The sequence below is a fragment of the Megascapheus bottae genome, chromosome 4 (assembly GCF_031878675.1).
Source record: "Megascapheus bottae isolate mThoBot1 chromosome 4, mThoBot2.hap1, whole genome shotgun sequence".
Classification (NCBI taxonomy): domain Eukaryota; kingdom Metazoa; phylum Chordata; class Mammalia; order Rodentia; family Geomyidae; genus Megascapheus; species Megascapheus bottae.
This window is the reverse complement of record NC_143512.1, coordinates 22,530,970-22,652,865: the sequence shown is the minus strand read 5'-3', so window position 1 is coordinate 22,652,865 and position 121,896 is coordinate 22,530,970. Positions and strand designations below refer to the sequence as shown.

At 34.8% G+C, this 121,896-nt stretch overlaps 2 protein-coding genes across 20 annotated transcripts; one reads left to right on the top strand and one right to left on the bottom strand.

The window, feature by feature from the left end:
• Window positions 1–5,866: 5,866 nt before the first annotated feature.
• On the bottom strand, window positions 5,867–23,654 carry Gin1 (gypsy retrotransposon integrase 1). 4 transcript variants are annotated; one of them, XM_090331572.1, is made up of 8 exons: window positions 23,403–23,654; window positions 17,990–18,139; window positions 16,518–16,711; window positions 12,849–13,154; window positions 11,615–11,806; window positions 10,213–10,395; window positions 9,773–9,800; window positions 5,867–6,490 (listed from the first exon to the last, which is right to left on the bottom strand). In XM_090331572.1, the coding sequence occupies exons 2-8, from the start codon at window positions 18,126–18,128 to the stop codon at window positions 6,216–6,218; spliced, it is 1,317 nt and encodes a 438-aa protein (XP_090187698.1). In that variant the 5' UTR covers window positions 18,129–18,139; window positions 23,403–23,654; the 3' UTR covers window positions 5,867–6,215. The 4 variants fall into 4 exon arrangements, with proteins under 4 accessions (XP_090187698.1, XP_090187696.1, XP_090187697.1 ...); XM_090331570.1 differs by having other exon boundaries at window positions 5,883–6,490; window positions 9,515–9,800; window positions 17,990–18,135; window positions 23,403–23,651; XM_090331571.1 differs by having other exon boundaries at window positions 5,883–6,490; window positions 9,515–9,800; window positions 23,531–23,651.
• Window positions 23,655–23,684: 30 nt separating this feature from the next.
• Ppip5k2 (diphosphoinositol pentakisphosphate kinase 2) lies at window positions 23,685–84,258 on the top strand. 16 transcript variants are annotated; one of them, XM_090331557.1, is made up of 32 exons: window positions 23,685–23,919; window positions 31,749–32,139; window positions 34,408–34,603; window positions 37,115–37,205; window positions 37,779–37,864; window positions 38,870–39,024; window positions 40,373–40,474; window positions 42,292–42,453; window positions 44,560–44,681; window positions 45,691–45,792; window positions 48,648–48,734; window positions 49,621–49,696; window positions 49,782–49,891; window positions 50,407–50,492; window positions 50,900–51,025; window positions 51,169–51,290; window positions 51,499–51,681; window positions 53,631–53,772; window positions 55,472–55,695; window positions 59,215–59,342; window positions 60,544–60,658; window positions 63,220–63,327; window positions 63,409–63,525; window positions 66,416–66,583; window positions 68,734–68,907; window positions 70,151–70,223; window positions 72,178–72,297; window positions 73,158–73,220; window positions 77,279–77,419; window positions 80,209–80,334; window positions 83,924–83,966; window positions 84,057–84,113. In XM_090331557.1, the coding sequence occupies exons 2-31, from the start codon at window positions 32,026–32,028 to the stop codon at window positions 83,950–83,952; spliced, it is 3,648 nt and encodes a 1,215-aa protein (XP_090187683.1). In that variant the 5' UTR covers window positions 23,685–23,919; window positions 31,749–32,025; the 3' UTR covers window positions 83,953–83,966; window positions 84,057–84,113. The 16 variants fall into 16 exon arrangements, with proteins under 16 accessions (XP_090187683.1, XP_090187680.1, XP_090187678.1 ...); XM_090331554.1 differs by lacking the exon at window positions 83,924–83,966 and having other exon boundaries at window positions 51,172–51,290; window positions 84,057–84,258; XM_090331552.1 differs by lacking the exon at window positions 83,924–83,966 and having other exon boundaries at window positions 84,057–84,258.
• Window positions 84,259–121,896: the final 37,638 nt, after the last annotated feature.

Sequence of the window (121,896 nt, the reverse complement as noted above, 5' to 3'; positions counted from 1 at the left end):
TAGTTCCCCAGACAATCAAGAAAAAGCCTTTGCAAATGGGTGCTATGTAAGCTACACTATTGTAGCCAAAGATGGTTTGTGCAGTTGTTAAATGTCAAATATGATCTCTAGTTTGGAGTAAATTATTGTTCCTAATATCTAATCCTTGCAACCCCTTGATAAAACAGGCTAGGCTTCTTAAGGTCCCTGGTGAAGCACAGAGACAACACCCCTGAGTCAGCTTGAAGAAGTCACAGAAGTTGAATCTCCGCCCATCAATCCCCGTTAGACCAAGGGACCAAAGTCATTTTTGGAAAATGTGACAGGATAAATTAGGGGTATAGAAAAGAGTAAAAATTGCACTTGTGTTTCTTTTAAAATAAAAAACGGGGGAGCATTAGAGCAGAAGAAATGTGTAGACTGAGAGGTTTTAATGATTCACAGAAAGGCAGCTCTGTGTTTTGTCCTGTTTCCATGAGTGTACAGTAGAATAGCAAAGTAAGGGTTAAAGCCAAAAAGGTAAAGTGGGACCTTGTAGAAAACCCCGAATATTAAAAAAAGAAACCTCCTAATATTGTTCACAGTGATATGTGACCCTTGTCAAATTCTTAATCACATAATCTCAGAATGTGACCTTGCTTGAAATAAATTTTTTTCAGATATATTTTGCTATGGAAAAGACTGGAATAGGATAAGCTCTACTTCCATATAACTGGTATCCTTATAAAAAGTAGAAGTTTGGACACAGATTCAGAGAATGATATGAAGCCAAGAAGTAGCAAAGATTTCCAGCAAGTCACCATAAGCTAGGATTCAGTTGTGGATCAGGTTTGCCATACAGCTCTTAGAAGGATGCTAACTTTTCATGTCAGAAAAACAATAAACTTCTGTTGTCACCTAGTTGTGGTATTTGTTATAGCAGCCTAGTGAACTAATACAAGTACCTGGCTCAATTGTTTTCTGAGACCAAGACCTACAGAAAGTCTTTGTATAAGGAAGTGTCATCAAAAGAATTGTGTTTTAAGAATATTAATCTGGAAAGTTGTATAGAAAAAGAAGAGGAAAAAGAGGCATTTGATGAGATTTTGCTACAAAGATGCATAACAAAAATATAAGTGAGTTTTGGTAATCAGTGATGTCTAAAAGTCATTATAGAATATCTCACATCCTTTATTCATCAACTACAGCGAATTTTGTTTTGTGATATTTCAAATTAAATATATTTAATATAAGTAATGGTAAGTCAGTGAGGAGGGGACAGAAATCAATCTCAGACTCATATCATAAATTCCAGAAAACAGCTGCAAGATAATTTAGTTGTTTCAAAATGATCCTTCTCAGCAAGACACAGTTCATGATGGAATCAAATTAGACCATATGCTTGATAAACAGGATTTCCCCCCCCTATTTGTGGATTAGATGAAGCAACTTTCCTTCCTTTTAAGATGGCAGCTAATGTTCAGAATCATTCCTTCATTGCAAATTCAGAGTGATTAAGAAAAATTCTTCCTCCTCTAAAGTCCTTATCAAAGTTACTTGTCTTCTGTGTATGAGTCATGTTAAGCTATGTTATTCTGTCTTTGCAAATCTTCCTCAATTCTTGGTGGCTTAAAACAGCAAAAGTTATGTATCTTTGCTGTGGTTTATATTCTTGCAAAGTAAATTTTATACCTTAACTAGATAGAAGCAGGCTGGGTACTAATGTCCATTTCAAAGTTTTTAGAAAACGTAAACATAATTTAAAAAGATCACAAGTAAGACAAGTATCACTGCTGTATTGGAATATCTAACTAGCTTTGTTAAGTCAAGAAAAAAGGATTGGAAAAACAAACATCTTTTTGAAATAATTGTTCACATGAAGAAATCTGACAAATGAATAGGAAAATAATAAGTGACCTAATAGAGAAATGAACAAGGTTCTTTAATAGGAACTTCATAGAAGAGAAATGCCAAAGTGTGCAAGTGTCTTTTGTTTTCCTCTATATATCCACTTCATGTAGCTTTCTGGTCCAAGATTTTAACCTCTGAGGTCACGTCATCAGGGTTCCATCCCCTTTAACTTACAGATGACATTCGTCAATGAGAATTTACAGTGATCTTTTGGTAGAAAATAGAATGCAGAAAGGAGAATGAAGTTAGGATATTGGTTCTCCTTTTCTCTTAGGCACTGTGGCTGTTCTTTCAAAGAAAGATGGTTGTCCTTTAAGAATATTTTGTGTTCCAATATTGCTTCAACGTTTCCATTTGAGGCTAGAGGTGGAAAAATCAGTAGAGGTTCTTGAGATCTTCTAAAACCCATGCATATCTTTGTGCTTGGTCTGTTTTGTTTTTGCCAGCCCTAGCTCCTAGGTTTTGATCTCAGAGCCTGGGTGCTGTCCCTACGCATTTCTTTGTTTTGTTTTTCCCAAAGCTAGTGCTCTAACACTCGAGCCAAGCCTCTAGCCTCCCTTTTTACCATTGGTTATTTTTGAGCTTGGGACTCCCTTAAATTTTTTTAATGTAAATGTTATGAGTAGCAGGAGGGTTACAGTTGCATAAATAAGGCAATGAGTACATTTATTTTAAACCACTGCTACCCCATTCCTCATTTTCTCGTGCTTACACCTCTCTACAATCCCCCGCCCCAAGCTGTTCATATTTGACATAGTGTCAAGTGAGGACTAATGTTTTGCATTAGTTTATTTTTTGTCCTGCTGTGTCTGTGACTCCCTTTCCCTTGAACATGTCTAATAATCTAATATACAAGACACAAGATACAGCAACTAAGAGAAATGAAAACAAAAATACAAAACAAGACAGAATAAGAACATCTTGTTTCCCTGTCTTGGGGTTCATAGTGATATGTTTCACTATATATGGACTGGTACACTAACCAAGTAGGTTATTGAGATCCCCTGTGAAGAATATCATAGACATATTCTAGGTCTTACAAATGAGGAAACCATGCAAACTACTTTTCTTTGGGTCTAGCTTATTTCTTTCCATTTCCTTCTAAAGGGGGCAATGTCATACTTTCTGATGGATCATAGAACTCTATTCATCTACTGAGGAGCATCTGGATTGGCTCCATATCTTAGCTATGGTAAATGCTGCAATGAACATCATTGTGCTAGTAGCTTTAGGATGGCCTTGTTTGTGGTCATTTGGGTAAATAACCGGGAATGAGATTGCTGGATCTTCAGGGAGATCCCACAGACTGGGGGAAGATCTTCACTAGCCATACAGTAGACAAGGGCCTCATATCAAAAATATGCCTTCAGCTCAAGAAATTAAATTCCCCCAAAAGAAATCCCCAGAGAAACAATGACACTATTAACAAGTGGACTAAAAACTTGGAGACTTCTCTGAAGAGGAAATACGAATGGCCAAGGGATATATGACATCTCTGGCCATAAAGGAAATGCAAATCAAGACAACATTGAAATTGCACCGTATGCCAGTTAGAAGGACTATTATCAAAAAAAACCTAACAACAACAGACACTGGCCAAAAGAGATCATTACTACACTGTTGGTGGGAGTGGAAATTTGTCCAACCACTCTTGAAAGAGGTATGGAGATTCTTCAAAAGATTAAACATAGAGCTCTCCTTGGGTCTCCTTTTATGCTTAGGTTGATCTGGTTTCCAGTCCTATTCCTTGCCCTTCTCCATATAGCTAAGAGTGACAGGTACACACTGCTATGCACAGCCATTGGCAGAGAAATAGTTTTGAAAATTTGTACCCAGGATTGGTTTTAACCACAATCATGGGACATCAATCTCCCAAGTAATTAGCATTTACAGGCTTGAGCCACAAGCTTACCTCCCTTTGATTATCTTGTCTTTTTTTCTTAATTGAAATCCAAATATAGACAATAATATCAAATTTATTACTAGCCAGAAAATGAAACACATTGATATTAGAGTGTTTAAAACCTACCGAATTAGCAACATAACAGAAGGACTCGCAAGGATATAAGGCAGACACTCAAAACACACTTATTTGTACATGTATAAATTGAAATAACTACTTTGGAAAAACTATTTGGCACTATGTTCATACCTATATTCAGGAATTCTGCCGGGGCCAACCGGCAGCAAACCAGGGTTCGCAGATTGGGGTTCCTGAAATCGGGGGCAAGGACTAGCAAGAAATAGAAGAGAGACAGACACACCGGGTCCGGGATGTCCGCAGTCCAGGTAAAGACTGCCGAGACTGCCGCGTTTATTTTCCACTCCCGCTTCTTCCCTCCTCCAGGTTCCCAGGGAACCTCCAGGTGTTACATTCATATGGTAATTCTCAGGTCATTTACATAGAATAGGGCCAGAAAACAATAAGACAATAAAGCCATCGTCTGATGCAAGTCAAGGTACCGTTTGATTCCACTCTGGCTCCCAACATAATGCCTGTGTGTTCACTCACTAAATCCTATACATTTTCAAAGATAAAGTTTAGATAATCCTTCTTATATCAAGATAGATTTTCATAGCATTTCTTAACGTTTGTTGGATAAAGTTACATGGGCATGGAAGTAAGAGTTTGACTTGGTTTTGGTGGTATTAGGGCTTAAATTCACAGTTTAATGCTCACTACGAAGGTGCTGTTGCCAGTGATCTTACAATCATTATGTAAAATGAAAAGGAGAACATAGTCAGGTGCAGTGGCTCATGCCTGTCATCCTAGCTACGCAACAGGCTGAGATCTGAGGATCAAAGTTCAAAGCCAGCTCTGGAATAAAAGGACCTGAGAGGCCTATCTCCAATTAACCTCTAGAAAACAGGAAGTGGGGCTTGGCTCAAGGGTAGGGCGACAGCCTTGAGCGGAGCTCAGGGACAGCACGTAGGCCAAGTTCATGCCCCATGACCCACAAAAACAAAGAAAAAAGAAAATGAGAAAATACTTAAAAAGTCACATATAGTTTCAGATAGCAATTCCAAACCTTACTTAAAAAATATTTGTTTATTTGAAATAGGAAAGGAAAGGGGGGAAAGAAGACGATTGGGAGGGGTTTGGGGGAGGGAAATGGGGACAAAAACATGAGAAGGGTTATATCAATGTGTGAGAAGTAACACACCTACTACCTGGCGAATATAACTGTAACCCCTCTATACGTTACTGCAACAATAAAAAAAAAGAAGTGGTGCTGTGGCTCAAGGGGTAGGGCAGTAGCCTTGAGGAAAGCTCAGGGACAGCACCAGGCTGAGTTCAAGCACCATGACAGACAAAAAAAAAAAAAAAAAAAAGAAAGAGAGAGAGAGAGAGAGAGAGAGAGAGAGAGAGAGAGAGAGACTGATAAATCCATGCTTCCTGCTTCTATGCTACAATGAAGTTCACATTATATTGATGGAAAACAAATGCCTAACTAAAATTTTGGTAAAGTATTAAAAAATAGATGATCAAAAAAGTTATATCTTGAATATTATACACTGAAATCATTATTTGGTAAAAACTTACTATATCTCCTACAGTATTGATTGTAAAAGCTCCAATGAGACAGAACGAAGATTCATACTATATTTCATTCAGTATTTGCTAATCTCATTGTAAGAAGTTTAAGTTTGTTTAAAAGGGGTGAATAATTGAGAAAAAAATGAGAAATGAAGCCAGGTACTGGTGGCACAGCTGGGCACCAGTGGTTCACTTCTGTAATCCTAGCTATTAAGGAAGCTGAGTTCTGAGGATCCTGGTTCAAAGCCCTCCTGAGCAGGAAAGTCCATGAGACTCTTATCTCTAGTTAACCATCACAAAACTGGAAATAGAGTTATGGCTCAAAGTAATACAGCACTAGCCTTGAACTAAAAAAGCCCTCCGATAGTGCTCAGGGCATGAGTTCAAGCCCCATGACACAGAGAAAGAAAGCCCCATGAGAGACGAGACGGGGTTGAGGGGGGAGAGCAATGAAAATGCAGTTATCCATATCACACAAAGGTTTTAAAATTTGAAGATGGAATTTATTTGGTAAGAAGAAAAAGTGCTTTTCTTATTTCTCTATTAGGAGAACAACTGAATTCTATATATTTCTTTCATATACACACACCATATTCAAATACACATATACATATTTATAAATATATACACATGTATACTGATATTCCAATGCAGTACAATTTTAGATGAATTACTTATAAACCTATAGGATTTAGTCTCTAGGAGTATATTAACACATATCTATATAATATATTTTAGTAGAGAAAATATTAACACCCAATGGATTTACACAATCTAAGCCAGCACTTTAAATGAATTTTGATATTTACTAACTTAAGTACTCAAGAACTTGGTTTGAAGAGTCCAACAGATTGAAAGTCTGTTTTTCAAGAGTACCATGATCATCCATCAATGGTGAGATTTTGGAATTTCTATATTCTAATAGTTCATGATCCTTGCTTGACGTCAGTAGTTCATTTTCAACTACACCAATAGTTGTATCTTCTACCAGAATATTTGCTTGGTATGTTCCAACTGGAATTTCAGGTAATCCAATGTAGTCATGGTCTGCCACTACTGAACCTTGCAGAAGATAAAGGCTATCTGAAGGAAAAGACATTAAAGGTTGCTTGTTAGAATTATACTTAAACATCGTTTTAAAAGTAAGCAATGCTAAGTGAGAAGCAAAGCCAAAAATAGTAAAAATTAACTATCAAGATTAACTTCTTGATAAGACTAACTGCTAAGGCACTAATAAATACACATCAAAGACTGAAATATATATGCATATATATGTATATATACAGAGAGTTCACATAAAGAATTTAGGAAAATTAAGAATTTTTAAAATATTTTTTTACTTATGTGTGGAGAATGTATGGTAAGACTGGTATAGATTAAAAAAATTACAAAGCTGTTTTTCAGATATCATAACATTCTTAATGTACTTTTATAAAAACTTCTAAGTAAATTACAGTAAGCTCATCAAAAGTATTTCAATACAGCTGTTAAATTTTTATATTTATAATTTTAGATGATTATCCAATCTTTATAAGACCCATATTTAGAAGAGAATATTACACTGGTACAACATGAAGAAACTAGATGATGATAAACTGGCCGAAGATAGGCTTTTGTGACGAAAATGTAAAAGGAGGCAGATTTCAGTAAAGTACCTTTAAAAGTTTAATTTATGGAAATCTAATTTGATACTAAAAATTCTTAAAAAATCTGATTTGTTGTGATTCTTGGTCCTTATTAAGAAAGTTTTGACCTGTGCCAAGGAGGTCTAGTGTATCTCCTATTCCTTCTAGTAAAGTTTTCAGAGAAAACTTTCAGAGAAAGGCTGGATAAGTGGGACTGCATTAAACTGCAGAGCTTTTGTATGGCAAACGACATAGCTAGTAAACTAATTAGGAAGCCTACAGAGTGGAGAAGATCTTCACTAACCATACAACATATAAAGGCCTCATATCTAAAATATATCAACAGCTCAAAAAACTGAATCACTCCAAAACTAATCTCCAAAGAAACAACCATCCCATTAAAAGATGGGCCAAAGACTTAAAGAGAGTCTTCTCTGAAGAAGAAACAAAAATGGCCTATAGACACATGAAGAAATGCTCAACATCTTTGGTCATAAAAGAAATGCAAACCAAAACAACTCTAAAATTCCACCTCACTCCAGTTAGAATGACCAGGATCAAGAAAACTAATAACAACAGATGCTGGAGGGGATGTGGCCAGGAGGGATCACTACTACACTGTTGGTGGGAGTGCAAAGTTGTTCAACCACTATGGAAAGCAGTATGGCAGTTCCTCAAAAGACTAAACATAGAGCTCCCCTATGACCCAGCAATTCCACTACTTGGCATTTACCCAATCATCCAGAAACAAGGACATCCTAAATCCACCAGCACAACAATGTTCATTGCAGCACTATTTACCATAGCAAAGATATGGAACCAACCCAGATGTCCCTCAGTTGATGAGTGGACCAACAAGATGTGGTATTTGTACACAATGGAATTCTATGCTGCTGTCAGAAAGAATGACATTGCCCAATTTGTTAGGAAATAGAAAGACTTAGAAAAGATCAAATTAAGTGAAGTAAGCCAGACTCAAAGGAACTTAGGCTCAATGGTTTCCCTCATTTGTCATAATCAGTAGAAACCTTGGGCTCTCCTAGCAGAGATTTGCAATAGAGCAAAGCCTAGATACAAAAGGCCATATAGTAGGACGCTAAATGAAAGAATCTCTAGGATATAGAAACATAAGCCATATAATGAATGATTGTTGTTCTTAAGGTACTATGTTATCTCTCATCTCTTTTGCTGTCCCTTGGTTATCTCATATTGTTACAGTATCTCACTTTGTTACCTGATATATCGGATATATTTGTATTTGGTTATTTGAAATTGGATAGGGAAGGAAGGAAAACAAGATGAGGGATGGGGGTGGGGGGAGGGAAATGGGGACCAAGACATGTGAAAGTGTATCAATGTATGGGAATTAATGCACCATCTATCTGGCAAATATCATGTAACTCTTCTATTAATTACAATAAAAATATATGAAAAAAAATTCTTAAAAATTTTTAAGATCTAATTCATCTGTAACACTGACAATGAAGCTTTGTTTTAGTTTTAAGAAATTTATCATTATCCTCAAGAGAAGTGTTTAAATTGTATATAAAAATGATATTAAAGCAGCAATATCTTTTTTGTTTTTTTTCTGGTCCTGGGGCTTGAACTCAGGATCTGGGCTCTGTGCCTGAGCCTCTCTGTGCTCAAAGCTCTCTCTACCACTTGAGCTACAGTGCCACTTTCGGTTTTCTGGGATTAATTGGAGATAAGTTTCACGGACTTCCGTGCCCACTCTGGCTGTGAACCATGTTCCTCAGATCTCAGCCTTCTGAGTAGCTAGGATTACAGGTGTGAGCCACCAGTACCTGGCTTGCTTCATCTTTTTATAGGAAAAAAAAAAAAGTAAAATTATCAGATGAAGTCTAATTAACCTGCTCTCAATTGCCTGTATATACCAGGAGGGGACTTAATCTGAAAGGTACAGCACACACAGGTCATTTAAGTAAACTATGAAAGTAAAGTGAAAGAGATTAGGATATACTAACTGTTGGAACGAGTCATGGGGCACATGCAGTGATTTGGCAGGCTATTGCTGCATGCAATGTATTTTTCTAAGTATATTCTACTCTGCACCCTTTATCTATCCTCATAATCTTAAACTATGACAATCTGGGCAATATGGTTTTTTTGGACATAAATAATCATGGTTTCTGGGTTTATTTCTTACACTACAATGAGACACATACATAGTGACAAACGGGATACTGTGAAAATGAAAACAGAAGATGTAACTCTTCTGTGAAACAGGGTCACTATCTACTACAGGAATTATGAGAAGCACAGTATGAATGAAATAAAATCCGTTACGATAGATATATTTTAGTGAAACAGACTATTTGAGGTGTCTAAAATTATATTAAGACTTATAAAATCTAAGAAGGAAACTAAAACCTAATCAAAAGAGGAAAGAAATGTTTCTGAAAGTTTAACCCACTCCCTCCCTCAAAAAAAGGAAAGATGTGGAAAGATGGTAGGTATTTACCTTGTTCACTGGACTCTCTTATATAAGGCTTAAGATGGGACATTTTGATAGGCCTTTTGAGTCTAGTCCCAGTATTGTCTCTCAGAACAGCACATCCATTTTCTGTAATATAGTCTATGACACAAGGACCAACCCATTCAGACTGAAAACGACCATCCTTCCACCAGTTTTTCCTCTGTCTTAAAACTTCATGACCCACTTTTAAATGAAATGGATTTAACTGCTTTGGTTTCTTTTTAACAATAATCTTGTTCTTACTCAGTTCATCCGAATTGTTGTTCTCCATCTGTAAATACAATGAAGATAAATGAGAAGAGAAAACACAGTTATAATGGAAGCTATTTATTGTGACAGTACCAAAAGGTAGGCATAATTTGTAAAATAGCATTTTAAATACAGTGTTAGTACCCTTGCTTTAGACAGAAGGTAAACTACTATAGTAATTTTCCAGTCAAACTACCAGAAAGTAGCAAAAGTAGAGATGTGCCTCCAGCTTTAGTCATTTTTCTACTATTATCTCTCAAAATGTCATAGCTTATAAGCATACCATTTAAGTAAGGTAAGCAAACTTGAAAAAAGTATTTAGGGGTATATATTTACATGTACATTATGTATATGTACTTGTATGAGTACATATCCTGACACTTAAAAAGTATCACTTCTTAAGAGTTTACAGTTTTCATTTTAAATAGAATCACCTGGCCCATTGATGCAGTCTTATTCTCCACTATTTTATTAGCTTCGGCTTCTTTAATTGCATCTACAATTCTCGAAAACATACTTGCATCACCATCATCCATTTCATGAAGACTATCTGATGTTTCTGGCACATTAGGATTTCGATTAAACATTTGAAAATATGGCGTATTTTTAGTAGGCTCCTATTTTAAGAAAAATGAACAAATTTTGCAATGAGACATTTGCAAATGAGACAAATCTGTAGATATTAGCCAGTAAAAATAAAAGTTTGATAAAAAGGCACATACCACCTGGAGTTCAATTTGATAAATTTATTATACAGCTACTTATAGACTATAGTCCTCTCCTAAGGATATCCTTCTTTGGTCTCACTCTGTGTGAATGCCTAGAGACCTGCATAACTTACCATGTTTCATTGTATTTTTTTCTTTTACTACCCAATGTGTCTATCAGTAGATTTATAGGCACATATTAGTTTCTATAAATGAAGGAAACCATGCAACATATGTTTCTTTAGATCTGGTCTACTTTGCTTAACATAATATTTTCCAAGTCTTTGCATTTCCTTGCAAATGGGGCAATACCATTCTTTCTGACTAATGCGTAAAATTGCATTGTGTATATATACCACATTTTCTTGACTCACTTGTCCACTGAGAGGCATCTGAGTTGATTCTATATCTCAGTTATGGTAATTAATGCCACAATGAACATAGCTTTAGTGTGGCCTTGTTTGTGGTCTATTGGATTAATGTCTAGTAGTGGAACAGCTAGGTCATAGGGAAGCTCTATGCTTAGCCTTTTGAGGAATCGCCATACTGCTTTCTGTGTAGTTGAACAAGTTTACCTTTCCACCAGCAGTGTAACAGAGTTCCTTTTTGGCTTCATGTGTCTACGCTAGCATGTTATCATTAGTTTTCTTAATAATGGCCATTCTAAGTGGGGCCCCCAGGGTACAATCTCAATGTGGTTTTGACTTGTATTTCTTTTATGGCAAGAGATGCTGAACATTTCTTCATGAGTGTATTGGTCATTTTGATTTCTGGGAAACCTCTAGCCCATTTATTAATAGGATTATTGTTTCTTTGAGAGTTTACTTTTGGGGGCAATGAGGTTTTTGTTTGCTTGTTTGTTGCTGTTTGTGTTTTCATTTCCTTTTGTCTGGTTTGTTCTTTGGGAGGGTAAGTGGGTGGAACAGAAATGGTGGGCTAGTGGCTGAATAAATGCTACAGTGATGCTCACTAGACACTATGCTGGAAATGAATTATACAAGTTGTGGGTGGGAATGAGAGGAAAAACTTGGGAAAGGGATGGAAAGGGTGCAAAAGGAAATGTACTCTCTATCTAACTTATGCAACCACTTTTACAATAATAACACATAAACGAAAAAAAGGCCCATACCGAGTGAGTGATATTGAAAGCAAACGAAACAGTTGACAGGTGCTCATCCCAGCTGCTCGGGTGCTCGGTGCAAAGTTTGGAGAGAAATGTTTTGATTGTGATAGGTGTACTTTCAGATGGGTTAATAGTTCCAGAGCCATTGGGAATTATAATCTGTTTTGTACCAAACAATCCGTGCAGTTCAATATTGACCTAAAAAATAATAGCTTATATTATTTTATTGATTAAAAAAACCCTTCAGAAGAACTTGAGTCTTCTCTTTTTCATTTACTGTAGCCATTCAAATGAAAAATTCTTATGTTCATTTAAAACAATTGTACAAACTGAGTCCTTACTATGTATTGGCCAATATACTATGATTTCTTTTTTATACTCTAAAAAAAATAAATATTTTATTAATAATGGTTACAGACTGATAAGATTCCTGATTCAATTTATAATCATACATGATATGTGATGGTACCCTGACCAGAGAAGAATTTATAAAATCTAGAATTCTATAATACTTAGCTTATTCATTCTTTTGCTTTCAATAGCAAATAGGAATCTAAAGCCATTCCCTCTAAAATCAGGAACGAGACAAGGATGCCCACTTTCTCCATTACTCTTTAACATAGTACTAGAATTCCTAGCCAGTGCAATAAGGCAAGAAGCAAGCATAAAGGGGGTCCAAGTAGGGAAAGAGGAAGTAAAACTATCCCTCTTTGCAGATGACATGATTCTGTATTTAAAGAATCCTATAGACTCTACCCCCAAGCTCCTTGAGCTGATTCAAAACTTTGGAAGAGTAGCAGGCTATAAAATCAACCCTCAAAAATCAACTGGCTATCCAATAGACACCAGCATGACCATATTCAATGAAGCACTATTTACCATAGCGAAGACATGGAACCAATCCAGATGCCCCTCAGTAGATGGATCACGTTCATGAGCATTATGCATTTCACTTTTAGCCAATATCTACCAATTATTAAAAAAACTAAACCAACAATGCCTTCTTTGATTTAATCCTCTCACATCAATTTGAGGACACCCAAAGATAGGTTTAAGATCCTATTAATGTCACAGTATGTATTACAATCATAGTTTCCTAATTTCCAGTTCAATTACCAGTATGCATTATGTGTATATATATATATATATGTATATATATAGCAATTTATCTCTATTTATTAAGCACTCTATAGCATGCAGGGCATTGTTTTCTGTTCCAGACTTAAGCAATTTGCCTTACCTGTTGAATGAATTCATCACTTTGATCCATTATTATTTTCTGAGGAAGTCCATACAAGAAAATTACATTGAGAATGGCTTTGGAGATTTCTGATACTGAAGTATCATGGAGGGGTAAAAGCACAACCCACTTTGTGAATAAATCTGTCATAATTACAGCATATTCGTGACCCCGCTGGCTTTTATGAAAAGGTCCCATCAGATCAACTGTGACTACACTCCATGGATATTCCACCTTGAGAATGTGCTGTTTAGGTGCTAGAATAACTGCATTTTTTGCCACTTGGCAATGCTGACAAGCATACACCTAAGAAAAGGCACAGAATAAAGAAAATACATCAAATGTTAAGATAGTCAATATAAAATAAAGTAATCCTACAAATCAGAGTCTTTAAGGTGGTTGATAGTTACTTTATGGATTGAAGGAGAAACTTTTTAAAATGAGAACTTTATTAAATGACTATTTTCTGGGATGATATTCACTTGCAAAATAATTCTGGTTCACACCAATACATTTATTAAAACTATAAATCTTAAAATAAGCTTCCCACTATTTCAAATTGACATAAAAATTATACATGTTTATGAAGTATTATATGATATTTCATTGTTCATAATTTCTATAAAGAAAAGGCATTTCTTCCTAAAGTTATTCTAAAGTTCATTCATTTATTTACTACAACATATATTTGAATTAAATAGTATTACAAATGCCAGAAATTTCTTTAGTTACTGGGATAGGATAATGAGCAAATAAAAGCCTGTGTTCTCATGGAACCTTCATTTGAATAATGTGAGAAGAGATTGACTCATTAACTTATAGATGATACCAATTTTCAACATATTTCTGAAATTTTATTTTGGAAACTACTAACATCACACTAACTCTTGAAGCAAAAATTTAGAAAATATCTTATCATAGTTATAGTTAACTTCTGATTAACACTTTCATTTTTCATTTTAAACTTATTCACTGGATGTACTTGCCAGTATTTCAAAAAGCACATATCCATTCTTGAATGATAACAATTTACAACTGAATGTTGTAAAGAAATGAAGAAATGAATAGAAGGTTTACTGCTTTATATTGCATGGGGTTTTGACTCTATGCCATGGCTGACACTGCCTTTCTAAAGATGGTCTAGCATAAAACCTGAAAGCCCACAACGGGAATGTAAACAATACATTTATTATCTTCCATTCAAAAAATCTGGCAGAGTACTTGCCTAGCATGCACAAAGACCAGGGTTCGATTCCCTGGTACCACATACTTAGAAAAAGCCAGAAGTGGTTCTAAGGCTTAAGTGGTAGAGTTCTAGCCTTGAGAAAAATCCAAGGACAGTTCTCTGGCCCTTAGTTTAAGCCCAGGACTGGCAAAAAAAAAAAAAAAAAAAAAAAAGTTTTTGGGCCGGGAGTTTGGCCTAGTGGTAGATGCTTGCCTAGCATGCAAGAAGACCCGGGTTGGATTCCTCGATACCACATACATAGAAAAAAGCCAGAAATTGTGCTGAGGCTCAAGTGGTAGAGCTCTAACCTTGAGTGCTCAGGCCCTGAGCTCAAGCCCATGACTGGCAAAAAAAAAAAAAAAAAAAAATCTGGCAGGACTGGCATTATGTCAATAATCACTTAATCAAAAGAAGTTCTACCTCAATTTCCTCCTCCTCTTTCTTTTCTTCTTTTGGTCAGTTGTGGCCCTGAACTCAGGGCCTGGACACTTTACCTGAGATTTTTCCCTCCTAACACTCTATCACCTTGAACCACAGTATCATTTCCAGTTTTCTGGTGGTTAACTGGAGATAAGAGTCTCAGACTTTCCTGCCCCAGCTGGCTTTGAACCACAATCTTCAGATCTCAGCCTCCTGAGTACCTAGGACAACAGGTTTGAGCCACCGGCACTTGGCTTCAAATAAATTTTGACTACAAAACCCTAAAACAAAACAACAAGAACAAAAAACCCAAAACAACCTTCTTACAAAATAGTTATTAGGCTGGGAATGAGGCTTAGTGGTAGAGTGCTTGCCTCGTATGCATGAGCACCCTCGGTTCAATTCCTCAGTAACACACAAAAATAAACAAGAGAAATAAAATTAAAAGAACAGATTGTTTTGTAAAAAAAAAAATAACAGTAATTTCCCCCAAATTTAAAGATTTTACTACCCTAAATTATGCTCTAGTGATTTAAAGGAAAAGTAAAGAAATAAATGTCACTATAGTTTTATACCACAAAAAATCTTTACAAGAAGGAATAGGAGATACACTAGGCCTCCTGGGCACAGGTCGAAACTTTCTTAATAAGGACCAAGAATCACAACAAATCAGAGAAAGGCTGGATAAGTGGGACTGCATTAAACTGCAGAGCTTTTGTATGGCAAACGACATAGCTAGTAAACTAATTAGGAAGCCTACAGAATGGGAGAAGATCTTCACCCAACCACACAACGGATAAAGGCCTCATATCTAAAATATATCAACAGCTCAAAAAATTGAATCACCCCAAAACTAATCTCCAAAGAAACAACCATCCCATTAAAAGATGGGCCAAAGACTTAAAGAGAGTCTTCTCTGAAGAAGAAACAAAAATGGCCTATAGACACATGAAGAAATGCTCAACATCTCTGGTCATAAAAGAAATGCAAATCAAAACAACTCTAGGATTCCACCTCACTCCAGTTAGAATGGCCATGACAAGAAAACTAATAACAGATGATGGAGGGGATGTGGCCAGGAGGGATCACTACTACACTGTTGTTGGGAGTGCAAACTTGTTCAACCACTATGGAAAGCAGTATGGCAGTTCCTCAAAAGACTAAACATAGAGCTCCCCTATGACCCAGCAATTCCACTACTAGGCATTTACCAATTGTCCAGAAACAAGGTCAGACTAAATCCACTAGCACAATGATGCTCATTGCAGCACTATTTACCATAGCAAAGATATGGAACCAACCTAGATGCCCCTCAGTTGATGAGTGGACCAACAAGACGTGGTATTTGTACACAATAGAATTCTATGCTGCTGTCAGAAAGAATGACATTGCCCCATTTGTTAGGAAATGGAAAGACATAAAAAATCATATTAAGTGAAGTAAGCCAGACTCAAAGGAAGATAGGCTCAATGGTTTCCTTCATTTGTCAAATTCAGTGGAAACCTTGGTCTCTCCTAGCAGAGATTTGCAATAGAACAAAACCTAGATACATAAGGCCATATAGTATGACGCTAAATGAAAGGACCTCTAGGATATAGAAACAAAAGCCATATAATGAGTGATTGTTGTCCTTAATGTACTATGTTATCTCTCATCTCTTTTGCTATCCCTTGATTATCTCATATTGTTACAGTATCTTACTTTGTTATCTGATATATTGGATATATTTGTAATTGGTTATTTGAAATTGGATAGTGAAGGGGGGAAAACAAGATGAGGGGTGGGGGGGAGGGAAATGGGGACCAAGACATGAGAAAGGGTATCAATGTACGTGAATTAATGTACCTTCTATCTGGCAAATATAATGTAACCCTTCTATTAATTACAATAAAAAATATATGAAAAAAATCTCAACAGAAAATTTTTAGTACAAGGTGATAGCTACCGTAAATCTGGGGAACAATGAATTTTTTCCACTCATTAGAAAGGTACCATTCAGTATGTCCTAAACACATAAGCCATACCCACTGTTTGACATCATTGGTCACAGAAGTCCAGTAGTAACTGGATTCAACTAGAGTAAGGGTTCTGGAGATGCCATGATGAACTCCCGTGTCATTTTCGTGGCATTCTCTTAGAGCTTTCTTTTTTTCTTCTTCTGAAACAATTACCAAACGATTTTGTTTTCTTTCTTTTCCAACATAAAATAGCTTTTTCTCTGAAATAAACGATAGCAGAAAGAACTGTAAATTTTCATAGATTTATATAGTGTTAAGATAATCATAGCCTAAAAATGTTTTTAATTTTCATTTTACATATTTTCCATTAAAAATGACTGATTTGTAATGATGCTACCATGCAACTAGAAAGGTTGTCCACTGTCATATAACTATTATTTTTTGTGAGCAACCATGTCTCTCTTGTTTTATCTAGACTTAAGTAGAAGGTAAAAAGTATAGAGAAGAACCACAATACTCATGTTCTGCTTCTTTGAAGAGAGTATCTTACACCAATCTGTACCAGTGAAGCACTAGGGGACTGGAAGAACCATCACTTCTACAGGATGGATGGAGTAGCTACTTAAACTAAAGGATGTATCTTTAAGGTATTAGGTGCTAACCTACATATTGAGTATAAGATTCTTTATATAAGTAGGCAACCTATCTACCTATCTAGTCCATATCCAGGACCTACAATGTATTTACAAACATCATAAATGGTTAAATGAATGACTGTCTTCCCTCTTAAGTTTAAGAGGTAATGGTTCTAATTATTAAAAATAAGGAGTTCCTGGTGGGATATACACAGAGATATATGGTCAGGAGTAGAGACATGGCTCAAGTGGTACAGTGCCAGCTGTGAATGGAAAAAGAAGCAAGAGGCCATGGATTCGAGTCCCAGAAACAACACCCCCCACACATACACACATGCTCATATTAGCGGCATTAACATTCATTTAATTATTTGGGGGCTACTTTTTCTTTTCAGAGGAGAGCAGGAAAAAATAAAAGGAAAAACTGTCATGAAGTTTTCAAGATGAGCATCCTACTGTCCTTCAAGTATTAAATCTATTCAAAGTGAGTCAAGATCCATAAAAAGTAATCCTGAAAATACTGAATTGTAACTAGAAGGAGAGCAACAGATATGAGTACCTTTTTTTTATTTTAGTAAGCAAACTACTTAACGGTGTTAATACTGTCACACTGAGTGCCAACTAAGGCATGAGTGCTTGAAGGTGCACTGGAAGAATAAGAAATACTGTAGGGCAAAGCTGAAGGAGTTACTTTAGGTACATATATGTAAATTTAGGTAAATGTTTCTTAGCCATTTTTGGCTTTAATATGATCTTTATTTGGCTTTCAATTGAATACTAATATTAACCAAACTGATCGTTGCTTAGCAACAATCAATTTCTATAGAAATTCTCAGGATTCCATAAAGAATGTAATGCAAAGAAAGGTCTGTAAATTATTAACATTTTGGAAAGTAATTTCACCTTTGAAGACAAATTTTTTTGCTGCTCTTCTTATGCCACTTCTTTCGCTTGGCAGTGTAGTTGAGTGATATTCACCTGTTCGTTTATAATATGCAATCTGCTTAAGATGAAGGTCACCATTTTTCCCACTTCGAACCATTATGAACCTAGCTAAAAGGTATTTAAAGACATTGTTGAAATGACAAGATAGTTACTATTTCAGCTTAGGCTTCTGTCACATTTCTAATTATGAATGAACTGAACATTCCCAGAATATTATCTGTGAAGGAGATAATTTGAGGTACAAGAAAGAAACAGAGCGATATGAATAAAATACCCAAATGCTATTTTTGAGATGCCTCATGACAAATTATCTTGTCACTTTTTATGTGCTGGGAAGTGCTGAAGATTTTCTGCATTCTGGTGGGGAAAAAAAGAGATTAACCAAAATACTTCAAAAGTTCACATAAAGTCTCATTGCCATCAACTGAAATCTGATTCTGTTAAGTGACATTTAAATAAATAATAGCTCGAAAGGAGAAATACAATTTTACATTATTTCAATTTATATGGTAATCACTGAAAAAATGAAAAACGAAACCAAATAAAGCCAGAAATATCAACATCATCAACAACAAAACCCATCTTCTATGACCACAGTTCTAGAGGTAAGAAGCACTTAGAGGCAGAGGTTGAGAAGGTCATCATTTGAGGCCAGATTGGACAGAGGGATCCCCACCTCAATCAATTAAAAACTGGTGATGTGCAGGCCATCCCCGTAAAGAAGAAGTGTGAACACGAGCATCTTGGCTCCAAATGGCCTGGGCATAAATATGAGATCCTAATAGAAAAATAATGAAAGCAGAAAGGTTTGGGGGCTTAGTTCCAGGGATTAAATGCTTGCCTACCAAGCACAAGACCCCGAGTTTATACACTACATGTACAACCTCCCCACAAACAAAACTAAACAAAAAGCCTTACTCAAATATTTATAAATATTTTGTAAGTGGTCAATTGTAGATAGTAGCTGTGTACAGCCAAATCTCATAGTCTATTCTTGACTACAAGCAAACCACCTTTTCTTAAAAACAAACAAACAAAAACATAATTTATGGTCCTATGTATACTTTTTCAATGTATGAGGAAAAATGTGCAATGACAAAAATCAAACCCTTTGATAATCAGGAACGTAGGGAAAGTTAAAAAAAAACTTTTTTCATAATTTAATCTGAAAGAAAACTACTCTGTGCTGGTTATTGTTTGCTACCACACGCCACATTATTATGGTCTTTCTCTCCTGGCTGCCAAGTTCATGCAGACTCACCCTGACAGAATGTACTTAATAGTGTGTGATTAGAATTGTCCAATAGGAGGTTCAGGCAAGGCAAACCAGAGTGTAGGAGAAGAAAGAGGCCAGCATATATACAGGATATACCACTGTGCCTGGTGCTCAATTGTTGAGACAGTCTACTACTTATATATTTATTTGGATTAGGAAAGGAAAGGGGAGCAAAATGGTGAGAGGAAGGACAAAGGGCATCAAATTCACATACAGTAACGACATGAGATAAACCAAAAAAGAGGAGAAAAAAAACAGAAAAGAAATAACTTCACATAGTACATTAAGAACAACAGTCACAGAGATAAACCTAGTCTCCATATCTTGGAGTTCATTTCACTTAGCCTCATTCTATATGGCCATTTGTGTATACCTTACAGCTATTATGAACCTCTGTTAGGGGAATTATTAAAAATGAGGGAAACCATGGAGCCTGTGTTTCTTTCAGTCTGGCTTACTTCACTTAATATGATTTTTTCCAAGTCTTCCCATTTCCTTTATGGGGTGATGTTATATATCGTATATATGTTCATTTGAAATAGGGAAAGGAAGGGAAAAAAAGATGATTGGAGTGGAGGGAGGGAAAGTGGAAGAAACATGGAAAGGAACAATGGTTAAGAAGTAATGTACCCATTACCTGATGAACGTTACTGTAACTCCTTTATATATCACCCGACAATAAAATAAAAATTTAGAAAAAGGGACAAAGGTAACAACAATACTCAAAAGACAATATGGATAAATGAACTCTATAGCTTGGGAAGGGGAAGGTGGGTAGAGGGTAAGTGGGAGAAAAATATGGGAGGGGATAACAATGCTTGAGAAGAAATGTACTCACTACTTTACATAAGTAACTCTAACTCCTCTGTATGCATCACTTGGACAATAAAATTAAATTTTTAAAAATACAAAATAAATAAGACCCTGCCATACTGGCATTTCATAAAGTACATCATGTGCATATATGGAAATGTAATAATGAAACTGCACTTTGTACAATTAACTTATGCTAATAAAAATGTTTTTCCCACTGAATATTTAAATTCTTCCCGAAATCAAAAAAAGAAAGAAATAGGTCACTGGAACATGGCCAGTCTAGAGTAGATTTCTAATAAAAGCTTTAGTAAGGTGGTAGTGGGGATAGAGTCTTTAGGGGATACTAGAACATGGTTCTTGGATATTTGTAAAGACAAGAGTAAACCTTAAACAACTACTTTGTATTACTTAGAAAAAAATAATTCTATGTGAATCATAAACCTAAATGTGAAAGGTAAATAACAAGGCTTCTTAGACAAAACACAACCAAATATCTTTAAATACTTAGAATAAGTGAAAGTTTCTTAAGACACAAAATGACTATATATAAAAGAAAAAAATCTTGTCTCTCATCTCCTTTGCTGTCCCTTGGTTATCTCATATTGGTATAGTATCTCACTTTGTTATCTGATATACTGAATTTATTTGTATTTGGATATTTGAAATTTGATAGGGAAGGGGGGAAAACCAAGACGGGTGGGGGGTTTGGGGGGGGGAGGGAAATGGGTACCAAGACATGTGAAAGGGTATCAATGTATGTGAATCAATGCACCTTCTATTTGGCAAATATCATGTAACCCTTTTACTAATTACAATAAAAAAATAATTTAAAAAAATAAAAAAAAGAAAAAAATGTAGCGAGACATTATGAAAATCAAAACTTCTGAATCAAAAGATGTATTTAAAAAAAAAACAAAAAGATATAACACAGTAGACTTTTAGCCAAGATCAAAGGTAGAGGAATACAACTTAAACATAACTGAGTGGTATAATGCACAAGTGGAATATATATATATATATATACACACACACACACAAATATATACATATTTAGTTTTTTACTGTGCTTTGTCAAAGTATATGTAATGAATCTGTGATTAAAAAGGATTCACTAGCTCAACTTGAAAATGGTCAAAAGATTTGAAGTTTACCACAGAAATATTGTTAAGTAAAAAGACAAGATGAAAATACTTATGAAAAATATTGAATGTCACTTGTCACTGAAACAGTGAAATATGCTAATTAAACACACAATAGGCTACCATAATGCAAACAACTCAAAACAAAACTCTATTAACACCACTAACAAAGACGGAATGTGTTATTGATAGAACACATACATGTCATTACACGCAGAGTAGAACACATACATGTCATTACACGCAGAGTATGTCTAAGAAGTCACTGATTTTGAATGTTTGCCAATACCTAAGCCATAACCAAAATCAAACAAATATTCAGGTATGGCACTCAATTAGGCCTAAATACTCATGTTTTTCACCAATATGAGGATCCATAGGATAAGAGATTTGAAAAGTTATTTGCAAGTGGAATTGTATGTAAACATTATACATATCACGCTGTTTAATGCAACAGAAACTTTTCTCAAAATACGTTTGGAAGAGATTTTAAAATCTCTTTATAGAGAACTTTATATATATATATATATATATATATATACACATTTTTTTTTCTTTTCTGTCAGTTATAGGGCTTGAACTCAGGGCACTATCTCTGAGCTCCTTCTCCTCAAGCTAGTGCTCTACCACTCTGAGCAATAGCTCCACTTTTGGTTTTCTGGTAGTTAACTGGAGAAGAATCTCACATACATTTCTGCTCAGGCTGGCTTTGAACCCTGATACTCAGATCTCAGACTCCTGAGTAGCTAGGGTTACAGGCATGAGCCACCAGTTCCTGGATATTTGAAATGTTTTGCTGCTGTAGTAAAGCGCAGAATACACAGGAGATGAACACTTTATAATTATATTATAGGGAAAAGGAGAAATAATACTTAGCACTATGACATCTAGAAGAAATATAAATTTAACCTGAAAGAAAAATAAATTCAGTTTTTTTGTGAGTGGATTTTTTAAAAGTAGATGATTAGAAGTGCTGCTGCTAATATTTGGTAATTTTATAATAATATCTTACAGAATGTATTTTTCTTTTGTATTCATCATCTACATCCCAACTATTTTCAAAAATATTTAAAATGGGAAAATGTAATAATCAGGACAAACATAATAAAATATGCACAAACAGAAGAAGATTAAAACGTGAAGTAAACTAAGTGAAAACTATTTTAGAGCTTCTTTGGGCATGCTTGTATTTTCAAGAATTTAGAAATTAGAAAAAGCAGAGAGGGGGCTGTTCACAACTTCTGGTTTTGCATGAGAAATGTCATGATCGATTTCAGTAGAATATCAAATAAAACCAAAAAATAGCAAATGTGGGTCCTTATTAATTCCTTTGAAAAATGCAACTGTGTGATCCTATTATGCACCATTTTTAATAAAATCAAGTAAAAAACAAAAAAACATCAGGCTACCAACTTATGCTTCTGAAAGGATTAAATTACTTCTATTGCAAACCTCGTGCAATGTTTGAAATAAACTCGTTAACTTGGGTTCAGAATCTTCACTTTTGAATTTCTTTACATCCTTAAGGAATATGACCCATATGATTTTACCTACACTGCAAGATAAATACCCTCCCACCACGCACTTCCTCATAGATCACGCGTCCAAATTTGGTTGAAAGGGCTTTGGGGCCCCAGATGAATAAGCTTTTATTTAAAACAAAAATGAAATTCCATTTTTGAAAATTCTCTACTTGGGTTCAGAAATGCCTTGAGATCCACAGTGAGATTTAACAATATATATACATATACCATTTATTTTTTGAAGTTTATTTACTACTCCTCATGGAATCTCGTAGTTATTTCCCGCCAGAAAAGATATTCCAACTGTGGGCAAATTTTCAGTGACAGCACTGCCAAGAGGTGAGAGTTCTCTACTCCTCCCACAGGGCCCCACCCCAGGCTGGACTCCACTCAACAACGGGGAGGAAGCATTCCAACCGCGTGTCCACTGATTTTTTTCAGGGCTAGGTCCTCGAGACCCTGGCAGAAGCCGGAAAATGACCATGGCATTAAACAATTACATCCTTTTGAGTCACCTCCCCTCTTAGCCCAACCACCGCCAAACTCGCCTCATTCCTCACCAGGCCCAGACCCTCCCGCCCCAACGGCGCCTGCGCAAAACTACCCCAGACTCCTACCCTTTCTTCCGTCAGTGAATGGTTTTGAACATGAACTCTCAGGTTTACATCTCACTTTCCAAAGCAGTAGATCTGACCAAGCATACCGGGACAACCACTCCCCCAAAGTGGTCCTAAAAAATACAAACCACAGGACTTAAGCCTTCCTCTCGCGACTTATCTGGTGCTAGCGGAAGCGGAACTCGCCGGGTCCGTTAAGAAGGGAGACCTGCGGGGGCTGAAGGTAAGACGAGGCTGTCGATCGTTGGGCTCGCCACCGGAAGTCGTTCCGGCCGGCGGCGTTTCCCGGTGAGACCCGAAAGGGCGGGAGGGAAGAGGCGTGTCCGCGGATTCAAGAGGTGTGCGGAACGCCCACGGCTCACTGGGGTGCCGCGGCCGGCGGGGCGGGTGAGGAAGGGCGTTCGGTCCGGGCAGCCCACACCTCACCTCTGCCCCCGGGATTAGAGCGGGGAGAAACTAACATCCGGATGGGCTAGGCCATCCTCCACAGCTCGCGTGGCCACCGCAGCCGCGGCAGGTGAGGGCCCCGACCTCCGCGGGAACCGCAGACCCGGGACCTGACCACCGTGCCCCGAGGGGCCGCTGCGCTGGCGCGGCGTGGGCTCTGTCCCTTGGGGGTCCCCCGGCGGGGTCCTTGGTGGACACATGCTGTCCCGGGTTCATGTGTGGAGCCGGGGATGGACAGACAGACGGACCGCCGGGACGGGCGGTGCCGGGGGCGGTGACAGCACGGGCTCCGAGGTCCCCTCGCGTCCGCCATCTCCTCCTCCTCCTCCTCCTCCCCCCCGTCACTCGTGGCTTCTCTCTTGTCTGTCTTTCTGAGTTCAGTTAGAAACCGGCAGCCCTAGCTGGTCCTGCTCGCGCTGCTGCTGCTGCTGCTGCTGCTGCTGCTGCTGCTTCCAGCCCGGCACGCAGCAGCCTGGACAGTGCGGGCTTTGGGGGGTGGGGGGGGAGGAGGCAGGGGTGGGGAGTGGCTTGCCATCCCGATCCCGGGGTCTTTGTTCCCCCCCACTGCCCGCCCTGGCCTCCACGTCCACCCGCACAGAACAAAAGCATGGTGCGCTCGCGTGGCGAGGGCGGCGGGTGTGGGTGGGTGGCGGCGGGGGAGGTGCCCCGGTCCCCCGGCGCGGGTGGGACGGGGTTCCATCCTCCGCCCCCCACCGGGAGGGGGGGAGTGTGATCTTTGGATGTCACCCATGAGCTTCCGGGCGGCTCCCCCGGCGCTGGCCCCGCGGTGGGGCGGGGGAGGTGGGTGTGGGGAGCTCCGTGGGTACTGCCCGAGGCGCTGGGGCGGAGGCTGGGCTGTGGAAGTTAGGGGAGAAGGGCCGCCTGGGGTGTCTCAGGTCCCAGGGCTGCAGCCCTAGCTCCTGATGTAAATTTCACCTGGGAACTGTGGAGTTTTACTTTCGGACACAGAACTTGGGGTTTGGTTGTGACCCTTGATGAGTCATCCCGCCACCTGCTTTTACATACATTTCCCTTCCCACCTCTCAATTACTCCCTATCCCCCCCTCCCCACACACACCTGCTCCTCGAAGAAATACAGGCTTGAGAGAGGTCAAGTAACTCACCCTGTTGTAACCTTTGTTATTAGAATCTAGGTACACAGGAAATGCTAAATATCCCGTACTCAATTATTATTTTGTCAGAATTCCAATTTCTTCACTAAAGTAACATTTTCAGTGACTCGAAAAAAAATTTGATGTGTACCTCATTATGTCAGGCAAGTGACAGACATGACCTCTGTCGCTATGAATCTTCGGTATTGTGATACTGTGATCCAGTATGGTGAACTAAGCCACTCAGCACTTCAAGTATTAGACCTACTGCAGCAGTTCTGTAAAAAGCCGGCGATTAAGCTGATACCCTTAGGTTCAAAGTTATACAAGTATTCCTATTTAAGTTTTGAGCTCATGAATAATTGTGAGTGTCAATTAGAAAATAAAACATAAGTACCATGCATCTAGTTAAGTGCTGGGGATACATAGATGAGGACTTTGTTCTCCATTTGCTGCAGTACACCTGCATGTGGATAATGTTATGTAACTTATTAATTGTCCTAGGTGAATGTATATTGCGCTTAGTGCGAAAACGTAGTTCTGTTCTACATGCATATTTAGAGACTTTATATGTTTAGGTGATGCATACGGTGTTTTCAAATGGTACATCACATACATCTGTATGTGTTTACATGAACAGAAGTAACTATGAAAATAGTGGGATTAGATACATGGATAGATAATGGCATTGTCTTTAAGCCTTTTGGAAGTTTTTAAATTTTTCATAGTAAGAAAATAGGGGGAGAATCAAGACCTGATAGAATCAGATAATTTTAAAGATAAAGTTAAAAGCACTGTGGAGCATAGAGGATGGACCTGGATGTCTGTGTGTATTTGGAGGCCTGGCAAAAAAAAAAAATTGTTAGGAAAGCATTCCTTGAAGTCTTGCATTTGGTTATTTAAAAGGTAATAGAAACTTCATGGAGAACAGTGAAATCTAGGGAGAAATCTGTGCAGACTCAGCAAAAAAGATACTGGGTATTGTAAACGTATTTGAAGAAGAAAAACCTAAAGTTTGTGTGGAACTTGGAACAGGAATCTTAATGTCAGATTCCAGTGGCTCATGGTTGTGATCATCAGGAGGCAGAGATTGAGTGGTTTGACAATTGAGGCCAATCCAGGCAAAGGTTTACAAGACCCTCATCTCAAAGAAAATTTTATTTTAGGAAATATAAATAGGACAGAAAAAAAGAGAGACCCTTCATCAAAACTAAGAAAAAAAGAAAAATAATTTTATGGATAATGATTGTTGCCTTACCAGCTCAGCTTGCCAAAAGTACACTTAGTACCCTCTAAGTGTGCCCTGGAATTTAGCCACCACTTAGAACAGTGCTTCCATTGGAAACGCTTTTAGGATTTGGGGGAAAGTGGTTATGTGTCTGTGTTCAGGTTGAGCAAAGGGAACTGAAATTGCCATTTCAATTTCAGAATTTCAGGTAAATAACAGACCATTGAGAATGTCCTCCATCTTGTATAATTCTCACTAAATTTTTCTTTGTTTCAGAGTATATGCTACTTAATAAGGAAAAACTCAATATATATTTTTATTTGCCTAAGAACTCATTTAAAAACATTTACAATGATGTAATGAGAATTGTGCACTTTTTCCTCCCTCTCCTACGTGAATTTTGTCTTTGATTTAAACAGAACTGCTGTTTACAGCCTTTATTGATAGTTGGTTGATATAATCAAGTTCAAATTATGTAAATAGGTTTCATTTTGTCATAAAGTGGTGGACACTTATGTCAAGCATTTATAAAATGGTTTCTCTCAATATTTTTCATATTAAAACATACATAGAAAAAGAGTAGCAAATTTTTGAGCTGGAGTCATAGCTCAAGTGGTTAAGGGCTAACATTGAATGAAAAAGCCAAAGCTCAAAGCCCTGAGTTAAGTACCAGCATGCTCATATGTGTGTACATGTGCGTGTACACACACACACACACACACACACACACACACACACACACACACACGGTAGTATTTATATCTTGGGAAAAGAGAATACTTGGCCCTGCTTAGTGGATAACAGTAAATTTCATTTGTGGTTTGTATTTTAGAAAGACACAAACTATTAAATAATGATAGTTATATGCAATGAAGGGTCAGAATGCATAATACTGAAAAGAAATCTTGAAAATTATTAAGGGATATTCTGTGGAGGAATATTTATCAGTTCCTTAATAAGTGCCCAACACCAGGAGGATAAACTATTCTGTTTCATCAGTCTTACTTTTTTATTTTAGGTGGCAATTAGATTTCCTACATCACTCCCATGCTGTCATAACATAGTTACCATGTGTTTTGCTCAATGTATGCTTCATTTGTTTTACCATCTTCTCCATTTTTGTTTTTTTTGTGGATAATGGGGCTTGAACTCTGGGAATGGATGCTTTCCCTGAGCTCTTCTGCTCAAGAATACCATCCTACCTCTTGAGCCACAGCCTCACTTCCCATTTTCTAGTGGTTAATTGGAGATGAGAGTCACTTGGTCTTTAGTGCCCAGGCTGGCTTTGAACCACGATTCTCAGATCTCAGCCCCCTGAGTAGCTAGGGTTACAGGTGTGAACCACTGCTCCAAACTCTCTTCTCCATTTTTATTTATTTAGTTAGTTAAAACACAAGTTCTCAAATTTGGCTGCTCATTGGAACCACTTGGGAAACCTTAAAACTACTTAAGCCTTACACACACATTCTGATTTTAATGGTATTAAATATGGCCTATAAATTGGGACACAAGCACTTTGACACTATTATATTATATTTGGTCCTTAGTAGAAGTTACAAAATAGGTACAATATAGAGATGAGAATATTGAATCCCTGAGTCATATAGTTAATTGGAGTGAGTGAAGAGCCATCCCTGGAGTTTTGGCTCCTAAATCCATCCACTTTAACTATTATCTTGCAACCCTTTTATAATATCTGTAACAATCTTTTGTATAATGAAATGGAATAAGTAATTTAAAAAATTTAAAAAGGCTTTCTCAACTGTATGTTCTTCTGAAATCTATTCTGACCATGTTTATAACAAAAATCCTTCAATTGTTTTTATAACCTGTCTTTATTTCCTTTGGTTCTTTCAAATACAGTAAAGTGGAAATTTTTCTTTCAGTCCTCTATGAATCTTAGCTATCTCTCCCATGTTATTTTCTCCCATTCACCCTTTGCTTGCTTGCTCCACAGTCATCATTATCCTTTGAACATAAGAAATATTCTAAGCATACTTCTTTGTTAAGACCTTTAATATCTGATGTTTTGTAATCTGAAATGTGATTTTGCATTTCTAAATCTGAACTTGCTGATTCCTTCATTAAATTTCTGCTCAAATATAATCTCAGAAAAGATCTTCCAAACATATATTTATGTGTTGATTTATCTATTGCTATTGTCCAAAGAATAAAGAAGACATTGTTTCATTTCTAAGCTTATAATCATATGAGACATGTAACTACACATTTCAGGCAACTTTAAAACCTAAACTGAATTTGAGTGCATGCAAAAAAAGGGAACAAATTCATCATTTTTTTTCTTTTGGAAAACAAATAATGGAATGTATGCCTTCCCTAGACTCAATTTCTATTCGTGTGTGTGTGTGTGTGTGTGTGTGTGTGTGTGTGTATCATAAAGTATATCAAAAAATGTTGGGGGACTATTTTGCAAAGCCTACTAGGAAAAGTAAACCAGTTAATACTAAAGAGAACCAAAGCCATTTTTTCTACTCTAAGAGGTCATGGGATTATTAACTGAGTTTCACATTTTTTATATGTTTCAGGTATTTCACAATGAGTCCATTAAAATTGCAAATTTTTATGAATCAAGTTTGATTTTTCCCCTTAATAATTTTTTATTGTCTTTTATTGTTATTTTAGAATATATAAAGTAGAAGTACAGTTGTCTACATTTAATGCCTTCTCTGTTAAATACTTTTTCTTAACATAAATATATTCAGTTCATTAAATAATGAACCATATTGTTTTCAATTTCCACATAATGTTAGTAGGAAGCTTGATTTATAGAAGTACATATAGAAGCTGGGTAATACTGAGTATTTGTTATCTTTCAGGTATACTGCCTCACATATAGCATAAGTGTTAATGTAACTGTAGTTACAGACTGTTACTATATTCCTTTTTAGTAAATGAAGACACTGAAACCATTGATAGTTATGAGTAGATTGAAACAGGTAAGCTAGCTTAACAGTCTCTACGCTAGTGAAATATTTTGAGTATACTTACGTGGAGAGGGTTTTTTTTAAGTGAAACTTCATGGTAATTACCATTTAGTACAGACCTAAGGTTTACCTAGTCATTGAGGTCAAGTTTTACAAGCAATTGCAAGTGTTCCCTTTTTCTTTTTTGCCAGTCCTGGACTTAAGCCAGGGCCTGAGCACTGTCCTTGGACTTTCTCAAGGCTAGAGCTCTACCACTTGAGCCTCAGCAACACTTCTGGCTTTTTTCTATGTATGTGGTACCAAGGAATCGAACCCCGGTCTTCGTGCATGCTAGGCAAGCACTCTACCACTAGGTCAAACTCCCAGACCTTGTTCCATTCTTCTATCACCAAACATTTTAAAATGTTAAATGGTGCAGAAAGAATAGAAACAAAAATCATACTTTATAAATTATTTCTTTCATTTTTTAGTCACATATTGTTCCAGATTTTATAACACTCTAGTTAAAGATCGATAAAGCACAAGCCTGACTGAACAAACTGATTTTAACATTTCCAAGAGCGTTAGGAATTTGACTTTTGAGTTGTGCTTTTTCAGGCCTGGCTATCATGTTGCTCAACTCAATAAATTTTTGCTCAAGAAATTTCTTATTTTACCAGCTATCAAATGCAGCATTTCATATGCAGTTTCATCTAGGTAGGTAATTTTTTTTTCTTTTTTGCCGGTCCTGGGCTTGAGCTCAGGGCCTGAGCACTGTCCTTGGACTTTCTCAAGGTTAGAGCTCTACCACGTGAGCCTCAGCACCATTTTCGGCTTTTTTCTATGTATGTGGTACTGAGGAATAGAACCCTGGTCTTCATGTATGCTAGGCAAGCACACTACCACTAGGCCAAACTCCCAGCCCAAGGTAGGTAATTTTTATATTACATAGGGTACTAGTCATAGGTAAATAACTGTGGGATGGGATATTTTGAAATTATATTATGTGATAGTTTTTTAACTTATTTTTGCACTAGTGCTTGATTATGTGGAATTGTGATTGATTGTCAGTGATTCACATACAGTTCCTTGCAGAGTTTTATACATATATAAATTGAGAGGTTCTGTAGATATTATTAAATTTGCTGAATTTTTTTAAAAAATGCTTTTATCTTTTTAGCAGTACTTACTGTTTGAACTCCAGGTATTGTACTTGGCAGACCTGTGTGGTACCACACCATTCCTCAAGCCTGTTTTCACTGGTTATTTTTAGAAGTCTTGATTTTGACTTGCGAGAAAGCCTGAACAATGAACCACCTACTACTGTTGGCTTCATCACTGGGCTCAGAGGCACATACCACCATATCTGGCTTGCCTCCCTGGAAACACAATCTTAAGGACTTTTCTTTCCAGCTGGCCTGGCTTCCCAGTATTCTTAGTCTCAGTTTTCCAAATAGCTTAGGAAAACAGGTGTAGATCACTCCACTTATCTGTGGGTCGAGACATCTCATGGGTTGTTCTGCCCAGTTTGCCCTCAGACAGTAATTCTCTCATTTTTATCCCCCCAAATAATTAGGGTTATAGCTCTGAGCCACTGATGCCCGGGTAGATTTGCAATTTTTTTTTTTTTTTGCCAGTCCTGGGACATGAACTCAAATCCTGTTAGTGTCCTTGAGCTTTCTCAAGGCTAGCCCTCTACTACTTGAGCCCTGGCACCATTTTCAGCTTTTTCTGTGTTTGTGGTACCTTGGAATTGATCTGAGGAGTTCATGCATCCTAGCAAGCATTCTACCAGTAGGCCACATTCATGGCGACTAAGTAATTTTTAACTTCTGAAAATTTAAGAGCTGCTACTTGGGGAGAAACCTTGTTTTATGCTATTTTTGTTGCTTTAACTATGAGACCAGAATGCAGAATAAAGTTATGTTCCCTTAAAAAACCTATTTTTGACCTGACCTATTACATTTTCTGTTGACTTTGTTATTGTTAGATTCAAAAGAGGAAAAAATGCTAGATAAAGAGTAGACAAAGAGATAGCTCTATACCAACACATGTTTATTAGGGGAAGAGAAAAACACATATTTATTAGGGGAAGAGAAAAAAATACTGCAAGTGGAAGCTTCTATGAGCCAAAGATAGACTCACTCCCTGCATACAATCACAAGTATTTATAGTGGGTCTGAAAGAATGCTGGAATTGTCTAGTGGAAGTGGTTTGAAAATAACTTCTATGAGGCCTCAAGATAAGCACATCTGATCATTTGGACTTAACAGTTACTTCAGATTAACATTTTTCAGTGTTTCTTTTGAATTGTGCATTATGTTTTTCAGTTTCATTTAGATGTTTCTGAACTATGTTTTGGGAGATTTAACTTTAACATAATTTTATTATGATTCAAATGTTTTTCCTAATCTGTTAGATATTTTTGAATTTGAGGAATTTAATGTGTAGACTTGTTATTTTATATCATCTCGTATTGTTAATATGTATTGTACTGAAAACTGGTCTTAATTTCTTCATTTTATGGAAGAAAATATTGTTATAGAGACTGGTTTTGCATTATATTTTCAAATTGTTTTTACATGAATAGTTTTAAAGTATACTTATCTAAATTTCTTTTTTCACTTCATTTTAGGTAAAAGATTACTGTATCAACTCAGAAGCAGTAGCCTTACTATTTTTGCATTTTCAACTGTAGTAGCAACTTCAATGTCAACAGTGAAGTGATGCTATCTGAGAACAAAAAAGCATTTGCCAACTAACTCATCACAATTTCAAGTGACTGTATAAGAAGAAATGTACTGTAGCAGGCCTGTATATCAGCTAGTATAGAGAGAATGCCTTCTTCAAAAACTATTTATTTAAAAGCAGTTTTAATATAGATCTCTTAAATTATATCAGATGAAATCAAAATGAGTGAAGCCCCAAGCTTCTTTGTTGGAAATGAAGATACAGAAATAAACCCTGGGAATTACCGACATTTTTTTCACCATACAGATGAAGATGAGGAGGAAGAAGATGAGTCTGTAAGTTGCTTGTTCTCTCCCCACTTCCATGAGAGAATAGTACAATTAGGATTTTAATCACTCTTGGTATGAATTAACACTGATTTTACATTAATGGATTTGGTACATAAAATTTACAAGTTTTTAAACTGTAAAAGAATGAGTGACTTTGAATTAATAAATAGGAAAATACAGCAAATGTACTTAGGAATCAGGTTTATGTTATTAAATTGATGTTTATTTTAGTTTCTTCCAGTTTCATAATTGGATAGAAAAGTGACCAAGGAAAAGGTATATGGGCTGTATGTCAAAAGTTTTCTGTATATAAAATGTGTAACAAATCCATCATGAAGGCACTAAAGATATAAAGATAACTAAGGAGGATTAATCAACCAAATTTGTTAATCACATAGCATTTTGTCAGTACAAATGTTGATTGATCTAATATATCTCTATTAACTGATCAAAAGTCTAAAAATTAAGTGAGTAAAGAGGTTACCTTAAGTCTACATAAGTGTGTTGTATCTTTTTCTCATATAACTAAATAGATACAGATAGATATAAATACATGTAAGTAGTTATTTATAGTTGTATTCATTTCTGATTTTTTATATAAACCAAGATTATTTTGTTCTCAGAACTGATTTAAAATACAAACCTAACATGTTTATTTTTCTTACGTTTCAAAATGTAACAAAAATTTAAAATCTGTGATAGTTGGTAAAAATAAAGCTAAAAAAACTAATTATTAATAACTCCTTAAATTGTTTTTATATTGTCATTGTTCATAGTGGAGTTATACATATTTGAAGTACAAATTTGAATAATAAAATAAATTTAAAACACTCTTTTAAAACCTTCAATACAGAGCAAGCACATCCCCACCAACTACCCATGAATAAAAAATAATTTCAAGATTTATACTTACCATCAAAATTTTCTTTATATTCTCTGGTTTTCTTAAGTTTGAAAAGACTAACAACTTAGCCTCTGCTAGTCTTACTCTTTTTCTTTAAAGTACTGAACAGTATGAACACCAATGGGAAAATCAACTCTAGGTTTTTATTAAAAATAGATGATTAAGAGAACACAAAAATGGATGATCAGAAATGAAGATACCAGACCCAAAAAAGGTTTCAGTTTATAACCTGTTTAATATACCACCAACTCCAGTGTTGATTTGGACTCTTAACTTTCATGAGTTGGAGTAGATAGGGTTAGAACCGCAGTTCTGAGAGTATAGAAGATGCAGTGGTGACCCAGGAGTCATGCAAAGATTGAAGAGTGAATCTTGAGTAATTTTGTGAGTCTTTGAGCTACTCTCATTACAATATTGTTTACATAATCTGCCCTTTTATTTTAGACCAAATAATGGATGATTTAGACTAAAATTGTTTAGATTAGTAATGTCATTAAATAGAAATTTTGAATATAAATACTGAAGTATTAGGGTATTGTCAGTCTATTGACAGTGTGGCTTTCTTTAAAATTTCTTTCCATGTGGTAACTGATAGCCAGCTAATGTTGAAGATAGATTTATAAGAATAGTTAAATACCCTGTAGATAGATTTATAAAAATAGTTAAATACCCTGTTATCTCTGTATCTTTATTTTGATACCTGGAGTATTGTGTATATGCTTGTTTGACTTAGGGGGTGGAAAGGAAACAAGAAAATGATGAGGCAAAGAGCAGAGGGTGAACCAGTGTAACAGTGTCAATCACAAGACAATGTGTTGGAAATGAACTTTATAACTTGGGGGTGGGGGAGGGGAATTGAGAGAAAAATGTAGAAAGGCTAACAATGTTAGAGAAGAAATGTACTCACTACCTTATGTATGTAACTATAACTCCTTTGTACATCACCATGACAATAAAATTAAGTTTAAAAAGTTAAGTACTATATAACTCTTTAGTTGGAAATATGTATTATTTCATGCAATGAAAGGCTTAACTCATTCCTACTGGCAGATTTACTCGAATTGGATGGGTTTGTGCCTTTACTTCTCTTATCTTCCTTTTCTGCTGTGAGGAAAGAAGATAAACTCTACACACATTTGAAAAAGGGCAATTTAAGTTCACTCAAATTTGAGTGAACTTAATTGAAATGTAATGAAAGTATTTTATTCTAAAACTTTATTTCAATATACAAAGCTATTCAAGATGTATTTATAGTGACAGTGCTACATTTTAATGTCTTTGTTGGGTAACAATCAGATGCCTCACCTCTAGCTGTGTTTCAGAATTCATGTTAGTCAATGTGATTTGCTGTTGTTGATTATGTCTTTTAGCCACCAGAAAGGCAGATTGTGGTTGGAATATGTTCCATGGCAAAGAAGTCCAAATCCAAACCAATGAAGGAAATTCTGGAACGGATCTCCTTATTTAAATATATCACAGTAGTAGTATTTGAAGAAGAAGTTATTTTGAATGAACCAGTAGAAAATTGGCCTCTATGTGATTGTCTTATTTCTTTCCACTCTAAAGGTACTAAAACTGGAACTGTTTATTCTGAACATAAAAATGATATGTATTATGGAATATTGAATAAGGCAGAAAATTAAAATCAATCTAACTCACAGGAAAGTGATATTGATACTTTGACATACTTCTTTCTGGTATTTTTTTGTGTATTTTTCTAAATTTAATATTATAGTGATAGTAGGCTTATGTAGTTTTTTCACTGTCACATCAAAAGGGATTTTTTTTCCACATCATTCTTCAAATAACCATGTAAAACTCAAGTTTCTTCTTTATGTCTTACATACTATTTTTAAAATTTTTAAAAAAAAATCCCAGCTAAATTTAAGTGTTACTTTATGTTAAAATCCATCAAGACATGTAAAAGGGTATCAGTGTATGTGAATTAATGCACTTCCTATCTGGCAAATATCATGTAACCCTTCTATTAATTACAATAAAAATATGAAAAAAAATCCTATAATCAAAATTATTGTTAAAAATGTATAATGCATATGGTAAATAATTGAATTTTCCATTAAGCAGTAATTTAAAAGATGAACTTAATATCACATATATTTTTTATTTTTTGAGCACTTTTTAAATATTTTAGCTGAACAAAGGGATTTTAATTCAACATGTAAGTTTATGAGTACAATGCATTTTGATCATGTCACCTTTCATCTTTACTGCTTACAAAATAAGATAGTAGTGAACTAGGTTTAGGTAGTACTTACACTTCAATATGGAAGAAAGGCTGGAGACTTTGTGTCCTTCTGTTGTAAGTTGATTTTCATTATTCCGTAGAGATGCATAGTCCTGATGTTTTTGGTAGAGGTTCCTTATTTCAAGAAACTTTGAAGTTTGTTAATCTTTGAGTATGTGGTTTTCCTGTAGCATCACATGATTTTTCCTGTGACAGTTATTTGCCTCTAAAAACTATTTCTTGGTAAGAAGAAAGTTATGCTCTTTAAGAACAAAAGCAACAAACCAATTAAAGGGTTTTCTGTTTGCTAAATTCTAGTATGAGGGTTCTAGTCAGAAACATTAAGATATGTTTACAAGCCATGAATTCTGAGATTCTTTATAAAAACTTGAAATGCCTGTCATTCATACCCAGATGATTCTGGTATTCAGTATTTGTATTTAAACTTTAAGTAGGTAATTAGGAATTACCCTCAGTAAGTATGAACAAATACTGTTTATATCTTTTTTTAGTATTAGTCTTAGTATATTTTAATATTCTATTCACTTTTCTTTTGATGCAGAAATACAGTATCTTCACAGCCTTTAATATTCAGTAATTAAATCTTAAAGTTGTATATGCTTGCTTTTTTTCCCTCTGTGCTTATTGTGGATTTTGATCTCAAAGACTCATTCTCTTGCTCAGCTACCTTGCTCTTTTCTGACCTTCCATGGGAACCAACTGACAATTTGTTGGTCAGTTGAATAGGGAATGTCCCAGACTGTTCTACTTGGCTGTCCTCAAATTGTGATCCTCCGAGTCTCAGCTTGCTGAGTAGCTAGGCTTACAAGTGTGGGCCTCCACCTGCATGCTTGCTGTTATTTTTTTTAAATCCTTTCTATAGATAGGATAGGTAATTATTAAAATACTGTCATTTAAAAAAGTAATGACATTTCATTGTTAGCACTTAATTTCCTAGCTACTATGCTATTTAATATGTACTTTATTTATTCATTTCTTACAAATCCCACTAATAAGACTGAAATGTTCATTTAGAGGTGGAGTATAAGTTTGTGGATGACACATTTATTTGCACAAGGTTATATAGCTAGTAAAAGATGCAAGCAGGATTTGGGCACTACTTCATGCTTTTAACTGCTATAATATATTGTCGCCCTTTAGTAAAATATGTATTAATGGATAAAATTGATCATTATAAGGGAATCAAATGGAGTCATTAAAATTACGTTATACTTCTTGCTATATTTCATTTGTTTTCATTGTAATTGGTAATTTTACTAAAATCTAGAATTTTAGAGAATTAATTTTTGCTATCTTAACAATGGTCCTAGCAATGGCTTTATGCTGCTCACACATTTTATATTTCTATTTTATATGTGTTATATTCATTTTTGCTTTTACTTCTGTATTAAGATGTAGGTGAATTTATGGTATCAGCTACTTTGTATGCATAATCATCAAAATATAAAGTAATAAGAATTATCTTAAGACTCACCCAAGTGATTTGAGTTCACTACTGTTATTTATATCTATGTTTTTTTGTGTAAGTGTGATAATTTTACATTCAATAAATGATTTGAATAGTCATGCATTGACTATTCAGTGCTATCATCTGGTAATATAGCCACTGACTTAATATGATTCATCAATAACATAACTAGGAAAAGTGAGTTATTATAAAGTTCAAAGTCTATATTATTTCATACCTTTCATTGGAGGTATTAATGTACATGATGAAAATATTCTTTTATGAGAGGTAACATCAAGTTAAGTATTTAGATGTCAATGTATCTTGAGATTGTATAGAATATGTTAATAATATGTGTTCTTAGGATTTCCACTGGACAAAGCAGTTGCCTATGCAAAACTCAGGAATCCATTTGTAATCAATGACTTGAATATGCAGTATCTCATACAAGATAGGTGAGTGGTAAAGTTGACTGAATTAAGGAAAGGAAAATTAACATTTAGTGCCTAGTATAGAATGTTTTGGCATCAGGTGTTCCCACATACCGTATGTTAATTTATTGCATACTTACAAAAAACTCAGAAATAGGTATTTGTTAACTAACTTTACAGATCAGGGAACTTGAGAATCAGATAAATTATTTTATATAAAATCACTAATGCTTTCACAAGTAATGGGGCAATGCTTAAACAACATTTAATTTCTAAATCCACCCACATTGGTCAAATAAAACAATGTTTATATCATGTGATTGATAATAACTTTGAGACCTGGTTGACTTCAAATCACAATTCTCAGATCTCACCCTCTGAGTAAGTAAGATTATAGATATGAACCACCAGTGCCTGGTTTACAGTAAATCTTTTTTCAGAACATATTTTCAGTATTTTAAATCACATATTCATTTGAAAATTTTAAAAAGACTGATGTATATATCCTTTTTAGTTAAAAATAGTAAAATCATAGTTGCATAATAGTACATTAATATATTATGAAGTAGAGCAGTAAAATAGTATTTTTTTCTTTAGGAGGGAAGTATATAGTATTCTTCAAGCTGAAGGTATCTTACTTCCTCGTTATGCAATTTTGAACCGTGATCCTAATAATCCCAAAGGTAAGAATAACTTAAGAGATGTAAAATAATTAATCATTTGCTCCCTGACATAAATTTGGCTAACTAGAAGGAATTTTTAATATTCCATTAATAGAATTTTTTTAATAATTGAAGCAAGTAAATGTTATATTCATTTAAAATGCAGCCCAGGGGGCTGCGAGTATGGTCTAGTGGTAGAGTGCTTGCCTAGCATGGACAAAAACTCATATATCTAGGATGTACACTATTATGCCCTACATAATATGCTACCTTCATTGAAACTAAATAGAATTTTAAAAGAAACCTGAACTATTCATCTCTTAGAAATAGAATTTATTTTCAAGTAATGCTTTAGGAATGAAAATGTATAATCAGGTAAGACTTAAATTGCAGTTAATGACATCACTTTAGGAAAGCCATGTTATATAAATATTGATGTGACTCTTACGTTTGTAATGCTACACCTTTACAAAGTCTGTCCTATGATCTGCTTATTTTATTTTTTTTGTTTTATGGATATACACTACTATAGGCCAGATACACGAATGTTGATATGGAATAAGAAATGTCCTAATAATGAATATTGCTGTGTAATGACAAAGTTTTTAATTGATATCAAAGAAGATTTTAGCCATGACTACAAATGAGAATCACAAGAGGAAGTTTTTTAAAAAACGTTTCTGCTAGATCATATATATATATATATATATATATATATATATATATATAATTTTTTCAAAGCTGCTTGGGATGAATGAATGCTTATAGAATTCAGTCATTAAAAAAAGAGAAATTCAGTTTTGTAAAAATTTTTCTTCTGTGCTGGGCATTGAACTTGGGACTTAAAAATGCCAGGCCAGCATTCTACTTTTGAGCTAAATCATATTGGTAAATTCACTTTTGCTGTTAGGGTTCAAACAGGTTTGTTGGAAGTTAGTCTATTGGTTTTTTTTTCTTTTTTTTTAATGCTATTTAGATGATATAACGCAGTATGTATTTTTTATTGCTTTTGTATTTGGTTTATAGAATGCAATCTGATTGAAGGGGAAGATCATGTAGAAGTAAATGGGGAAGTTTTCCAAAAGCCATTTGTAGAAAAGCCAGTCAGTGCGGAAGATCACAATGTTTACATTTACTATCCCACATCTGCTGGAGGTGGAAGTCAAAGACTCTTCAGAAAGGTAAACTTTTGTAATGATTGTATGAATAATATCCTTCACTGTAGAAATTTTATTGAAATTAGTTGAGTATTTGTTCATAGTTATATTGAACTCTCAGAAATGTATATTAGAGATAAATTGCCCAAAATGATCATGATATTCTGTTCAAAAAGCAAAACATCATTGTAGTTATTTAATGTTTTGTAGGAATCCTGTATTCAAAAATACCAGGAGGGCCGGGAGTTTGGCCTAGTGGTTAAAGTGCTTGCCTAGCATGCATGAAGACCCGGGTTCGATTCCTCGGTACCACATACATAGATAAAAGCCAGAAGTGGTGCTGAGGCTCAAGTGGTAGAGCTCTAGCCTTGAGAAAGTCCAAGGACAGTGCTCAGGCCCTGAGCTCAAGCCCAGGACTGGCAAAAAAAAAATACCAGGAAAGTTATGTGATTTTTCTGTACTTACTACTTGTGTTTCTGTCAAACTGAAAATTTAGTTCAAGGTACACCGCCTTTTAGAAATATAGTCCACAAAATTAGTTTATAAAAAAAAGTACTACTGGGGCTGGAAGCATGGCCTAGTGGTGGGATGCTTAATTGCATCCATAATAAATAAATGCAAAGAACAACTGAAATGCTACATTTTACTGCATTATGGATTAGCAGAGATTAAAAAAAATGGAGTAGTTGAAAAGCCTTAGTCCAAACATCATTGTTAAGAATGGAGTAACATAATTTAACAATACATCAGAATTAAAAGTGCATTCATAAATAATGAATTAATGCAAATTAATAACTACCGTGGCAAATACTGTATAACAAGTATAGGTAATGCAGTAGGCATTATAACAAGTATAGGTAAGTCTGTTACGTATTGCTGGAGAGACTAAATTGTTAAAGCATTTTCTTAAAAACCTCCTCAATATATGTATAAATTTTAAGTGAGCCCTTCAATAATTCCTTATAGACACATTTGCACAGATGTCACATGGTAACACGGATAAGAATGTTTAAAAGAACACTGTTGTAATACTCAAAGAATAAAATCTATGAGTAAATGGATGACTTCTGGCTTAGTTATACTCATTTATTAAAAATTAGTATATCTGAGTTACATGTAGCAACATGAAGGAATTGTAGAAACATGATTCTTAGTGTTATATATTTTTTATGCTTTTTACCTTACCTATAAGTTACAGTGACAGGTACTGTGGGGAAGAATGTAATGCCAAACACATAATAACCTTTATTGAATATTCATATATGTAAAATGGTTTAAAAACTTCAAAGATGGAAATTGCTAGTGAGCAAGGGTTATATTATTAAAACGACTGAAAATTAATTTTATATTGATGGGCATCTTTTATTTCCAGATTGGCAGTAGAAGTAGTGTATATTCCCCAGAAAGCAATGTACGAAAAACTGGCTCATATATATATGAAGAGTTTATGCCTACAGATGGTACAGATGTTAAGGTAGGACTGATGGCAGTGTGTTTCAAAATTTTGTAATAAAGGGGATATGATGTTAAGATACAGTGAATTCAAGTACAGTATTCCTTGGCCTATTGATGATATTGTCTTGATAAACTTTTTAAGTTAAAAATATCCTAATTTAGTAAGTAAATAAGTAGGGACGAGAAGAGAAAGAGAGGGGAAAAGAAAGAAAATAAAAATAATACTATAACTTGAAAATGCATGTAATAAACCTAACCTGAAAAGCATAGTATACCAGCATGGTGTAATGTAGATTATCAGTATTTTACAAAAGCCCATTATCATGTTGCTGATGGGCCAGTGCCTGGCATTGACAGCATGACATACCATTTGTTACTGGTTCTTGGAAAAATCAAAATTCAAAATTTAAGTTATAGCTTCAACTGAATGCACTGTAACTCAAGTGTAAAGTTCATAACTCAAGCCATCTAAGTTGGATATCATATAGGTTTTAATTTTGTTTTGAGTTTGTCAATAAAAGATAAGCATTTTGCCACATCACATTTCTGTTTTGTGTCTCTGTTTGTTTAAGGATTTTCAACCTGATTCTTTTAAATCCAGGAACCGCTTTGGCAGTTGGAAGCCAGTGGATTCTTTTTTAAGAATAGTGTTCTTGTATGGTAAAACACCCAGAATTACAACAGAAACTTGTTTTATTAGAATGTAGCTATTAAAAGTTAAACTAAACTTTTAATATAGCAATTTTTAAATAATTTATTAAAGTGTCACTAATAATTAAATATTAAGGATAAGAATTCTAGTAGTACTAGTTTCCAGACAGTGACTAATGTAAATGACATTTTGAAATCTGTGACAACTATAATGAAATATAACATATAGTTCATGATTTGAGTTAATAAGTATGAATTTAATAGCTCTACCACCAGTCAGCATAAATACACTAATGCATTAAATTACGGTTTTCTGTACATGAATGTATCATGGTGTTTTATACCTCTGTCCTTTGTACTCATTACCTCTGCTTAGAATGCCTTACCTGGCATTTTAGGAAGCAGAGATTAGAACGGTTGCACTTCTAGCCTAGTCTGGATAAAATGTTAGTGAGACCTTAACTAAATAAGCAAGCCAGCAAGGTTTGTAATCTCAGCTATTACAAGAGGCACAACTGTGCTGTAAGCCCAGCTTTAGTAAAAACAACTAAAAGTTAAAAAAAAAAAAATATGTGACTCAGGTAGCTTATTAAGCTCAAGGCCCTGAGTTCAAACCTCGTTGCCACTGAAAAAGTGAAAAAAGACAAAAACAATTCTTTTTCTTCTCTTGTCTGCATTCATTCATTCTCACACTTTTCTTTTTTTTCATGTATTTTTTTATTGTAATTAATAGAAGGATTACATTATATTCGCCAGATAGAAGGTGCATTAATTCACATACATTGATACCCTTTCTCATGCCTTGGTCCCCATTTCCCTCCCCCCCATGCCCACCCCTCATCTTGTTTTCCCCCTTCCCTATCCAATTTCAAATAACCAAATACAAATATATCCAATATATCAGATAACAAAGTGAGATACTTTAACAATATCCCCCATCTGACAGTTATTTTTCTTTCCATAGTATCTTACAAGCTATTTTTCTTTCCTTTGTTAAGTGTGAGCAATTTTAGGATGAAGCCTCACTCCTTTTACAATATTAATTTTTTCTAATGTACTGAAATTTTTGCTTTGTAAAATAAAACTGTATGCCTGAAATCTACTATGTTCTATTGATTTCTTCTGAATGTGTTGTTTGCTGATCATGTATGTAATGTGTACTATATATATTCAACATTTATAAAGGTTTATACCGTGGGTCCAGACTATGCTCATGCTGAAGCTCGAAAATCTCCTGCCCTTGATGGCAAGGTGGAACGAGATAGCGAAGGAAAGGAAGTTCGATACCCTGTGATTCTCAATGCTCGAGAGAAATTAATTGCTTGGAAAGTCTGCCTTGCTTTTAAGGTAAAATGTCATATTAGCCATAAGAGCCCTTGTAAAATGACTTTTAATCCTTTTCTTTGAGTAAGAGACATTACTTGGACTTATATAATTAGGGAAATTAGCTAAGAAGGTAATTCACACATCTGAACTTTTCAAGTCGTTCTATTAGTGTTTATATGTATTTTTATATTATATTCTGTATAACAAAAGAACATACATAACTATTCAGAAATTAAAATTACGCAATAAACCAATACTTAAGAGTATTGCCTAACTTATTTTAAGAACACGATTGTGTTGCTTTCATTGCTTTCATAGAATTGAGAAATAGTTTAATAATAATAGTCCTCTGTTCTGTCATTGGCTTTAAACCTATTGAAGTGATTTTTTTTTTTTTTTTTTTTTTTTGCCAGTCCTGGGCTTAAGCTCAGGGCCTGAGGACTGTCCTTGAACTTTCTCAAGGCTAGCTAGAGCTCTTCCACTTGAGCCTCAGCACCACTTCCGGCTTTTTTCTATGTATGTGGTACCAAGGAATCAAACCCGGGTCTTGGTGCATGCTAGGCAAGTATTCTACCACTAGGCCAAACTCCCAGCCCCTATTGAAGTGATTAAAAAAAAAAATATTTAAGCCAAACTTGGCGGCTGATGCTTATAATCCTAGCTACTGAGGTGGCTAAGATGTGAGGATCAAGGTTCAAATCCAGGCCACGCACTCATCTCCAATTAATCACTATAAAGCAGGAAGTGGGGCTGTGGTTCAGGAATAAGGCAGTAGCCTTGAGCTGAAGAGCTCAGTGACTGTGCCCAGGTTCAGAGTTTAAGCCCCATGACCCAAAACAACAACAAAGGAAAAACATTTAAAATACTATAATATGAAAGCAATATAAATATTCTTTTAAGGAAAAATTCTAAGTTGTAGTATTTCACTGTTTTTCTTATTAACTTTTTATCTCAATGCTAATATAGTAAAGAATTAACTAGAAATACTACAATCTGCATTAAGTGATGGATATATTTTGCTCTTTTAAGTTTATATTATAGCAAGCCAGGTGCTGGTGACTAATGCCCATAATCCTAGCTACTTAAGAGACTTAGTTCTGAGGAATGTGATTAGAAGCCAGCCCCTGCAGGAAAGACATGAGATTCACCCTTATCTAGTTAACTCCAAGAAGCCAGAAGTGGAATTGTGGCTCAAGTAGTAGAGTATTAGCCTTGAACCAAAAAGCTCAGGGACAGCACCCAGATCCTGAGTTTAATCCCCAGGACTCACACAAAATATATTAATTTTTTAAACTAATAAATGTTATTGGTCATTAAACTTTTAAAAATATTTTGCATGTTAATAATATGATGTCTCCTTCTTTGAAGGAATGTTAGCCTCTAAATACATTTGAGTAGATTTCTGTAACATTATTCAGATTCTGAAAGCTTAAAATCACATTTTATTAATGTGTGATGATATGACAATAAAATACAAAACTAAGAATGTTTTAGGGCTGGGATGTAGCTCAGTGGCAAACTGCTTGCCTAGCAAATGCAACATCAGGTTCAATCCCCTGTACCAAAAAACGACAAGAAAAAAAAAGTTTAAAAAAAAAAAGGAATTTATGGGCTGAGCAGGGAATTTATACCTCTTAGCAGATTTGATGTTTTAATTAAAACACATTTATTTCAGGTGCTCACATATATGTGGTTGTCAAGATTTAAAATAATTTAGCTGTGAGAAGAACTTTGGCTACTGTATGTTCTTTTCTTGGCCTCCCTGATCCTTGCTGGATTATAGTTCTGTGTCTACTTCATGTTAAGAAACCTAGATAATAAGACATGACAAAGAGTATCAATGTATGTGAAGTAATGCACCTTCTATCTGGTGAATATAATGTAACCCTTCAATTAATTACAATAAAAATATATGAAAAAAAAGAAACCTAGATAATAATGTGGAGTTCACAATGTGCCCTTGGTATATGCATACTACAAATAAGTAACATTTTGCTATCTGAAGTTGACTGAAATATAATAATATCTTTTTAGGCATTTATAAAATATGATGTAGTCCAAGAAGACTAGGAAAGTAAATCATAACTATTTAAATGGAACCTTAAAGTTTATAACTTATTTTAATAGCAAACAGTTTGTGGCTTTGATTTGTTACGAGCCAATGGACAGTCCTATGTCTGTGATGTCAATGGATTCAGTTTTGTGAAAAATTCCATGAAGTATTATGATGATTGTGCAAAAATACTGGGGTAAGAATTCATCGCATTCCTCTTTCTTTTTACATTTCATTTAAACATGAACTTTTAACGTTTCTTGAGGAACAATGAGTGTTTATTTAAATGAGATTTTTCCAGAGACGGTCCAATCCTGAATTAAGCTTTAGATTATTATGAATAGATAATGATATGATCACTGTAGATGAGTTTTAAACTCATACAGATTTAAAAATGCTATAACATAGTTTTTATTAATCAAAACTTCATCAGTTTTTCCTGTATAATTATAGATGAGATGTTTCAATGTCTTACTTGGTATTAAACTAACATTTGTTAAATAAGAAACCCACATAAAAGAAAATTCCATATTGTTTTGGAATGTAATTCTTTCTAGATACATATTTTATTTGAAGGTATTATAACTATTTTTATATTCTTGGTCAAACACAATAAGTGTTTTCTTTATACCTTGATTCAGGAACATTTCAAAGAGTATGTCACAGAACTATAAGAAAAGGAAATTTTTGATATTCAGTAGAGTCACCTTTTATAGAATGCTTCAAATTTGTGAAGCTATGCTTAAGATGAAATTGCGGACAGAGTTTTACGACGAGTAAATGCTATGTTTGAACACAATCAGAAAACATAGTTATATGAAAATACCTTCATTGTTGTTCCTGTATTAGTACAGTATAGTAGTAATTTATTAAAAATAAACATATGTAAAATAGTTTTGTCGAGGCTATTGCTGTGGATCAGTGGTAGAGAGTTTGCTCTGCATCTACAAACCTAGTTCAATCCTTAGCAACACAGTATATTGGGAGGTCTTTATAGCTGCTTGGTCATCTATAATAAGTGATGAATAAAAGACAATCTTGGATTTTAGGATATATCTAATTGGAAATTATATAATCATCTTGATTTATTTAAACATGGTATTAATGTATGGTTTAAAACTGAATTAGACAAATTCCCAGTTTGGTATTTTATTACTCAGGTTTATCTGTAAGTCAATATTGAATACATTTCTTTGGTTTTTAAGGAATATTGTAATGAGAGAGCTTGCTCCACAATTTCATATTCCTTGGTCAATACCCTTAGAAGCTGAAGACATTCCAATTGTACCAACTACATCTGGAACTATGTAAGTTTGAACTATTCTTATTCTGGACTTCTTAGTTTTTCATTAGTCTGTTATTAAAATAAAAATTAAATTTTGGAATGATTATTAGACAGTTTGCTATTTATGTTGTCATATAATTTAGCTTGATGATGGAGTAAGAGATTATAGGCTTGTACCAGTGTCCTCTAAACTAAAAGTCATATAATATTATAAATGAAATAATAAAACATGCTTAAATATTTATAGAATCACCTAATCAGCCATATAACAGAGGAGATGTCAATAAGTACAAAGGTTCCTAGTAGTCTTGTAAATTTGACTGTCAAGTTACATCTCGAAGTAAGTAAATTAAACCAATGTTACCAGTGTTTTATAACACTGCTAAGTAAATTGACAAGTCACATGAGTTGAGTGAATGCTTCATAATCACTGCTTAGAGCTATATAGTATCATGTTGAACATTCTTATAAGTACTGATTGGTATATTGGGTTTTTCAAAGTAGTTTTTTCCAAACATACTTCATGTGATTTTTTTGACATAATTTTATTAATAATCCCTAAGTGTTGTGTACAGTAGTTTACCCTTGGTCAAATACTGCACTTATTTATTTATTTATTTATTTATTGCCCGTCCTGGGGCTTAAACTTGAGAGCTGTGCTTTGTCCTTGGGCTTTCTCAAGACTAGTGCTCAACCTCTTGAGCTATAGCACCACTTCTGGCTTTTTCTCTGTGTATAGTGTCAAGGAATCCAACCTAGAGCTTCATGCATGTTAGGCAAGCACTCTACCACTGCGCCATTCTCCTGGCCTTAAGGGGAGTTATTTTAAATGTTTACTGTTCACATGAGAAAGAATAGCAAATATATAAATATAACATTCATCAAGTAAAGTTGTTTATTTTGATTTAATGAAATTTTAGCCACTCTTAATAGTATAATATGCAATACTTAATGAAATTCGGGGTCAATCGGTATTCTCTTTTATTCCGGGGTTAACATTTTCATCTCTATGTGAAAGCATTGTATTTTGGATCTTAGTATCTTCTCTTCCTCTGGCTGCATAAATCTTTTTCTTTTTCTTTTTGCCAGTCCTTGGGCTTGAACTCATGGCCTGGACACTGTCCTTGAGCTTTTTCAAGGCTAGCACTCTTCTTCTTGAGCCACAGAACCACTTCTACATTTTTCTGTGAATATGGTACCAAAAAATCAAATCCAGGGTTTCATGCATGCTAGCCAGACATTCTACCACTAGGCCACACTTCTAGCCCCTGCTTAAATGTTTCAGAATTTGATTTCATAAAATTGATACTGAATTATTGTAAATACTGTTCTTTATGGGGAAATCTTTAATTGATAAATGATAATATTCAATATTTAATTGGACATTGTATATGTGTATAAATATTATTTTATTAAAGAATTTATTAACATTGATTTTTACATCATATTTCAAATGACAAACAAGTATTCAAGAAGGGAATTTCTATATACAATAACTGGCACTTAGATTTTAGGACCTAATTAAAGTTAGGCTGAGGGTTTATATGTTATAGATACATATTAATCTATGTAATAAAATATTATGTCTATAGAGTAACAAATTTTTATGTCTATGTAGTTGTGTTTATATTTCAAATACCATGTCCATAGCATTGAGTACGTAAATATTGAGTTCTTGCTCTTGCACTATTTGGATCTAATAGCCACATATTAAGGAGACTATGCGCCTTTTGTTCCTTTTGTCTTGACTTATGTCACTCAGCATGATTCACTCTAGATTCATACATTTCCCTACAAATGCCATTATTTTATATTGTCTGTTGGCTATGTAGAATTCCATTGTGTATGTATGTGTGTGTGTGTGTGTGTGTGTGTGTGTGTGTGTGTGTGTATATATATATATATATCACATTTTTTGCATCCATTCCTCTGCAGTTGGGCATCTGGATTGTGCAGAGATGAACATAGCTGAGCAGGTGTCCTTATTATATCCTGGGTTATGGTGTTCAGGATAGATGCCCAGGAGTGGTATGGCAGGATCATAGGGAAGGTCTGTTTTCAGTTCTTTAAGAAACCTCCACACTGCTCTCCAGAGTGGCTGAACTTGTTTCCAATCCCACCAGCAGTGCAGTAGGGTTCCTGTTTCTCCATAACTCTGCCAGCATCTGTCATTGTTTGAGTTCAAAATCTTGGCCGTTCTTATTGGGGTAAGGTGGTATCTTAGGGTTGTTTTTATTTGTATTTCCTTTATGACCATGGATGATGAACATTTTTCTCATATGCTTTTCTGCCATTTTAACCTCTTCTTTTGATAAGACTATCACTCTCCTTGAGCCACAGCAACACTTCTGGATTTTTCTGTGTATATGGTACCAAGAAATCAAACCCAGGGCTTCATGCATGCTAGGCAAGCACACACTTCTATCCCCTGCTTAAATCTTTCAGGATTTGATTTCATAAAATTGATACTGAATTATTACAAATGCTGTTCTTTATGGGGAAATCTTGAAATGGTAAATGATAATCTTCAATAATTAATTGGACACTATATATATGTGTGTACATATATATATACATATATATATGTGTATATATATATATATTGTTGTTTGTTTTTTTTTACTTTCACCAGTCCTAGAGCTTGAACTCAGGGCCTAAGCCCTGAACTTTCTCAAGGCTAGCATTCTACCACTTGAGCCACAGTGCCTCTTCTGGTTTTTTTGTATATGTAGTTGGGAGGAATTGAACTCAGGGCTTCATGCATGTTAGGCAAGCACTCTACCATAGGCTACGCTCCTGGCCTGGATCCTATAGTCTTAATTATACATTACAAGTCTTCATTAAGAATATTAAGAACCTATGTTTCCTTCATTGTAGGATGGAACTTAGATGTGTCATAGCTGTCATACGTCATGGAGATCGAACACCAAAGCAAAAAATGAAAATGGAAGTGAGGCATCAAAAGTATGGTTCAAAAGAAACAAAGCTCAAATTTAGATTTAAGATTTTGATACATGAAGTTTTTAGACTAGTATTTCATATAGAAAAATTGCTACCTAGTATTTCTTGACCATGATAGGTACATTAAATGTATACAAATTCATTTAAAGTAAATATGTATCTTAGGACCTGAATATTACTGTGGCAGAATTACTACATATCAGTTTTAATAGGCTTTTATATGCTGTCATAAAAGTACATTCTCTTGCATTGCTTTCTGAAAGCCATTTGTATTCTAAACTATGCACTGTCAAGAGAATATTTTTTTGTTGTTGTTTAATTTCATGTTCAGTTTTCATCTTGAAAAATTTTTTTTTTTTTTGGCTAGTACTGGGGATTGAACTCAGGGCCTGGACACTGTCTCTGAGCATCTTTTGCCTTAAGGCTAGCACTCTACCATGCCACTTCTGGCTTTTTCTGTTTTTGTGGTATGGAGGAATCTAACCCAGGGTTTACATTCCAAGTCCTAGAAAAAAACTTAAATATCAGACCTGTTGAGGAAGTTGAGAAAGGTTCTGAGGTTTATCAGAAAAGTAGAGGAGCAAAATGTTAGTGTATCGAGACTATTTTTCCTGGTTATTTGTGCTTGGGAGGCCAAGCCAGTAGAATAACATGAACCCAAGAATTTGAGGCCAAAAGAGGCAACATAGCAAGATCTTGTCTCTGAGGTGATATAAATAGTAAAGTTGCAATAAGATACAGTGGAAAATGAAAGCACATCTGTCGATTTTTATACTTATTCAGTATCATTTCATTAAAAGTTTGAATATATAATTTATATACATCAATACAAATTTATATATGTATCAATTATTGCAAGTAACTAACAATGCTCTATATTTTTCACAAGATTTTTTGATCTGTTTGAAAAGTGTAATGGATATAAATCAGGAAAGCTAAAACTCAAGAAACCAAAACAATTACAGGCAAGTCTGTTTACTTTGTGTGGTTTTAAATTATTAATGGTAAAGTTAAATAAAATTGTTAATCTGTTATTAATTCATTCTAAAGGAAGTTCTGGATATTGCAAGACAACTTCTTATGGAGCTCGGACAGAATAATGATTCTGAAATTGAAGAAAATAAGCCAAAACTTGAACAACTTAAGACTGTTTTAGAAATGTGAGGATCTTTTTTGAAAGTCTTAATTTTGATAATTCCTTATAGTTCTACTTTTTCCATTTAAATTTTCTTCAATGTAAAGTTTTTTTTCTCTTGATCATTACAGTTGAAAAGAACTATATAAAAATCAAATATGACAGTGAATTTAATTTTAACAAAAAGGTTAAGAGACATTACTTATATTAGGATATTCTCTGAAATACTACTTAGAAATGCTGTTTAAATTTTAAAAGTTTAAAACTATATTTTAAAGTCAATACCTATTAATTATGGATATAAATCAGTAATAATCTCATACCCTTTGTTAGTAAAGGCAAACATGTTTATATTTTTGTACGTGTTCATTGTGTTTTATTTTGGAATTGTCTAACTTTTATCTAAAAGTTTTTCACATTTTATTTTCAATAGGATAGAATTTTTCTACATTTTAGTTTTTCTTAATTCTACTAATCCTCTATTGTTCATCAGGCCTTTATGAATCCTGTTCATTTCTGGTTTGCCATTTTATTTTTCAGGTATGGCCATTTTTCTGGAATAAATCGTAAGGTCCAATTGACATATCTCCCTCATGGTTGCCCTAAAACATCTAGTGAAGAGGAAGGTTTGTTGTTTTAATATCTATTAAGTTTTATATGCTTAGTAACTTTCTATGCATTGTTGATTTTTGACTTCTATACATTGTTGACTTTTGAAAAATCTTAATAGTTTTGGGGACTTGCATGCTGGCTAAAGCACTATAAGTATAGGAAGGGAAAGCAGTAATTCTCTGCAAAGAAAAATGGGAGCCTTTCCAAGTTGGAGATTTTAAAATTTAGTAATACTTTCACAGGTAGAGCAAAGGTAATTTTTGAAGGAAGCAATATCTCACAAAGATAGGTACATTTAGAAAATAAAATAATTTATACATGGTCTAAATTTAACTTCAGAAGAGAACACAGTGAAAAAAAAATATACTGACATATACATGTTTTAAAATAAACATTTGTGTTATTTACTCATGTGTTCTAGACAGTCGAAAAGAACAACCATCCTTACTTTTGGTTCTGAAATGGGGAGGAGAATTAACCCCTGCAGGCCGAGTCCAGGCTGAAGAACTTGGAAGAGCTTTTAGGTGTATGTATCCTGGAGGTCAAGGTAAGTCTTGAAATTTTTTGAATGTAATTAAAATCCTGCATTTTATTCTCGAATCGTGGTTTACTTTGTGATATTCTTAAGCACATGTAGAAATACAATAAAGTGAAAATATAGCTTAAGTGATTTGAGGACTTTTTTTTCAGGAGATTATGCAGGATTTCCTGGTTGCGGTTTACTTCGATTACATAGTACCTATCGACATGACCTCAAAATATATGCTTCTGATGAAGGACGAGTCCAGATGACTGCAGCCGCTTTTGCAAAGGTTTATTTGAAAAAAAGAGGGGGGGGTAAAATTTCTAAAATTTGTATCAAATATTTTTGAACAGTTTTACGTTAGTAGAATATGAAAAAAATCGAATCTAGTACTTCCTTATAAAGCTAGCAACTAGCAATGATGAACTATTGTATTATTAACTAAACATTATGACACTGCCTATTTGTAAATTGTTGATTTTATTTCATGTGTTTAGGGGCTATTGGCTCTAGAAGGAGAGCTTACACCCATTCTTGTTCAGATGGTGAAAAGTGCAAACATGAATGGTCTTTTGGACAGTGATAGTGATTCTCTAAGCAGTTGTCAGCAACGTGTGAAAGCAAGACTTCATGAAATTCTTCAGAAAGACAGAGATTTTACTGCTGAAGATTATGAAAAGGTAGGTCATTTACATTAGGAAATACTTTATGCTGAAAAGAACTTAAGAAAATAGAAGCTATATACCAGTACCTCCTGCCTGTAATCTTACCTACTCAAGAGGCTGAGATCTGAGGCTTGTGGTTCAAAGCTAGCCTAGGCAGGAAAGACTATGAGACTTATCTCCAATTAACTACAAAAAAGACAGAAGTAGAGCTGTGGCTCAAGTGATAGAACACTAGCCCTAAGCAAAAGACTCACATCACCTAAGCCCTGAGTTCAAGTCCCACGACTCACATACACACACACACACACACACACATACACATATATAAATGGAGAGCTTATTGCACCATAAAAAATGCAAGCAAAGATGCAGTTGCCCGGTAGAGAAATATTAGTACTAGTATAAATATTATTATTGGTAGGTAGTTAAAATACTTTATGTAGATATACAGAAATGGAACAATGAAAATTGTTGTGGTTGGTTTGGGAAGTAGGAGATGGAAGAAGGATGAAGAGGTATAGTTGGATGCATATATGGGCATGTCAAAATGAAGCCCTTTTTTATAACTAACTGATACTTATAAAAAAATAGGGTAGGGGCCAGGAGATTAGCCTCGTGGTAGAGTGCTTGCCTAGCATGCACAAAGACTCAGGTTCAATTCCTTGGTACCACATACATAGAAAAAAAGCCAGAAATGATATTGTGGCTCAAGTGGTAGAGCTCTAGCCTTGAGAAAGCCCAAGGACAATGCCTAGGTTCTGAGTTCAAGGCCCAAGACTGGCAATCAAAACAACAACAACAACAACAAAAGAAAGAGGGTAGATGAGAGAGGGAGAATTTTTTTTTTTTTTTTTGGTCAGTCATGGGGTTTGAGCTCTGGGCCTGAGTATTGTCCCTGAGTTCTTCAGCTCAAGGCAACTGCCCTACCCCTTGAGCCACAACACCATTTCCAGTTTTCTGGTGGTTAATTGAAGATAAAAGTCTCACAGACTTTAGTGCCCAGGCTGTCTTTGAACTGTGATCCTCAGATCTCAGCCTCCTGAGTAGCTAGGATTACAGGCAAGAGCCACCATGCCCAGCATGAAATTCTTTACAAAGAAAGAATATAGAAGTTTTTAATTGGATCGAACTACCTAGTCCTCTATACCCAGTAATAGAATTCTACTTAACAATTATGTTTTAAAATTTTACTTCAGGTGATTAACTTGCCACACTCAGTGTCAAAATTGGTGTTTGCAACTATTGTACCATTAATGGTTTATATTTCATTTAGAAGAATTCATTAGAACGACATGGTAACCAACATAGTGATAAAGAGTACCAGTGGGGCTGGGAGTTTGGCCTAGTGGTAGAATGCTTGCCTAGCATCATGAAGACCCAGGTTCCATTCCTTGATACCACAATACATAGAAAAAAACCAGAAGTAGTGCTGAGGCTCAAGTGGTAGAATTCTAGCCTTGAGGAAATCCAAGGACAGTACTCAGGCTCTGAGCTTAAGCCCAGGATAGGCCAAAAAAAAAGTAAAGAGTACCAGCTTTGTAGCCATAATTCCGTGTTTAAGTTCTCTTCTTCACGTAATAATTATTTGGCCATAATCAAGTTATTTAGCCTCAGTTAACTACTTCATGTGGAAAAAGGTGATAATAGAAGCTTAGTATAATTACATATAGATATATCTTAAACCCGATTTGTATTTATTACTCATATCAGCTAATTCTCATCAGATGTCATCTTTTAAGCTATTTACTTCTGAATATCTCTGTGGGTAAGCTAATGAAAGTTCATGTTTAATATTTTTGTAACATAGAATATTGAGACTTCTCCCTTGATCTTATTACTGTATGTTAGGTGTCATCTTAATTTGTAGAATGGAATTATTTTCCGTCTACTGGAAAATCATATTATTATCCTCTGAAATAACTAGACATAACTAAATGTAATGTATATACTTTATTCATTTATAGCTTACTCCCTCTGGAAGCATTTCTCTGATCAAATCAATGCATTTAATCAAAAATCCTGTGAAGACTTGTGACAAAGTTTATTCTTTGGTTCAAAGCTTGACTTCTCAAATCAGACATCGAATGGAAGATCCCAAGTCATCAGGTAAATATATTTTCCTTAGAACATAAGATAACAATTCATGTTCAGTTAATTTAAACATTTTTTAATAGTATCACCAGTCTTCTGGTGTTAAGAAATTGAGCTTCTCTGGAGGTATAGACATAGTATAAATAAATATATATCCAGGAAAGGAAAAATAGCGACATTATGTATTTTATCTGAGATTGCATGAAAATGACAATACAAAATTCCCTTTTGATTATCTAATTATTTAACATTATTTAATACTAAGGCAATATTTTTTTTAAAAGGGAGCAAACAAGAAAGTGTGATCATGCTTCCAGAGTTAACAACTTGATACAAATGATTCATTTGTACTGCTTTTAATTTTGAAGATTCTTTTCTGCTCATTATGTTAATTTTAAGTCTAGCATAATATTTAAAATTCAGAATTGAAATATAATTTTATAGTTTGTTATTTTTTTCTTTTTTTTCTTAAAGTTAATAATTTATGGAAAAAGCCTTTTGTGAACTCAGTTATCCAGATGTTTATACCAAGTCCTTATGTAAGTCTAAAAACATTAGGTAATGGTATGTGCTTATAGTAATATTTTATATCAAAAATATAAGTGAAGCACACACTCTACCACTGAGCTATACCTTGAGATATTAAAAATATGAAAAACCACAAATATAATAGGTATCCATGTATGGTACCCTGGAAACTACATTAAGAAAAAAATACTAATTCTTAGAACATGTAGAATTCAGTAGTAAACTACAGTTACGTGATTTATTTTTTCCATATTGCTGCCTAACTTCTAAGGACATGCTACTTTTCAGCAAATCGGTGTTACAAATTAAGCACATTATATGCCCTTTTTACCTTGGAAAGACTATCATACCTTTTACCTTTATTTTGGGTACTATTTGAGTTCTAGGAATCATATTTTTTACTAAATTAAAAGCAGAGAAACACTCAGAAAAATTCAATTAATAATAAGGTCTCACAATGTACTGAGTGCTTCTCTGCATTAGCAAAGTTGCATAAGAGGAAATGGAAGTTTTTAAGTTTTTGAATTTTTGTTTTTTTTAATTTGTTTTTATTGGACCACACAGTCAAAATATGTATAAGAAATTTTCAAATATAATGATCTTACTGTTTAGATTATCTAATGTTAATGTTTCCATATTGTACTTTTATATAATAGTAACTATAGAATCTTATTGTTTTACTTGTTTTTTAAATAAAAATCTAATAAAAGCCCAGAGCCTATGGCTCACACATGCAATCCTAGCTACTTAGGAGGCTGAGCTCTGAGGACTGCAGTTCAAAGCTAGCCTATTCAAGAAAATGTATGAGACTCTATCTCCATTTAAACACCAGAAAAGATGTAAGTAGAGCTGTGGCTGAAATAGTAGAGTTCCAGCCTCTAACAAAATAAGCTCAAGGACAGAGCCCTGCCCCTGCGTCCAAGCCTCAGGACAAGCACTAAAAAAGCTAGTAAAGAGGGAAAACTTTTTGCCATGTGCCTCTGTCTCTAATCCTAGCACTCAGGAGCCTGAGACCAGAGGATAGGAAATTTAAGGCCAGTCTTGGTTATAAAAATAAGTTTGAAGACATACTCAACCACATATTAAGACATTGTTTCAAAACTAAAAACAAAATTTAATAGTCAACATTGCAATATAGATTCTTAATCAGATTTTAAAAACTATACTGAAAATTAATTTGTTGTAGATATTCAGCTTTACCATAGTGAAACATTGGAGCTTATGCTACGTAGATGGTCCAAGTTGGAGAAAGACTTTAAAACAAAGAATGGAAGATATGATATCAGTAAAATCCCTGATATATATGACTGTATAAAATATGATGTCCAGCATAATGGTTCCTTGAAATTAGAAAATACAATGGAATTATATAGGCTTTCGAAGGCATTAGCAGATATTGTTATACCTCAGGTAAGTAATTCTTAAGATTCAATTGTCTTATATTTTTGTATAAATAAGTACTTTAAGTATATACCACAGGGTAAAAGATAGTTGACTTCTATAATCCTGGATAAACCATAACTGTGATGAATTTACATTATAAGCTGTTTAGTTGTTTTGCTTAGTAGCTGTTTTAACAACATGGTTATAATAACTTTTTTTTTTGCCAGTCGTGGGGCTTGAATTCAGGGCCTGAGCACTGTAATTGCTCTTTCCTAAGGCTATCCTTGTATCACTTGAGCCACAGCACCACTTCCAGCTTTTTCTGTATATGTAGTACCAAGAAGTGGAACCCAGATCTTCCTACATGCTAGTCAAGCACTCTACCACTAGGCCAAACTCCCGGCCCCTATAGTAACTTTTTAATTTAAGTAGGTATTTAGGAGTTATAAAACATGTGTATTCAGTGAAGATTGATTTTAAAATAAATTTTAGTAATTAGTTACAAATATAAGACATTAATCACTACTGTGGTTAAGCTGAGAAAGTAGCTCAGTTTTAGAGTGCCTACCTATAATACATAAAGCTCTGTATTTAATCCCCAATTCCAAAAAAAAGAACAAACTTTTTATAGTAGCTATATTTGTTTTCAAGATGAGTTTCAATATATCTAAATATCACTTACTGGCTAAATATACATTCTTCATATGATTATTTTTCCCAGTCATTTCTGTTATTTATCTTAATTTCACCTCTTTTTTCTGTTAAAATACACATTTTAGAATTGATAATGAAAATGATGCAATTAGCCTAAAAGAAGAGTAGCCAAGTGTTAATGGAGATTCTGAAGATAACTTGTCCTCTTTGCATTATATATATGTCTCAGGCATTTTGCTTGTAACACCTGAAGAAACTTCTCATTATGTCCTGTAGCTTAAGTATTTATAAATATTTTAAAGTATCAGATATAAAAGAAATTTGACTTTTGGTACAAAAATGTGAATCATTTTTACCTTTTAAAGTAATTTTTCAAGTTCAACTGTTATCAGGTAAGTTGTTTTTATAATTGTAGGTTACTTTAATCTATTTGTTTGGTGTGATTTGGGTTTGAGTTCAGGGTCTTAAACTTACTAGGTAGGCACTCTGTGATTTGCCAGCTCCAGAATCTTGGGACTCCTAAAACAAAACTTATACCCAAACTGCCAGTCTAATTTTTGGTAAATTCACAAACTTAAAAGTCAAGTTTTATTTTTTTGCATGTTTTTGGCCAGCACTAGTGTCTCATGCCTGTAGTCATAACTACTCAGGACGTTGATTCCAGAGGATCAGGGTTCAATGCCAGCCTAGGCTGAAAAATCCCCGGAGACTCAGGGACGGTGCCCAGGCCCTGAATTCTAGCCCCATGACATAAATAAATAAATATTAATATATTTATCATATATATTATATCTAACTCATATATATGAGTTCTGAGCTTATTTTATACCTTCAGGAACAGAAAATTTGGACGTAACTTTTTGTTTTGATATTTCTTCATTTTGGCATAAGTGGAATTTCTTCATTTTATAATTGCACAATGGGTTCAGTTCAGTAAATATCTTGCTTTGTTACAGTTAGCTTTCATCAATCTCTTCAAAATCCCTGGGTAAAATTCTGCATGTATCTTAATCATTGGAAAAGTAGTTAAAATTATAAATATTTATAGTAGTTACTTATAATGAAATACAAATTGAACAGAAAAGAAAATTACATTTGTAGTTACTAAGCAAATGTATACTGTAAACTTTGAGACTTGATTACTCAAAATTAAAATTTTAACTTACTTAGAAAATGCATATTAAGAGTAGTACTGGAAGCAGCACCGAGTTCCTCAACAACTACACCCAGGCCTAGAGTTCAAGCCCCATGACCAAAAAAAAAAAAACTAGTACTGTGTAAGAAAAGTGTATTTTTTTTTCTAATTATGCTATGTGAATTATATAATTCAAGTTATATCTAGGCTTACATATGACCACAGTAGTCTGTACAAATCATTTTAAAAGTTAAAATAATTTTAATTATGCTGGTATAGATTTGACATTTCCCTTTATATCTTATCAGTAAATTGGTACTCTGGTTTAAAATTATGTTTTAAAGTAGTTATAAGAGCATAGTAATAGATATGAATATTTAAAGCCCAAATCTGATGTTTAAATTCTTTTTTTTTGTTTTTTTTCATATTTGTTTTTTTTATTGTAATTAGTAAAAGGGTTACATGATATTTGCCAGATAGAAGGTGCATTAATTCACATACATTGATACCCTTTCACATGTCTTGGTACCCGTATCCCTCCCCCCCCACACTCCCCACCCGTCTTGGTTTTCCCCCCTTCCCTATCAAATTTCAAATTCTTTTAGTTAAGACAGCACACATTTTTGAAATTTGAAGATGATTACTTCAGACAATTGTATATTATGAAATGTGGAAAATTTGTGCCATAACTCCAACACACTGTCATGAAAATCATCACAGAAAAATTTTAAAGAGCCTCACCTGGTATCCTAATCAGTTCTGTTTTATGTCAGAAATATCGTAACTACATATGAGAACAAATCTAAGAATTATTTCATACTAAAAGACAATAGCAGATAAGCAAAATATCACTCAATATATTAAGTGACACATTTATATAAATATCTCTCTTTTGTATACTGAACTCAAAAAGTCATCTATACTTGTAAAATTATTGACTTAGAAAAATAAACTTTACTTTAAAATAAATAACCCCAAGATCTGACATCTATTCTGATATTTTGGCATCTGAGTCTTCATGGAGTTATCTGTTGGTAGGAAATAGCCTTTAAGTAAAAGTTTTCCAAAATGAACTTGGAGTGGCAATGTGTAAATGCCTGCTAGGATATTCTCCTTCCTGCTTGCCTAGGACCCCACACCCCACTTTATTCCTGTTCCCTTTTCTACTGTTGTCATTCACACACATCACAGATTTCCATTTTTTGAATAAAGTCAACTTATAACCTGTGACTTTGAAGCTCATTTCATTGCAGTTACTAAAAAATTACTATATTGTCTTGATATTGTAGTTCTGTTTAATTCATTGGTATAGATGTCAAGTTTGATCATTCTGTGGCATCTTTTCTTGTCATCAGTTGGAACTTCACCACATTAGCAAAAGTCTGATCTAATAATGTGTTAGACTTTCTATCTCTGATATCATGATGGATAAAATTCTCATGACTTAAGTTTATTTATCTTTTTATGTTAATTGCCTATTCTATATTTCAGTTTTCCCAATTTCAGTCCATCTCCTTTTTAAAGTATTGTGATGAGTACTAATCATAAACAATGTATTCCTCTGTTCAAGCTTCACCACAAAATACTTACTATTATGCCTATCAATTTGAAATAGTATATTTAGTGGCAAAAGTGTCAAACTCCAAGTTCTCTACTGTTCCACGTTTTAATAATAACTTACCTCACCAAAATTCTTTAGTTTGTTTTGAGCTGTTTATGATTATACCCCTTGTCTAACTTTATATATTTTTCCTCAGGAATATGGTATAACTAAAGCTGAAAAACTGGAGATTGCCAAAGGCTACTGTACTCCTCTAGTTAGAAAAATTCGCTCAGACCTTCAGAGGACACAAGATGATGACACTGTAAATAAACTCCATCCTGTGTAAGAAACTGTATTAGTTACGTCCATATTTATCTATTTTTCTACTACAAATCAAAATTACTTTTTGTTACTTTTATGTAGATGTCCGAACTGTATAAGTTCGTATATTGTAGAACTAGATTGCCTAGAGATTCCTAGTTTGATTTTTGTAGTGCTAGATATTGGATTCAGGACCTTATATGTATTTGGCAAACATTGCCACTGAGTGACATCCCTAGCCTTGGGCTTTAAAAAAAAAAAAATTTAGTTAGTTATTTTTTTGCCTGTCCTGGGCCTTGAACTCAGGGCCTGGTCACTGTCCTTGGGCTTTCTCAAGACTAGAGCTCTACCACTTGAGCCACAGCACCATTTCTGGCTTTTTTTTCTATATATGTGGTACCAAAGAATCAAACCCGGGTCTTTGTGTGTGCTAGGCAAGCATTCTACCACAAGGCTAAATTTCCAGCCCCAGCGTTGGTCCTTTTGTGACTCTCTCAAGGTGTAATTTAGGCTGACCTTGAAATTGATATCCCCTAAAGACTAGAGTTACAGGAATGATGCACCTTGATGCTACTTTGGAGAAAATCTGACATGTACTGGGAAAAGAAAATGTGTATCATTTACGTCAGATCATCAGTATGTACCCTGTGGAGAATCATTAATATCTGAGGATATTTAGGTCTAAGACCACTGGTGGTCTCTTTTATGGTGAACTTAATTATTATCATTTTTTCTTTTTAAAAAGAAATTTGCTGGGGTCGGGAGTTTGGCCTAGTGGTTAAAGTGCTTGCCTAGCATGCATGAAGACCCGGGTTCGATTCCTCGGTACCACATACATAGAAAAAAGCCGGAAGTGGTGCTGAGGCTCAAGTGGTAGAGTGCTAGCCTTGAGAAAATCCAAGGACAGTGCTCAAGCCCTGTGCCCAAGCCCAGGACTGGCAAAAAAAAAAAAAAAAAAAAAAAGTAATTTGCTCTACATTTATTTATTGAACATTATAGTCTTTTCCTGAAACATAAAGTAGACGTACCCCTTTCCTATCCCATCCCTTATTTATCAAAATATCTATCAAAATAAGTCCTTTGTTATGTTTGGAAAAATGATAAATTTATATATTGGGGGCTTTTTTTAACTCTAGTAGAGTTAAATTCCATCTTCTACTATAATTTTGATAATAGCTTCATTGATTAATTGTGTTTTAGCGCTGTCTACTTCTATCTTCAGGTATTCCAGAGGTGTTTTGTCTCCAGATCGTCATGTCCGTACTAGATTGTATTTTACCAGTGAAAGCCATGTACATTCTTTACTGTCTATCCTTCGCTACGGTGCCTTATGCGATGTAAGTATAAGTTATTCCTAAGTAACCATTGTTTCCTTACATTCGTAATCAACTTGCTAGTGTTACTGTGGTCACTAGTTGTCTTGATTTACCATAATTTTTCAGGGTTGACTATGTGTTGAGTATTTTGGTAGGTTTATGGAATAGAGTCAGTGGCTACCATTCAAATCATTTCAAAGATGTTCTTTCGAAAATGTCTAATATATTGGCTGTTAGTTGAGACCTTTCCTGGGATTGTCAACTAAAGTAACATCAGACTACTTTGTGTGACTTGCTTCCTCAAAATACATGGAGTTCCAGAACGGAGATTCCTAGGAGAGCAAGAAGCAACTGTGTGGCATTTCTGTGTCCTAACTTCTGAAGTCCTTTAGGTCACTGCTACTGAAGCCTTTTGGTTTAGGCAGACACAGAAAGCTGTGTCCAGATTCAAAACAATGGACAATGGAAATTTACCCACATTACTAAGTGAGTAGAATATTACTATAAAAGGAATATACAGGATAAATGTATGTGGTGGTCAATTTTGGAAAACACATTCTGCCTAATGTGCTTATTGGCCACCTTTTCTATTATTCTCATGTGCAGAATTCACTTAGCCTCTCCTGTCAGGATCACTCCTTTAGGTATAAAAAAATTGAGGATCTCATCTCTAAACTCACAAAAAGATAGTTTTTTCTTCATTTTTTAATCAATATATATTGGTATTCCAATTGTATACAAAATGATTTTTAACAGAATTTTTTTCATACTTATAAATGTTTCAGTAGTAAAATTCAGTGATTACTAGGTCTTGAGAATAATTATGACCAAAACTATCCTGAAGCTATTTTAGTGTTCGAGTCCCATCAGAATTTCAAATTATAGTCCCACACTGATGGCTCATACTTACAATCTTAACTACTTAGGAGGTTGAGATCAAAACCAGAGTTTATAATGATATTATTTGCAGAAGGGGAGAGAGACACACATCTCTAACATGGTGCTCTATTTATCCTTTATATTCAGTAGAAAGTAGAAAGACCTATGAAGAGTATAGGAACTGATAGAAAGTCTGTGTTTCAAATATAGTTTAGTGAGTGATGGATAAACTGGAAACCAATAAGGATAGAGTGTGGTTGGGTTTCTTAGGTGAGTAGCAAGGTTTAAAGCAGGGAAATGTATGGAAAATGAGAGAGACTTGGAAGCTGTTACAGTCATATCTTTTGGGCAAGGGATGTGATAGTGGAATTAGAGTTTATTAAGATATATTGATTATAGGTTTGCTTTCTAACACAAAACAAAACAGTCACTATTACAAATGCCCTTCAGAAAAATTAATGTATTTTCTAAAGTAAAAATTAATGATGATATCCAATGATGTCCTGCCTTCTATTTGTTTTTTTAGTTACTTGAGCTAGAATTCAAAATTCTACCTAGATTTCAGAAAATAGGTACAGAAAGTGGTCTTCATTTAAAAATTTACTGTGGCTTCTTACATGTTGTGTTCAAGGAAACATGGCTAAATGTTATTTAGTTTTACTTGAAATTGGACAGGGAAGGGGGGGAAAACCAAGAGGGGGTGGGGGGAAGGGTAATGGGACCAAGACATGTGGAAGGGTATCAATGTATGTGAATTAATGCACCTTCTATCTGGCAAATATCATGTTACCCTTTTATTAAATACAATAAAAAAATACAGGAAAATAAAAAAAATTCTTTAGAGCAGAAATCTGTGATTACAACACTGAAACTAATATGACAAAATCTAATTCACTTCTTAAATTAAATATTAAATAACTTAGCTTATTTTTAATTATTTTCGTTCATTGAAATTTAATAGCACTATGCTAATTTATGCTTCTGTTTACAATGTTGAAATTTGAACTTATCACAAATATTTACCCCCCACACACATACATATATTCACATACAGTTTAAAAATAAACAATGTAAAGAAAATACTTGTTTGAAGAAAATACTAAATAATGTAAAAATATGTATTTGGAAGAGGTCTTACTATATATATATATTTAGAACAAGCACATTCAGTAATGAAGTTCACCATATTAGGATTTACATACAATAAAAGATCTGTGATCCATATAAAGTTTACAGAGACTTTGATAACAATTAACTGTAGACTGTACTTTTTGACTAATTTTATATTTCCTCTAATAATATCACTTTCAGTTCCAAAAACATAGAAAAGTACTCCGATTAATATATGATGTTAAAAGAAGTATGAGACTCAGTTAGGATACCTTCAGACTTAACAAGGTTTAAAACTGTTCCTTACTCTCAGGATTCAGTAGTAGGTTTCATATTTCAAAAGATTCTTTTTATTTTGTATAAACTTTTTCAGGACTTAAAATGAGATGAGTTTCTAATACTATGGTATTGACTTTATTTAAACCAAGAAACTGCTAAAAAACAGTGAATTTTAAACAATTTGCATTTAAGTATTCACTTAGTGTATACAATATCACTCACTCAGGATTAAAGAAGCTCTCAAATTGACAATAAAGTAAATTTTAGGAATACAGAATGAAAAAAAAAATACTTACCATATACCATTTGATTAGGAATCAAAGGATGAACAGTGGAAACGAGCTATGGATTATTTGAAAGTTGTTAATGAACTCAACTACATGACACAGATTGTTATCATGCTTTATGAGGATCCTAACAAGGTAAACGAGCTTGCTTTGTTACCAGATGTAAAAAAGAACTTGAAATTCTTTACTATAAAACTGCTTTTTCATATTTTTTAGGATCTTTCATCAGAGGAGCGCTTTCATGTTGAATTGCACTTTAGTCCAGGAGCCAAGGGCTGTGAAGAAGATAAAAATCTACCATCTGGTTATGGATACAGACCTGCATCCAGAGAGGTAATGAGGGCAGAACCTGCAGTGTTGCTTACTACCCTCCTAGATTTCCATAAAGCTTCATGAAGTTTTCTATTATGTCCTATAAATAATTCCTATCACTGAAAGCTTAAACCTTAGAAAATATGACTTAGCTGTACAATTTTCCTGTGTATTAGAGTATTTAATAATTTTAAATATCTAAATTTTGGCTTTTAAGCCAAATATTCAAATTGGGAAAGTGTAATTTTTGTTTTTAGTGTTATTGTTTTACTCAAGGAATACTTCTACTAAACATTATGCCTAGCACTTGACATGAGATAAACTCCATTTTCATATTTTCTATAATAATATTGACCAGCGTACAGTGTTCTTAGTAACTGATCTGTTGGATTGAAATTCTTTTATACAGCCACTTAAAGATCTTTTTTAAGATACATTTAAGTTTATATTTTAGTGAGTTTATAATCTTTATCTTTTAACAATAAAACTAGACTTTTGGGAAGGTTTATTTTATAACCTTAAACCACTTACTATTTTCCCAATTGTTCTTCATTTTTATATATCTTTTCCTCACACTTACTGACTTTCTTGAAGTTATTCTTCCCCAAGAGAATGCCTGGTAATTTTACTATCATTTTAACGGCTAACCTTGAGCTAATAATACGAATCCCCTGACTGGTTAATGTCAAAGGGACAGTTAGTATTTAGTAAGCAATGTGAATATTTTTAAGTATTTTAATTGTTTACTCTCCCATCCAATATTGTTATATTTTCACTTATATATATTTTAGAAAATATATTTTGAATATCACAAGTCACTATTTACAGTCAATATTTATTTAGATGTGGAGCATTAGAATGCTTTAGAGTATTGCTGACAATGGTAACTCATGCCTGTAATTTGAACTACTCGGGAGGCAAATATAAAGATTGTACGTCAAGGCCAGCCTGGGCAGAAAAAAAGTTTGCAATCAACAAATAAACCTACCATGGTGTGGTGCATAAGTTTTTAATCCCAGATACCAAAAAAGCATTGGAAGGTGGTCACTATCCAAAGCCAGCCCTGGGTAAAAATGTGAGGCCTCATCTGAAAAATAACTAAAGCAAAATGGGCTAGTAGTGTGGCACCAGTGGTAGAGTACCTAACTAGAAAACATGAAGACTTGAGTTCAGTCCTTACTACAGCATAGTACTTGAGTCTTCATCTTAACTCAGTTAGCTGAGCTCAGTGGCATGCACCTATCATCAAAGCTACATGAAAAATTAAGATTGAGAGTACTGTAATTCGAGGCCAGCTTGGGAAAAAAAAATTCATGCTACCTTATCTCAATAGAAAAAGCTGAGCCATGTTCTTATTATCCCAGCAGTTATGAGAAGTGTAGAACCATGGTGTAGCTTGGTTGATGCAAAAAGACCTATGTCAGAAATAACCAGAGCTGAGTGAGGTGGCTCATGCCCATAATCCTAGCTACTTAGGAGGCAGAGATCTGAGGATCACAGTTCAAACCAGCCAAAACAGAAAACTCCATGAGACTGTTATCTTTCAGTTATGTATCCAAAAGCTGGAAGTAAAGCTTAAAATGCTAAACTTAAAGAAGTTCAGGGACAGGGCCAGGCTCTGAGTTCAAGCCCCAAGACCAGCAGAGAGAGAGACAGAGACAGAGAGGGAGAAAGAAAGGTGGGGGGGGGGGGGGCGGGGAGGAAGGAAGGAAGCAAGCAAGCAAGCAAACAGAGCAAAAATGCACATATAGTGCCTACTATAGCAAGCACAAAACCCAAATCCCAGGACGTTCCTCCTCACACCCCCCAAAAAAATTATAGAATGGGGATTGTACTTTATGTATCTTTATCCTAGAATAATCCCTTGTACATGGTATATTAAGTGTAGTATTGAATAATTATTTTTATATATTACTACATTTATTGGAAATATTTTGAGTAGATTTAAGAATTCTGAAATTTATACGTTTTAAAGCTGTCCTTTTTCCCCCCCTGGGTCGAGAACATTTCTATAGAATAAAACTGATCTTTACTTTCATATTGTTACCTGTTAAAACTCGTGGGTTTGAACTCATAGCCTCATGTTTTTTAGGAACTCGACCCTTTGAGCAATCCTCTACCTCTATTTTTTTTTCTGTAGTTACGTTTTAGATAAGTTTCCACACTTTTGCCTTCAATCCTTCTACCTATGCCTCTGATATAGCTTGGGTTAGAAACATGAGTTACCATGCTAATATTATTTTATGAGTTATAGTCTCTAATTTTTCCTTAAGTTGGCTGAAATTGAAATTCTCATGTGTCTGCTTTTTCAGTATTTGGGATCATAGACAGAGAACCACTGTGCCTGAGTGTTTGCCTTTTTTTATCTTTTAAATTTTGTTGGTTTAACTTATTCATAGAGTTATGAACATATTTTGAAGTCAAGACTCATTTATTTATTTGAAATAGGAAAGGGAAGGGGGGAAACAAGATGATTAGGAGGGGATGGGAGGAAGGATATGGGGACAAAAACATGAGAAAGGTATCAATGTGTGAGAAGTAATGCACCTACGACATTACCCCAACAATAAAAAATTAAAAAAAATTTTTTTAAAGACTCAGTCATCTTTCTCACATGATCTAGCATAATATTAGATTGTTTAAACTTTTTAACTATTATAAATTCATGTGAGAAAAAAACAGTGATTCATTAACTGCTATTTGAATTTTTTAATTTGAATTTGAAAGAGTTTTGTTTGGGGAGGAATATACGTGGTCCTTTGAGATGGGATCTCACACTGTAGCCCCTACCAGCCACGAAACCTTGGTCCTTCTGCCCCAGTTTCTGGAGTGTTCAGATGATGGTGTTTTATCACTAAGACGAACTGGGAGAGTTCTTATACATTACGTTTTAAATGTATTTTTCTCATAGAATGAAGGCAGGAGATCTTTTAAAATTGATAATGATGATGAACCTCATACTTCTAAAAGAGATGAGACTGATCGAGCTGTGCTGTTGTTTAAACCAGTGGTATCAGAACCAATTCATATACACAGGAAGTCCCCACTTCCACGAGCCAGGAAGATGACTGCCAGTGAAGTAAGTGTATCTGTCAGAGTATGTTTTTCATCAAGTAAACTAACTATGTATCAGTAAAACTGAAAAGAAAATACAGCTTTAATTATAGAACTTGGGATCCTAACAAATTTTTGTCAGCTTTGTATATTCACACAAATTTTTTAAATGTAGCAACATTAGGAAAGCAAACAGATGAATTTTAATTTTATACTAAAATTAAATACAGTTATTAAATAAGGCCTTTAAAAGAACTTGTAGACAATGTTTGTCATGTCACATTAGGTTATTCTTCAACAAAAATTATTTTAGAGAGTCTGTCTTTTCATGCATAAGGAATTTGTTTTGTTAAAAGTATACAAGAATTGCAAAAAGGGCTTCAACAATAACTGATTTGAATGACACTTAGGTTAAAATATACTATTCCAAATTTTTAACATGATTGTAAGTATCTGTCTAGAATTTTGAAAGTTGATGGTCTAAAGAATCTACCTTTTTAATAAGATCTATAATTAAGTAGGCAAATAGATTATACATATTAATAAAATATTTAAATAACAATCTTTTAAATTAAAGTTGAACAGTTAGAATAGTAACTAAGAAAATTTTTGTCATCTGCATATCTTTTGTACTCCTTCAGTTTAAAATACTCTAGAATGATTTTTGCAGTACTGATTTGTGTCAATACTGTCTTTTCTAATTTTCTAATTAAAACTAGCTAAATTAGGCTAAAATAGAACCACCAATTTATCATATATATTTTTGTTGAAGTTTGCATATAACATGTCTTTACAGATAGTTAAGAATATAAATAGCCCCACCCCCAAAAAAGAAAAGCTTATTTCTACAGTAACAAATGATACTAATGTGTTTTAAGATTCTCAAATCTCAAATAATTTGACAATTGTGGTTAGGAAAACAATATTAATAATACAAATTCTTTTAGCCTAATCATTTAATAAAAATTGGTCTTTATAAATTATACTAATTAGGTTTATCATGAATATGATATTTTAAGTATAAAAGAAATTGTGTTTTAAAAATATAAAGAGAATGGTTCACAAGTACCTGATTATTGTATGTTAATTGAAAAATAAGAATTGTGGTATGCTAATCTTTAGAAATGCTTTAAATGACCTCTGTAAGTATAACTTAAGCCACCATTTGTGGGCAGGGGCAGTGATTTTGATGTGTCGTTGAACAGCACTCTGCAGTTAGCCAGTTGGTTTATAACTTCACAATGAAACCCTGTCCTGCTTTCCAGAAGGCCTTTGTGATACTGACACAGCACAAGATAGTGAGTCTTTCCTTTGCAACTCATCTATATTTGTAGAGCCTTCAACTAAATCACTGCCCTTGTCAACTCTTAGAGCACAGAACACATTTATAAACCTTTTTCTCATGAATACTTAGTTTCTTGCAAGAGATTATTTCTGTGCCATGCTAAACTTTTACTTCCATAAGGTAAATTATTCAATAAAACCTTGAAGACTCTTGCCAGCATCTACCATCTCCTTGGAGATCAGAAGTTTGTACTTTTTAAAGATACACAGAGAAAAAGACTATTCTCTTCATTTTGTGCAAGTAGATTTTATTCTGCCCTTCCAGACTCAAAAGTGAATATGCAACCACAACATGGAACATTTAGAATGTTTGCTGCATGTTTTGCCTACTGAACTTTGTAAAATAATCATTGGGAGTATATACATATGTACCCTGGAAGTGTAAAAAAAGTGCAGTCTGTGTCCCATCTTATGAATTTTTTACATGTCAAGCAGGCAGATTTTCTTCTTCACAAGCTATCCATTGAAATCTCAACCTTTTAAACTATCCTTTGCACTTTTAGGGAAATATTCACCCCTAATAGCACCAAATCTTCTCAACATCTAAAATTAAGAAAATATTCTTATATTTAAATAGTTGCCAAACAAGAAATTTTAAAGTCAATCCATTTTTAGAGAGAAATTTTAATTATTAATCAGTATATAAGCATTTTAAGTTAATCAGATAGTTCTGTAAGTGTTATCCTCTGGCTCCCAAATTACTGTTTAATAGTTTTTAAACTGTATTTTTTTTTCTTTCTGATCATTATTTGGCTCTGTTGTATCTAACTTTGCATGCTCTGCTTTTTGTTTGTTTGTTTGTTTGTTTTTTGCCCCCTTTCTCACTTCCAGGAAGAGAGCCCCCTGAGTGTGTCTAGCCCAGAGGGTACTGGTACTTGGCTGCAGTATACCAGTGGTGTGGGTACTGGGCGTCGAAGACGCAGATCAGGGGAACAAATCACTTCTTCCCCTGTCTCCCCCAAATCATTGGCTTTCACATCCAGTATTTTTGGCTCATGGCAACAGGTTTTTAAACTTTACTTCATTAAACATTTTTCTTCCCTGCATTCAGAGCAACAAAGCGCTGTCTTTGAGGACATCTAATCCCTTACAATTTTATATCAGAGTAAATCCTTCTGTCTTTAAATTTCATGCTTGTTTAAAAATAATTATATCTGACATTATTTGAGGGAAAGAAAACCTGCTCATGTTGTATATGTTTATTAGCATTTTCACTGAGAAAGTTGGACATATCCAGGATTTGAAAAATCATTTTTTTCTCCTGGATCTTTAGCTTGTTAAATGAATTAATTACAAAGGAAAAGAATTTTTTTTATTTACTTGTTTATTAAAAAAACCTTTTAGAAAAATACGAAATTTCATAAGAAGGGTATTTACTAACCCCCATTCCATAAATAAAAATTTTTGTTCCATTTGAAATATTCTGAGAGTCTAAACAACATTTTATCTGTCAAAATTTACGTGGCCTGGTGTAATAACAAGGTATATCTAGTTTTGATTGTTCTTTCCCTCACTCCTCCTTTATGTCAAAGTATATATCATTTAAGGGATACATATAATATGTTTTTCTTTGAACTTCATAATATTTTAAGATTAAAGGGCAAGTGGTGTGTGCCCACCAACTCAAAATAAAATGACTTCAGAAGGACTTCCTATGATGTCATTTGGAAGCTTAGAATACTTTTGTTCTGTTACAATGGAAGGTCTGCTGTCAGAGATGACTTCATTGATAATATCAGCAATTTCCTTTAAAAATACAATGCATTTGATTATAACAAAGGGATTATGGTATCCATTAAGGCTGTCAATATTTGAGGGTTACTCTGATAAAACCCATGCATGGATCAGTAATTCTATGGTGACCTCAACAGTCTGTCTGTCTTTTCTTTTGTTTGTGGTTGTTTTCCCCCCTTCAAATACAGGAGCTGTTTAAGAGTGGAAATTTGGCTTCTTTTAAAAGAGAATAAAATTATATCAATCTAGTAATTATTTCTCCTCATCTGTCTTGCTTCATATATGATGTTTCATTCTGAATGCCTGCTTTGCACCACCTCATTGCAACGACCACATATGAAATGGACTCCCTTAAAATGGGATCTTGCATGATCTTTCATGTTTTGTGTATCTCTACTAATATTTATCATACAGCTTATTAACCCTTGTCTGTCTGAAACAGGCTGCATATGAAGTATGGATTTTTCAGTTTATTGTACTCTTTTGATTCACTTATTTTGTGTTCCTTATACAGGTTGTATCTGAAAATGCTAATTACCTTCGAACACCAAGAACTCTTGTAGAACAGAAGCAGAGCTCTACTATAGGTATGTGGTGGAAAAGAAATGTATTCTATACCCTTCTTAAACTCACTATTGTATACATGTGTAAAACTCATCAGGGCAACGGGACTAGCATGACCAAAGGCTATGCTTAGTTTATAATCAATGTACTAATTCTAAACTGTTTTATTGTACAGTGAAAATGTGCAGTGAAATTCTGATATGACAAGACATAGCACTTAATTTTGTGTTGTAACCCTTGGAATGGCTGCTGTGGTAACCACTTTGTCTACCTGCCAATGCTGTGTTCTAACCTTACACTGTGTAATTTATGAAGGACACTTCATTTTCCTGATTGATAATGACTGAAAAGATGCTTTTATATGTAAAAAGCTCCTTTCTAATCAAAAAGATTTTTAAGTAGAAGTGTTTCAAACCCTATTTGAGTTGATTAATTTTCCTTTTGAGTAGCTCTTAAGGAAAACTCATGTGTAGTTTCAATGTTAGTTTTTTTTATTTTATTTTTTTTTTAGCTCTGAGATAAGTGCTTTTTTGCTTATAGCAACATTGGAAAATAAGTTTCCAAACTAATTGGCTTAAAACTCAGTATTGATTAAACTTATTTCTATAAATTCTTGTCCAAATAAATGTAATGAAAGCATGAATATATTTAATTGTAAGTTAAACTCTGTATGTACTGTAGTCTGTATAATTAGTGCTTGAACTGTGTTGATGTCAACATTCTTGAGGATCTTTCTTGATTGAGTTACATATCCCCTGTATTTATAGCTTAATATTCCCAAATTTCTGTATGGAAACTTATATACTATTCTTACTGAACTGTCATAGTGTATTTGACAGAAATAGTGGTGATACTTTTACTTGAATGTAAGAATTTTGCTAAAAATTAAGCATAAATGTGTATTGGTTTACATGACTGAAAAGATTTCTTTTGTCTGTCACAAATAACTAACATTTAATGTACTTTACTTTTAAGAATTAATGACAATTCTTGAGTCAAGGTAGAAAAGTTTTTTTTTGCAAGTATTCAAAAAATACTGATGAGTTAATCTGGGCCAGGAGAGATGCTTTGTTTTTCTTTGTTTTGTTTTGTTTTGTTTTTAATATACTTTGAGGGTTTTTTTGGTTTGCTTTTTTTTTTTTTTTTTTTAATTGTCAATACTGGATCTTAAACTCCAGGCCTAGACTCTGTCCTTTGGCTTTTTCACTCAGTGTTGGCTGAATACCACTTCAGCCACTGCTCCAGTTCTCACTTCTGGCTTTTTTTTTTTCTTTTTTTTTGCCAGTCCTGGAACTTTAACTCAGGACCTGTGCACTGTCGTTGACTTTTCTTAGTGCTCTATCACTCGAACCACAGCACCACTTCCAGCTTTTTCTGTGTATGTGGTAACCAAGGTATGGATCCCAGAATTTCGTGCATGGTAGGCAAGCACTCTACCACTAGGCCAAATTCTGGCCTCATCACATCTGGCTTTTTGATGGCTAATTTTGATAAGAATTTCATGTACTTTTCTGCCTGGTCTGCCTTTGACTGAGATCCTTAGATTTCAGCCTCATGAGCTGGGTAGGATTACAGGCAAGAGCTAATGGTCCCTAGCTGTAGCTTAATTCTTAAAAATAGGTTTTCTGAATTCCTTCTCATCCTAAACTATTTTATATGGTGATATTTTCAAAATACTTTTAGAATGTGAGTATCTGATCATTGCCTGGGAATATTTCTTTTCAAAGATAGCATTTTTTCCAGTGTACTTGTCACATTGGTGCATTTGATATATAGTAGTACTTATCAAAAGCATTGTATTAGAACTAGAACTAGTATCACTAGGACTTACAAGCATATGTGAGCCTGATCCTGTTCAAGGCCCTGCCACAGGCTGCATGTGTATTTGTAAGACCATGTTAACTGCATGCTGCATGATTTCCCAATGTGAATGGAAGAACACCCGTTTTTGTATGTATTTTCTCTAACTTCCATCAGGGTCTCACTGTTCGGGCCTGTTTAGCACCTCAGTGCTCGGGGGTTCTTCAAGCGCTCCTAACCTACAAGATTATGCTCGTACTCATCGTAAAAAGCTGACTTCTTCTGGCTGCATAGATGGTATGTGCACACTTGCACACTCAAACTCATACCTGCACCCATGCACACACCCATGAGCAGTATTTCTCAAAAGCAAGTCTAAGGCCGAAGTGGAAACCTACCATCCTTTTCCTAAATGACTCCCTTCCAATGCTCTATTTTCCACAGCTCCAACCTATCTATGTTTGGTCAAACAGTTAAGTGTAGTTAGACTTACAAAACTTACACAGTAAGTAGCTTGCTATAATGGAAAATAAAAAGCTTTGTTATGATCATCTCCTTTTATATAACTTCATTTATAGTATAACAACTTTTCTTTCATCTTCTAAATTTTTTTATTGTTAAACTTTACTGATAATGACAAAGTAAACAGAAGGTCATGTTTATTAATACAGAAAAATGCATAGGTAATACTTGCACCAAATTAACATAAAATAATAATATTTAAGATCGCTAGCCAAAGAAAGTCCTATACTGTTGTTAATATAATAGTTTTTTACATTTTCATACGTAGAATGCCTTTGAGTTTTCATGAAAAACTTGTCTCTTTAGCTGACCAGAAAGGTTTTTAGCTCTTTCACATGAGATCAGTGTTTCTTAAAATGTATGCACAAATTCACTTTAGTTATTAAAACATGGGTCCACCTGAACTGCCAGCTCATCCTGCTTTTCTTTTTCTTCATGTATTTCATTAAACATTTGCCTCTATGATCAAGCCAGTTTACTGCTTTTAACCAGTATTTGGCTTACACTTTCTCTCATTGTCCCTTCTGCATGTCACCTAACTCTAACCTCCTTGTATATTTGTTTTTCCCTCTTTTTGTTAAGTGTTCTTTTGGCAGCTATTACAAATTTCAGGTACCTGTTTTTCTCTTTCTCAGACGCCACACGCGGTTCTGCTGTTAAAAGGTTTTCTATCTCATTTGCTCGACACCCAACCAATGGTACGTTTTGCTTTTATTTTAAAAGATACTCCCCTGCTTTGTCCCATTTTAATTTTTCTTTTATTCAACTGGGGTATACAGTATCATTCTCCATCCTTAATTTTAATCGGCATATAATTCCAAATTTATTATTTGCCCAAATTATTGATACTGTCTAGCTCTTTTTTTTTCAGTTTTAATTACATAGTAATTGAACACCACTCATCAAACTTTTAAATGACCACAATGATAAAGACTTTCAATCCTAAATTAACACCTGAAAATTCTAATTTTTAAATGATTCATTTATACAGATTTTTTACATATAATTAGTCCTTAATTTGTTCTAAATTCCTAATCATTTTAATTTTTTTATTTCCTTCTTAATTCCTTTCCTGGTCACATAGTTTTTATTACTGAGATAGTTAACAAAAATACAGAACAACCCATGTCAAAGAGCCAAATGAGAAATGTCTTTAAACCTTCTAGGAAACCAGCTGATACAGATGTCATTGTAATGTTGCCCCGGATGTTTATCTACAGCAGAACTGGACTAGGTCTGGAGCACTCTGGGAACTTTGCAGCATTTACTTAAGTTGCAGTATAGTTTGCTAGTTCCAAACAACCGCTTCCTCTGGTGCCCTGCTTTTTCTTAAAATGAGGAGGATTTCTAGGTAGGAAGAAAACTCAATTTAAAATCTAGAAACACAATTGAGTTGCACTGGAATTTTGAAGCTAAATAAGAATGTGTTTCTTGATTCTAACTTGTAAGTTGAATTGCTGTCGTATTATAGCTTCCTAAATAAATAAGGATCTAGTGGTTCAACAGAGAATATTTCTGGATCTTTTAAAAATATTTAAGCACCAAAAAAATTTTAATATAAGGTTTGTGCTTTATTAGGACTGAAAATATTTTTATCTCTGGAGTTTTTTACTCTTTATTTTTATCTGCAAATTACTTTCTAACTTTTAATTGAAAATAGTTTTTAAAGTACAAACTCATGATATTTAAGGATTCAACAGTTTATGGACATTTCTTCCTTTGGGGAATTCTTTAACAACACAGATAGATAACAGTGCATTAATACTGCTTGAAGGTGAAATAAGATTTCATCCTCAAGTAAAAGTTTAGCTTTAAAGCCTTACTTTCTTTCTTCTATTATAGCTACTTAAATGGTACTTTTGAATGAAAAAAAATAAGGATGTTTAAGGTAGTCTATGCATAAGAACCTCTGGGAAGGAAAGCTGAAGTCACAAGAAAAAGTAACAAAACTCTTAAGAAGAGAAAATACAAATTTAAGAATATCAATAATGGATTGTGTACACTTACATGTTTTAAAGCCAGTATTGCAGTTTTTATCATAAAACTTTTCACGTAACTGAAAATAAAAACCAGTAATGTATATGTTTGATTTAACAGATAATAGAGTAATTTTATTGCTTTGACTTAGACTTTTCTTTTTATTGTTGCTTTCCATACATTATACAACTCTATATATATAAGTACATTCCTTTACATTCTAGAAATATTTTAATGTAAATCTTTTACTGTAAAGGGATGTACAGAAGTATTCTCGTTACATAAATAAGGTAATGAGTAACATTTATTTCCAAAGTGTTACCCCATCCTAGATGTAAGGTTTTTTTAAAGTTTTTTTGTATAATGTTTGTTTTCTTATCTGTCCTATGAATTGTCATTTGACTCTTTCTTTTTTTCCTTTTTTCCATACAACTTTCATGTTATTTCCATGTTTAACATATATCACAAACTTACCCTTCCTTCATCTTTAGTTCAAGGAATATGGTGAAACAAGTATCTTCTGACAGTGCTTTCCCTTGTTTTCTGGGCCTGTGTGCAGAACACTACACCTCTGTAGGTGCTGGTCTGTTTCCTCTGTGGAAATTCTAGGCTCCAGTGGTATGTTTTCATGGCTTCTAAACATGTCAGCAGAGTGGCTTTTTAAACTTCTTGCTAAACCTTTCATTACACATTAAACTAATTTACACTACAGATAAGTGGGGGGGAAATGTAGTCAGAGAAACTTTATTGTATTGTAATTTGACTTTTATAAAATCAGGCTGACAAATGAAAGACAAAAACTATTACCAAAGATCTCGAGGAAAGGAGATAAACATGTGTTAAGTTTAATGTAATGCAAAGAAAGGATTTGCGCTTATTTGCATGAAATTTATACTAAAAAAATGTAACGTACCAAGCCTCATTTCTTCAGTACTTAACTGAAATGTTTTGCTGCTGTTATAGTTATAGGTTTTGTTGCTTTGAAGTATGTTAAACGTGCTGTCATGTTGCTGTGTGTATCTGAAAATTAAATACATCACTTTTGTAGATTGTTTATTTTTATAGGAAAATTAGATTGTTTTTCATCAGTTTCCCTATCCCAACTGAAATTTTCAGAAGTACATAGATAAATATCTCTCAAAATTTAAATAAATAAAATAATACTTAACTTTTACATGAGCACATGCTTGTTGAAGCAGTCTGTGTATAATTAATTTTTACTTTATAACTGCTGTGAGAGTAAAAACTTAAAGTATTTCTTTGGAGGAGAATTAATCTGAACTTTTGTAAAACTAAATGCAGAGAGACTTGATACTTTTAAGAGTATATGAAAGCAATTTTTAAAGCTACTTAGTTGAATAAACTTTTTTTAATTAAATAATTTTTATTGTGATTAATAGAAGGGTTACATTATATTCACCAGATAGAAGGTGCATAACTTCACAAACATTGATACCCTTTCTCATGACATGGTCCACATTTCCCTCCCAACTCCCCCCCCCCCCCGCTTGTCTTGATTTCCCCCCTTCCCTATCCAATTTCAAATAACCAATTAAGCACATATAAAATATATCAGATAACAAGGTGAAAAATTGTAACAATATGAGATAACCAAGGGATGGCAAAAGTGATGAGTGATAACATAGTACATTAAAGACAACAGTCACTCATTATATGGCTTTTGTTTCCTTATCCTGGAGGTCCTTACATTTAGTGTTGTACTATTTGGCCTAATATCTCTAGATTTTGTTCTATTGTAAATCTCTGCAAGGAGAGCCCAAGGTTTCTTCAGTCAAATAAACTTTTAAGTGAATAATTTTCGTAAAAATGAATAACTTGTGTCTTCTTTTTGTAAAATTGTGTGTTCAAGTGCCTTTTTTTACTGATGGTATTAATACATATCTGCATGATTGTTTTGTGATTATTTTTATATTTCTCTGTCATTGTTAAATATGGACATGTTTATATTTTGTATTACTTTTTGAGCTAATCACCAGTGATTTCTAATAATTGAAATTATATGTGTTAATTCAGTACAGGAAATCCATTATTTATAAGTAATTATATAATGGTTTATTTAACAAAAAATTACCTTTACCATTCTGGCATAAGGGACATGCCATGACATTAGCATATTCATCTATTGTAAAGATTTGGCTTTGAAAGATAAAACTGAGCCAGGCACAATATCACACACCTGTAATCTCAACTGCTCAGGAGGCATAGGCAGAAGGATCTCAAGCTTGAGGCATTCCTGGGCTATGAATAGCAAGTTCAAAGCCAGTCTAGGCAACTTGGGGAAGCCCTATCTCCAAATTCAAAAAAACAATTAAGACCTGGGATGTTGCTCAGTGGTAGAGTACTACACGTAGAATGCCTGGGTTCACTTTCCAGTTTTTTTAAATTATACATATATATATATATACACACACACACACACACACACACACACACACGTATATATAGTATTTTGTTTCTCTTTTTGGGTTTTGCCTTAGGTTTACTTATTTAAGTCTTGTTCTTAATATCAATATAGAAGGAAATTGTGCTCCTGTTGTACTATGTTATTACATGTAAACGAAAATCTTTGTCACATTTGTTTCAACTCCATATTGCAGAGCATCTGGTGTCATGACTTGAGATCTCTGTGTGCTCGCATGTGTTAACTTGGAAATACCTAAATTTCCCACTTCTAAACAATGGCTGGGTTTCTTTTTATTTATCAGATTTTAAAATACTAAATTTTGCTTTTCTTTTTTGTTTATTTTTTCTCTTGCAGGTTTTGAATTGTATTCCATGGTGCCATCTATTTGTCCTCTAGAAACTCTTCACAATGCTCTGTCTTTAAAGCAGGTGGATGACTTTCTTGCTTTCATTGCTTCTCCATCAAATGAAGCTCTAGACAAGACTCCTGAAATGTGTAGGAAGATTTACCTTCATATTTCATCACTGGGCAATAGATAATGTTATAAAAATATAAACTTTAGTATTTGGAGTATTAGTAGGGAAAAAGATATGATGTGCAATGGACTGTTTTTCTTGATTTCTCCTCCAATCATTTTCTTGTCCAAAGCAAATGTCTACAGTCCAGCTCTGTACAATGTAGAGTCATAATCTTTTTGTAGAATGATACTGGCTAGAAATCTTACATTTATATAATGTATCATACTAAAAATTCAAACATAATTTAAACAATTGGTACATAGGAGAGTTCCTATGAACTCACATATATACACATACATGCCTCTCTCCTTGCCACTTTGGGTAAGTTGTAGGAAATACCTCTTAGTAAAAAAAACTAATAAATTAGGACAGTAATTTTTCTATGTTTCTTAGAAAATATTCTGAAGAAATTATTCATTTGTATAAACAGAAGAAATTTTAAGTAAGTTTTACAAACTGCTGTATTTTACCTTGCTTTGTAAAAATGTAGTTAAGTTGGAATATACAATGATCAAATACTAGAAAAAACACAGTATACCTCAGCTTTTCTAAAGCTATTTTTTAAGAAAAAGTATCTTTTTGTAACATTAAACACCAAGTAACACTATTTTGAGACCTGTACTTTTACAAAATGCTTTGGCTATATGATTTTGTGGGGAGGGAAAATGGGAGAAAAACATGAGAAGGGGTATCAATGTTAAAGAAGTAATATACCCGCTACTTGATAATGTAACTGTAACTTCTCTATACATCACCTGACAATAAAATACAATTTAAAAAAAGTCATTTTCTATGTATATTAGAATCTCAGTTCAGTTAGCATGAGGTTTGTTTGTATTTTGTTGTTGGAGTAATGTATAGAGGGGTTACAGTTATATTTATCAGGTAGTGGGTTCATTATTACTTTTTGAACACTGATACCTCTTCTTATATTTTTGTCCCTCTTTCCCTCTTCTCATCCCCTCCCAATCATCTTGTTTTTCCCCTCCCCTTCCCTATTTCTTTCTTTCTTTTTGTTTTGTTTTGTGGGTCATGGGACTTGAACTCTGGACCTGGGCACTATACCTGAGCTCTTCAGCTCAAGGCTACTGCTCTAACCCTAAGCCACTGCCTAACTTCCCATTTTCTAGTGATTAATTGTTGATAGGAGTCTCAAGGCTTTGTAGTGGCGGGGCTGGCTTTGAACCATTTTCAGTTAGTGATAAGAATCTTGCTTGCTAACCAACTTTAAAAGTAAGAAGTAATTTTTTTTTTAATTTTAGAATTTTTTATATGAAATGTATCTGATTCTAAGCATTGATAATAGTTCAAATGAAGTACATAGTCAAAGCCAGGAAAATGAAAGGAGTTCATCTATTTTTTATATTACCCCTAATCAAGTAGAATAAACAATATTGCTTCCACAGAATAATCTAAATAAACTCTAGTTTACTCCTTTGCATTGTACTTGATAATCCTTTGTTTACTTGGGCTAAGGATTTCAAATTTTCAAGCTTAAAGAGCTTCTAATAAAGAGCTTAGGTAGATATCTATGCTGTTTAATTTTAGATTTACCGTGATTTCAATGTAATAGAATAATGACAACTTCTAACAGAATTTTAATGGAATATTTACAAAAGTATAGTCTTTTAAGTTTTATTTTGTAATAGTACTATTTTTGTGGTGAGTTCAATTCATCATAGTGTATTAATGAAACAAAGACTTATTAGATTCCACTTGCAGTTGTGCTGAATAACTCTTCTGTATGCCATGGGTACAAATTATACCCCAGTCTTTCTAGCTCTCTTACAATTTCAATTATTGATTTTTAAGAAAACTAGATGAAAAAGTTATTCTGTGCAGCTCATAGAATTAGGTAAATCTTAACCAGTAGTGTAGATTGTGGGTTTTTACATGAATCATCAGAAAAAGATAGTACTTAAGTGGTAAGAGTTTGAGTCTTCTTTGGCTCTTCATCCAGAATATTTACGTGCATTGATCTGTTGCTTTTTTTTGAAGATTTTATTTGAAGAAAGTTTACAGTTTAAATGAAAAAAGTATAGACATAATTGAGGATAATCAATTATTCAGTAGTTAAGCCAGACAAGTTCAGATCTTCTAGAAAATTGGTGGGTCTTTTTCCCATTCTTTTTGAAAGAAGGAAGTATCTGAATTTTGTATGATTGCCTAAGAGTTGATATTTACTTAATATAATATAGCTACATTGTTTGCATTTAAGAAATAGCAGAGACACTGGCATTTTCTTTTTGCCCAACTCAGTTCTCCCCGTTTTGACTAGAGAGCAGGGCTGTAAAGAGTGGATAACCATTTCCAAACTGCCTCCTTTTATGGTGATAAATCTCAGCTGGGTAACACAGGGATACAAGCTGATTATTTGACCATATTTAACCTAGTTATAGTGTATTCTCAAATTGGTACAATCATTACTTGAATCTTCATTGATTATTGGGAAATAAAGCTATGCCATTAGATCTCTGCCATTCCTCAAGTGTCTCAGTATGTTACTTTATTGTTGTTGGCATTCCTACAGTTAAAATGTTTATAATAAAGCAAAATATCTATTTGGATAAAACCATGATAGTACTGTTTAGTAATGAGGAAGACGGTTTTACTGAGTTTACTCTGCAGACTTTACCATGTGTTATCTGCTCCTGCTATTTACATCAATTACTGTGTATATTTTAGAGTCACTAAATTATGCCATGAAAATATTTCTACATTGTTAAGGCAGAAATTATTAACTTATTATGTTTGATCTTTTTCCAGCCTATACAGCCTCACGATCCAGTCCAGTCCAAAGAAGAAAAATATCTCTAAATACATATACACCTGCAAAGATTCTCCCAACACCATCAGCTACCTTAAAGAATACTAAAGGAAACCAGAAAGCAGGTTAGGAATGTGTGAGTTTGTGGATTCTAAGCAACAATTGCAGGAATGATAATAGTTGCTTTTTAAATGTAAAATCTATTTCTAAGTAGTATCATTACATTTTCTAATACTTTCTTTAATACTGTTCCTCTGAGAATCAAAATCTATTTTTATAGTTTATTTGTACATACTTTTATTTCTGTTATTTCTCCTTCCTTTTTTAAGTCTGATACTTAATTCCCTTTCCCTGGAATCATTTCTGTTCATAAAATGGCTTCAAATTCACACTTTTCTCAAATTAGTTTACAAATTATCCTTTATTGCTTTTCTGTTACATGGAAGTTACCATTTTACATGAATTTTTCTTCCCTCCATTCTCAGTATGACTAACAAATTCAATTATCTTTCATGAGTATTTTTGTCTTTTTATTGTTTCTCTTAGCACATCTTTCGAGATACTACTCTATCTTAGTATCTTTTTCATTTTTCTAATTTGCTTGACTATCCTTTCTGCCTTGCTATCTAAGATAGAAACAATGATTTTGTTCATTATTTCTTTGTGTCTTTCTGTGTCTGTGTCATTATTTCTTTGTCTGTGATTATTTACATAGGGTCTCTCTCTCACTTTTTAACCCTGGCTGGCCAAGATCAAACTCCTATTATAATGAAATAGTCTGGCCAACTTTTTTGTCTGAGCTGGGCAGTTGTTATACTAATTTCAGCTGTTTGTAAGTTAGGGTTATAAATGTAAGGGACAGCAGCAGTGTTTAATTTTTTTATGAGTTGTTTTGTATGGTTTTTTTGGATGAATATATTAACATCTCAGTTATGATTCCAGGAAGTTTTCTTTATTATTCTTACTGGAGATTTTTGTATTTTGTTGGCCCTTTTAAAGGACCATCTTTATCATTTTTCGGTTTAATACCAAATTATTTCCGTTCCTTGATTTTTTTTCCACTTTGGGTTTATTTTTATCCAGCTTCTAGTTTCTTCGGGCATTGACAGTTATTTCTTTTCTTGCTAAATAAAATTTGAATCTTTAACTTTCCTTCTAAGCACCTTAAATCAAAAACCAAAGGTTGTTATTTTGTATTTTTACTATGTACTTTAAATTATATAATAATATGTGAATAAATGTGATTTCTTCATTGATTTGTGAAATACTGAGAGGTATACTGATTTAAAATCCAATTATTTTGGTGGGGGCTATAAACATCTTTTAATCAATTTTTATTTAGTTCTGTTAATTTATAAAACACACTAATCTCAATTGTTTAAATGTGAGACTTGTTTTAAGACCTTACATTGGGATATCTTTCTATATCAAGTGCATTTAAACAAGACTTTTCTAGAGGCTGGGTGGTAGAGTACTTGCCTAGCATGCAGAAGTTCCTAGGTTTGGTCCCCAGCAAAAGAAAGTAAGAAAGAAAGGAAGGAAGAAAGAGAGGAGAGAGAGAAAAGAGAGAAAGAAAGAAAGAAAGAAAGAAAGAAAGAAAGAAAGAAAGAAAGAAAGAAAGAAAGAAAGAAAGAAGAGGAAGGGAGGGAAGACAAAATGGCACTTCTATCCATTTGACTATATCCATCATGATTGTTGGCATTGTTCATATGTTGTCAGGAGTAGTGGTGGGCAGGAATGGAATCAGTTCCATAAAGAACATTTTTAATTGAAGAATTGTCTGGTTTTCCTTTCATAAGTCTGCAGTTGTGTAGGTTTGTCTGTCTTCCCTGCCTAACATATGTAACTCCCACACATAGACCCTAAACTACAGTGTCATGATACTTGATTTAAATAACTGTATTTATTTTTAAAGAAATTAAGAAAAGAAAGAAAAACCTATAATTATCCACACACTTACTGCTTTTTATAGTTTTATTCTTTCCTGAAGTCTGTCTCTATCTGGTTTCCTTTGGCATTTTTTTTTTTTTTTTGCCAGTCCTGGGATTGAGCTCAGGGCCTGAGCACTGTCCTTGGACTTTCTCAAGGCTAGAACTCTACCACTTGAGCCTCAGCACCACTTCCGGCTTTTTCTGTATATGTGGTACCAAGGAATCGAACCCGGGTCTTCGTGCATGCTAGGCAAGCACTTTAACCACTAGGCCAAATTCCCGGCCCCCTTTGGCATTTTTTTAAATAGAGACCTCATATTGTGACAGAAAGAAAATGTCTCTTCTGGATTCTTGCAATATCATTCTATATTTAATTTTTATATATTGAATTCTAAGTAAAATGGTAGTTTTTTATGTTGTTTTTTCTTGCACTTTTAAAGAATTTCTTATGTTTTTGGGTTCCCATTGTTTCCAAAGAGAAGTTTAATTCCATTTGAATTCTTTCCCAGGTATACAGTGCTCTTCTTTTTTCTTCTTGACATCAGTGTTTTCTGTTTGATTTTCAACTATTTGATTGCGCTTTTTTTTTCTTCTTTAGTAATTCCCATTACTTTTACCTGTCCTCCTTTTGTTGTTAAGTCCAGCCAGTTTTCATTTTAGATATTTTATTCTATACATTATTGAGTTTGTAGAGAGTTTCTCACTCTTACTCATTATAAGCATATTTTCGTACAGAACAAAATTGCTGCTTTAAAAATCTCCTTAGTGTGTTGTATAATTTGGGGTTATGTCCTACATATTATGAATGGTATGTTGTGGAAACTGGATTGTTATTCCAGTTATAATACTCCAAAGAACATTTTGTTGTTTATTTTTGAAACAAAGAGTTAACCATTTGCTTAACTTAATTGCAAATCTATGTCCATTGAAGTGGCTGGCAGCTCAAATTTCAGTTCACTTCTTATTGCCTTAGCCATACTGTTTGGAGCTTAATCTGCCAATCCCAAACCTTTATCAGGGTTCATATACAAAATTGTTGTATCTGATTTTTGCTTCCTAGGTTCTCATTTTTCCAACAGCTACGGTTGTTCTAAAGCTTTTTCACGTTAGTGGGACTGGAATTTATGCTAAAAAGTTTTACCATTTTACATAATGCACATCAGGGACTGTTCTCAAGTTAAATGCTAATTGAAAAGGGGGAACTCATCTCATGTTCTGAGTGCAACTACACTTAGAATAGACATTGATATTGGTTCAAGTATGGGGAAAATGAGTCCTAAATCAAACCTTCCTTTTTTTTTTTTTCTTTTCTTTTTTTTTCTTTTTGCCAGTCTTGGGGCTTTGAACTCAAGGCCTAAACACTGTCCTTGGGCTTTCTCAAGGCCTGAGCTTTACCACTTGAGCCACAGCACCGCTTGTGGCCTTTTCTGTGTGTGTGGTACCGAACCCAGGTCTTTGTGCATGGCAGGCACCCACTCTACCACTAGGCCATACTCCTAGCCCTCTAGTTTTTAAACATTCTAGCATTTTACATAGTAATGAGATAGAAGATACAGGAGAAATTGATGTTTATAGAGAAAATGTTAAATTTAGTTTTATGATGTTAAATTTATGGTTCTTACCAAATATCTAGAATTTTTTTTTAAAAAAGCCAGCTGGCAATTGATATCATAAGCTGAGGAAAAAAGCTGGATCGCAGTATATATTTGAAGATAATAGTACTTTTAAAAGATAAAAATGAATTGCAGCCAATTGTTATTTATTTTCTCTATTTTTTTTCTAGATTCTAAAAATAAAAATGTTCAAATGTGATATGCTGCTCAATGGTAACAGTTACTCATCACTCAGCAGTGTAATGGTACTGCTGACCTTGGATTCTTGTGTCAATCTAAGCAGTCATTTCTCTTTTCGTATAGCTGTCAGTGGACCTTCTGGTGCCTATCTTCCTAATACTTCATCTCGAAAAAAGAGTGTAGCAGCTAGCAAACCAGAAGTGCCTGAATACAAAAAGAGCACTGGGAAAAAGAAATGAAGCCTAAGAAGCAGAAACTGGAACCTCTTATATTTAGAAAAAAGTACTGTGTAATACAAACAAATGTAATAAATCTTGACTGAAAACTGTCAAAGCAAATAATTTGTTTTCCCTTATATATCTCTGTATCCATATGGAGACTTTTTTTAACCTAGAAGATTCTTTGTTTATATTCATGCCAGAAGTTCCTTTGGTCATAATCTGAAAATTTTTTAATCATTCTGTGAGTCGTGTCATTTGTGAGAAATCTCCAACGTTATTAGTACAGTGCTTACTATGTACCTGGAATAAGGAGACAGGGCATAAAAGCCCAGCTGGCCTGTACCAAAGCACAGCCTTACACAGTGGCCTCTGTGCACACTTGTATTTCTATGAGGTTTCATCTTAGCTATAAAAGCGTTTAACTTAGCAGAATGGATAGGTAAGATTGCATACATATTTCCAAAGAGATCTCATTGGCTACTTACATTAGAAAATTTTTCTTAATTGTTACAGTGACATACATATATGCTGCAATATTCAATAACTGGAATATGGGTTACTTTTTAAATCCATGCATTGACTTTTTATTGCCAGTTATTGGAAAATAGTATACAGTTGGGAGAAATCTGCCTTTACACACATAAATTTGTATATTATTTTGTAGAAAATATTTGCTTTATATATTTCCTTACCATAAAAGGTGCTGCTTGATCATCTAGGAAATTTTTGCTTTATATTGGCAAGAGAGGCACCTTTAGAGTTTCTTTTGTAAGGATCTTGACTCAAAAATGGAAATTGTCCATTTTAAGCTGAATTCTGTTATGTTAGCAGGTATTTTATATATATAGCACTTTTTTTTAACCATTGCCATCCTTGTGTCCAATCTATCAGTCAGTCTCATTGAAAAAACAAAGATTGAACATTGGAAATACACATTTTTTAAATAAGTGATTGGGTTTTGAAGGGAAATTGCAACCATTGTTTCATCCACGATGTGAAAATATGTCATCCCAATTACTGGTGCTTTCCCCTCAGTGCACAAAAATAGTGAGAGTTTGAAATGACTTAAACTATAAATCAAATAATGCAACCTGCTAAAAATGTCATACATTGAAAGTTACATAACTAAAATTGGTAAAAAAAAAAAAAGTACCTTCAAGCTTATATTTAGAAGAATCACTACAGCTTCACTATATGAATGAAATTTTAACTCTTCAAAAGAGACTCTTTTAACCTTAAATAACCTTGTATTAGCTGTCTTTTAGAATATTAGCATATTATTTCTTCAAATGCAAAAGGAAAAAATGTATACAATTAAATAAGTTCATATACTTCACATGAATGTAAATGTATTATCAGGTAATTTGTCTTGTAAGCAATTGAATGTAAGTTTTCTTTATATGACAGTGTTGGTTAATGTATTTATGCTGGTAAGGAAACATCTTGTTTTTTTAGGTGGGACTCGATTAAAATATTTCTTTCTAGTATCAGAGTAACTTAAATGGTAATTTTTTATTCTCCTTTTTCTCTTCTTAGTTTGCAGAATAGAATGTGGAAACTTTTTAGTATTGAATAATACTTAGGTGTTAAATAAAATTTAATTCTTGACCATTAATAGAGCAATTCACTGCTTCATAAACTGGAAAGTATAGCTAGCTGGACCTGGAGGCCCATGCTTATCATTCAACAGACTAAGGAAGGAGGATTATGAGTTGGTGACCAGTTTAAGTTACCCAGTACAATTCTTGCAGGCACATTCCTTTAATTTCATTGTATTGTCAGGGTGATGTATAGGGGGGTTACAGTTACATATGTAAGTTGGTGAGCATATCTCTTGTTGGACAACAAAATGATGACTCAAAGGACAAAGGGTAAACCAACGATATGCACAAGCCAATATATTAGAAATGAACTCTACAATGTGGAGGTTGGGGGGAGGAGAAGTGGGAGGAGGACATGGGATGGGTAACAATGTTCAAGAAGTAAGGTACTTTTTGTTTTATTTCTTTTAGACTATAGAGTTTGCAAGATACTTTTTCCTTCAAAACAAAACTGTCAAAGCAATAAAATACTTTAGTTATGTACTGGAAGTTTGACTTAACATCTCTCACTTGAATTTTCCCAGTAGATGTGAGTTTTGAGAAAGGGAATAAATAGTAAATTCTAGATAATTCCAATAGTAGCCTAGTCTTCTAACCACATAGATAGAGTTAAGATGGCCAACTTCGGGACCTGTCCAGTTATCCTATGATGTGACTCATAATTTACTCTCCATCAATTCATCCTTAATCCTCTATTTGGTGTATTGAAGTTCATTATATTAGATTTACATTGGAAAGTTTTACCTTTATCATGGTAAATTATATGTGAGATGCTGATGACTCACCTATAATCCTAACCACTCAGATGGCTGAGATCCAGATGATCACAGTTCAAGCCAGCCTGGACAGAAAAGTCTATGTAACTCTATTGGCAAAGTAACAACAATAACAAAGAAAAGGGAAAACCTGGGCCAAAGAAATGACTCCAGTGGTTGAGTACCAGCTGTTAGCAAATAAGCTCAAGGTCCAAGTTTAAACTGCAGTGCTGCTTTCATCAAAGAGAAAATTCTGTGTTCCATTGGATGCTTTCTACCCTGTAATTTGCAAGGTTAGATATAAGGTTATGACCTATACTTTAGTTTGGTTAACATTTGACAGATAACTCATCTTTTTTCTATGTAGAGGGGTTACAGTTATATGCTCCAGATAGAGGGTGCATTACTTCTCACATATTGATACCCCTTCTTATGTTTTTGTCCCCATTTGCCTCTCTCTACTCTTTCCCAATCATCTTGTTTTCCTCCCTTTCCATTTCCTATTTCAAATAAAAGTATATACAATATGTCAGGTAACAAAGTCAGATGCAGTAACAATATGAGTAATCAAATGGCAACAAAAGAGAAATAACAATAAGAACAACAGTCACACAAGATAAAGCTCTTGTTTCCATATCCTAGATCCTTTCATTTAGCCTCATCCTACCTGGCCTTACATTTCTAGGTTTTGTACTATTGTAATCCTCTGCTAGGAGAGGCCTAGGTATGTACTAATTATTACAAATGAGGGAAACCATTGAGCCTACATTCCTTTAGGTCTGGCTTACTTCACTTAATATGATTTTCCCTAAGTCTTTCCATTTCCTTCAAATGGGGTGATGTTGTTTTTTCTGACAGCAGCATAGAATTCCATTGTGTATAAATACAACATCTTGTTGATTCACTCATCCAGGTTGGTTCCATATCTTTGCTATGGTAAATAGTGCTGCAATGAACATTATTGTGCTAGTGGCTTTAGTATGTCCTTGTTTCTGGACAATTGGGTAAATGTCAAGTAGTGGAATTGCTGGGTCATAGGTGAGCTTTATGATTAGTCTTTTGAGGAACTGCCATACTGCTTTCCAGAGTGGGTGAAGGAGTTTACACTCCCACCAACAGTGTAGTAGTGATCCCTCCTGGCCACATCCCCTCCAGCATCTGTTGTTATTGGATTTCTTGATTATGGCAACTCTTAACTGGAGTAAGGTCAAATCTCAAGAGTTGTTTTGATTTGCATTTCTTTTACGGCCAGACATGTCAAGCATTTCTTCATGTGTCTATAAGCCATTCTTCTTCTGCAGAGAAGACTCTTAAAACTTTGGTCTATCTTTTAATGGGATGGTTGTATCTTCGAAGATTTTAATAACTCATCTTTTATTAGTTATTTGTATCATCTTTTTAGGTGCTTTAGTTTTTAATGAGTTTTGTGTTATAACTTTTAAATTTCTCTCATTTAATAAGTAGAATCAAGTTTTACCTACACATGTGTTTGTATATATTGAGGAAAGAATATACTCTTTTTTTTCCCCCAGTCCTGGGCTTGAACTCAGGGCCTGGACACTGTCCTTGAGCTTTCTCAAGACTAGACTCTACCACTTGAGCCACTTGCAACTTTTTCTGTGTTTGAGGTACTGAGGAATCGAACCCAAGGCTTCATGAATGCTGGGCAAGCACTCTATCGCTCTGGTTTTATTGCTTTTTAATTTTTTCAATTTCTGCAGCTGAGCTGAAGAGCTGAGACAGCTCCCAGGCTGAGTTCAAGCCCCATGACTCACAAACAAAGCAAAAAACAAAAATCTGAAGTAGTACAGTATATTTGAGAACAAACAACCTAAATGATCACTTGTCCTCCTGAAATGAATAATGAGATCCTCCCAGGAATATTCTGTGAACTTACAAGGTGACTTCTCCCAAAGCCTCAGCACCATGGGCTTTTCCCTTCAGATAGTTCATAATGGAAGGCCTGTCTGTACATTGCAAAAACGTTCATCACCATTAGGCTGAACTGTGAGGACACTTAAGACAATGAGCCAGAATCAACAAGTTTTTATTCACATTATGACAAGGTCTTAAGCTGGGCACTGGTGGCTGTATTTGTAATCCTGAATACTAAGGAGCCTGAGACCTGAGGATAGGATTGTGGCTCAGGGACAGCATTCACACTAAAGTCCATGAGACTCTATCTCCAATATATTACAAAATATAACAGACATACTCAGAAATGTAACTGGCTCAGGTGGTAGCATGCTAACCTTTTTTTAAGCAAAAGAAGCCAAAAGGGAAAGTTAGTACAGGCTTTTATCCATTTTAACCCTGTGGACAAGTATGGGGCATAGATCAATGAAATTGTTTGCAGTACAGGCAGAGGAAAAGCAGTTGTTGCTGAAATGCCCTGAGTAAAAGTTTCTACCATTTTATGGCCCTGGAAGAAGAGGAGTGGCAAGGAGCGGGAGGAGAAGGAGGGGAACAGTCCAAGTTGAAAATAGGCTTCAGACACAGCTCGCTGATTGGAGAGATCACAGTGGACATGCCTGGAGAAGAATACAGTAAGGGACAGGACCATCATAAGAAATCCTGACACCAGCCTGTAGCTGAAGAGCTCAGGGACAGCACCCAGGCTGAGTTCAAGCCCTATGACCCATAAAACAAAAACAAAAAAAAATAATTAAAAAAAGAATTCACATGAACTTAGCTAATGATATATTAGTATATATAGTGATATGAAGGCTGAACCAACATTAACTATATTGATTTTCCTATCAGTAAAAATGTATAAAATGCCCACCTAACCAGATCAAAACTTTGCCAAAAATGGCAAATAGAAGTGTAACACAGCTGGGTTCCAGTGACTGGCTCCTGCCTGTAATACAAGCTAATCAGGAGACTGAAATCTGAGGACTGCAGTTCAAAGCCAGCCCTGGCATGAAAGTCCATGAGACTATTATCTCCAATTAATCACCAGAAAACTGGAAGTGGTGCTGTGGCTTAAGTAGTTGAGCACTAGTCTTGGCTGAAGAGCACCCAGGCCCAGAGTTTAAGCCCCACCGCCAGAAAAAAGAGAAAGAAAAGAGAGGGGGGGAGGAAGGTAACAGGCTTAGTGTTACACCTTGGAAAAGCTCGTGTTTCATCGGGGAACTTTGTAGTATATGTACAGAAATAGACAAACTGATGAGAACAGAACACCAGACCTTGAAAGTGCCACACTATGGACTTCAGGTCCCCCTACCAACAAAATAGAGTAATGGCTGCTCTAATACACCCTAAGAAGTTTCACATTAAAAAAAAAATCCTGATACCTTGAGCACTCTCTCCAGAGTTTGCTGTGTATTGACTGTTTTCTAAATCTTACCATTGCCCCTTGATGCCTTTGAAAGCAAAGCCCATAGTTGAACCTAAATGGTCACATAGGCTTGGGGAGCTAGAGATATGTTATACCTTAGCCTATACCCTTAATACCAATAGCATCTCCACCTGTACTGGTCAAAAATACCTCCAGTTGTTAGCAAATGTGTCAAGAGCAGAATTTCCATAGTAAAGAACCATTACGCTAAATCCTAGGATCAAAAGTGATTTATGATCAAAATCAGAATATAAGACAAAAAGTATCACCAATATGTACCATCTACTACACTTATCCACGTTTGCTATTGTTTGCTTATTCACTTAATTAAAATCTTGAGTGACTCATTTAAAAGCTATTTGTAGAAAATCCTATGAGTAATAACAAATTAGTATACTTCTTTTCTTCTATAAACTTAGAGTTTATTATATTATCTACTATACATCTTGAGTTCATTGTATAATTTGCTTCTTCTTGTGTTTATCTTTTGATGCACAAGTATTTTTATACCTTAATACATGCTTACAATTTAAAGTGTTGAGTTCTGAGATGACTTTATTATTTTACATGCTTTTTGTTAATCAACTCTGTATTTTTCATAATATGGCCTTAATTGTGTGGTGGCTTACATTTTTCCTTTCCATTTCTATTCTGAATTCTATGTTGAACTTTTTTGGAATCAATTTTTTAATAGCAAACAATTTTAACATGGTTAAAGATATATGAGAAAGATCATATTTTTTTGCTTTTCCTTTTTTATTAAATATTTTTTTATTTTGATTAATAGAAGGGTTACATTATATTCATCAGATAGAAGGTGCATAACTTCACAAACATTGATACTCTTTCTCATGACATGGTCCCCATTTCCCTCCCACCCTCCCCTGGCTTCTCTTGATTTTCCCGCTTCCCTATCCAATTTCAAATAACCAAATAGCATATATACAATATATAAGATAACCAGGTGAAATACTGTAACAATATGAGATAACTAAGGGACAGCAAAAGAGATGAGAGATAACATAGTACACTAAGGACAACAATCAATCATTATTACATTGATTTTGTTTCTATATCCTGGAGGTCCTCTCATTTAGCTTCATACTATATGGCCTTATGTATGTAGGTTTTTTTCTATTGTAAATCTCTGCTAGGAGAGCCCAAGTTTTCTACTGGTTATGACAAATGAGTGAAAACATTGAGCCTATATTCCTTTGAGTCTGGCTTACTTCACTTAATACGATTTTTTCTAAGTCTTTCCATTTCTTACAAATGGGGTGATGTTGTTCTTTCTGACAGCAACGTAGAATTCCATTGTGTACAAATACCACAACTTGTTGATCCACTCATCAACTGAGGGACATCTGGGTTGGTTCCATATCTTTGCTATGGTAAATAGTGCTACAATGAACATCATTGTGCTAGTGGATTTAGTATGCCCTTGTTTCTGGACCATTGGGTAAATGCCCAGTAGTGGAATTGCTGGGTCATAGGGGAGCTCTATGTTTAGTCTTCTGAGGAACTGCCATACTGCTTTCCATAGTGGTTGAACAAGTTTGCACTCCCACTAACAGTGTAGTAGTGATCCCTCCTGGCCACATCCCCTCCAGCATCTGTTGTTATTAGTTTTCCTGATCCTGGCCATTCTAACTGGAGTGAGGTGGAATCTTAGAGTTGTTTTGATTTGCATTTCTTTCATGACCAGAGATGTTGAGCATTTCTTCATGTGTCTTTAGGCCATTTTTATTTCTTCTTCAGTGAAGACTCTCTTTAAATCTTTGGCCCATCTTTTAATGGGATGGTTGTTACTTTGGAGATTAGTGTTGGAGCGATTCAATTTTTTGAGCTGTTGATATATTTTAGATATGAGGCCTTTGTCTGTTGTATGGTTGGTGAAGATCTTCTCCCATTCTGTAGGCTTCCTAATTAATTTACTAGCTATGTCGTTTGCCATACAGAAGCTCTGCAGTTTAATGCAGTCCCACTATCCAGCCTTTCTCTGATTTGTTGTGATTCTTGGTCCTTATTGAAAACGTTTCGACCTATGCCAAGGAGGCCTAATGTATCTCCTATTCCTTCTTGTAAAGTTTTCAGTGTGTCGGCTTTTACCTTGAGGTCTTTGATCCATTTGAAGTTAATTCTAGTGCAGGGTGACAAAGAAGGATCCAACTTTAGTTTTCTGCAGGTGCTTAACCAGTTCTGCCAGCACCACTTTTTGAAGAGGTTGTCTTTCGATCAACCAGGCAAAAACTCAACAGAGAATCCTTAGAATTGAACAACTGTATAGACCAACTAGATCTAACAGACATCTGCAGATTTTTTTCACCCAACAACAACAATACATGTTTTTTCAGCAGCACATGGAACATTTTCCAAAATAGACCACATTTTAGGGCATAAAACAAACCTGGGCAGATTCAGAAACACTGAAATTATTCCCTGCACTCTCTCAGACCACAGGGCATCAAACTGGAACTGAACACTAATCTCCAGGAACGAAAACCCTGTAACTCATGGAGATTGAACAACACATGGTTGAATCACAAATGGGTCATCGAGGAGATCAGAACAGAAATCCAACAGTTTATGAAATTTAACAAAAAGGAGCACACAAAATACCAACTCCTTTGGGACACAGCAAAGGCAGTACTCAGAGGAAAATTTATAGCTCTGAGTACCTACAATAACAAATTGGAAAAATCACAAACCAACAATTTAATGTGTCACCTTAAGCACTTAGAAGAAGAGCAACCAACCAAACCTAATCCCAGAAGAAGGAAGCAAATTATTAAAAATCAAAGCAGAATTAAATGAATTGCAGTCCAAAAAACTATAGAGAGAATCAACAAAACAAGGAGTTGGTTCTTTGAAAAAATTAGCAAAATTGACAGACCCTTAGCAAATCTTACCAAAAAAAGAAGGGAGCATAATGAGAATCGTAATGTCACGCCAGAAAATACCAAGATCCAGAGCAGCATGAGGGAATACTTTTCAAACCTTTATGCCAACAAATTTGAGAATCTAGAAGAAATGGATGAATTTCTAGCCAATATTAACATACCCACACTGAACCAAGAAGACCTAAACCAACTAAACAGGCCTATTTCAAGCACTGAAATAGAAATGGCAATAAGAAAACTTCCACCTAAGAAAAGCCCAGGGCCAGATGGATTGACCGCTGAATTCTATAAGGTCTTCAAAGCAGAGCTCACACCAATACTCCTCAAGCTCTTCAACGAAATTGAAAATTAAGGTTCTTTGCCAAACTCATTCTATGAAGCCAGTATAACCCTCATCCCCAAACCAGACATTCATTAAAGAAAGAGAACTATAGACCCATTTCTTTGATGAACATCGATGCAAAACTTCTCAACAAAATACTGGCCAACCGTTTACAACAACTCATCAAAAAAATTATACACTATGATCAAACTGGATTCATCACGGGGAGGCAAAGCTGGTTCAACATACACAAATCAATTACTATAATTAAACACATCAACAGGAGTAAGGACAAAAATCACATGATTGTCTCAATAGATGCAGAAAAGGCATTTGACAAGATCCAACACCCCTTTATGTTAAAAGCTCTGAAGAAACTAGGAATCCATGGAACATTCCTCAGTATAATAAAGGCTGTGTATGACAAACCCACAGCTAGTATTATACTAAATGGTGAAAAGCTAAAGCCATTACCTCTAAAATCAGGAATGAGACAAGGATCCCACTCTCTCCACTCCTCTTTAACATAGTATTAAAATTCCTAGCCAGAGCAATTAGGCAAGAAGCAAGCATAAAGGGGATCCAAATAGGGAAAGAGGACGTGAAACTTTCCCTCTTTGCAGATGACATGATTCTGTATTTAAAGAATCCTATAGACTGTACTCCCAAGCTGCTTGAGCTGATTCAAAACTTTGGAAGGGTAGCAGGGTATAAAATTAACCCTCAAAATCAACTAACTGCCTTCCTCTATGCCAACAGTAAGAGAAAAAAGGCAACAATCCAGAAAGCAACTCTTTTTGCAATAGCCTAAAAGAAAATAAAGTACCTAGGAATTTCCTTAACTAAGAATGCAAAGGACCTTTTTGATGAAAACATTAAAACCCTGAAAAAGGAAATTAAAGCAGAACTGAGGAAATGGAAAACCTCCCATGCTCCTGGATTGGAAGAATCAACATCGTAAAAATGACAATCTTGCCAAGGACTATCTACAAATTCAACGCAATACCCATCAAGATCTCAATGTCATTCTTTAAAGAAATAGAAGAAGCAATCCAAATGGAATAATAGAAGTCCCTGTATAGCAAAAACACTTCTTAGCAGAAAGAACAACGCAGGAGGAATTTCAATATCAAACTTTAGACTCTATTACAGAACTATAATAATCAAAACAGCTTGGTACTGGCACAAGAACAGGCCTGAAGACCAATGGAATAGAACTGAGGACCCAGATATTAACCTACAGACTTTTGACCACCTAATCTTTGATAAGGGAGACAGAAATATAAGCCCAGATTTTTAAAAAAAATCTAACTCAGCAGTACATTCATGCAATTTCATATAGAATATTACATAGATAATTTAAAATATATTTGGGCACAAAAAATCAAGAGTATTTCCTTTTTTTTAATCAAGAGTATTTCTAAGCAGCATTTATTTCTGCAAGACAGACACTTGTACTGATTAAATAATCAAAATCCTTTTCTTTTACAAAAAAGACAAAAATGTGTTCTTAAATAGGCGGTCCTTAACAATGATCTAGCACTTCTTTTACTTCAAAATAAATGGTTAAGAAGCTAAATTTTACAGCCTCACAAAAGATTTTATTTTTTTTTAGATGTTACCACGTTGGGCAAAATGCAGAAAACATACTTCAAAGAAAAAATTAGAATCTATAGTATCACAGTATCATCTGTGAAAGCTTTATTTCTCACTGCACTGGTCACTGCTGTGCTGCCAGCTACAAGAGAGCAAGGAAACAGTGGTAATACTCCTTTCCACGCAAGCTCTTGTCCTGTAGCATAGCTTCATAAGGACTCTTAGACACGCCCCATTGTAAGAACACACAGCAAAAGAAAACTGCATTTTGTTTTCACTTTTTTCCATGGTATTTCTTTTCCTTCTTTTTTTCTTTTTTCTTTTTACTTTTTTTTTTTTGCCATTCCTGGGGCTTGAACTCAAGGCCTGGGCACTGTTTTGGGCTTTCCTCAAGGCTAGCACTCTACCACTTTAACACAGCACCACTTCTGTTTTTTTTCTGTGTATGTGGTTTCGAGGAATCAAACCCAAGGCTTCATGCATGATAGATACCACTAGGCCACTTTCCCAGCCCCTCCACAGTATTTCTAATCCTCCATATTTGTATGAATTTGTTTTCTTGAACTCTTTGAGACTGAACAATACATTTGATAATATATTTTTTGCAGTCAATGGGCTCATTTTTTTCCTGTTGAGTAGTTTTTAATTTTTGTTCTCCTTTTCTTGGAATGTTTTGATATGAACACTGCAGGTCTGTTTTCAAATTATTCCATTGAATAATGTAAGTTCTTCCTGGCTTATTTGCTTCATGATGCACACAGTGGGAAAGACAGCGTTTGCAGCTAAGCAATCCTCTCTGGGTTACAGCAAAGCTTCTAATGGCAGTACTGTGAGTAAGTCTGGAAGCTATTTTAATCTTTTATTCTCTCCTGAGACAACAAAGTATCAATGGTAAGATTACTCACTCACCTTTGGGAGTCTCTTTGGCCTTAACTACAGATGTTTCTGTGAATTTGATATGTACCCCCACAATGGTGTTTTGTCCACAGGCTGCCCTATATGTGACAGTGGTCCTGTAAGATTACAATAGAACTGAAAAATGTCTGGTGTCTCATAATAGCACATGGCATACCTCATGTTTGTGACAATCTTGGTATGAACCAAATGAGTTTGCCTGTCAACCATATCAAAGTATAGCATATATAATTATATACAATGAAAAAATATTCTGTAAAATAGTAAACATGACACCCCAACATTATCATCATCTGTCTCACGTTTATGGTAGCCGAGATTGCATTGAGAGACTACATTAAGTGTTTGGTCTATGCCATCCAGATTTGAGGAATTATATGGTACCAGGTTCAGCCTGATGGGAAGTACCTCAAAACACATTACTCACAGAGAATCCTGTTAAGTGGCACATGACTCTTTTTCTTTAAGCTTGCTTCTCATGCTGCTTTATTGCAACAGTGTCTCAGAAAACCTCTTGCATTATCACTCACCCATTTCTGTTGTTTTAGACAGAATCTGATTCACCCACACACACTTGAGACTACCCCATCTGCTTTAGAGACTATTGATCTAATCATCAATGAAATTGAGAGATGTAGGTATCTTTCCTGGTGTTTTCCTGTTTGACCTTTACTGAATTTGGCATATCTGATTCACTGTGATTGAGATGATAATGCCGTCTCCTTTTGCTGAAGACGATTTATGTTCATATTTGAGATAATGTTTGTTGAGAAATTATTTCTCCATTTTAAAACTTGCATTGCCTTTTTTTCTTTGTTACTATCCTCTGACAAGAAGAAAGGACAAAAGGAGCCCAAGCCTTACTAGACAGCTGGTCACAGTTTATATATATATTAATAGCATTAATGGTTGTCCTTCCTACAGTATATTGCTGCCAAAAATCAAGTAAAATGGCATTTGCTAAACTAATGTCAGCAGGCCTTCATTTCTGGTGACATTGCAACATTTTTACAGCCAAGGATGTTCTAGATAGCTCCCTAAACTCTCTTATAAATGCTTGTGTTGCCAAGGGAACAGCCAGTTTCCCATCATCCTCCAGACCCCCATCCTCCCCAAAGATCAAGGTTATTCTAGCATCTTCCATTTTAAGAAAATTTTTATGAAATAATTTAGTCCTCAAATCACTTTAAACACACATTTTAACAAAGTGAAGTTAGGAATATGCTCTACTCATCCATCTCATATTGTGTGCTGTGAATGACATCATTGTATAATCCTGTGGGATAATGAATATACAGGTTTAATACCAATTTAGAGCACTTACAAAGAGAAAAGTTGAGTATAGGAGACAAAACATACTTTGTCATTCCATGCATGCTGCTTCAGGGATACTTAATAAGTACAAGGATTATATTTTTAAAAGAAAAAAATGAGTATGATTCTTGAAAATTTTTCTGTTTTTAAAAACCAAGCTTAAGCTTTCTATTCAACACTGACCAGTTAATAAAATTGGCTTTTAAAAACAGAAAAAATTGGGGCCAGAAGTTTGGCCTAGTGGTAGAGTGCTTGCCTAGCATGCATGAAGACCCGGGTTCGATTCCTTGGTATCACATTCATAGAAAAAAGCTGGAAATGGCGCTGAGGCTCAAGTGGTAGAGCTCTAGCCTTGAAAAAATCCAGGGACAGTGCTCAGGTCCTGAGCCCAAGCCCAGGACTGGCAAAAAAAAAAAACAAAAAAAAAACAGAAAAAATTTCAGGAATCATAAATATATAATAAATATATATATATATTTGTATATGTGAGATGGATGGATGGATAGAAAAAATGACAAAGAAGAAGGAAGAAAAATCATTTCTGATTTAAGAAAAGAAACAGTAGTGAAATAATTAAGGTCTGCCTCTCACTCTACATACAATTGCTACTTTTAAAAAACAAAAATCATCCCCTTGGTCAAAATTCATGTCCGTAAAATTAACATAGAAGATTCAAGCATTATCACTATTTCGGTTTTCACTTTTGCTAGGGCCTTTTTCATTCCTTTTATCACTAGCTCCCTCCTTCCTCACAGTCAACAAATGATTTTTGAGCAATTAAGAAGAGAGTATAATTAATCATACTAATCAGTACCAATCCCCATGATTCCTAATACTATTTCCTCTTGGTTCCTAGCACTCTTTCAAAAAATTTAAGTGGTTAACTTAATACAATTAATGCCATAGTATTTATCATAATAATATTGACAATTATCAGTATGATAAAACATTTACATAATAGCTTCTTACTATTACCTAGAATTCATTTAATTTTGGTTATTGATTGATATTGTGAGCATAAACTTTTTTCATATTGGCCTTATTTTTCATATTGGCCTAAATAAGATGAAAGAAAGGTTATATAGAGCCTGGACACAGATTTGCAAGTTGTGTCCTAGACTATGTAAGTACTAGCTCTGAGTCTCAGGAAAGCCTTCTGTTTCAATCGCATATTTATTATTATCCTTGTCCTAATTGTTATACTGACATCTATAAAATTAATCTAGCAAGAGAACATGTGGATTGTGACCTATCTTGTACATTTTGTGACACTGTGGTTCTAAAACTAATTTAAGAACATTCATTTTTTGATACTTTCAGCCTTCCATATTCTGATCAACTCTGTAGCCACAAATAATAATGTGCCTTACTGTAGTGAGATATTCATCTTAATGTTTGGTTATAATTCAATTTAACCATATATATATATGTGTGTGTGTGTGTGTGTGTGTGTGTGTGTGTGTGTTTAAATACAGATAGATACACACACACACACACACACACACACACACACACACACACACCTGTAGTTACGATAGGGCTCAGATGACCTCATACCACTGGGGTAGGATGGGGGCTTCTAATTAAGCAGAAAAGTCAGTTGCCAGCTATGATATAGCAGTTAGTAGGTATTAGCCTGTTTTAAAAAGCATTGCCTATTTGCTCTACATAAAGTCTGATTGGTCAATATTGGAAATTCCTTCTCACCAATACAAGTAGAAAGTTCTGAAACCCAGAGGTGGCCCCTTTTAAATGCAAATGCCCTTGGGAGGCATACTTTCTAATCTAGTCATTAACCCATAATTAGATGCTTGTCTCCTAGTAACATGAGAACAAGCCTTCCTTTACTGAAAGTGTGCTGTGTGCCTATCTTAAGCCAGATGATGTGCTAAGCCTTGATGAAAGAAAAAGCAGTCTTGTTTCCATTTCTCTACAGGTTTATGTATTAGTCAAGTGCTCAGTAATAATCTTCATGTCTGGTAGAATAACCCAGTCAATTCCAAGCACTTAGAAAGTCTAGATATTAATTTTTAAGTATAGTTATAACATCTCAAAAGCAAATTTAAAAAAGATAATGAAATCTGACAATAGTCAGTGATTTAACTAACTTTGAGCTCTCTGTCCAAAGAATATGAGGCTCCCTAAGCAGAAGGTATTTAGGGAATAATGGCATAGGACTGACAATATTAAATGAGGCCACAGGAAGAAATAGGTAGGGGTTTAGGCTACAGGCTACATGCATGGCAGGTTGCTGAAGCAGAAAATGAAATCCACTGTCCATGAATTGGAAGTGAAAATTTCCTGTCTGCATATGATGGCTTATAGAGGTTCACAATAGAAGATAAATGTCAAAACATTTCATGGAAGCTGGGCGCAGTGGCTCACGCCTATAATCCTAGTTCTTCAGGAGGCTGACATTTGAGGATTGTGGTTCAAAGCCAGCCCGGGCACTAAGAAGAGAAAGACTCTTATCTCCATTTAATCTCTAGAAGTGGGGCTGTGGCTCAAGGGTAGGGTGGTAGCTTTGAGCTGAAGAGCTCAGGGACAGCGCCCAGACCCAGAGTTCAGTCCCATGACACGCCCGTCCATCTCCCAAAAAACATTCTATGGAAAAATTCTGCAATGCAAGGTGCCCACATGACTCTCACCAAAGGAAACCACAATGCAGAGAATCAAAAAGCAACACAATCTGCAATTCCCCTGACATATGTCCTAAGATGCAGAGAAAAAAAATGTCATCTTTTAACACTTCTTTCTCACCTAGTAAAACTCAGTTTTCCCATGGTTTCCTTAACAATTTCTCTGAGTATTTTTTATATTTCCATGTTATAAAGTACTTACATCTTCAAACCTATCATCTTGCTATTTTATTTTTAAAGTTACTATAATTTTGCCAGGTACTGGTTGCTCATGCTTGTAATTGGAGCTACTCAGGAGGCTGAGAGCTGAACATCATTGTTCAAAACTAACTCAGGCAGAAAAGTTTGCCAGATTCTTTTTTTCATATATTTTAATTGTAATTAATAGAAGGGTTACATGATATTTGCCAGATAGATAGTGCCATAAACTGATACCCTTTCACGTGTCTTGGTCCCCATTTCCCTCCCCTCCCTACGCTACATCTTGTTTTCCCCCGTTCCCTATCCAATTTCAAATAACCAAATACAAATATATCCAATATATCAGGTAACAAAGTGAGATACTGTAACAATATGAGATAATCAAGGGACAGCAAAAGAGATGAGAGATAACATAGTATCTTAATAACAACAAACATTCATTATACGGCTTATGTTTCTATATCCTAGAGATCCTTTCATTTAGCGTCCTACTATATGGCCTTTTGTATCAAGGTTTTGCTCTATTGCAAATCTCTGCTAGGAGAGCCCAAGGTTTCTACCGATTATGACAAATGAGGGAAACCATTGAGCCTAAGTTCCTTTGAGTCTGGCTTACTTCACTTAATATGATCTTTTCTAAATCTTTCCATTTCCTAACAAAGGGGGCAATGTCATTCTTTCTGACAGCAGCATAGAATTCCATTGTGTACAAATACCACATCTTGTTGATCCACTCATCAACTGAGGGACATCTAGGTTGGTTCCATATCTTTGCTATGGTTAATAGTGCTGCAATGAACATTGTTGTGCTGGTGGATTTAGTATGTCTTTGTTTCTGGATGATTGGGTAAATGCCAAGGCAATCCAAAATTTCATATGGAATAATAAAAGACCCTGTATAGCAAAAACACTTCTTTGCAGAAAGAAGAGGGCAGGAGGAATTTCAATACCAAATTTTAGACTCTATTACAGAGCTATAATTATCAAAACAGCTTGTTACTGGCACAAGAACAGGCCTGAAGACCAATGGAATAGAACTGAAGACCCAGATATTAAACCACAGACCTCTGGCCACCTAATCTTTGACAAGGGAGCCAAAAAAATAGAATGGAAGAAAGATAGCCTCTTCAACAAGTGGTGCTGGTAGAACTGGTTAAGCACATGCAGAAAACTAAAGTTGGATCCTTCTTTGTCACCCTGTACTAGAATTAACTCCAAATGGATTAAAGACCTCGAGGTAAAAACCAACACACTGAAAACTTTTCAAGAAGGAATAGGAGATACATTAGGTCTCCTTGGCATAGGTCGAAACTTTTTCAATGAGGACCAAGAAACACAACAAATCAGAGAAAGGCTGGATAGTGGGACTGCATTAAACTACAGAGCTTCTGTATGGCAAATGACATAGCTAGTAAATTAATTAGGAAGCCTACAGAGTGGGAGAAGATCTTCACCAACCATACAACAGACAAAGGCCTCATATCTAAAATATATCAACAACTCAAAAAATTGAATCAATCCAAAACTAATCTCCAAAGTAACAAGCATCCCATTAAAAGAAGGGCCAAAGACTTAAAGAGAGTCTTCTCTGAAGAAGAAACAAAAATGACCTATAGACACATGAAGAAATGCTCAACATCTCTGGTCATGAAAGAAATGCAAATCAAAACAACTCTAAGATTCCACCTCACTCCAGTTAGAATGGCCAGGATCAGGAAAACTAATAACAACAGATGCTGGAGGGGATGTGGCCAGGAGGGATCACTACTACACTGTTGGTGGGAGTGCAAACTTGTCCAACCACTATGGAAAGCAGTATGGCAGTTCCTCAAAAGACTAAACATAGAGCTCCCCTATGACCCAGCCATTCCACTACTTGGCATTTACCCAATCATCCAGAAACAAAGACATACTAAATCCATCTGCTAGATTCTTATCTCAAGTTAACTAGCAAAAAGCTACAGGTAGAGCTGCAGCTCTAGTGATATAATGCTAACCTTGAGCACAAAGAGAACAAAAGATAGAAAAAAACAGGAAGAAGAAAAGCTCAGGAACAGTACTCAAGCCCACAAAGTTATCATATTATTAAAGAAATATACACATACACAGTCTAATGCTATTAAAATATATCTAAACCTTCTAATACAGAATCCTTTTTCTTAATTTTTTAAAATACATGGTACTATTCCGTGTAATTACCTTTCTGTGTAACCAAACAACAGATCTTACTTTTCGTAACTATAAGTTATTACCCATTGACTAATCTTTAAAAGAATGATGAATATTTAAGAAACTGTTCTTACCTTGATTTGAACATTAAACAACACATACCTATGAAAACATCAATGTCCCATAAATGAATAATTATGTCACATCACTTGAGAAATGCAGTGAAAGGCTTCACAAGATTCTATGATTTACAGTTAGGTAGGAAACATTTATAAGCTTTAAAAGAGACAAAGAAATCCAAAACCCAATAAGCCATTTAGCCAATTCAGTAGAGGTGGCAGAAGTCAAGACCTGTATGAGTAGACAGGAAAATTAAATAACAGTTTAAATCTAAGCAATACTGCTTGTACAGCACCACGCTCCTTTAGGTTAGAGAATGTTTTCTATAGCCATCAAAAGCAATGTTGGGTGATTTCAAAGGCTACGTGATCTAATATTTACTCAGGCCAAATTCCTGGATCTTAACTTTGCCCAGGCTGAAAAGATGAAAAATGACATTGTTCTTGGTAACATTTTGGATAAGTCTGAGACATATTTAAGAAAATCAAAGCAAAGTAGCAGTTTTTTTCTGAGTAAAGGAACCACTGCCTTTGTGTATTCAGTGTAACTAATATTTAAGAAAATTTGTCCAATGGAGTAAATGTGTCAGGTTCAGCATCTGAAAGTTGAATGAATGGGGCTTTTCTGCACATAATTAGAGGTTGCAGTTGTTATTGTAATAAAAATGAGCTTTCTCATTAACAAGCTTTTTGTAATCCACATACAAAGTTATTACACCTTTCTGGAGTCTTGCCAACTATTAGATAATGATGTTAAACTATGTGAATAGAAACACAGTTTCCTCAGTTCATTGTTCTAGCTGTATTACTGAAAATCTGAATGCCAGGACTACACAGCATCCTAGCTTTTCTGTGTCTGTTTTCAGTGCACAAAGACTGATATATAACAAAGTTCATTTGGATAGAGATCTATTCAACTTTTGATTCCTGCCTCATTCATCTGAAACTGCAGACAAGACAGATTTATGACTGATCTCAAATAATATTAAAGAGTATACTAGAGCCAAGCACCAGGTGGCTCACACCTGTAATCCTAGTTATTTTAGGAGGTTGAGATCTGAGGATCGAGTTCAAAGCCAGCTCGATCCTGGAAGCCTTATCTCCAATTAACCATCAGAAAACCAGAAGTGGTGCTGTGGCTTAAGTGGTAGGGCACTCACTTTGAGCTGAAAAACTTGGGGACAGAGCACTCAGACCCACAGGTCAAGCCCCATGATTGACAAAATAAATGTATACTAGAAATCATAGGTTAGTATAGTCACTAGACTAGCAGAAAGGAATATAAAATTACTTTACTACATTTTGTGAACATTGTATGTTTTACCTGAAATCAAATTTACAGTGAAGCAGTTTTATAATTAACATGCCAAAATATCTGAAGTTCGAATCAAGTGACTCAACCACACAATTTTCATTTGGAGGCATACTCTTCTTAGTTTCTTTTTTCTTTCTTTGTTTTTTAGCTTCACCATAAATTATTTTACTGAATTCTACAGAGTCCTGGAAGGTTACCAAAGCAAGAGCTATTATTCTTACTGGACAGATAAGAAAGTTGTCACCTGCAGGGTTTGCCAGAGGAAGCACTGTAAGTTACTGAGAAAGCTAGAAATAGAATCAGGTGCCCCACCGCCTGGCATTTCTGAGTCAGAGAATATTCTCTTGCACTTTCAGTATTGAGGTTTGAATTTGGGGCTTTACATCTGTTTGGCAGGTACTCTACCTCTGAGCCATGCCTTCAGCCCTGTTTGCTCCTGTATCTGGGAAAGAGTCTGATGTCTTTTCCTATCCAGACAGTTCCTAGTCCTCCTTATCATTCCTAAGCAACTTGAAGCAGAGGCAGCAAGCCTTGTGCATTGGGTATACAAATAGTACTTGCTCTGCTCTGTGAAGTTGATAAGAGGAGTAAGCTAGAGAGTGGATATAAAGTTCTAAAAACTGTTCTTACAAATTTTAAAGGCTGTACAGGGTCACTGAACTTGCAATTCATATAGACAACACCAGATGGCAGACTGGCTATGAAATGTAGCCCAAGGGATATCAATAAGTGAAACTACCTGAAAAGCAGGGTAACTAAATTTTTGAAGATTTCTGTGAAAATAAAATGAATTTACAACCTTTACACAAATAATTTTATAATAAATCACATAAATAACTGTAAACAAAACGTTTATCTAGAACACTTGATTGTGCTAGTTGCTTTTTGCTACTGACTCTTCATTTTGGGGACAGTAATTTACTCATCAAACATCTAGGATGAACTATTTACCTTTTATAAGGCTAAAATTTTCTAACCTGAACTGTACTACCTGCATTTAACAACAACAAAACCCAAAATTGTTTTGTTTTCCACTCCTGGTAATCAAACTCAGGAACTTGTGTATGCTAGGCAAGCACTCTAACCCAGAGCCACATCCCAGCCCTGAGTTAAGTTCTATTACATATTAGGCATTTTCCCTAGAAACTGTGACACAGGACATTAAGAGGACAAATATCCACATTGTTTAGCGCATGTAGAATTTGGGATTGTGACGGGAAAATATGAAAGTAAAAAGGGAGCTGTTAATGAGGCCAAAGCAGAACAAGAGAAAAGGGAGAGGATAGAAACAGAGAGAGTGAATATGATCACAGTATATTTTATGCGTGCATGGAAACATCATTATAAAACCTGTTATTTTGTACAGTAAATATATGCTAATAAAAATCAACAGAAGGAAAGAACAGAGATCCTTACTTGAAAGTTATGTTCCAGTCATGGGAATCTAGTGGAAAACTAAAGACTCTCCACCATTCTGAAGCATTTCCACCTTGTGTACCAGACAAAGCACCATGGTCATAGTGGCCTTAACTATTTCTGCCTTCTTAGCACTGTCTTTGATAGGCCACAGCTGTGGTACTGGCAAAGGGGTTGTCAAGAGCTCCAAGTTGCAGCTCAGTCTATGCCCCAAACACAGAAGAGTGACCGCTGGCATTGTTTTTGTTGTTTTGGGGTCCAAGGCCTGGGTGTTGTCCTTTAGCTGCCTATGGATATGAACCATATTCCTCAGATTTCATCCTTTTCCTAAGTAGCTAGGATAACAGGCCCTGCCCAGAACTTCACAGCATATAGAAAGAAAGGATTGTTTTTAAAGAATCTGTAAGCACTCTGCACTGGGACGCCGAGCACTTTTCTACGGCTGACCTGCAAGTAAACACAAGTGTTCTCATAAGCCGGAGCTGACCCCGAGGATGCTAAGAACTCCTATTTGGAAGGAGAGTGCAAACTACAAAGGGATAGGTCACTGGAGAGATGCCAGAGCAATGGTGTGCATTTGAAGCAGAGCTGGCCAGGTCTTGGAGAGGCTCTAGCAGGGGATCCGTGCTGGTTATCGCCACGGGGCAGCTCCTCCTTTCTCACTTTACATCCCTCCCCCTTTCTCCCTGCAGCCCCATTCTCCTGTGAGACAAGGCAAGAAGAAAAGCCATAGTGCCACCAGACCCTCCTTCCCTGCCAAAGCAGAGCCATGACAGGGCAGGGGTACTGTCTCCGAAGAGAGTTTGGAATTCTGTTTTCCTATGCAGGAATATTTTAATGATTAACGGGAGAGTTTTCTAGGATGTAGAATGGCATGGAGGATTAATGTAATTATTAAGATTATAAAAAAAATAATGGGAAATGCCTTGGATTTCATCCAGGGATGGAAAATAATCCTCTGAGGAAAATGAAAATGCATTTACATGCAAACTACTTCAGAAAGTACATCAATACTTCCCATTTTCAAAAGAGAAAAATGGGGCGCTCTGCCCAGATAGCTGCAGAATGAGTATAAAAGCATGCAGGCCTATGAGAAGGAGCACAAAGGTGGATTCCGGTGGCGACTATGGTGCAGAAGCAGCTGAGGTCATCTTAAATGATGCCTCCAGAAACATTTCTTCCCTCCAGGACTACATTGTGTTTGCACCAGAGGACAGCATTTTTCAGAGCCGTGTCCCCGTCAACTCTTCCAGGTATGAATGCCACCGTAGAGAGCTTGGGAAAATGCGCTGTACACTCAGGACAGCTTTTCCTCCCAGGTATCTGGATATCAGCCCGTTGTAGTCCTCCAAACTGTAAGGGCTAATTTTGCTAAAGTTTTCCTAGGATATTCCCTGACGACTAGGAGATTTCTGTGTGATGTTGGCCTCCTTGGGACAGGGCCTTTTTCTGTTTGTTGATATTCGGGGAAAGGTACAACTACGTGTTGTCTCCAGAAAGAGGAAACACCTAAGTAAGCTAATGCAGAGAGTGTCCAAAAGTCACAACCCCTGCAGCGGACGGCTTGCAAGGAATCAGCATCCTCTCAGGGAATGGTCACAAAGAGAAGATGACGGGCTGCCTGCCAGTAGCTCATCCCACTCAGCAGGCTGAGACCTGAGCAACATGGTTCAGAGCTGGTTCTAAGCAGGGAAATCGGTGAGACACTTCCCTCCAATTAAGCACCTCAAAAGCCAGACGTGGAGCTGTGGATCAAATAGTAGAGCGCTAGCTTTGAGCACTAAAAATCTCAGGGAGAGCACCCAGGACCTGAGTTCATGCACTGACAGACAGACAGTCAGACAGACAGACACACACACACACACACACACACACACACACACACGAAGAGAGAGAAGAAGGAGGAGGAGGAGGAGGAGGAGGAGGAGGAGGAGGAGGAGGAGGAGGAGGAGGAGGAAAGTTCAAGAAAGGTTGAAACTCACTGTAACTGGAAGATTGAGAGATGGAAAGGGAGTGGGAAATGCATTGTTTTGCAATTCTGTGTAAGACAAGATACAGAACTCCTATTCCACATTATGATAAGAGAATAAAACCAGAAGGATTGTTTTAGTATAGAATTTAGAAGAAGTGAATTTTATTTTTAAGACTTCACCACCACTCTATGTATCAGGCATTATTCAGAGCACAAGTATTCATTTATCAAACTCTGACAATAGTCCTTTAAGTATTATTTAATCATCTGTTTTCAAAGATGAAGGAAATATGTTTAGACGTTTACAAGCTTATTCCTTGGCTGAGACTGGAGGCTGAGATTCTCAGGCTCCACCACCCCTACATTCCTCTTGGTACTCTAGGCAGCCTTTGAAAGTCTCCTAAGTAGAATGCAAGATGCTACCTATCACTAGATAGTCCACACTTCAACTGAAGAGAGGAAGGAACAGCTCACTATCTTCCAGGGCCTTTGAAATTAAGAAAATCTCTCTTCAATCAAAGCTAACTAATACTAATGTTCATTCTAATAACTTCTTGAAAGTCAAGATAAGACTGAAATTGATGGGAAAATATTTCAGGTTAAAGAACCCAAGTGATAAAAAAGCATGTTACCCCAGCAATGTAGCTCAAGGGACACTTACATTTTTCATGGAAATTGTTAGGCAGAAGGTCTTGATGTCATTTTACACATCATTTCACCAGATTTTGCTCCACAAAAGGGAGCAATAATAAAAAGGCTGCACTTTTCTTCTAAAAATATTGCTCATATTTTGGTATAAATGTAATTCAGGCTACTCATAATTTTAAATAACATCATTAAATTATAGTTAAAGAAAATTCCATATCCCTAAGACTCTGTGAAGGTATAATGTTTGTTCTGATGTCTATCTTCATTTTTTAGGTTTTGTACTATTATATTTTGATGACATTTCCATTCTATCTTTATCTCTATCTTTCATTATTGAAAATATAGTTATTTTGCTTTTATCTCCTCCACTGACTTGTATCATTTTTATATCTATCTGTACTTAGAAAGGAGTGAATGGGTTCATAATATAAACAAAGTCAAATTGGAATAGGCTTCTTTTCTTACTCTGCTTCCACAGATAAGATTTTACTCTTTCTACTTCCTTATACTAATCCTTTTGTCTTTCTTAAAACATTTTTGTATTTAACCTATTATTTAATGATATGTACACATGTGCTTTTATAGAGGATTTAACAGTTCTAATAAATCTGTGACTATCGTTCAGAAGTCATTTCAAGAGTACAAAATCCTACACAAATAGTACAAGGAACACAGAACTTCTATAACCTTTACTTATGTCTTCCAAGCATCAATATTTTATTCAATTGCTTTGTCTAAGTATGTCTGTTTTCTACTAATCCCTCCCCTGAAACATTTGAATATTATGATTATCAGTGGAAGCTAATTCCAGAAAGAAGTGTTGATCAAAAGCAGGATATTTTCAGGATCTTAAATTGTGTCCTCATACATTGAATGAATTGAATGATTGAATTAATTGAATTGATTGTATTAATTGAATGATCAAAAGGAAGTTGGGTAACAGTTTGAGCTAATGGTTAAAATGGCCATTATCAGTGAGGGGAAGAGCCTAGCTGAGATATGGAGAAGATAAAGTCCTCACCTCTATCTAACTGTGCAAATACCAGACAAGCAGAAAAATGAGTAGGATAAAAAGAAAATAAATTCATAACTACAGAGATGAATTGAAAAAAGCATGATCTCCCAATTTATAACCAATTTTAATAGAAAATGCCATTCAAAAGCAGAATTCACTTGCTTCTTAATTTCTACAGTAAGGCTAACTAGAGAATATTGTATTGTGACATAAAACAGGTCTTATCTAATGTGACAAAATTGTCTTCTTTATCACTAATGAAATTTGAAATCAATAACACAAATCTCTGGTAAAGATCACCAAATACCTATAAGCAAACAATACCTGTAACAAATCACTTAAGAAGGTATGTCAAAGAAGAAACTGAAAGGTAAACTGAAAAGTACTTTGAACCAAATATAATCTGTGGTATGCAGATAAAGGAGTACTTAACAGATAAGGTCAATCTGAAAAGAACCAAGTCTCAAAACAATAACTTACACTTGAACTGTGTGTCAGGAAAGAACAACAGATCAAATCTAAAATAGTATTAAAAGGAAATTTACAAACAACATATCAGAAATTAATAAAACAAAAATAAGTGAGACAATTTATGAAAGTGAAATCTGATTCAATGAGAATACTAATAAAGTTCCTAAAAAGTGTTTATTATGGGAAAAGATAAAGGGAAAATAAAGGCAGAAATCACAAATATCAGAAAGAAGAAAGGCACAAACTTAAAAGGAAAATATGAGATAATTATTGAAAAAATTTAATGGGAATGAATTTGAAAACTTAGGAGTAATTAAATTTCCTGAAAGACACGGACCACCAAAACATCTCATTGAAAAAATAGATAATAATAGCATGAGGCTCCTAAAAAATTGAATTCTCATTGAAAAAAATAAAGTTTGAGTTCATGTGACTTTACTGAAAAACAAAAAAATAAGAGAAAAATGCCAATTCTAAGAACATCTGCTGAAAAGCCAAAGATAAGTACATACTTCACATTACACGTTTTAACCCAGAATCATTCTGATACCACAATAGAAAAATCAGAGATCAGAATTCTTCAGAGACACAGATGAAAAATTTGAACAAAATTTTATCAAATAATGAAGACCACAATCCCATGAGAAATTAATTCATTTCTAATATGTAAGGATGCTTTAACGTTTGAAAATCAGCTAATGTAACTGCAGATAGGGTAAAACCATGAGATCATGTCAAATGATAAAGTATTTGACAAAGTTGTATGTCTCTTTATAATAAACTCTCTCAAAAATTAAAAATAGAAAATAACTTCCATCAGAACAAATGGCATTGCCCCATTTGTAAGGAAATGGAAAGAACTGGAAAAAGTCATATTAAGTGAAGTAAACCATACCCAAAGGAACATAGGCTCAATGGCTTCCCCTCATTTGTAATAATCAGTACACATGCAGGATTCTCCTAGCAGAGGATTAAATAGCTCAAAACCTAGGTACATAAGGTCATATAGGATGAGAGTAAATGAAATGTACTCTAGAATATGGAAACAAGAGCTTTATCTTGTGTAATTGTTGTTTTTAATGTACTATGATATTTCTCTTCTCTTTTTTGTCCTTACGGTCAATCTCATGTTGTATCTGACTTTGTTACCTGGTATATTGAAAAAATGTTTGTTTGTTTGAAATAGGGAAGGGAAGGGGGGGACAAGATGATTGAAAGAGGATGGGGGAGGGAAACAGCGACAAAAACATGAGAAGAGGTATAACGTGCAAGAAGTAATGTACCTACTACCTGACGAATGTAACTATAACCCCTCTATACATTATCCTGACAATTAAATTTTTAAAAAAGAAAAGCACTTCCTCAATCTAATAAAGAACACTAGACCTCTAAAGTATCCCTATTTTAAGTTGTAAAAGAGTGAATACCTTCCCCTTAAGACTAGAAATAAACCAAAGATGGCCACTTTTAATTAATTAAAATTAATTAATTATATGGTATCAGGATTTGATGTCAGAAACTTGACATTACTTATAGCCTGCATTATGTTGTTTTTTTTGGAGTTAGAATTTCTATGGACTCTTTTGTCTGAGCTGTTTTCCAACCATCTTCTTCAGATCTCACCCTCCTGAATTGCCAAGACTACAAATGTGAGCTACTAGCATCTGGAACTTACAAAATTATTTCTATTTCACATTATGTGAGAGATTCTAACCAGTGCACTAAAGCAAGAAAAACAAAATGAAAAACAATCATATTAGAAAAGATAAATCAGCCTTTTTATTTACAAACTCATAGTCTTATAGAAAATTAAAAATAATCCCCCAGCTCCCTCCCTACCCCGCAAAAAAAAGAAAGAAAGAAAAGGATATGGAATTCAAAGAAAGTTTGGCAGGCTGCTGCATACCAGGTAACCATTTTAGAAATCATAGCTCATTTGGATGAGTTATTAACAAATAGTTGCAATTTACAATTGGGAAATGTAATTCACAATAAAGTAAAATATCTACTACATAGTAGTAAATCTGACAGTATCCTCAAAACTTTAAACCAAATCATTACTAGAAAACTAAAGACGGTCTAAACAAATGAAAATACCTGTTATACTCATGGCTGGGAAGATTCTATATTTACAACACTAATTATACGCATGTTTTAGGATTCTTGATGTGTCTCAATCAAAATTACTTAAGTTTGATTTCTTCAATCTTATAAGTTTTACTCTTGAAAGGTACTGCTAAGAGAAAAATAGAAACTATTTTGGGAGGGTGAAATAAACCACTTATGAAGGACTTTTATCTAGAATATATTTTTCTAAAGATTTTAAAATAATGACAAGAAAGCAAATAACCCAATCAAAAAGAAGTAAAACATTTCAAATACTTCATACCAGAAAGGCATGTTTCACCAATAAGCACATGAAGAATGTGCCCTATCAGTATTCATAAGGGAAATGTGAATTAAAACTGCAATAAGACACTAGCACCTGGTTGGAATGGAAAAGTAAATAAATAAATCACCAAAGATACTCAGTGTTCCAGAAAACTGGAATTCTATATTGCTAATGGGCTGTGCGACTAGTATAATAATTTTGGAAAAGACCTTGACAGTTGCTTTAGACTTAAACACGTGTCTATAATTTGAACCAGTTATTCAACTCCTAACCATCACCTAAATATATACAAAATACAATTTCCATAAACAGATGTATGGGTAAACAATTCTGTAATTTCTCTATACCATATGGTAATATTCAGCACCGAGGCAAAACTGTAGCTATGTGTAATACATGAATGAATCTCTACCTAATTGAGTGTAAGAGGCCAGGCAAGAAAGGATACACACAATATCGTTTTATTTATATAGACTTTTAGAACATAAAACAAATATAATGAGAGATCACTGGTATCTGAGTTTGTGTAATTTATAAAGAAGCCAATTTGTTTTGGCCTGTGGTTCTGGAGGCTGGAATTCCAAGTCCATGGCACTGCTTGAATTCATGACAGAAAAGTGGAAATACATCGATCTCTGCTAACCTCCTGGTGTCCTTTTTAAAGCCCTATCTCCCAACAGGTACAATGGTAAACAAATTTCAATATTAGTTTCAGAAGGGACAAGCCATATTTAAACTACAGCCAACACTCACCAATAAATAGTAGCAAATTGAAATCTTTTTCTGAAACTATTTGATACAAGGTAAAATGTAAATTCTGATTACATGTAGAATTTTATATGTACTTGAGCTAAACAAACAAAAAATGCAAGCAAAAAATAGACAACAGAACCCAATGGAAAAAAATAGAAAAAGCAAAAGCCAAAGAGCATTCTCTCTGTTTCTCTTTATATCTTTATCTTTCCTTTCACCCATCCCTTCCTGCTCCCCTCCCTCTTACATGTATGAATACAGTGATATAGGTCTATTACACAAAAGTTATGCCCATGTAATGAATTCAATGCCCCTTATTCATTTCTCACCTAGAATAGAATAGGTATTTCCACACTAATTCGTCAGCAAGATGTTGAAACATGGTGATAAATGAATAATTTCACATTATTTAGCACAATCTTATTTCTCAAATTATTTACATATTTCATAAAAAGACATAATAAAAATAGCTTCCAATATTTTGTACATACACTCACTGTAGTTCCATCATCCTAAGTGTTGTTGCATTTACATAAAACTTTACTGTTTGTATAAATAGTTATAAATCAAAGATGCTACATAAAATAGTTTCAAAAATTTGGCAATGAAGTTATCATTATTTGGTACAATACTAGATATTGCTAAAACCAATTAGTCATTTAATAGTTTAATATCAAAAAAAGAAAAATGTAATTCTCTACTTGTTTCTTTTTTCTTGAGTATGTGCAGGCTGTCATTACCAATATTTTTTCATAGTGAGATTCAGATTCAGATTAAAATTAAGGTGAAACCACTAGAGAAAAAGAGGATAAATACAGAGATTTAGCATGCTGAATATTTCTAGTACTAGGTGAAAGGCCATTAAAAACACATATTCTGAAGAAACTGTGAGAGCACTATCTAAATAGCCAATGAAGAGAATGTATAAATAAAAATAGCTCAAAGCTAAAAGTTGAACCTTGGGAAACACATTCACATAGATGCTATTATGATACAACTTAACTTAGGTAGCAAGCAGTTCATGTTAGTAGTTTATCACAGCTAGTCACAGATCATGTTCTGCTCATTTTTTTTTTGTTGTTGTTCTATTAAAAATCAGCTAGTTGGCCGGGCGGCAGTGGCTCATACCTGTAATCCTAGCTACTCAGGAGGCTGAGATCTGAGGATCAAGGTTCAAAGCCAGCCCAGCCACTACAAAGCCGTGAGCCTAAATGGGGTTGTGGCTCAAGGTTGGGTAGTAGGCTTGAGTTGAAGAGCTCAGGGACAGCATCCAGGCCCATGACAGGCAAAAAAAAAAAAATCAGCTAGTTGTAGTATGAATTACCATTTTTGTCAGCACTATCAGACTCTTTATGAAGGTTAGCATTTATTACTTTAATAATTACTTCTCTTTCTCCCCTCATGCACACACACATACACATATGTGCACATGCATAAAGTCTTCAATCTGATTGCCTAGGTTTCATGATTTCCATGCTACTCACCATACAACATAGCTTAACTAACAAATTATGCCTCCTTTTGCTCCTAACTTCCTTTATTCCTCTCTCTCTCTCTCTCTCTCTCTCTCTCTCTCTCTCTCTCTCTCTCTCTCTCTCTCTCTCTCTCTCTCTCTCTCTCTCTCTCTCTCTCTCTCTCTTTCCACCTCCAAAAGTTTTACATCACTTACTATGAACCACTTATTAGGAACAGCACTGAATAAAGTTAGAGTTACAAGAAAGGGAACTGCTGAAGTCCCTGGACTATACACCTTCCTACAAGGCAATTAAGACTGGTGAGCATTGCTCAATGATTGGAAGTCTTATGCTAAGTACCCTGAGGGACAGGAGATTTGAAGGAGAAAAGAATCTCTACACAAAGCTATTGACTGTATGTCACAGGATGTGAGAATGAAGAAAGTTGCTAGTCCAGGATTTGTAGCAATGGATAGGCAGAACAAGACTTCAGAAATATGATAAAATTACACTAGGTTTAAAGGAAGCTCTACAGCCACATCTCTCTGTCTCTGTCTCTGTCTCTGTCTCTGTGTCTCTGTCTCTCTCATATATACACATACATTTGAATTATGACTCAATCTTAGGAATAATGTGATTTCAAGAGCCAAATATTTACAAATTCATATTTAAAGTAGAAAATTTTCAACTGCCAGGGGACGATGTAAGGGTTAAGCATGTAGCATCTCTCACATGATGATTATCATACTCAACAGCATGTGAGCCAAAGAGAAGATTTATGACTTCTGCCTGATGAGTCAATAGGATGGGCTGAAATTTCAAAAGGAATCAATAAAGGAACTGCAAAATCATGATATCTTATAAGGAAGTCACAATCATCCTGGCTGCTAATGACACTTAACATGATAACTCCTTGATTAAAATTGCTGACTTGTCGGGGATGACTATACCATCACCTTAAAGGCTCTACTGTGAGGCATTAAAAAGGTAAAATGGACATGTGGAGAGGCTTTCTTACAAAGGGAGCATATCCAAAAACTACTGCATCAGAAATCATTATTGGTAAAATTAAAAAAGAAAATATATACATATTCAAAGAATGGGAGAGGTAGTCTGAAGGAGTAAAGAGTTGGACTTGACTCTTGAACTCAGCCTTGCCCAGAAAATGGGTCAGTGAGCAGATCTTTGTTAAATCTACTATAGCAGATGTAGTTTTACCTGAATTCTAAATCAGCAGGCTTTTTGTATCACATTCATTTCTCTGGCCGGAAGAAATATTTCTTCTGAAGAAGTGACTAAAGGAATAGTCTACTCAAAATTTCAATGTTACATGACTTTGGGTAGCAAATTCTACTTTGAATGTTAGAAAGTGAATGAAGTGGGCTCTTTAGTAAGGCTGCTAAACTACAGCATCAGGGAACATATTTTTGGTACTTCAAAGCCTTTGTCATGTACACAGGAGCAGCAGAGCTCAGTTTATAATATGACAATCTTTTAAACAAATTGTACTGAAATTGAGGTGAATAAACAAACGTATAGATCCTCACACTGTATCCGTGAGAGCCTCGTGTTCATATACTTTGGACACTTTGATACAATGTTTGCTCAAATACTAAAATCTCTTAAGTTTAAAAAGTATAAAACATGACAATCAAAGGAGGCAATAACAGGGTTTGACAGAAATGTATTCATTACCTTACATATGCAACTGTAACCCCTTTGTTCATCACCTTGACAATAACATAAAAATTAAAAAAAAATGAAGCTCGTGGACAGTGCATACACCTTGAGTTCAAGCCACAGGACTAGCACCAAAAAGGAAGAAAGAAAAATTTAAATTAAAAAAGGAATAAATGAATGGATATTAAGTAACTAGTCAGGGGATTGAGAGGACCCAAATCTTGTTCTGACATCCAAAATTCATGCTATGATATGACATTCATCATATCATGCTGCCAGGTCTCTCCAGCATTGATGTGAAGCTCAAGGGAGACTGTTTCAATAGACTCTAGCACCATGCCTAACACATTTTCTGCTCAAAAAATGTTGGCCTCCCATCTCCCGGAGATTCATTTAGGTATAAACTGGGTGCCTCCCTAAATTATGTTGTATAATATGAATCCTGAAGCCTATTCTATATCTTTTCAAGCCCCGGCAATCAATAAATCTAACTACCATAGAAAAGAGGAAAAAAAGAAATGACAATCAAGTTATGCAAATTTATAGGTCTACTATTATTTGAATTATTATATGAATGTCCTGTGATTTGACTGTTCTTTTGACTAACTTCTATTTGAACTAAGAAGTTAGCACACAAAGTAGGTAATGAAAAAGGCAGAATGTCTTGGGAAGGGATTGTTAGGGTCATATATTATTATAGGGATTGAAAATGAAAATGAGCAAGATTGGTCTGAGTAAATCAGTCATCATCTGTGTCATTATAGAAATACATGGAACACATAGAGCTATCAAAGAAATATGGGAACACCTAGAAAATGTCATGAGCTTGGTTCATTTCTGTATGGAAACATGTCTGTCTGACCTGCGCTAAGTTAAAGTGGATGAGAATGCAGCTAACGTACATTACTTCTCTCCTGTTTTAATCAACTCATTGATTTGTTGTCTCCATTGATTAAGTAACCACACAGATGACAATTCTCTACCTTTGGAAGTTTATTCTTGATGAAAGAAAGCATCTGAGAGAAAAGGGAGAGGTGAATGTGGAGACTGTGGTGGCTTTCGTGAAGTGTTTTTTATGTCATGATAAAGATGTTGTTTGTCTACCAAGGGCGATGGATGTGACAGCCTCATCTCAAAGCCAGGCACTGGTGACTCAAGCTTGGAATCTATCATTTTCTCACATGTCTTCTCCAACCCATCCCTGCTCCCATTCTTCTGAATTTTGTAGAATATACATTGAATTCTTAATTGTATTTTCCCCTTTTCTCCTCTTCATTCATCCATCCCTTTTCTCATAGCTTCACCCGATCATTTTCAAGTGCCTGCGTCCTGGTATTTACTTTGTTGAACTTCACCTTTCCCTTTCTAAGGAATTACAGTATTTGAGATCTCCCTAGAAGATACTGTATTTCAATTAATACAACTGTATGCCACCCAACATACTCACAAGTTTACAAGCTACACCTAGCGTCTACATATAAAGGTATACATACATCCTTTGTATGTACTGACTTATTTGTACTGACTTATTTCACTTAACATATATTTTTTTACAGATTTTTCTGTTTCTTTACAAATGGCACATTATACTATCATTCTTTCTTTTACATTCAATTATTTATTAATTTATTGTTATTGTAAAGGTGATGTCCAGAGGGGTTACAGTTACATGTCAGTTTATGAATACATTTCTTTTTGTACAGTATCACCTCTCCCCTGATTTTTTCACAGGTTTTTCCTTCTGACCCCCCAAAAGTTGTACAGTTCATTTTTAGCATGGTGTCTCCAAAGTGTCACTGAGGCATTCACTCACCCTTTGTCCCACCACTTTTGTGCTCCCTCCTACTCTTCCCCAAACAGAAAATATAAAAACATACAAGACAAAAGATACATAAATCAAAACCAATGAAACCAAACACAAACATTTCTTACTTCCATTTCTTGGAGTTCATTTTTTAAACATTATTTAATTCTTTCTAATGAGTGCGTATATACGACCGTTTTTTTGATTCATTTGTCCACTGAGAGGCAGCTGTGCTCATTTCGTATGTAGGCTACCCTTGGACTGGTGTCGTTGTTATATCCTGGTTTGAATAAATTCTTACTCTTTTGGATAAATGCCAAAGAGTAGAATTGCTGGATCATATATTTGTTTTATAGATGAGGAAACAGTGATAGTTTAAACCATTACAACAAGGTCACATGACTAGAAGTACCAGACTGTACACTTTCAAAGTCCATACTGTCACTGGAGATTCAATAACTTTACATATCATAAAGCAATTTGATGACATGATAAGATGTCAAGGTTGTTCCAACTGACCCATATGTGAAAAAGTTCACAGCAACAAGTGTCAGTTGTTGTTTTTTAAATTTCCATTCACTGTATTTTTTGAGGGAGGTGGTAAATGAGTAAATAGGATTATACCTTCTTAACTAAAAATAATGAAGAATTCTGGCTATGTAGGAATGAAACAAAGCTATGATACAACATAGATTAGTGATCATAAAGATTTTAAAAGCCACTGCACATGATTTCTTACTAGAAAATTAACAAATTAATCAAGGCTTCTTATGTTTGGAAAGTCTCCAGTTTTGATTAGTTGAGAAATGTTAAATTGATACTAAAATTATATTTTTGACTGGGATCCATTTTCATTAGCTTATATAAGTTCTGCAGGGGACAGATTTCATCATTACATCTTCTTGCATATTTATTCCTCTGTCACATTCCCTGTCCCCTACCAAAAGGCATTCCCAACAGGTTTCCATATTTTGTTTTCATAGTTGCAAATAATTTGTTTTGACCATATTCAACCTCCTCTATCCTCCTCACCAGTCCAGTCCTCTCCCTCTATTTCCTTCCAATCCATACAATCTATTTCTCTTCCTCCCCCACCCTCCTACTGATAAACAGATTGAATTTCTTTGTACTGCTTAGATATATATGTATATATGTATACACATATATATGCATATATTTGCAATGTGTTATAAGATTAATCTCACTCTTCTTCCCTTCTCCCTTCTCCTCCTGGGTAGCCTCTTAATTTGGTTTATGTTCTATATTTAAGCATATATAAATTTGTATATGATATATATGCATACGTATGTACATGTCCATGACTATATATGTATGTCTCTGAGGTCTACCTTCTATCTATGAGTGAAAACATATAATATTTTCTTCTTTGGATCTTGGCTTGTTTTACTCAGTATGATGTTTTGTAGTTGTATCCATTTGCTGCAAATGACATAAAATTATTTTTCTTTATGATTGTGTGAGATTACATAATAAGCTTCTATAAATGACATTTTCTTTGTCAATTTGAATTGGATCCATTTTACATAATCAAAATTCAAAATGTACAGAAGAATACACAGTCCAACTTTCTCTCTTACTCCTGTTTCCAGCCATCAACTCTTCCTCTCTGAAGTGAATTGGTATTTTTCTACTTGTTGGATATGATTCTAGAGATAAGTTCTAAATACACATATGTGTTGTTTCTTTGTGTGTGTGTGTGTGTGTGTGTGTGTGTGTGTGTGTGTGTGTGTGTGTGTGTATGTCCTGGGGCTTGAACTCAGAGTCTAGGCTCTGTTCCCAGACTTCAGTGCTCAAAGTTAATGCTCTACCACATTAAGCCACAATTCCATTTAAGATTTTTCAATAGTTAATTTGAGATAAATTTCCGATGCAATTTTCCTGCCTTTGCTGGCTCTGACCTATGATCCTCAGACTCAGCCTCCTGAATAGCTCAGTTACAGGCACAAATAGCTAGGGCTGCACTGAGCCTACACAACATATTTGGCACTTCTATCCTCTTTGTTTTCAGATAACTTCATATTTCTAGGTGGTTATAGGAAATAACCCAGCGAAATCCCATATGGGCTTTTATAGCACAATATCAAAACTATTGTATAAGTTTATAAGCAGAATACCGACATGGATACACGGCTGGGATACAGAGAATTTACATAATCACAAGAATACTAGATGTGGCTCAAGTGGTAGAACATCAACAGAAAGAAGAAAGAGAGACAGAGAGAGACACAGAGAGAGACAGAGAGAGAAACAGAGAGAGAGAGAGAGAGAGACGGAGAGACAGAGAGAGAGAGACGGAGAGAGACACAGAGAGAGACAGAGAGAGACAGACAGACAGACAGACAGACAGACAGACAGACAGACAGACAGAGAGGGAGGGAGGCAGCCCAGGGACCTCCTACCTATGTGATAAGAACCATCTTCAAGCTCCCTATTTCCCTGCCTCATCCTCCAGAGTACTGAAAGTATAGACATGTACCACCTTGCCTAGACAGTTTTCCTTTCATTTTCTGCTATTCAATTATTTTTATAAGGAAAATCTTTAAGATAATAACATGCCTGCTTCGCATTCAAAACCAAACATATGATTTCATTTCACATTTTTTAAACTACGATTATGTGCAGTACTACATATGGAAGCTTCATCAGAGTGCAAGTACTACAACCATAGGGTAATTGAAAGGGATCCAAAAACAATGACACAACAACACCCAAGCCTCACTGGTGTTTCAATAAATGGGTAAACAGACAACCAGCTAACTACTAATAACATGGGCCAGATACCAACTAGGGTTCCCACCACCAATACCACCAAGTTACCATTCAATTTTCCTCACAGTTGTTTCCACTTTAGATTTTCCCAGAATCTACAGTCTTAATGTCATGTTAAAGTTCCGAAAGAATACATTATCTTTAAGAGAAAGTTTTCTGACAATAAGGCTTCATTGTAAACCTATCAACCCCAGAAACTCAATTTAAACCCCAGTAGATCATCCTTCTGCTGCTCCCACACATTCCTACAGTAAGTTCCTCTCTCAACAATGTTATACGGTGGCCTGTACATTCGATATGTCAGATTTTATCTTCAGCCAATATCATAATTTTCATCTACTCAGTATATTTTCTTTGAAACTTCTATGTTGGCCCATGGGTAATTTAGAAATGTCGTTCATTTTGAAGTGTGTGGATATTTCCCTGTTATCTTCTGTTTGTGAACTTCGGCTTGACTCCATTGTAGTTGGAGAAAATTCTCTCTCAGATCTCTTATTTTTGCTGCAGTTTGCTATATAAACCAGAGTGTGAGACATTTTAATATATTTTCCATGGGCAGGGTGTCAGTAGCTCACACCTATAATCCTAGCTACTCAGGAGGCTTAGATCTGAGGATCACAGCTCAAAGCCAGCCTGAGCACAAATGTCCTTGAGATTCTTATCTTCAAAAACCACCAGAAAACCAGAAATGGTGCTGTGACTCAAGTGATAAGAGTCCTAGACTTGAGCTGAAGAGCTTAGAGACAGCACTGAGGCCCACAGTTCAAGATATATACATATGTATGTATCTACACACACACACACATATACATATACCTTCCATGGGTACTGGAAAAGATTGCACATTTTTCTATTCTGGAGTAGTGTCCTATAGATGTCAATTAGAGCCTATTTGTTGGTCCATGGTATTACTGATTCTTGCTGATACATTATATAGTTAGTTATTTTATGGAAAATAAAAGGCAAGATCTTGAAGTTTTTAACTTATTATTTACTGTTTATCCTATCTTAGTTTTTAAGTTTTTCAGCTCTGTTATTTCATGCCTATACAGGCTCTTTCTAGGTCTAAAAACTTACTTTTATCACTCAATGCTTCTCTTTCTTTCTGGCAAGTTTCTTACTCTAAAGTCTACTTTATGTGATTTTTTTAGGGGGTTATGAGGCTTGAACTCTGGGCATGGGCACTGTCCTTCAGCTCAAGGCTACTGCCCCACCCCTAGAGCTACAGCCCCACTTCCCATTCTAGTGGTTAATTGGAGATAAGAGTCTCACATTCTTTAGTGCCCAGGCTGGCTTTGAACTGAGATCTTCAGATCTCTGCTTCCTGAGTAGTTAGGATTACATGCCTGGCTATTTTATGTGCTATTAAAATAGCTATCTTTCCTTTGTTCCCACCATGTTTTCAACTTGTCTATATATCATTATATTTGAAATTACTTTATCTTAAATGGTATATAGTTGTTTGACTTAACAATCCCCTTTGAAGCTTAAAACACTTAACCAACAACCCAGTTAACAAACCAGCTAATGAGCTGCAAAGAAACTTATCAGAAGAAATAAAATCAGTTAACCCACACATGAAGTAATATCCCTAACCATAAAAGAAATGTAGGTCAAAATAACACTAAGATTTTACCCCATGGCCATTATCAAGAATACAAACAAGCCAGATACTGACAAAGATGTGGCCAATAGGGAACACAAATACACTGTTGGTGGGGATGTAAATTTGTTCAATCCTGGAGACCAGAATGGAGATTCCACATCTCCTCCCCCACCAAAAAACCCCACTAAACTAAACATAGATGAAATGGTAATTCCACTTCTGATCATTTACTGAAAAGATTACAAATTAAGTTACAGTAAAGCCACTAGCACAACTATGTTCACTGCAACACTATTTACCATAGACAATGTATTGAGACAGCATACATGCCCCTCAGTGGATGAATGGATCAAGAAAATGTGGCATATAAACAATATGGAATTTTACATATCCATTTTCATTTGCCATGAAATGAAAAAACCTTAGGAAAAATAGTTAAATTAAGTAATCTAGGCCTCAGAGGCAAAGGTTGCTTATTTCCCTTCATCTGTGGAAGTTCAAATTATTTCATAAACATATAACTAAATACATTGGGTGGTAGACAAGTATATACAA

What these genes read in the sequence shown, in the direction of transcription:
- Gin1 (XM_090331570.1), bottom strand. Translation starts at nt 18,128, where the DNA reads ATGGTTCGAAGTGGGAAAAATGGTGACCTTCATCTTAAGCAGATTGCA. An exon ending in GTGATGAATTCATTCAACAG is followed by an intron (nt 11,807 to 12,848) that starts GTAAGGCAAATT and finishes ATTATTTTTTAG; the next exon opens with GTCAATATTGAACTGCACGG. An exon ending in AGACTGCATCAATGGGCCAG is followed by an intron (nt 9,801 to 10,212) that starts GTGATTCTATTT and finishes TTGTATTTACAG; the next exon opens with ATGGAGAACAACAATTCGGA.
- Ppip5k2 (XM_090331552.1), top strand. Translation starts at nt 32,026, where the DNA reads ATGAGTGAAGCCCCAAGCTTCTTTGTTGGAAATGAAGATACAGAAATA. An exon ending in CTGCAGCCGCTTTTGCAAAG is followed by an intron (nt 51,291 to 51,498) that starts GTTTATTTGAAA and finishes TCATGTGTTTAG; the next exon opens with GGGCTATTGGCTCTAGAAGG. An exon ending in CTGCTGAAGATTATGAAAAG is followed by an intron (nt 51,682 to 53,630) that starts GTAGGTCATTTA and finishes ATTCATTTATAG; the next exon opens with CTTACTCCCTCTGGAAGCAT.